The sequence below is a fragment of the Lepidochelys olivacea genome (assembly GCF_965140295.1).
Source record: "Lepidochelys olivacea isolate rLepOli2 genome assembly, chromosome: 9".
NCBI lineage: Eukaryota > Metazoa > Chordata > Testudines > Cheloniidae > Lepidochelys > Lepidochelys olivacea.
In genome coordinates this window covers 25,721,794-25,865,972 of record NC_140419.1, presented here as the reverse complement: position 1 = coordinate 25,865,972, position 144,179 = coordinate 25,721,794, and the positions used below count along the sequence as shown (strand labels likewise).

Here is a 144,179-nt window from a genome sequence, read left to right as displayed (position 1 = left end):
CTGAAAGCCCTTTCAAGATACATTTCAGCAGGATCAACTTCAAAGGCTGTTCTGGAATATATGTGCACAAATAAGATGACCACCCTCTTTCCAAATGCTTTCGTTGCTTTGCACATACTTTTAACACTTCCTGTAACAGTTGCCAGTGGAGAACGCAGCTTCTCCAAGCTGAAGTTAATAAAACCATCTATGCTCCACAGGAGAAGCTGGTCAGCCTTGCAACTATCTCAATAGAGCATGATCTGGCCCAGACTGTGGACCTTCAGCAGGAAGCAGTTCAAATCTTTGCAACCAAGAAGGCACAGAAAGCACCACTTTGATTATTCAAACAGATAAAAATGCCAGTGTGTTTACTATGCAGACAAGAAAAGTTACATTTACTGTTCAGGCGTTCGAAAGTTAAGTGTTACTTAAAATTTTTGAACAAGGCATTTTAAGTTGTTAGTTCCCCTTTATTGGGGTAGGTAGCAGAGCAGTACCACGAGAGGAGTAGAATAGGAAGGAGGCAAAATTGAGAGCTTTCAAAGTTTTGGCCCAAGCAAGGGTCATGGGGGTGTCATTTGAGCTGCCCGCCTCAGGTGCCAAAATGTTGTCGGCCGACCCTGCACGTATGCAGCACTGAACATTCAGAGAGTCCTGTGCAAACACAAATCTTCCCAGTCCCAACACTGGTGCTCACTCACACTACACTCCTGCGTGAAGAAATACTTCCTGAAGTCTGTTACAATGGGGGAATTTGTATGGGTTGTTTTCTATTTGAAAATAGACCCAGAACCTCAGCCTTTCTTTTGGCCAATTTGCACTGTGCAGGAAAGCAGCTGGATGTTCTCCTGGTTTAGAGATGTTGTAACGTTGCATAAAGCTTGTGTTGCCAGCTCTAGGCTTGGTGTGTGAGGAGGTGTGATGGGAGTAAGGGCTGGTGTGCAAGTGTTATCTGGCTAATCCTTAATGTATGGCCTATTGTAAAACAACATAAATTAAAGCAACCTCTGAAACTTAATTTAACACTTGTGTGTTGAAGTGTTTTGAAGACTATCAGTAGCACTTATAAAAATCCTTAAAGCAAAACATATTATATATATATTTTTTTATATCTATAAATCTTTAAGGTAGTTGAAATGGCACGTTAGGGCTGTGTGGATTGTTCTATATTGTATGTGGCTAGCTCAGGTCACTGATAATAGTCCCCTAAAGTACGTGACTACAAGCTCTTCTAAAGGGAGGTAGGGAGAGGAAAAATTTTAAATGGTTTTAAAAGGCCTTGTATGCAGTGTTGTAGCTGTGTTGGCCTCAGGATATTAGAGAGACAAGGTGTGTGAAAGAATATATTTTATTGGACCAACTTCTGTTGGTAAGAGAAACAAGCTTTCAAGCTACACAGAGGCCTTCTTCAGGTCTGGGAAAGGTACTCTGAACATCACAGTTAAATGCAAGGTGGAACAGATTATTTAGCCTAGATAGTTAGCACATATTTTAAGGAACCATTCAAGATAGAGTGGCCCGTTTTACAAATTGTTGTAATAAACCAACTCAATCTGGAATGAGGAGTTTTTAAGTAAGGACCTTTTTAAGAAGCAGTTGAATACTTAGATGTCAATGAACTTTGACATTCCAGTTGTGTGGCACTCTAGGAAAGGAGTCACCGCTAAGGTGAAGGATGAAAGAGGGAATAATAAAATATGATACAAAAGCAGTTCCAAGTGAGAAAAGCACCAGAGCCTGCTAGAAAATAGGAGCCCCAGTGTGTCTGGAACAGTTAAACACTAGTAACCATTAAAAAATTAAGCCTGTAGTTTAAGGAATTGTGGTGGAATTTGACCCACACTGGGGACTAAATTTTGACAATTTAAAATGCATCTGAGTGAACCAGGTGGTTCAAAATTAAATCATGAGCATGTCTAATAAATTGATGATGGGCAGAGAATCCTCAAATTTCAAAAATGGATGCAAAAGGTGCTACCTTCTAAATATATTAATGTTGATTAGAAAGAAGATGAATTTCCAACATCAAGAAAACAAGTGAGCTGTTTGGACAAAGATTAATGGAATCGATCTAGGATCACTGAGACTTAAAAGAGAGTAAACCATTTTGCACATAGTATGTCCCTATCTAAAAGAATTGGTACAATAAGGGGAATGGCTCCTCACTAGGGCCCTACTAAGTTCACGGCCATGAAAAACGTGTCGGACTGTGAAATCTGGTCTTTTTGAGTGCTTTTACTATACTATACAGATTTCACGTGGGAGACCCTTACTTCTGCCCTGCTGCCTTCAGAGCCTGGCGGCTGGAGACTGGTGGCTGCTGACAGAGGGCCTAGCTCTGCAGGCAGCAGCGCAGAAGTAAAGGTGGCAATACCATACCGTGCCATCCTTACTTCTGCAGTGCGGCTGGCAGTGGCTCCGCCTTCAGAGCAGGGCTCCTGGCCAACAGCCACAGCTCTCCAGCTGCCCAGCTCTGAAGGCAGTGCCGCTGCCAGTAGCAGCATAGAGGTAAGGGCAGCAGTACCAAAACCACCCCATGATAGGGTCCACTCACCACTCTGGCACCCCCTGCTGGTTGCCTTGGGAATTAGCTCTGCATGGTAGTGCACCCTCTTTAGGTGGTGCCTCGTCACCATCACTCCTGCTCTAGGACCGTGGCATCCTCTTCAATGACACAGCCCTCTGGCAGGGCCACACACTGTACTCTCCCTTCCGTGGAACCTGTAGTCTGCTGTTCAGCCACTTCCCTTAGCTGCTACTGCAGCAAATTGTCTGGCCACTTCCTCATGGCCACACCTTCATCTTTGCTCTTGCCTCAGCTTGCAACCCCCAGCAGCCAGCCAGGAGCTGTCTCTTGCTCCCCCAGTCGCTGCTAGCAGCACTGCTCTGTCCAGGGTGCTGGCAGGTCTCTCAGACCTCCAGAGACACAGTCCTTCCTCCCTGGGCTCCCAGCAGAGAACTGCCCTCTTCTGCCCTGCAGCTCCCTTTTTATATGGGCCTGATTGGCTGCTTCATTCAGTCGTCCTTTGATTGGCTGCATTCTGTCAGCCTCCCTAGGACTCTATTAACCCTTTAGAGCCCAGTGTGGGGCAGGTGCCCCATGCCCCCTACAATAACCTTGTGACCCCTCCCTTCCAACTCCTTTTTGGGTCAGAATCCCCACAATTACAACACTGAAATTTCAGATTGAAATAATGAAATTATTTTTAAAATCCTCTGACTGAAATTAACCAAAATGGAGCATGAATTCGGTAGAGCCCTACTCCTCACTGAAATGTTTGACAGTGTACCTGTAGTGTAGTCACAGGGTACAACTGCAGCTCCTGTAGCCATACTTGAGCAGATCAGGCACTTAATTTATATCAGATTTTCTGTAGCACCTTCCATTCAGTCATAGCTCATCTACCCAGTGGGAGCCCATTTTTGTCAATGGAGTTACACTGGTGTAATATTGGCATAACGGTGGTGAATCAGGGCCATACTTTGATTTATTATTAAAGAAACTGATCTAAATCATAATAGCTTTCTAGAATTCTTATTTTAACTTCATAGAAATTTTTTTAAAAAAAGTTTGTTCTAAATCCCCCTTTATCTTAAACTTTAAAAAGATAACAAGCTCCTTATAGATATTCCGACAATAACGATCCCCTATGCCCCCTGTCATTTGTACAGGCAGTTTGTGTGCACCGTGCATACAAAGAGAATAAAGAAAGGACAGACCAAGAAAATAGCATCCTTCAGTAACAAAGACAACGTTGTGGTTCAGACATTGGTTTGCCAGCTTCCAAGCTTTCTTCAGTTTCCAATAGCAACCACAAAATATATCGAACTATGTCAGACATTGTTTCACATTGAGTTTCCTGGTGCTATATGCAAAGTTTAAAATGCTAAGCTGTTTAAATGGCAATATTTTATGAATAACAATCAGTAGAAAAGGTTTATAGATAAAATTTTTAGGGACTCTTCCACTAAACATTCTCCTGTCAGATGCAGGATTAATGGGATCTGAAACACTGGGACTGTATCTGTGGGCATGTTTATGCCACTGTAGCTGTGCCACCATAGTGTAGACACTTCCTACATCATTGGAAGGGGGCTTTCTGTCTGTTTAGTTAATCCATGTGTCTGAGAGGTTGGAGCTACTCTGATGATTAGGGTACCTAACTACAGTGCTCAGGGCGCGCACAATTTTTCACAGCCCTGAATGACATAATTGGGTTGATCTGGTTTATACTTAAAAATTAGCCTAACAGTAAACAAAGTTAAGTACATGTGAATAAGTGGTGCAAGGGCTGAAGGAAATAAATAGACTTTGAAATTTTTTCCCCCATCCTAAATCAGGAAAAAATAGTCAATCTCAAAAATTATTGCAAATTGATAATCCAAAAAAAAAAAGTCAATTGAAACACTTCATTTTGATTTTGAAATGTTTTGTTTATGCTCTTTTAAAAGATTAAACCTTTTTTGTATAAAAGATGAAAAATTTGAAACACAACTTCAAACCAGAAAAAGGGGTTTGTTTTGAAAATGTGGAAAATTTTTAAAAACAAGTTTCAATTTTTTTTTTCTATTGGAAGACTTGTCAAAACCAACCCTTTCCACTGAACAGTTTTGATTCTGATTAATCAGCATTCTCCAATAATAAATGTTTAATCTGAAAATTCCTGACTAGCTCTACAAACAATGTAGGAAGAAGGTACGCTGACAGCTATTTTCTTATTTATTCCACTAAGTTAATGCTGTAGGAGACTGATCTCTGGACACTGCAAAGGTGGGCAGGGAGGCTGCCACCAGAGGGTCCCTGGGCTGGGACCCAGAGTAGAGGGTGGGCCTGGGTCCCCCCTTTCCCCCTTGTATTACACCTGGTCATTAGAAGTGGCCATAGAGGACTGCACCCGACCCCTGACAGAAGGGGTTAGACTTTTGGGGGTGTGCTTGGCCACTGTGGCTGGGGCAAACTGGAAAGACTGCTGTTAACCTCCCCCGGAAGGGGGTGAGCGTGGACTAGGGGGCACTGCTGGAGGGCAGTGTCCTGAAGAGGATACCGCGAGAAGGGAGCAACGTGGGTCCAGACGCCAACAGAGGGTGAGAGATGGACAGAACACCACCAGCGGAGGGTGCTCCACATGGACTGAGCTAATTCCCGGAGGTACCAACAGGAGGCGCTGCGGTTGTGAGTCCCAACCCCCTCACACATACATTGGGATTTGAAGTGACTCACAGTCCATTACTTTTAGAGAATGACAGAGGCCCAGCACAGTTGCAGGAAGACACCATTAGGTTGGGGATGGGAAGAGGTCACTTGCTGCGAGGGAAGAGAGCCTAAGTTGTTGGCTACAGATGAAAGGGGGAAAATAGGTTGCTATTGGAATTTCAAACTGATAAATTATTCAGCTTTTCTACAAGGATAGCAATCACTTACCCAGGAGTATAATTTTTGCTTATCCGCAAACGTTTCTACCCACAACAAATATCAAAAGACCATTTTACCCTCTCATGTTGAGGGAAGGAGTTTGTTTCTCGTAATACAGTGATTACGAGTGTTAGAAATTTTAAGAGTAAATAAAAGGGTGTATTTATAGATCTGGATGCAAATGTATACAGAAGGAGCTGCATCAGAGCCGGATCTACAAAATGGGGTTAACTGAATTTTAAGGGTATTTATTTGCATATTTTGGGGAAGACATTGGGGAAAGACATCTTTTGGAAAGGATGTCATTAAGAATCACTGTACTAACCTAAAGTTAAGGTAATAAGGTACATAATATAACTCTTCTTTGCAACAAAAAAAAAAATCTTCAAAAGACTTGGACTGATCAAGGACGCAATGGAGTGTTCCTATTTTAAGTATGCTCCTTGCAGGCTAGCTTTTAGTTACATTGAAATCCACTATAAAATTTTAAGCTCCTTTTTACAGCATAGCCTGTGTACACCATGCCGCCTTTGTCCTCCACAACACTTTGTGCAGCACCTAGAATATTGTATGCACTATTAGAAACATTCATAATTAATAATAATGCAATGCTCTCTCCCGCATAGGGCTGTGTAAATATCCAACTGGCATTTTCTTTTACCCAATCATATCTGGCTAATAAAAGTTTTCTTCTAAGAAAAATAATATCTTTAGCAATTTATCATTTTATTCTTTTGAGTAGAAAGACATCTGTCATGTCCATCTGCATCAAAATCCAGATTTATGGTTATTTACAAAAAAATTGGATAAATACTAAATTTTGCATAAAATTGTGCAGGTCTGATTGCCATCTTCAGCACAGATGAGGGAATGGAAGAAAAATTAAGTAGAATGAATTAATAACTTCATTTTGTTCAGCATCAAGTATGAAATTCAGAATGGTACAGAAGCCCTTGCATGGGCCTGTGTCACTAAATCCCACCCTATGGCTTAAGAGGAATTAATGTGGCATGTAGAGTATTGCATGGGCCTTCTCACCCCAAATGAATACATGTATCACTTTATATTTTAGGAGCCTGATTCTTAAACCAAAGCCCCTTTAAAGTGCCAGAGTAGTATAAAGAGGGCCTCAGTGTAAATGAGAATCAGGCCTTGAAACTGGAAATATATTCCCTGCAAATTAAATTTCACTATGCTGAGTGAAAAATCCGCAAAAAATAATAATTTATAATTACTAATTCTAGCAACTTTCAAGTGACAGCCCTCCACAGCAGAGGCTGGCTAGAAGCCTGGCAATTAATTGCGTGACTATGTAGCAAGCCATATGTGTGCTAAAATAAAAATTTCTGTGGAATTATGTAGCAATGGAAATGATTGAGGTTTGAAAGCATAGGTTTGGCATGTGAAATTACATATGTCTCCATATACACCCTTTCCAATATTTAGGGCATGATTTTTAAAAGAACAGGTGCCCACTACAACAAGCTAAATTTTGTACACAACTGTTGCCTAATTTTGTCCCTAGCCTCTGTTTGTCAGAGGGTGGAGATGGATGGCAGGAGAGAAATCACTTGATCATTATCTGGTAAGTTCACTCCCTCTGGGGCACCTGGCATTGGCCACTGTCAGTAGACAGGATACTGGGCTGGATGGACCTTTGGTCTGACCCAGTATGGTCATTCTTATGTTCTTACATTGTGTGTGTAATGACAATGGTTGCTCACTGAAATTTGGATACCTCATCATTTGTGTGTGCAAAGATCCAATGTATTGCCTCAGTCAGTCATTTTGAAAGTGAAATGTAGGCTCTTATATCACCTGAACACTTTCTAAAAGAAAGAAAGTTTAACACCTGTCACCTAGAGATATATTAAAAAACTGTCTTTCTTTTTGTCATCTTGTCATCTCAGCCATAGCTGCTCACTGCATTGTACTGCTCTTCAATGTGTACACAATTAACCCTGCTCTGCTTATCCTGGGGCGGGCAAACTTTTTGGCCTGCGGGCCACATCAGGTTTCTGAAATTGTATGGAGGGCCAGTTAGGAGAGGCTGCGCCTCCCCAAACAGCCAGGCATGGCCCAGCCTCTGCCCCCTATCTGACCTCCAACCCCCCCCCCCCCCGACTGCCCCCCTAGGGCCCTTGCCTCGATTCAACCCCCCTTGTTCCCTGCCCTCTGACCGCCCTGACCCCTATCTGCACCCCCATCCTCTGACCACCACCCTGAACTTCCCTGCCCTCTATCCAACCCCCCCCCCCCCGCCCCATTCCCTGTTACAGTGCTGCCTGGAGCACCGGTGGCTGGCAACACTACAGCCATGCCGCCCAGAACACCAGGACAGGCAGCCGTACCACCTGGCTGGAGCCAGCCATGCCACCGTGCAGCACAGAGCACCGGGTCAGGCTGTGGCTCTGCAACTGTGCTGCCCAGCAAGAGCTCGCAGCCCCGCCACCCAGAGCATTGCACTGGCGGCGCAGTGAGCTGAGGCTGCGGGGGAGGGGGCACAGCAGGGGAGGGGTCAGGGGCGAGCCTCCCGGGCCAGGAGCTCAGGGGTCAGGCAGGAGGGTCCCACGTCCTGGACGTGGCCTTCGGGCCGTAGTTTGCCCACCTCTGGCTTATCCTCTTCTCCAGCTATTGGAGTGACGTGTTCTTTTGAAACTAATGAAACATAAGGATTCAGCTTTATACGATTGAAGGCATATGTATGTTCTATCTGACATATCTGGTACAATTTATTTACTACTAAATGTATCGTTAATTCCTAAGACATATTAGAAAAAAATCATTTGCTCTAAAGTCACGTGTGGTGTGAACAGAACAAGTATGTTGAAAAATAAATCAATATATCGTATTTATACTTGTAACTGATTATCATGCCTAACTGATTTGGAATGGTTTCACATTGCCAAATTTTTTAATTCCATTCTGAGTGTTTATGTATGGAGGAGAGGTAAATATATATTCCTGTAGTGGTAGGGGATGACCTTGCTTTCTTTTCATGATTTACAATGGCTGTATGACTCACAAGTTGACTCACCTTAAACTCAAGTTGATCAACCACCCTCACCAAGCTCCTCTCACAGTCTACTACCCCTTCCCTTGCCAGATCCATCCCTTGTTCTATCTGCATTTGAGTCAGGCTGCTTCCTTCTCTGTGCTGCCTAGGATCATTGAGAGTACCACAGAGTGTCTCCCTGCTCTGAGTTCCTGTGCCTGGTCCTATAGCAGCCTTTGGCTGCCAGGAGAAGAAATTGCAGGGTATGTCTTGTTCAGTCCCTGCAACCCTGAGCTGTAGCATATTCAATCACTCCAATCAGCATGTAAGAGTTGTGAGGTGATGGAGCATTATCAGTACAGACAGAATCGTCAAAGAATTTAGGTGCCAACTCTAGTAAGTTTCTACTAAGTATGTGTGAACAGAGATTTTTTTTCCAGAGGCTTAAAACCCACCTAAATTTGGGTCAATATTCATAGGAATGGCAAATGGCCTGACACAAGAGCAACCCCCTTGTCCAATTTCAAGTCCCCGCTCCAAAGCAAGGAGGCGATAAAGGTTCTTAATTAAAAGGTTGTAAGAATTTTTTTTAACATGAGCAAAACAAAGTATTTCCCCCCCCCTCCCAATTTCATTCTCCAAAATGGATGAACCATTTATTGCTAAAGTTTTCCAACAGCAAGTCCACCTGAGGCAGATACCCAGAATGGAAAAGTTCAGCTCAAACAGTTAAAGTATGGCAAAGTTTTTTATAAACCACTGAAAACAAGGTCTTATAGTGGGAAATATAAGGGCAACCTTTACTATAGGAGGCACCACCAACTCTGCCTCTAATTGAGAAACCACTTCACTGATCACTGACATTCAACCAACTTTTGGGGCAGAATAAGGCAGGCTCTTAATCAACATCATGCAATTGTTTAGGACAGTAAGTGGGGGGGGTGGGAAATACCCATGTGAACATGCAGGGAGATTTTTGGGCTGCAGAGCTGTACATACCCAAATCGGAATTTAGCAAGGGCTGTGAAGTTAACAACTCTAGTTACTGCAAGTGTACAGAACCTTGTTTTTACATCTCCACAGTAAGATGTCACTCCCAAAATCTTGGACCTGGAATACCATACTTGCTGGTAAGAGTAGCAATTACTGAGGCACCAGCAGCATTTCCTGCAGAATTCTGCATTTGCTTTTGAGGTCTCCCATCCAAGTACTGACCAGGCTCTATGCTGCCAAGTTTTGAATCCTGGCAAGTTCACTGCTGGAATGGTATGGTGGCAATAAAATGAATTTTTGTTTGAGAACAAAAAACGTGTTGGAGCTGAAATCACAAACCAAGTTTAGAACATTATTGTTTACAAACTCATCTGAAAAGATCAGCATACAAATGCTCACGGGTTCTTCATTATTTCCGTATGGTACGGTCATTCTAAAATAACCTGAAGTTAGTGTTATACAGCCTGTTTATCTCTTGATCAGTTTAAAATCCGCTGAAAGAACGTTTTCTTTAAACTTTTCTCTTACATATTGCATCTTCTGATGTACCTGGTTTAAAGGTAACATTTGAGCTGACTATCCTTCAAATAAGATGTCTCGTAACCTGTATTCACACAGAAATGAAAAAATTGAGGCTCAAGAGCTCCTTCCTCTTCTGCTTAGTATGTTTATAAATTTCCTGAGCTTGTCTTGGGACACCTGTGCTATTGAATTTGACAAGTGTATCCTTCAGTAAAAGTCTGCTCCTGACATTGGCAAGAAGTGGAGCTCCCTACAGGCTCATGTCCCTGACAATGAAGAAAGCACTACCAGATGTATTTTACCAGCGGCCTGGATGTCTCACTTTGTAATGACCTCTGTCACCTCTGTTCCCCTGGTGGTTTTTTTGTGAGACAGTACGAGTCTTATTCATTCACTCATGCTAATTAAATGATAGCGTATTGCATTAAACTTGAACTGAGGGAAGTCAACAGCCTGCCTCTGTCATTTAAAAAAGTGATTTTTCTTAAAGAATAATGTATGAATAATGTAAATACAAGTTATGGATTCAATTATTAACATTTATATTTTATTAACTGGTTGCATTTGGGCATTTCCACTTAGGGCAATTTTGTCCCCTCCTGTGAGGGCCTGTGGGTCTCAAAGCCAAGTCTGTGAGGGTCATCATTCTCCAATCCTCACCCAGCAGCTCACAGGCAGCAGCTGGGACCAGAGTCCATGAAGCCCAACTGAGGCTCAATCTTCACCCCTACGCTTTGACTGCGAGAGGTCCAAGGATCCTGACTGGGCTGCAGCCCCTGTTTAAGCCAGAGGAGGAAACAGGAAGTTTGTACAACTGGGCTTCCCCCTAACGGTATGTCTATGGGTATTATTGGGACACGGTCCCAATATTAGGAGTTTTGTCTTGTATAGGACCTGTGCCGGCAATTTGCCACTACTATGATGGGTTTCGCGTTCTCTTCTTGGGGGGGGGGGCGTTCAGGACACTGTTTCTTGCCCCTGAACTGGGGTATTAACTGCCCCACTAGTGTCCTAGAGGAGGAGAGTGGAGAGGGAGGGACCCAGGCCCGCCTTCTACTCCAGGTCCCAACCCAGGGACCCTAGGGATAGCGGTAAACCACTAGAACTAGCAGTTCCTTCCCCTGGGCTACTTCCCTCTCCTGCCCTTCAGCTTGTGGGGCTTCCTGCCCTCCCTCTGCACAAATGAGGTGTCCCTTTTCCTAGAGTCTCGGTCTTCTTAGCCCACCAAAGCACTTCTCCAAACTCTCCTCTGCTTCAACTCCTCCAAACTGCTCTCTGCTCCAACACCAATCCACTCTGCTTCAACTCCTCCTCTTGTCTGATTGAAGCAGGGAGTTTTTATCCTGTGACTGGCTTCAGGTGTTTTAATTAATTTATAGCAAACTTTCTTCCCTATACAGGGAATAAGGCTCCCTTCAAACACTCTCCTGCTGCCCTCTGTTCATGCTGTATCACAGACCCTATTATCCCCCACTGCCCTCCCCATCCCAATTTTTCACACTTGCTATCTGGTCAACTTAGTCCAGGGGTGGGCAAACTTTTTGGCCCTAAGGCCACATCGGGTACAGAAATTATATAGAGGACCTGGTAGGGAAGGTTGGGGGAGGGAAGGCTGCCTCCCCAAACAGCGAGGTGTGGTCTGCGCCCCCTTATCCAGCCCCCCAAAACCCCATGCCACCCTGCTTGAGCTGGGGGAACTGTTACTGTGAGGGAGGGGAGAAGAAAGCGAGGGGCCAGGGGCTAGCCTCCACCCCACTCACCATGCTGCTGGGGAGTTGGGCTGGCTCTTCTGCAAACCTGTCCTGACCACTCCCTGGCAGGAGCTCAGGGGCCAGAGGGAAGGGTCCTGTGGGTCGTAGATTGTCCCCCTCTCACCTAGTCCACACTGCAGTTAGATATCTGTCACTGGTCCATGCCAGCTGACTCAGGCTAAGGGGTTGTTTCATTGCGGTATAGACACTCAGGCTGTAGCCCAAGCTCTGGGACCCTACCTCATAGAGTCCTAGAGCCCAGGCTCCAGCCTGAGCCTCCATGCCTACACTGCAATTAAACAACTCCTTAGCCTGAGCCCTGTGAGCCCAAGTCAGCTGGCACAGGCCCATTGCAGGTTTTTAATTGCAGTGTAGCCATACTCTGTGGTTTCATTCTATCTGCCCCAGGCCTGGTGAAGCACATCTGCATAGCTCTTCAGGTTTTAGAGATGTGGGGCTGGTTTGGAAGAGGCTTGGCCAAAGCACAGCATCCAAAATGGCACATCTTATTGCAAATCCACCAGAATTATTGTTGATGCTGTCATTTTTCTTGGTTCATGCTTTAAATTCCCCAGCAAAAGCAGAGGCAAAGGCTGAGCAGCATTGCTAGCATGACACACCATGGAATACCCCATTCTTCTGTGAATGTCCCGAGCCTTTCCCTGCAGATCTCAGGACATTTGCAGGGTTTAAGAGCTATGTTGCAGTCCACTCCATGGGGAGGCAATAACAGCCCCCAACTTCATGACTCCTTGAAAACTCTGGAATTGGAATCCTGAAGAGTTTTCAAAGTATGTTTTACTCTCCCACAGATATTTTTCCAGAAATCATGGTCCTGTCCCTGGCTTTTTAATTATCTTCTTAACTATCTTCTTATAAGTAACTACATGTAAATTTGTATTTGATTTAGATAAGGATGTTTATTGAAGCTAAGGTATTATCACAAAAATGTGGTCCTGTCTTTAGTTCTGAATTCTTACTCTTGCCCCATTCATCTGAGACGTTATCCATCATCCATTTGCGTTTAAATAACAATGAAGAAGACGCATGAAAATGTGCTTCACTTATATTCACTTGGACAGAAGAATTGGTAGCCCTAAAATGAGTGCTATATTTATATTATTATTATGGGCAAGGTAGTGAATTTTGAGCATCCAACTAAAGATCAAGTAGAACATTCATAAATAGCACAGAAGCAAGAGCTGCAGAAACTAAAGACATGCAAAATTAGACTATCACATCAGAAACACTTTGTCAGATTCTACATAGAAAAAAATGTGGATGAATTGGTAACTGAATTATGTTAACATCCATATGCTGTTTAAGTTAGACATCAAGTACATACAGAATTGATCTGGCAGAGCATATTTTGTTTAGGAGCATCTGGTAGATGTGGATAATAAACACAATAGGATTTACCAAATAAATTATATGCAATAATAAACACATCTGATGCCAACCAGTTATTCTGCCAATTTTAATGTATATTTTTCTTTGTATCCAAACAGATTCCCAAAGTGTTCTGAATACTCTTAAGGGGTCACATTCATCAAAGATTCTGGAATTTATAATGACTTAAGTATATTTTGTTCTTTGGGGGCCACCTGATTTTAAAGTGGTTAGTAAAGTAATTTTAAAAATAAATTCTGAGCAAATGATGTGAACAGTTCTGCAAGATCAACCTACATTTGAAAATCAAGCCGTATCCTTTTTGCTTCATACACGATTACCTGCAATATAGACTTGAATCAAAATGCAGGGCCAAATTTTTGCCTATAAATGTGCTTTCACAGCTACTACATATGGCTAATAATGTGGAAAGCAGAATGCAGATAATATTGACTAGATATTATAGGTCATATTCTCGACTGGTGTAAATCAACATAACTCTACTGACTTCAACTGAGCAATATCAATTTGAACCAACTGAGAATCTGGTCCTGTGTATATATTATAGAAATTGATAGATGGACGGATTAGGTAAAGAAAGCTTGCTCTTCCAAAGCTAAGCAAGCTCTGAAGAGCTAAGAGCGTAGTTTTGGGGACTATGACTTTTAAGGGCTGAGGATCCCAGGCAGAGTACCTGAAGCACTGAAGGTCTGATTACCCCACAAATGAAGGTGTGGTGTAACTGTAGGGTGTGTAGGCATACCCATGTTCGCTCTAATCTAGCTAGTGCAGGTAACCATAGCAATGAAGACATAGTGGCACAGGCTTCAGCGTAGTGTAGCTGCCCCAGTACAAGCCCACCGGCGACCCTGATTATATATTCAGATTGCTGGCTCGCACCACAGTCGGTGCTACCTTGACCTCACTGCTATCATTACCAAAACTAGCTAGATTAAAGCTAGTACAGTTATGCTTACCCACACTACAGTTGCACCTTTATTTTCAGTATACATGTACCCTAAGGGATCACGGAAGACCACAAAGAGTCGTAGAAATTGCTTTGAAGAGTAAAGCAGGAATATGCATGCGGTGTGACTCAGAAGGCGCACAAGCCGCAGATAAGACAAGTAACAAGGTGGCAATTTTATGCACTCACTTTTCTGGCACTTGCACAGATTGAGATAGATCCAGTATGTTGCTGAGCACCCTCCGCTCCTATTGCCTTCTGACCTGACACCAGTGCCCATGGCAGGAAGTCCCTGGCTCCTGTTCTCCCAGCATGTTAATCTATTTGAAGCTTCCCTTGACACTATTATTTTTTTTAATTTTTGACTCTCAAGGTGGCGCCAAAAAACAATACCATATGGTAGTTTTGATTCCTTAAAGTGACTCCATTATTAACATTAGATCCAAAGTATTTCTCAGTCTCCTTTGGATAAGTCAATGCAGTGTTTTAAACTCTGATTTTTTTTTTTAGCTAGGTTTTCTATTTACAAATAATCAAATGGCTTTTCAGTTAATACAGGATCATCCAATCACAATTGTGACAAAGCTCACTGACCATATCAAATAATTCAAAATATTTGAATCTTTTATCTATGCTGTCTGTAAACCATACTATCGAGATCAGGAATTTGCATGGTTACTTCTTCGGTGGTGAGCTCACAAAAAGCAAATGTATGCCCTTGTGACCATGTATCACAACTATTTTAACTCCTCTATTTTAGGGCTCTCAGTGGGGCTGCTCCATCACTTTCAGCGTGTTCGGAGTGCAGTGGCCCAACAGCTCGCTGGTTTGAATTATCACAATCCCACTGGGCTGATCCTGCAAGGTGCTGAAGCACGATGGCCTCAATCCAGCAAAGCACTTAAACATGCATTTAACTTTAAGCATATGAGTAGATTCATGGATCAGATTTTCAGGCCAGATGGGACCATTTGCTCATCTAGTCTGATCTCATGTCTGTCACAGGCAGTAGAATTTCACTCAGTTATCCCAGCATTGAGCTCAAACACTTGAGTTTGACTAACGCATATCTTGCAGAAAGGCATTCAGTCTTGATCTGAAGACATCAAGAGATCGATAATCCACTGCTTCTTTAACCTCCTGCACTGTTAAAGTGCTTTGCTGAATCAGGGCCCAACTGCTCGGCGTCTTGCAGGATCAAGCCCATTGCTAGTCCTACTCTTTTACATTGGCTTGAAAATGGTGGATGGAACTTTAAATTGGCACCTGTGCTTTTTAAGCCCTTAGCAGAGTTGGCCTTGGTTCCCTTTGAGACCATCTCGCTGAGCATTTTACTGATGGGTATCTGAGTTCACACATCACAAGCTGTATCAGGTTTCCGTCTTCACATCTGAACTTGTCAAGCAACTGCACTTTTGCTGTGATGGGCCCTATGGTGTCAAGGTTGGATTTCCAATTAGGCACAGTTGGCATATGTGTAGGGACGCCTAAAAGTTAAAGGTGGGTTAAAGGTTTAATTTTTTTATGGAAAAATGGTCAGCTGTGGAGTGGGGAGGGAGAAGGGCACTGAAAATGCTTTGCCTAGGAGTGTGTAAGGTGTAAATCCGGCCCTGTGTGGTGTGTAACTCACTCTCCCTTGAACTTTACCTCATTTCATTCTCTGTCACTTTTAGAAAAACACCTTAAAGCTTTTCCCCTTCTAAGTTGTTTTATAACAGCCTTTATTTGCAATATATCTAATTCTTTCCTCATTAAATATTTGAAGTCCACATTTATTTTTGTTTTATATTTTTAATTGTTTTTGTATAAATTTGTATTCTATTGTACAGTGTCTAAAATGCAGTGTGTGGGGTCAAGAGGGTTGCTATAGAAACACAATTATTAATTACAGCATAAATAAAGAACTATGTAATCAGACAATCTTGTAAAATGTGAGTACTGCAATTATTAATTATGGTGGATTTAGGAATGCTGATTATTTCAGTAATGTGCCTGGAGCAATACCAAACCTCTTAACGATGTTGTATGATGAGTTAGATTTGATGGTGAAACAGATGGAAAGTTTCTTTTGTATACTTTTCTAAAGATCATTCAAAAAGAAATCCTGGCTATATAATATTAACATTCCCATTCACATTCTATGAAACAATAACTGACAATTGACCTACCTGTTCCTTTTTTTAAATTTTGGAATGTGTTTTTTCCCTTGTATTCTGCAGTTAGTAGAGATAAAAATCTCTGGTTTAACATAATACATTATGTTTTCCCTCACTTATGGCTGTGGCATTTTTCCCCTCGTGCTTGTTTTTGAGAGAAGCATGTGTTTTTCTCATATGACTGTGTGGAGTTCTGTCTTGTGGAGACATGTACTTTTTTTTTCATTTACATTTTTGCCTGGTTTGTTTCATTTTATTTTTAGTCAGATTTTGTTTCCTGCATTGTTTGTGGAGTACATGTTTTGTTTGTTTAGGCTTTATCTGTGTTTGTATGTGTGCTTGGCTCTTCCCCATATGTTTTGTTTTTTCCTTGATTTTTTTTTAATTAATTTTATTTACATTCTGTTTCAGAGACCTAGGCACACCCTTTAAGAAGGCTTAGGACAAATTTTATTTACCTTTTTAATATGAAAGAACTCTTAATATGTTCTTTTTGATTTTTTTTTCTTCAGTCGAATAACATAACTTCAAGTGAATGTAAGGCAATTAACTTACTGTCATCTGTATCATATCTATTCATAATCCACTCTGTGGTCAGAAATATGGCATTGAGTAGAAATTTGGCTCTGGAAAGTTGCAGTTTTGCTTGATAACCCATGAAGAAAGGAAACCTGCATGATTTCTAGCAATAATCTGAGGTTTTTGTGAAGAGTTTTGCTAGATTTCAAATTATTCTGCCACTTCTGATGTATTTCCTAAGTACCTGTTCAGCCAGCTGGTTAAGCATGTGCCTATCTTTAAGCACATGAATCATCCCATTGACTTCAGTGAGTTGACAGGCACGTGCTTAAGTACCTGGCTGAATCAGGGTCTGTTTGAAGAAACACTCACGTAGTTACATGCTGGTTTTCATCCTACTGATTCCATAATCCTGTGTATATTTGTGGGTAGTCCAGAGGTTTTTGTAATCCACTTTGCCATAAAATCTGTCCTTACCTTAGTTGTTCTCACTCTCAAAGTAATTAAATCTCCTATAATAATTTTGCATCAAGTTAAATCCCCATCTTAGAACAAACATGACCATCATCACAGAAATGTCCTCTGCAGAGTCCAAAGCCTCTGTGAAACAGGATCCTTCCTTTTTAGTGTAAACACATTTTTCCATGAAATGAACATCCCTTATTCTTGTCAACAGCAGAGCCTGACTTAAACAGGTCTCTTAATCTGCATGTTTTTTCCCTGAGAATGAAGTCCTAATCACTCATTCAACAATTGTCTGTGTCTCAGACACAGAGAGCAGCCTTGCAACCCTCCCTTTAGCCCCTGAGCTCTCTTCTGTAAAGTCTGTGTCGTGGGTCTCAGGCTACTGAAGAAAACCCTTCCAAATGGTTGCTAGGTGGCAGATCTCCACTCTGCAAAGCATTTCTTCTATTGTATTACTATTGCATGTTGTAGAATAGATTGGCTGTAGGCTCAAGTTCAAAGCTTTTTTGTATTATTGTTTTAAAGTTAAAATCTGTGGCAAAATCAAGTCCACACTTTGCAGGTACTGAAAGCACAGTGCCCTCTCAGCCAGGTGCAAGGAAATCTGGGTCAAGTATAACAAAGCTCTTGTTGGCTCCAGCTACTTCAGCTGTTTCCTTTAACTCTGTTTCAGACAGAAATGACCTAATGCTATTTCAAAAACTAATTTGGGTGGCAGAAGACTGGACAGCCCAGGCCAAGATTAATAGCAATAGACAGTAGGCATGCACCACACAGTCCCAGTTGTGGTGGGTTTTTCTGTTTTTGTAAATGAAGTTCCAGTCTGAAGAGGATCCTAAGCCAAACAGTGAAGATCTGAATTCAAACTTCTTCACAATTCAAGAGATTTCTGCGCTGGTGTTGCAGTTCAGGTCCATCATACAGTACTGATGTAGAAGTTGAGCTATGAAGTTCAGATCTGATTTGGTATCTCCTCAGACTTATGGAAGTTCACTTATGGAAGTCTCAGGAGATACCAAATCAGTGTTCTTGTTTGGGGTTTTTGTACCTTAAATATATTCTGATGGCCTTTTAGCATATGACCCCTGATATGAACAATTAATATTGGACCTAAAAAATTACTTATTCTGAAATCTGCTTATGTTAAGTATTCTGAAAAGTATCACTTTTTTTTCTTTTTTCATTAATTTTAAATTTCAGATAAAATGAAACAGATTTTAATTGTTTTGAGTCTAGAAGGAAAAGGTGGAGTTAGAGTACCTAAATACTACCAGGACTATTATAATATGAATACATAAGACAGAGAGAAGTACCCTCAGCTATACATAACTTTCTAATAGCATGAACATCTTAATAATCAGCCTTAGTAATGTGTTTTCTGTACAGTATATTTTGCATTTCTGTCATGTTATCCATGCTTTGTTTTTTCTAGCTAGTGATAAATGCTAATTTATAACTCCTTGACCAAATCTTATTGAAGTCTGTCCTCCCAGTGCATCTTACTGAAGCAAACTGCTCAGTTGTGAACTCTGCTACATGTCTGCACAGGGGAGAAAATTGGGTGTAATTGGATGTAAGGCACCTCTCTACTCAGCTGTGAAGGCTACCTGTGTATCATGACCAGTGGAACTGGAGTCAGAGGGCCCATGTTCCCTGGTGGGACTGTTATTGACAGGCCACCAGAGAAATGGAACATTGCTACTGGAGTCAGGCTGGAATCCATTCCACCACATGGACAGAGCAGTCCAAAGAGTTTAATAAATTTCCACTTGTTCAGCTTAACCTAAATTCAGCATCACTCTTTACAAATGAAAGTGTTGGTGCTGTGAGTTCTCTGAAGTGCAGCAGCTGACAGCGTGAACCATGGATATCCGTCTAACTCCTCCCTCGGAGCCCTGGATTTTGTAGACATAAACCTTGCCCAGTGATTGACACAGTGGAAGATGGAGTTTGAGCTGTTCAGAGACCTGGCCATGCAGGAGGCCAACAGCAACAGGTAAGTAAAACTATTATTTTACTCTACATAAGAACAGTCATACTGGGTCAGACCAATGGTCCATATAGCCCAGTATCCTGTCTTCTAACAGTGGCCAATGCCAGGTGCATCAGAGGGAATGAAAAGAATGGACAGTCATCAAGTGATCCATCCTTTCTGGTCTACTCTCAGTTTCTGGCAATCAGTGGCTAGGGACACTCAGAGTATGGAATTGCATCCCTGACCATCCTGGCTAATAGCAGTTGATGGATTTATCCTCCAGAATTTATATAGTTCTTTTTTTGAACTCTGTTATAGGTCTTCAAAGTATCCCCTGGCAATGACTGTGCATTAAGTACTTCCTTTTGTTTGTTTTTAAACCTGTTGCCTATTAATTTCATTGGGTGACTGTTGGCTCTTGTGTTATATGAAGGGGTAAAAACACTTCCTTATTCACTTTTTCCACACCATTCACAATTTTATAGAGATCTGTCATATCTTCTCTTAGCTGTCTCTCTTCCAACCTGAAAAGTCCCAGTCTTTTTTAATCTATCCTCTACAGATCTCTTCCATACCCTTAATCACTTTTGTTTCCCTTCTCTGTACCTTTTCCAATTCTAATATCTTTTTTTGAGATGGGATGACCAGAACTGTATGCCGTATTCAAAGTGTGCACATACCATGGATTTATAAAGTGGCATTATGATATTTTCTGTCTTATTGTCTATTCCTTTCCTGATAGTTCCTAACATTGTTAACTTTTTGAGTGCTGCTGCACACTGAATGGATGTTTTCAGAGAACTATCCAAAATGACTCAAGAACTTTCTTGAGTTATACCAGCTAATTTAGACCCCGTAATTTTGTATGTATAGTTGGGATTATGTCTTCCAATGTGCATTACTTTGGATTTATCAATGCTGAATTTCATCTGCCATTTTGTTGCCCAGTCACCCAGTGTTGTGAGATCCCTTTGTAAGTCTTCTATCTTGAGTAAACTTGTTTGCCACCTTACTGTTTACCCTTTTTCCAGATCATTTATGAATATGTTGAACAGTACTGGTGCCAGAACAGATCCCTGGGTGATACCACTATTTACCTCTCTCAATGCTCAAAACTGACCATATATTCCTACCCTTTGTTTTCTGTCTTTTAACCAGTTACAGATCCATCAGAGAACCTTTCCTCATATCCCATTACTGCTTATTTTGCCTAAGAGCCTATGGTGAGGGACCTTGTCAAAAGCTTTCTGAAAGTCCAAGTACACTGTATCCACTGGATCACCTTTGTCCACGTTTTGTTGACCCCCCTCAAAGAATTCTAATAGATTGGTGAGGCATGATTTCCCTTTACAAAAGCCATGTTGACTCTTTCCCAACAAATTGTGTTTATCTATGTATCTGATAGTTCTGTTCTTTACTATAGTTTCAACAAATTTACCTGATACTGAAGTTAGGCTTACTGGCCTATAATTGCCAGGATCACCTCTGGAGCCTTTTTTTAAAAACTGATGTCACGTTAGCTACTCTCCAGTCATCTGGTACAGAAGCTGATTTAAATGTTAGGTTGGACAGTTCTTCAATTTCATATTTGAGTGTCTTCAGAACTCTTGGGTGAATACCATCTAGTCCTGGTGACTTCTTTTGACACCTCAATCTGAGACCGTTCCTCAGATTTGTCACCTAAAAAGAATGGCACAGGTATGGAAACCTGCCTCACATCCTCTGCAGTGAAGACTGATGCAAAAAATTCATTTAGTTTCTCTGCAATGGCCTTATCTTCCTTGAATGCTCCTTTAGCACCTTAGCCATTTAGTGGCCCCACTGATCATTTGACAGGCTTCCTGCTTCTGATGTACTGAAAATGCATTTTGCTGTTAGTTTTTGAGAGTTTGGCTCTTTGCTCTTCAAATTCTTTTTTGGCCTATCTAATTATACTTTTACACTTGACTTGCCAGACTTTATGTTCCTGTGAAGCGACACAGGTTTTTCTCTAGAGATGACTCCAAAGGGATGGGGAGAGACCTCTGTTACTGCCTTACACACAGTGGCTGCTATATGCAATTTTGGGGAGTTGGGGTTTGACAGACTCCCTAATTTTATGATAGGATAGTCTCTGGCACTTGGGATCACCATTTGCAGGAGTGGCTGCTCCAGAAAGGCAATCTTACATTAGACAGATGCTTAGACATGGCGTGTGCAGCGGAAGCCTTGAGAGAGGATGTAAGCCCGAGGAGACACCACGCTCCCAGAAGTACATGCAGTGAGACAACTGCAAAGGAGAGCAAGTGGTCAGGGTTCCATACCCATAGTGAGATGCATTTCCTGTGGGAGACAGCACAAACAGGTAAAGAAGTGCCCCACGCTAGGATAGCATTGCATGGAATGTGGCAAGTTCAACCATTTTAGCAGTGTATGCAAGAGCAGAGGAAGGTCTCAAAGATTCATTCAGACTTGTACAAGAGGGGGATGGCACATCAGACAGTGGTGATAACACCATAACTCTCTCCATGAGTCCATAGATAATGTAGACAATTTTGAAAGCATATGGGGATGTTTTCCAAAGACACTGAGTATCTCAGAGGAAATCTGTGATTTGAAGTAGACTCGACAATGGAACCTGCGTGCTTATCACAAAGGAAAATTCAAGGGGTACTACATAATCAAGTACTCCAGGAGCTCAAAAGTCAACAGAGCAGGGATATCCTAGCACCTGTAGAGGCTGGTATAACCTTGGTAAGCAACATGGTGGTGACGAAGAAGCCATCAGGCAAATTATGCATTTATATAGAGAGAGAGCCACTGAAGTGAGCATTGAAAATATGCCACTATATTCACTGGCCACAACTGATGACATCTTACCTGAACTTTCCAAAGCCAAAATTTTTATGGTCTGATGTGAGGAATGGGTTTTGGCACATAAACCTGGATAAAGACTCCAGCATGCTGATAACTTTTGCAATGCTATTTGATCACAATAGATGGCTGCTCATGCTGATGGGCATAGGCCCAGCACTAGAGGTGGTCCAGAGGAGATTCACCCAAGCATTGGAAGAACTTCCTGGGGTGAAAATAATTGCAGGTGATATCCTCATAGGTGAAGGGAGTAATGATACAGAAGCTGAACGAGACCATGCCAGAAAATTATAAGCTTTTCTACAATGATGCAGGGACAAGAACATAAAACTCAATCCAGCAAAAATACGACTCAGACAGCATGAGGTGACATACTTCGGCTATCTGCTCACAACTGAGGGATTGAACAGATTCCAACAAGATCAAGGAGTCAGAGGCATGCCAGCTTCAGTGGATGTGAAAGTGGTACAGTGCCTCTTGGATGGAAAATGTATCATTCCAAAGTTCTGTCCACACCTGGCTGTAGTAGCAGAACCTGTATGTTGACTCATAAGGAAGGATGTTGAGTGGACTGGGCAGGTCCCCAACAGCAAGCATCTAGCGCACTGAAACTGATAATGGATGCCTCTCTCCTCTCCTAAAGTACTACCAGCCAGGAGAGCCACTGACACTCCAGTGTGATGCATTGGAGAAAGGATTGGGTGTAGCTCTTTTGCAGGAGCAGCCGGTTGCTTATGCCCTCGGAACCCTGTCACAGACTGAACAGGGATATGCCTAAATACAAAAAGAGCTTCGGACTGTGGTATTTGGAGTGGAGTGATTCCATCAGTACACTGATGGCCATCCAGTAATCAGACCACAAAACCCTAGAGCAGTAGTTCCCAAACGTTTTCAATTGTGCCTCTTACGTGGTGTGCACCCCCTGGGGAGCTGGGGCAGAGGGAGGCAGAGTGAGTGTAGCAGGATGGGGGCAGGGAAGCCACGCTCTGGGGATGGTGGGGTGAGTGTGGGAGGGGGAGCCATGTACTCCAAGAATACGGCAGGGTGGGGAAGGGGAAGCCGCACTCAGGGCAGGATAGGGGAGCCACCAGAATCTCTGAGTGCTGACTGAACACTGTCAGGTCCCCTTTCCAACCGGACTTCCTGGTCAAAAACCAGGCACCTGGCAACCTTTGGCCGGGGGGTTGCAGCAGGGAGCTGTGGCTGGGAGAAGAGCCATGGCTGGAGCAGAACAGGGGGCACAGTGGGGCTGAGTGGCATTCCCTCCCTGCCCCTAGGGGGCTGACCCAGGCTCACTGTGCCCCCTGTTCTTCTGTTACCCTGGGGGGCGGGTGCCTCACAGTTTGGGGACAACTGCCCTAGAGGCAAACATGACAAAGTCGCTCCTTAGTGCTCCAAAGAGATTGTAACAAGTTGTGGTGCCTGCAGTGCTACCAGATGGAGATCAGACATTGTTCAGGGCCATTACTGGTGTTAGAATCCAGGCTAGATATATCTAGCATCAGCGAGTTGTGGGAAGGAGGTCAGGGCACTGACTCCGTTAACATGCTGCTCTCGCTCAGGTTCAACAGTGAAGCTGATAGAAATCAAAGAGGTTACGGAAAGGACATCCAACTACAGGCAGTCAAGAGAACAATACTAGGAGAGTGGCCAGAAGATAAAAGCCAACTACCAGTAGCAGCAGAACCACATTTTCAAATTAAAGATGAGTTGTGTGTGCAGGATAGAATCATATTTTCATGACAGGGAGCTGTCTTACCTCGTTATGAAAAAATACATGCTTCACACATTGACAACTGTGTTTACTACCTGGGAATAAATACACAACTCCACTCCTTGATAGAAGGGTCTGAAACCTGCCAGTTGTATGATTATTACCACATGACCTGCTCACCTGACCGGTGGAAAAGGACTTACTTAAAAGGAAATGCAGTATTGTATTACAGTGGAATTCAAAATTGGGAGGCCAATATCCTGCCTGATATAAGAAGCAAGTCAGTGTTTGTCAAACTGATGATATCTTTGCAAGATATGGCATTCCAGACACTGTAATCAGTAACAGCCCCTAGTTTGTCTTGAAAGAATTTAAGGAATATGCACACAAATGGGAGTTTGATCACCACAATATCTCCTCCACAGAATACCCACAGAGTTAATGGTAATGTGCACTCAGTTGTGAAAACAGCATTACACAAGGCTGTTTCACAAGGTTGGTGGTTCTGGTTCAGACCCCTTGCTAGCATTTTTGGCACACAGAAGTACCCTATGTCAGGGGGTGCCAAAACAGTCCCACACAGGCACTGATAGCAGGAAGGACCAAACCCATGTTATCAATAAGGGGAGATCTGCTGCAGCCAGAAGGATGGGGACACTACTAAAAGGAGATGACCAGCAGTTAGAAAAAGCACACACTAGGGTACGACAGGTCAGCCAAGAACCTACCAGCCTTGGAGACAGGCACTCTTGTGTGGATCCAGCATTTAGAGAGACACCGGATGGAGTGAACGGAAGGAATCGTGAGGAGTTCAGTGGCATCCAGGTCATATGAGGTGACTACACAAGAGAAACAAGGGATCTGAAGAAACAGGAAGCACTTATGAGCCAGGAGATACAATACCCAGAACAGAGAAACAAAGCCATCTTGAGGCAAAGCCCACAGGGAAGGAAGAGACTCCACAGAGAAATAGTTGCTAGACTTTGAGGTGCCAGCCATGGATTTTTAATTGCAGTCTGTCACCTGTCTCAGAGTATGTCTAGTGAGACAGAGATAGGACGCTCCTGGTGTGGTCACCTGTTGAGGACACCAAACTATCTTAAGATCTCTGTTATGTGCTAGCAACCTCTTGCCAAAGGATAGGGATCTGGGCATCAATTACTTGTTTTTAATGTTTGTTTGTAAAATAGGGAAGATGTATTACGATCAGTGGCACTGGAGTTAGAGGGCCCTGGGGTGGGGGGGGCCCGCACGGGGGCTATTAGTGATGGGACACCAGAGAAACAGGGAAGTCCAGAAAGTTAAGCTGGAAGCAACTTTGCTACATTGACAGAACAGGCCGAAGTGATTAATAAAGTTCCACTTTCTCAACTTAACCTGCTTTAGCATCGCTCTTTGCACAGGAAACAACCTGCATCTGCTGCCGGTGCATGGGAAGGAGACTCACTACTACTGAGATGCTACTTTCTTTCCTGTACAGGTACATGGGCAGGAGTGAGGGAAAGAAAAAAATCTTTGCTCCACCCTCTCCTGCACTGACACAGCACAGCTAACCTCACTGAGTGGAAGTAAACTGCAGCTGGAAAAGGGCTAGAGCAGCTTACTTCCCTCCTTCAAGCATGGTGCTCCACAACTATACGTTGCCCCTTACTCAAATTGGATTGCAAGGTGCCAGTCCAGCCCTAAGGGAGTGTCCATCCACGGGATTGTTCTGACCCCATTAGCTGGACAAATAGTACAGATCCCAGAGAATAAGGGCACAATTGTCTCTCCTAAAATAAGTGAGCGAGATTTACCACCGGTGCAACTTTCAATGTCCTTGAGTTTAAGCCTGCATTATATGAGTGAGTATTGAATCATGGTATCGTAGTATGGTACATAGGAGAGGTGTCTTTTACAGTCAATGAGGAACACATGTGAAGCAGTTTTGAATTTTTTCCCCAATACCTAGTCTGTTTTTATTTCTCTTGAAAAGTTACATTATGTACTAAAGCCCTATAAAAGTTGCAAAATCATTACAACCACAATTTTTCAAGCTTATGTAATTCATAAGAATTAACTGCCAATAGAATTGCTGTGTATTTCCTATTTTCTTACCAAAAAGTTCTACCCTTTTCCCAGATTTGTTCTAACCTTTGTTTGGCATGCAGCAAAAGAATATGAGCTAGCCAACTCTGATTCCCTCTCTAGAAGAAAGAACAAGTTTGCTGGAAGAAACTGTTTACGCAAACCTTTGGCCATCTTCAGTATTGCCAGTGGCCACCCCCACAAATCTCTAAATATACACAGGAAGACAAAATGTGAGATGGTACTGCTGTCCAGCAATTTTGTTACAAAATGCTGGCTTTTGTGATTTTTTTTTTAAATACATTAAATATTTTTAATATGCATAGTGTTGAAATATTTGCGGTTCTCTTGGAAATTGCTGGATTGTCGTTCCTGGAGATTGCAGTCTCTTGTTTATGCTCTTGTTTGTACTGAAAGGCTGTGACCCTTAGTTTATCTCAACCCTGAACAAGGGAGGAATTGGCAATGTACATTCAATCCATGGCCTCTTGGAATGTTTGGGCACTACAGTGCTGTAAGCTAGTGCTACATACAAGGGTAGGGGTCTAGGTGATATGGATACTTATCTATTAGGGACCAGGCTTTGGCCTCAAAATTCACCTTACGCAGCTAGTACTAACTTTTTGTCACTGCTACTTTTGATTGGATTAGTATTCCATTTAATAAGAAAAATGTCTGACTGGGGTGTAGAGGGCCACTGAAATTTCCCACTGCATTCAAAACATCCCTTTATTCCCTCATGTACAAGTTTGAGTTCTACCCTGTATGATCTGAAGTGGGTGGTGGTTCTTCCAGGGTGTGATTTTTCTCTTTCAGATTTAGTCCCTAATTCTGCACTTATACAAACCCTTAACTTTATGGACAGCAGTAGTGAATTCAAAGAGGGTGCAGGCCTGATGAGAGTACTCCTGCATAAGCAGGGTCAAGGTCTTGGTTTGCAATCCCTTATTTTTCAGGTTTAAATGAATTCCCTGAAGTCCACCTGAAATGAGTTTTCCAGCACACCATTGTGTAGACAAAACTCAGAAACCTTCTGAAAGGTGAGTTGGATGCTAACTGAGGCCCTTATTCCTGTCTAGCCCTAGGGCAGGCCTAAGCTTAAATGCTGTAGCTTTATAGGTGCTGCGGTAGCACTTCACTGGAGAGGCTATTCCACCAGTGGCGGAGCTGCTGTGGTTGGTGTAGCTAGTCCCTTTCTGCAAGAGGCTGTAGCTACGTTGACCGGAGAAGCCCTACTGTGGATAGTGCGCTGTCCACACCAGGCCAGCCTCGCTCCGAGGGGCGGATTTTTCACACCAGGGAGCAATGCAGTTATACTCCTGTAAACTATTAAAGAGGGTCGCGCAGACGTGGCCTGCTGCACCTGTGCCATGTATGCACTTGAGTACTCCCACAGTCTCGGGGCCTAATGTCTTCTCGGCTGCTGCCCTATGAAACAACTGGGCCATACTGTGTTAAGGGCAGCCCTAGCGCTCCACCCCTGCAGTTTCCATGGTGCTCGTGTGTTGGACCACGCTATGTCCAAGCGCTGCCCTGCTCCCAGCTCAAAGTTACAACTGCCAGCAGCGCTGGCTTGAGACAAAGACCGCCTGGCTCCAGACTTCCCCACCAGGCCCGGGGCTGGGCGACTCGCACAGCTCGGGGCCAGTCCGGGAGTCCTGAACCGCCCCACGACCTCCGGGGGCCACCCGAAACAGCGGGGCCGGGGACTCGCCGCCCCGAGGGGAGGGGGGTGGCGCTGGAGCCGTGACTCTCGGTGCGGGCGCGGCCGGCCGCGGGGCTTCGCCGGGCGCCCGCAGGGCGGCGGCGTCTCTCCTCCCTGCGCCGCGGGGCCGCGGGGGCGGCGCTTAGCTCCCGGCGGGCGGGGCGCGGCCGGCTCAGGTTGAAGGCTGCGTGGGTGGGTGGGGAATCCCGCTGAAGCGGAGCGCGGTGGGGGCTGGCCCGTGCACCGCAGTCCGTGGCAGAGGCGGGCAGCGAGCGGCAGGTGGGGACGGGAGCGTCCACCCCCTGCCTTCCGGGCGAGAGGGGCTTTCCCTCCTGCGGCTGCTCGCGGCCATGCGGTGGGTCCCTAGCAGCAGCCGCTCCGCGGGGAATCGTTGCGCTTGGGTCCGGGCTCGGCGGGGGCAGCTGTGGGACAGGCGCAGGGGGCCGCGCGGCTGTGTGCCAAGTTCTCTCGCCGCGGGGCTCGCAGGCATGGGGGGGGGGCTCCTTCGGTGCTGGCCCCCCTCCGGCCGTGGGGCGCCCAGCAGGTGGGCTGCGGGTCTGGGTTTGCACCCGCCAAGCTCGGCTGTAAAGTTCGGCTGCCTGGCCGGGGGGAGCCGCTGCAGCTCTAGCGGCTGCTGGGGGCGGGAGGGGGGGGGGAACGACTCTCTGAAAACTCTCTCCAACTCCTAATGCCGTGCGGTCACCGCAGCGGGGGCGGGGGTGGCGGTGTAAGTGGCATTACAAGAAAACTCCTTCTGTAAGTCCTGTTGGGGCTGGGTGTGGAATGACAAAGTTATGCTTACTACTATTTCCTCGTAGTAAAAGGAGAGCGTGCGAGGACTGAGCCTTTGCAGGATTTGTTGCTTCCTTCTTGCACTAGTGGTGACCCTAAGGAATTTGCTATGGATGGGGAAAGTGAAGTGGATTTTTCTGGTAACAACGTAACGCCATGGTGGAGGAGGAGATCGATCCCCCAGCAACGCGCCAAGAGCAAACCTAGACCCCAGTCTTACCAGAGCCCCAACGGGGTCCTCTTCACAGATTTCCCTGTGGAAGACAGGGGTACATTCACTGTGACTCAGCCCGCTGAAACAATAGTTACTTCTCCAGACAACAGATTAGTCCAAAGGAGCCCCTCCTCTTTTAAGTCCAAGATGGGATCTGTGCCAAACGGAAAAATAGGATCTCCAGAGTATAAAGCTGTTTCCCCCCAACTTTCTTCTGACCAGGCATCTCCAGTTCTGAAACTGGTTTCAGATAACTTGATAAGTTTTACAGTAACCTCGCCAGATGATACATTGCTTCGTCCAGTGATGATTTCCAGTCAATCAGCACTTATCCCAGAAGATGAACAGACTGCTTTTATGTCAACTCCTGGGTCCTTACCTGGAAATATGCCTTCACTGAGTAATAACACAATGGCTGTTTTGCAGTTACAATCCTACCAGCTTTTTAAAAACCCAGAAAAGGCACTTGTGGGACCCTCATTGGTTTCCCAGACAGCTCCCTCACAGCAAAACTTAACTCTCCACAGACTGACATCTAATCAGAACCAACTCCCAGAAAAACAGTCAATAGTTCTGAGTACAAATAGTCCTGCTGCGCTCAAAGTGGGGAAACAACAGATCATTCCTAGGAGTTTAGCTTCTGAGATAAAAGTGACAAACAAAACCAGCAACCAGAATGTGGAGCCGAACAAAAGGGTCCTCAAGGTCCGTAGCATGTTGGAGGTGCTTAATATGCCTTTGGTAGCTGATGGTGATGGAGAGACCGAAGGTAACCTGAATAGCCCAGGGGCATTGAGAAGAGGATTGAGGTCTACTTCTTATCGAAGAGCAGTAGTGAGTGGCATTGACTTTGACAGTTCTACAAATTTTAAGAAAAAAAATAGAATGTCCCAGCCAGTACTCAAAGCTGTTGTGGAGGACAAGGAGAAATTTTCTAGTTTAGGAAGAATAAAGGTGAGTAAACTGGTAGATGAAACTTATGTTTTTGGGTTTTTTTGTTTGTTTTTTTTTTGGAATGGTACTGGCCACTTTAAAGGTAGTGATTAGCAGTCTAAGTATTTTTTTTTAATGCATTTGTTTTTGAGTTCATTATTTACTATTAGAAGCTTCTCTGTGACATTTGACAGGTATAAATGGTCACTTAACATTTCCTCCATTTTACTGTAATGAAAACAGTACTTTTAAGGATACCATTAATTTGAAACCTAGCCAGTTTAAAATATGAGTTAAAGGTAATTTCATATTTTACATTTCAGAGTAACAGCCCTGTTAGTCTGTATTCGCAAAAAGAAGAGGAGTACTTGTGGCACCTTAGAGACTAACCAATTTATTTGAGCATAAGCTTTCGTGAGCTACAGCTCACTTCATCGGATGCTCAAATAAATTTGTTAGTCTCTAAGGTGCCACAAGTACTCCTTATATTTTACATTTGTCACTGAATCCCCCTGTCAATTTAGGTTTTGTTTTGCATTCATATTTGCTTAGATTTAAAAATGTTTATCCCACCCCTATATACGTTTGAATAGGGGAGACAATTAAACTGACTTCACAAAGTGCTGCCTAATGTAAAAAGTAAATACAGTGGCAAAAAAATAGTCCAACTACTCCCCCCCATCTCTTTCAGTTATCATAACCTTGCCTGTTACTTGTAACAGTATGTTTTTAAAAAATTCAGGTAGAAGTGAACTTTTTAAATTGACAGAGTCCTTTTAAAGTATCTTGAAACAGCCTCAGGTGTATCCTAAAAGTAGAATGTCTTATTTCAGTCCTCAGATTTAATCCTTTTTGAATAATAGTTTTATTACATTTTCTCTTGCTAAATTAATTATATTATAATTATGCCACAAAACCTTGCTTAAAAAAAACTGTAAAAGCTTTTTCTGGCTTGAAAAAATGTTAATCTTTGTCTTTTTGTTGTGTTTCATTTGCATTCTACCCTTCAAGCATCGAATGCTTTTAATAAATTGGTAGATTAAAAAGCTCTGCAGGGTGACTTGGAATTGTGCAGTAAAGCACTCCAGGCAAGGCATAATAGCTGTAACTAGTAGAATAATTATCAAGTGTATGACAGTTCTCAGGCAAACAAAAAATTTAGGGGGTGGGGGTTGGGAACTTTCACAGAAATTACACAAACAAGCAGTTTCAGTAGGTCAGATTGTAGGCTGTATCATTCTATTAGTTTTTTTTCCTACAGACCTCCCCCAATGAAAGCACTGAGGAGTTCTGCTTAAAATAAGAAGACATTATATTGCCCTGTCTTTATACAGAGATGACTTTTTGTTGTTGTTGCTAATGTGGTTTTTGTTGTTGTTTTGCCAGTTGAACTAATAGTATTGAAGCACATAAAGGTCTAAAATGTAGTTCACCAATAAGTTTGTTTTATTTCAGAGGGCTTGTTATGGTCTCAGAAAATAGCTTACATGGTGCCTTATGTGAATTTTTTGTAGCATGAGAAGGAAAGCTAGTCCCTCTAACAAGAACAATGTAGACTTGATAGGATAGCTCAGAGCCAATGAAATGCGAGTTTATTGAACTCTTGTAATGCTATAGTATGAAATAATTTTGAATGGCTTTTTATTCAGTTTGTAGGAAAAATGCAACGTGATGAATGACTAAGCAATTAGAAGAAAGTCCATAGCAACTTTAATGTCACATCTGTAGTGAAACAATGGTTGTGTGAATAATTTACTAATTGTCAAAAGTTTATAAACGAGGAATAATTAACTCAGTGCCTTTGCTAATATTAAATAAAATAGCATAACCTTTGCTGCAGTCAGTGGCTTTGTATTCTTATTTTTCATGTTTCTTTTCTTTACAAAAACATCCTAGAAGAAAGCACCGAAAGGACAAGGGACATTTGATGGGGAAGGTAAGCACTGGATTTTGTGGAGACTGGTTTTTATTATTTGAATGCATGTTCTGATAAAAACCCAAGCTTTCAAATGACCAAATAAATCTCAAGAGAAGCTGACTTCAAGAGAACAATATGTCAAAATACTGTAGATTTTTTTCAAAGAAAAGCATGTTAGTTCAAGATTTTTAGATTTCAGTTATCAGCTGGAAATACTTTTAATAATAATACAACTGCCATTAAATTCTGTTTGTAGAATTGCTTAAAGAATACAGAAAGGCAGGTAAACAATACCTTACACTGGAATATAAAAAGAACTATTTATATGTATTTGTGTATATAGTTTAAGCTTCAGCTCTTATAAAAAACACTGTGGGATTTGCATAAAATAAAGCCAATTCCTGCAATCTGATTTCAGTGGTCAGACCTCATACATAGACCTTTGACTTCATTGGGGTCTAGGTGAGTGTCAGGATTAACCTATGTGGATTCAGGTTGCAGAACTGGGGGGGGGGGGGGGCAAGGTGCCATTCTCTGGATTTTAGGTGTAAACCACCAATGCTTATGAAAACTATCCCTGCAGTCTAACATAATCTTTTTTCTCATGTTGCCGTTCTGACCCATAAGCTTGTAGTCTCGATGTCATCTTTGTCTCCGCTCTTCCCTGTTCCTCTGACCCTGATTTTTGATGAACTGGCTGCATCCCCTCCTCTCTATTTTACAACGAACCATTAGTCCTTACTCTTGTAATCTCTCCTGACTGTGGTAATCGGCGCTGTCTCTGCTTGCCCATCTTTAATCTCTCACCAAGTCCATTCAAAACCTGGTTGCTGTGAACATCTTTCTTTCCCACTGCTTTGTGTCCTCTTCTTTTCTTAACTTCTCAGGTCTCATGCATTGTTTAAGCAATTCTTTGCTTTTGAAGCAATCCACGAGTATGCCCTGCCTTCATTTTCTAAGATACCTCCTTCCTCTCTCCTGATTCTATGTCCAAGGTTTTCTTCTGACTTCTCCCTTCATCTCTGTTGTTCACTCCTTACTCTTTGCTCCCTAGAATGGCATTCAGGGTTCAGTTATTATATGCCAAGCTTCCATCCTCAAAGTGTATAAAAATCTCACATATTCTTTGGAGCATGCTGTCTGTAATGATCCTGGCCCACTCTGTTTTCTTAATGTAATTCTTTGGATTGTAAACTCTTTGGGCAAAGTCTTAGTTTTTTCTGGCAGAACTCCCCTGTTACACAGCACCATATGCAGTTATGCTATGTGTTTATGATTATATGATGTGTGTACACACCTTATAAACTCTAGCCCTTATGTACAACCCTTGAGCAAAGTGCTAACGGACACAGCAGCTAAAGCAAATCTGACCAGTTTGACGAAAGACTTTAGCAGACTCTTAAAGACTCACTGAGGAGCTCAATCTCTTTCACTTTCCTTCCTACAAATAGTAGGTTGTAAAAAAACACCTGCCCTTCTCCTATAAAAGTATTTGCCTTTCAAAGTATCATCAGCCTTTCTCCTATAAAACGTTTCTTCTCTTCGTGGCTTAGTTCCTGTATTTTGAGTTCCCTCTTTCCCCATGTGCTTGTGCTTAATATATATAAAAAAAGAGTGTGAGCACTAGAAGAAGCTGGTCTTCATGTTTGTGCTCCTTCCCCATGTGGTTTTGTTGCATTAATACTGGTAGCGCTGAAGCACATAGAAGAGGAATCTGAGTGCACATGAAAGTGTGCAGGCCCCGCATTTAGCATGTCTCGGAAGATGATTGGGTGTGTCCCACCGGCTCTGTCTTGGTCAGTCCTGATTTTAAAGTTCTGAAGTCAAAATTTGGGAAGGGGGAAAATAATCCCCAATGAAATATGAACAGTTTTTAAGGCTAATAGTGTAAAAATTGCCATTGGTAATAGGTTCTTAATACCTTTTACTATGTGCATGAGATAATCACACACCTGGATGATTGACCTTACTGTACTGATGTTTTTGTTTTTTTAATCTTTAGCTTGTTATGACACATTGCACAACAAATTAGGGGGAAATAAAGCTGTTTTCTGGCTTTCCCCAACAAAGGACACATCTGTTCTTTAATTCAGTCAGAAGGCATTTTTTTTTAATAGTGGTACAGTGATCCATTGTTACTGTGCCACTGTCCGTCTTTAATAAGACACTATCTTTGTCTTCATGCAGTTTGTGAGCAACATCTACAATTTGCTTTATTTCATTGTTTAAATGCTACTTATGCCATTTGTTTTCAAAAGTTATAACTTTCTGACAATTAATGGCACTTTCCTTTGCATTGTAGAAAATGCGGTATTGTATCAAAACTACAAAGAAAAGGCTCTGGACATAGATTCTGATGAAGATTCTGAGTCCAAAGAACAAAAATCAGAGGAAAGGATAGTTATTCAGTATACACCTCTGAGATCAACATGGAGTCAGCTATCAGTGGTGAGTATTTAATGGTTATATAGCCAGTAAAAATATAGTATGCAAGAATATATATAAGCAAGGATTTTATCTGCCAGTGGCATTTTCTGCCTGAAGTTTGACTTCCAGCCCCTTCTCAAATGTAAAGTGATTGATTGCGGACATTTTATTAATACTCGGAGTTGTAATTGCCCATGTGTTACAGATATGGGGCCAAATCCTGAAGTCCTAGCTCTGCTTTACTCAGCTCTTACCTGCACAAATCTCTTTACTCTTCAAGATGATTTAGTAAGGCCTATTGGAAATGTCTTTTTGCTGAAAAAGACAAAAGCCAGTATCTGTGAAGTATTAAGATAAGTTAAGTATCTATAGAACAAAAACATAAGGCAAAATTAAATAAAGTGGGTGACATGAGAAAGTAAGTGTGACCTGAGGATTTAGTAATTTCAGTCTCATTCTACTAGAAATGCTGGCCTACGCTTGTGGAAGAGAATCATTTGGTACAAATGGAAATGATTGCTCTGGATTAACAGGACATTTTTTGGTGTATATATTGTCAATCAAAATAAACAGAGGCAAGGTGGTGAGGTAATATCTTCTATTGGACCAGCTTCTGTTGGTGAAAGAGAAGAAGAGCTCAGTGTAGGCTTGAAAGCTTGGTTTTTGTTGTTTTTTTTTTCATCAACAGAAGTTGGCTGGAAAAAAGATATTACCTCACCTCTCTAATATTCTTGGACCAACATGGCTACACCAACACTGCAATCAAAATAAAGGGTTTTTAAAAATGTATGTGTGTAAAACAAAGGATAGTGTATTGCAGTTCAGCTTTACGTTCTTACAAATGACTTGCAAACTTAAATACATTTAAAAAAATGCAAACTAAAGGATGTGCTAAATGGCCACAATCCAGAAAATGATTGCACATTTGCCATCTTAAGGGCCTGATCTTGCAAACACTTCCTACAGGGCACAGTGATTACTGCTCAGGCCTTGTCTACACCAGGATTTTACCAGAGATTGTCTGCTATCTTTAGAAAAGTTTACTTTTTTTTTTAGCATATTGATGATTAATTCTCCTTGTTGATGATTTTTGGAGGCATGGAAGATGGAGAGCAAAAAATTATTATTTTCTGTTTGTATTATGATGATACTTAGGAGCTCTAGTTATGGACCAGGACCTCATTATGCTAGGTGTTGTATAAATACAGCACAAAAAGATGGTCTCTGCCCCCAAAGAGCATGCAATCTAAGTACATGTATAGGCATTTCTGAGTTTTCTACATGCTTTTGTAGTAGTCAGAAGGAGGAGTATTGAAGAGTTTCCTTTTTATGATCATATCAAAAGGATGAGGTTGAGTTTGCAGTGCCAGAAACACATGCTGTGTCTGTCAAAGCTATGAGAGCATTCTAAATTCGCTTATACTGGTAAAAAAGGAAAGGCTCATGCTATTGGAGGAGGCTTCTGTTTGCTTTCTTGTAGGAATATGGTGAATTGGCTGCAGGAAAAACTCTTGACTTCATTATTCAACAAATTTCTTGGGCTATTGGTGGAGGTTTGTTACTTATGTAAAAGTGTTTTTTTGCCACTCTAAAGTGGTTTAGTTAACAGAAGTAATCCGTGTCGTTTTCACTTTGTTTGGCAGGTGGTTTCTTTGACTCCCCTTCATTCCCCAGGAGTAACTCCAAAATGTATGGAGAGAAGGGACAGTTTCTCTGATCTTCCCCTCTCCACAGACACATGGTTGGTTTCTGGGCATAGCTAGAGGGTTACAGACAAGCAGGGTTGCATCAGTTTAACTACAGGTGTTATTTTAAAATCAGTTTAGTTAAACCAGTGCAGAAGGCCATGTGGCCACTCTTAAACTGATACAAACTTGGCTTTAAACAAATTTTAGCATATTTTAAGCATAGGTTTAAGTTAAACTGAAATAAGCCATTATAAATAAGTGTTTTGGCACTGATTTAAATAATTTTTAAACTGTTGTATGTTAAACCAGTGCAAATTCTGTGTGTAGACGAGGGATGGGTGTCCACCGCCCTTCTTATTGCAGTCTTTCTTTCAGTATGCACAGTAGTTCTTCCTCAGAAGTGACAGGAAACCAACTAAGATCCAGCTGTTTAAGTCATCACCACGATATTACTAGCAACCCCATAAAGGTATTAATATACGGGAACAACTGGCTCTGTGGATGAGGGGAAAGCAGTGGACGTGTTATTCCTTGACTTTAGCAAAGCTCTTGATATAGTCTCCCGCAGTATTCTTGCCAGCAAGTTAAAGAAGTATGGACTGGATGAATGGACTGTAAGGTGGATAGAAAGCTGGCTAGATCATAGGGCTCAACGGGTAGTGATCAATGGCTCCAAGTCTAGTTGTCAGCCAGTGTCAAGCAGAGTTCCCCAAGGGTCGGTCCTGAGGCCAGTTTTGTTCAATACCTTCATTAATGATGTGGAGGATGGTGTGGATTGCACTCTCAGCAAGTTTGCAAATGACGCTAAATTGGGAGAAGTCGTAGATACGCTGGAGGGTAGGGATAGGATACAGAGGGACCTAGACAAATTAGAGGATTGGGCCAAAAGAAATCTGATGAGGTTCAACAAGGACAAGTGCAGAGTCCTAAACCTAGGATGGAAGAATCCCATGCTCCGCTACAGACTAGGGACCGAGTGGGTAGGCAGCTGTTCTGCAGAAAAGGACCTAGGGGTTACAGTGGACAAGAAGCTGGATGTGTGTCAGTGCGCCCTTGTTGCCAAGAAGGCTAATGGCATTTTGGGCTGTCTAAGTAGAAGCATTGCCAGCAGATCGAGGGGAAGTGATCATTTTCCTCTATTCAGCATTGGTGAGGCCTCATCTGGAGTACTGTGTCCAGTTTTGGGCCCCACATTACAAGAAGGATGTGGAAAAATTGGAGAGAGTCCAGCAGAGGGCAACAAAAATGATTAGGGAACAAAAATGAGGAGAGGCTGAGGGAACTGGGATTATTTAATCTGCAGAAGAGAAGAATGAGGGGGGATTTGTTAGCTGCTTTCAGCTACCTGAAGGGTTCCAAAGAGGATGGATCTAGATGGTTCTCAGTGGTATCAGATGACAGAGCAAGGAGTAATGGTCTCAAGTTGCAGTGGGGGAGATTTAGGTTGGATATTAGGAAAAACTTTTTCACTAGAAGGATGGTGAAGCACTGGAATGGGTTACCTAGGGAGGTGGTGGAATCTCCTTTTTTAGAGATTTTAAAGGTCAGGCTTGACAAAGTCCTGGCTGGAATGATTTAATTGGGGATTGGTCCTGCTTTGACCTTCTGAGGTCCCTTCCAACCTTGATCTTCTATGATTCTGTGAACAAAGGAACAATAATGCTAAACTGGTACAATTTGGAAAATCCTGAGGTTATGTCTGGTGAGAATAAGAAAATGTTAGAAGTTCCACAATTTTGTACCTAACTTAATCCTCTGAATGCTGCTTTTTATAGCTTTTGGATGATGCCTATGGAGTGGGAAAGTTTTGTTCATTGCATTCTTAAGCTATAACAGAACATCTTTTCTATATATGGAGTTAAAAAGGATTAGCTTGGATGTAAAATAGAGGTCACATGTTAACAGGTCAAGTTGTGTGCCTTGACAACTTGACTGCTGGCTGTTCACACTGAAGCACTAGTTGTAAAGATTCAATAAAATCCTACTTAGGTTGTAAATTTTGTAAGAGCTGTCTTACTGATGTTGGCTCCTTTGCAGTTCCAGGTAGTATAATAGGAGAAGTTCTACCCTTACGTGCATTAGTTATAAGTTAAAGTCTTCATTCGTTTTGTACTATGGACAGCTATATAGATGCCTTTGTGATTATAAGAGCACCTTATTTAAGTACTTAGAAGTTCAACTGACTTATCACGCTGTTACGTTGCCAGTTAATGAAATTTGTCTTTCTGTATGGATCAATTTAAAATGCAGTCAATGCAATAAAAGTTTTGTTGGTATTTCAAGAAAACTCTAGCAACACAGGTCCATATTTTTCTTTTGCAAATTGAGAATTTAAACTAACTTTAGTTATAGTAACAAACTAATATTATGCAACAAAAGACAAATGTCAATATGTTTTAGGGTTTTATCTTTGCATTTGTCTAAATAACAAGGAGACTACTAGGAGATTGGAGGCAGGAGTTCACCTATTTCTTTATTACATTCTTGGTGCTAGTGTGATAACCAAGCCCCTTCTTTTTCTCTCTCTCTCTCTATCTATCTCTAGTTCTGTGAGCCAGGCTTCTTTAAAGTATTATTTTCATTATTGGATACCTATTATTGAGTATTGCCCATTACAAAATAACTGCTTTTGAACATTTATTGATTTACACTGGTGCCAGACATAGCATAAAAAAGTCTGATTTAATTTAGAGTTGATATGCCATGGTTGTAGTTATTAATGGTCACCTTGCATAACATGTTTCATCCTTCACCCCCAGCACATCAGACTTTGTATCAGGATGTTTGCTTACCCTTCTTTACTTGATTTCGTAAGTGGGGGAGTGAGAGAAGTACTGGGTAGGAGAGGGCTTTGAAAACCAAGCATAGCTCCTGTGAGATGTGACACACTGGGTCTCAAAGAACCTATGTTTTCAGTTCTGTGGGAAAGCTAAATGGTGCAGTGATGTATTAAAGAACTAAATACTAGATTGTCCAGTAAATCATGCCAAACTAGTAAATTTCACAACCTGTAATGAGGGCAGGAAAATAAATTGATTATCTAAGCTATAAATATATAAAAAGGTGAAGAATAAAATGAATCTGGAAATTCTGAAAAGGTAACTTTAGACATGCAGAACTTGGTTAAACCAGCTATGCAGGCTTGGGTTGAGGTCAGCCTTTTCATTAGAACAAATATGAAACTGAAGGTACTGTGTTGGTTACTTAGGAGTTATAAGCAAAATCTTCCTGGATGGTATAATTAGTGATTTTGGTGTTCCCATCTTCTTGCTAAACATATGCATGTGAAAGTAACATTGAGCTTTGAAGAATATTTCAAAGCTCTGAAATGTCATGGCATTTAAATGTGTCTTGTTCAATTTCCTTTTCAAGACCCACTTCTATCATGATGGCTATAAGACATTATCTAACTAACGATGAAGCAGAGAAAAAGCTCGGATGTTATCTCTCTTCCCGTGCCCCAAATCTTCATTTGTTGTTTGTCATCTTAGATTCTGAGTTCTTTTAGGTGGGTTCGTCTTTCACTATTCTTTTGGATAGTGCCATTTCTGCTCGTCGTAGGTACTGTTGCTATATAGATAATAAAAAAGAAAATTACAGCGCATGCAGTGTATTAAAAAGGTTTGTTTCTCACTTCTCTGTGCTTTACTTTCCAATATTTTCCTCATTGAGTTATTTGATCACTTAACTATTTTGCCTAAGGCTACAGCCCTTTTACTGTTAACCACTCCTCTCTTCTACCCATAAGCACAGAGCTGGATTTTGCAGAAAAGGATATTGCAGAATTAGAGAGGTTCAGAGAAGGTCGACAAGAAATGATCAGGGACATAGAAAAAAGAGATTGAAAAGACTGTAATTGCTTACTCTAGAAAGCAGACTAATGAGAGGAGACATGATAAAAGCATATTAAAATAATGAATGATTTAAAGAAGGTAGATCAGGAACTTCCATTCTCCCTGTTTCATTATATCAGAACAAGGAAACATTCAATTAAATTAAAAGGTAGCTAATTCAAAATTGGTAAAAGGAAATACATATTTTGGCTTGCTATGGGAAATCATTGAGGCCAAGAACTTCAAGATTCACTTATATGAGGCCAAGATTCACTTATATGGATATAAAGAATATCCAGATTTGTTTTCAAGATAAAAATGTTGGAAGAGATATTAAACCTTGTGCTTCAGGGTTTAAGCCAACCTGTAACTTTTAAGAGAACAGGATGAGGCCTAATGTCTGGGGTAGACTTCCCACATTTACTTACTGCAGGGTTCTTATACCTTCCTATGATGCATTAGATACTGGCTCGTGTTAGAGATCAGATACCAGACTAGATGGATCTCAGATCTGATCCAGTTTGGCTATTTGTGTGTTTCTTAACTGGATATTCTGAGATTTGACCTGGGGAAGTCCTGCTACCCAGACTAGTGCACAGCCTAAAAACCTACCCAAGCAGATGCAGTGAAGCAGAAACTGAAATGGTGCTAGAATGTGAGCTGGACAATTGTATGGGTATGCCAACCCCTGAGACTGCCAGCCAGTTGGATCAGTAGTTAGTGTCTCAGTGGTTCCATTGCTGTCAACCTATTGTTGCCAAAGCATTCCTGCCTCATTGCAAAGTGGAAATGGTATAGTCCTTCTGAGAGTAGAGAAGGTAGTTCTGTACTCATTTTGGTCCCAGTTCTGCGCCTACTGGAGTCAGAGAAGTTCTGTCATTGACTTCCGTGTGCACTGTACTGAACCACTTGCCAACAAGAGGAATTATCTTTGTATTTACATGCCCATATTTAGCAAAATAATTGTAACACAAAACTGCAATTTTTGGAAAACTAATGCAGAAAATGTGATAGCACCATCACTGGAAATTTAGTCACTTGTAGTAGCAGGAATTCTAGAGCTCTCTTGTACATGTTCATAGGTACTCCCTGTCTCTGCAAATTTTTAGCAAATATTCAACATCATCAAAAAAGATAGCACCACTTGTCTTAGTAGTTTGTTTTGTTCTTTTTATGATTGCTAATTAAAATACAAAGCATACACATGCCATTTCACTCGTAAGGCATAGCGCGCTCTCCTGTTCACAGCTGATCCCTAGTTGCCTGTTGAGGGAAACATTCAGCTACAGCCCTTCATAATAACACACACTTATAAACACTCTTCATCTTTATAGACCTTTATAAATACTGAGAGCAGATTGTTTCTGTGGAGGCACAAGAAACTGTGGATAGTGTTTGGAGTGCACTCTGTTAACTGACCTTCCTTGCCAGCCCCAGGACCCAGCCGTGAGTCACCAGGTACAGATGGCTGAAAGGGAGCATGCCTACCAGGACAAGAGGAGATCCCAGTTGGACCTAGACACTAGCTACATGCTGGCACTGGGGGTCGGTACAGTTTATGGAAGAAGATAAGTTCAAGTCTTGAGGAATTTATACTTCAGAGCATTGGAATAACACCCTCCTCTCCAGACTCATCCAACACTATTTATATACCTAATTCTTGTCTGGTGCCAGTAGTGCTCCCCTCCCAATATTTGATCCCTTGCTCCTAACCACAGTCATTATGAGGCCCACAAAATCTGGCCACGTGATCAGACCTGGTTTTCTCTTTGTCCCTCAGAGTTGCATCTGTATCCCCCCCCGCCCCCCATCCTCACAGTAGTCCTCCTACAGAAATTTGGTTTCTTCTCTTTCTTCTGCAGTCTCCATGTCTTTCTCCAGAAGATGATGGCAAAGTGTTGTCCACACATAGTAGTGCTTTCAGACTCTCTGCTTACTTTTTTTCCACTCCATGAGATAGCAGCATACAAAAAAAACCCCACAAAACAACCCTTTCCCTTCTCTCCTGACTGAGGTGCCTCGTCTCTGTATATGGATCCTGGCCCAGAGAAGCATTTAGCTCCAAATTCACTAACCAGCTCCCAGTGTTTGGAAGGAAGAGTATTATGCCCGTGGTGCAGACAGAGGAACTGAGACACAGAGAAAGGTGAAGTAATTTGTATGCACAAGCAAGGAGTCAGTGCCAGAACTGGGACTTAAGAATCAGTGGGTAGCCGTGTTAGTCTGTATCCACAACAAGGAGTCCGGTGGCTCCGTAAAGACTAACAGATTTATTTGAGCATAAGCTTTCGTGGGTTAAAAACCCCACTTCTTCACATGCATGGAGTGAAAATTATAGATGCAGACATAAATATATTGGCACATGAAGAGAAGGGAGTTACCTCACAAGTGGAGAACCAGTGTTGACAGGGCCAATTTGAGCAGGGTGGATGTAGTCCACTCCTAACAATAGATGAGGAAGTGTCAATTCCAGGAGAGGCAAAACTGCTATTGTAATGAGCCAGCCATTCCCAGTCCCTATTCAAGCCCAAATTAATGGTGTTAAATTTGCAAATGAATTTTAGTTCTGCTGTTTCTCTTTGAAGTCTGTTTCTGAAGTTTTTTTGTTCAAGTATAGCTACTTTCAAATCTGTTATAGAATGTCCAGGAAGGTTGAAGTGTTCTCCTACTGGCTTTTGTATGTTACCATTCCTGATGTCCGATTTGTGTCCATTTATTCTTTTACATACGGACTGTCTGGTTTGGCCCATGTACGTGGCAGAGGGGCATTGCTGGCACATGGTGGCATATATCACATTAGTAGACATGCAGGTGAATGAGCCTCTGATGGTGTGGCTGATGTGGTTGGGTCCTCTGATGGTCTCACTAAAGTAGATAAGGGGACAGAGTAGTTAACGAGGTTTTGCTACAGGGGTAGGTTCCTGTGTTAGTGTTTCTGTGGTGTGGTGTGTAGTTGCTGGTGAGTATTTGCTTCAGGTTGGGGCACTGTCTGTAAGTGAGGACTGGCCTACCTCCCAAGGTCTGGGAGAGTGACGGATCATTTTCCAGGATAGGTTGTAGATCATTGATGATGTGCTGGAGAGGTTTTAGCTGGGGGCTGTACGTGATGGCCAGTGGTGTTCTGTTGTTTTCCTTGTTGGGCCTGTCCTGTAGTAGGTGACTTCTGGGTACCTGTCTCACTCTGTCAATCTGTTTCCTCACTTCCCCAGGTGAGTATTGTAGTTTTAAGAATGCTTGATAAAGATCTTGTAGGTGTTTCTCTGTCTGAGGGATTGGCACAAATCTGGTTGTATCTTAGGGCTTGGCTGTAGACAGTGGATTGTGTGATGTGTCCTGGATGGAAGCTGGAGGCATGTAGGTAAGTATAGCGGTCAGTAGGTTTCCGGTATAGGGTGGTGTTTATGTGACCATCACTTATTTGCACTGTAGTGTCCAGGAAGTGGATCTCTTGTGTGGACTCGTCCAGGCTGAAGTTGACGGTGGGGTGGAAATTGTTGAAATCCAGGTGGAATCCTTCAAGGGCCTCCTTCCTGTGGCTTGAATAGGGACTGGGAGTGGCTGGCTCATTACAATAGCAGCTTTGCCTCTCCTGGAATTGACACTTCCCAATAATAGATGAGGAGTAGACTACATTCACCCTGATTGAATTGGCCCTGTCACCACTGGCTCTCCCCTTGTGAGGTAACTCCCTTCTCTTTACGTGCCAGTATTTATGTCTGCATCTGTAATTTTCACTCCATGCATCTGAAGAAGTGTGGGTTTTACCCATGAAAGCTTATGCTCAAATAAATCTGTTAGTCTTTAACGTGCCACCAGAACTGGGACTGAAACTCACTGTGACGTCCAGTCCAGTCTCACCTTATCTAATTTCAAGGGTTTTTTCCCAATTTTAAATTTACGCTTACATTGCAGAGGAACGGAAAAAGATTAATTTTGTTTTCTAAATTGAGTTCTTTATCTTAACTATATCTGAAACTTATTTATTATTATTTCTCAAGATTTTGAATAAAATCTGATTTTTTTTTTTTTAAAGTCCTTCATTTTTTAGGTAATTTATACCAAAGATCTCTTAGGACTAAGTTTACTCTCTGAACTTTGTGGCCAACGTGCGAACATATGAAAACAAGTAGAGTCAATGGCTGAATGCAGCTATTGGCAGTAAGTCTAGAATGCTTTTGAAATTCCATAGGCTGCCTCTATGGTGAAGTAAATACTATGACCCATTATCAAGGAAGTAATAGAAGAAACAAAGAGCCATTTAGGTGCATATTTACCCAGGTTTATAGCAGGCAAGCACCATGAGTCTGTCTCCGTTTAGATATTTCCTGCATCGCGAGAACCCCAGCGCGGGAGAAATGATCTATTAACTTAGTTAACCCAAGCTGAAATCAGATTACCAATAGAAAGGAATTGTTTACTATATGGTTTTAATGTTTAGATCATAAAAATAAACATTCAACATTCTGTACTTCCACATAATGTCCTGCATTTTCAGTTTCTTCTAATGCAGCAGTTCTCAAACCATGGTTTGGGACCCCAAAGTGGGTCACAACCCTTTTTTAATGGGGTTGCTAGGGCTGGCATTAGACTTGCTGGGGTCCGGGGCTGAAGCTGAAGCCTGAGCCCCACCACCTGGGGCTGAAGCTGAAGCCCAAAGGCTTCAGCCTTGGGAGATGGGGCTCAGGTTACAAGCCCCCCATCTGAGGCTTAAGCCCTGGGGCTTTGGCTTTGCCCTCTCCCCTGCCCAGGTGGTGGGTCTTGCGTGGGCTCAGGCTTCAGTCCCCCTTGTGGGGTCATGTAGTAATATTTGTTGTCAGCAGGGAGGTCATGGTGCAATGAAGTTTGAGAGCCCGTGTTTTAATGATTCTCAAAGTTTAGCTCATAGTTGCACGATTAGTGAGACTATCTGTGATGCCTTAATATGGAAGGTTAATGTTTTTATTGATAAACACCAGGTTTAAATTGGATTTGTTTTGTTTTTTAAAAGGGGCTATTGAAATGTTTTACTTGTGAAAAAAATTTGACATTCATGTAAGCCCACGTTTTCAAACTTTGCTGCCTAAAGTCAAGTTTCTTAGTCTGTATTTAGACATCTAATTAGATGTGGCGTGATTTTTTCAGAGGCGGGTTCATGCTAAGGCTTGAAAAATTGCACGCAAACTGCAGATATGAAATATCCCAGTTTGTATATTCAAATATGCATCATCTCATTAAAATAACGAACCCAAATTGCATGCACGTGTGTGTGTGTGTGTGTATGTGTGTGTGTGTGTGTATGTGTGTATATATATATATATATATATATAATCACAAAACCACATCACTGTTTGAAATTGTGTAGAAAAGATGTAGGGGTGAAATGACATACCAAGTGCTGAAAGTCAGAGAGGGAGGTAGAATATCATTGGAATGGGGATGATGTAACAGAGTGGGAGGTAGAGGGGGGGAAAAAAAGTTGCTGCTGATGATTTAACTTTAGATTAGACTGGTAGGCTAAGAAAGAGTCGGAAGGGAGGAGGAAGAAAGGATGGTGCAGAGCTTAAAAGGGTTGTGATGGGGCTGTGAGGGGTAGAATGTAGTGGGAGAGGCTGGGGCTGGGAGACAGAATTAGAGAGGATAGGTAGGAGTTGAGACTGAGTGACTGTGGAGTAGGATGGGGAGGAGTGGGAAAGGTGAGACCAAGCGAAATTATAAATTTAATGTCAGCCTCAAGTGAATTTGTGATATGATATGTATAGGGCTCCTCCAGCATCAAATTTTAGTCAATGAACTATCTCTCTAAAAAGGCCCTGAGGTGAGAGAGAAAATATTTAGGGACAAATTTTCAAGGAGGCCTCAGAAATTGCATTCAGGTATGTTGTGTGTATGCAAATTAAGTAATTTAACTTTAAAAATAAAGTTCTGCATGCTTAAATACTTGTGTGTGCAAAATCTGCCACTTAATTCTTAGCACAAAACTTGAATCCTTGTTTACTTGGATAATGTAAAAGAAAGTGTTTTTCATAAGGATATTAAATATTAAAATTTGTCTTTTAGGTGAAAAAGAATGGATTGTCTCTGACGATCAGTCAGGAGGAAAGAAAGAGGCAAGAGGTATTCTTTAAGTAATTTTTTTAATTGTTGATTATTTAGTAATATATAGCATGCCTGATTTGATATTTTGTGAACTTCCTTTATGTACCTGCCCATAAGGGGGACAACTTTAGTACCTCCTAGTTCCATTCTCTGCTGCCCTATAGAATGGGCTGGATTTTCTCCCTCACTGTGACTCCTTTGCCTGCACCAAGGGACAGTAAAACCAACTGGAACTCCCTAGCATGTGAATCTCCAGCTTGGGTAGCTGGGATGACCCCCTGTGCGCTCTTGGTAGAAGTGTGGTTGAGGCAGGCTGTACTCCAGTGAACTCTAGCTGATGGATGGCTCCTTAGAGGTCATAGCTAGTCAGCCCCTCTGCACTATGCTGGGGCAAGCATGGAACCAGCTCCAGAATCAGAGCTGCAGCTAGTGCCTTGTGTGATATCCCTTCCACCCTCAAGCAGAGAATATAGGCCGTTATCTCTAGATTGTGTACACAAGATTTGTAACAGTCTCCTTCTCTGCAACTCCCCCCATCCCTGTGGATTTCTTGTCTGCTCTTTGCAGGATTTTGATGTATTTCATTATTTATGGATGAGGAGAATCCCAAGAGATGTGACCTGTCCCTGAACAAACCAGGGGTTCTCCTTCTGCCTGTTGTCACCTTAGTGGACACTTGTGCTACACCCTCTGGCCTGTTTTCACTTTTGGGCCTGGGAGAGGGGCCTCCTTTTCATCCCTTTTGAATTCCTCAGGAGCCATTACTCCAGCTTTCTGAAGTCAGATCTACATATACTTCCTCAGAGAGAGCAAGTCCTTTGTGCCTTTCAGGGTTAGAGCCTTTAGATTTAGCCAAAATATGTCTTGCAAGCCTCAGGTTTTTGTGTTTTTGTGCTAGTGTTTCAGCAGAGGCAGCTTTTACAGGAATCAAAAAGAAGTAATCCTAGGATGCAGCTATGCCTGTAGTTGGTGTTTTTACACCATTCTCATTGTGTGTATAGTTAGCTAAATTTCTGTAACACACCATCGATATGGAAACTTTTTGGAAAAATTTGTTTGCTACTGTTGGGTGGGGTTTAAGAGGAACAAGATTTTAAATTGAGGCACCACCTTTAACTGTGATTTTAATATGCTAAGTCGTTGTGCGTATATTGTGTCCAAAGGAAATACTTCTATAATTATGGTGCTCTAACTAGTAATACTTTTTTAATACATTCACTTCCCTTCAAACTATCATCAAGTTCTAATCTTGAATTCATGTACTTCTGCACCACTACACAAAACTGCTCTTCCCACCAGTCTGTTAATATTTTCATGAAGCACTCATTAGCTATTGCGATACAGACAACTGCTCATGCAATGCAAATGAAGTCTTTCAGACTCTTTCATAGAAAGTCTCCTAAGTTGACTATAAAGTAGTAATTGGTACATATGATCTCAAGCTTTCTCCCTCTATTTCTGTTTACTGTTATTACTGTATATGTGAACTTAAGATTATCTTGATTTGTTCTGTCATGCTAAGTGTTTTGGGTATAAAGTGGTATTATACCAAAGCTTGTTTGCACTTTGCAGTCATCACATAGCAGATATTAATAGCAAATTGACTTTAGTGCTGATTTTCAAACACACTAGCATGGCCTTGCAGTTCTCAAACTGAAAGAAGTCAATGAGGGCTCTCATAAAAAGCAGAAACAAAGAAGCTCCTCAATAATACAGTGAAGGGAAGGCTCATGTGTTTCCTTAAGTTCAAAAATGCATAGATCAGAACAAATTAGTCATGGAACACTGCAGCTCTCTTTAGGCAAATCCTTTCCTGGTGAGTGCAGCTGGAGGAAACGCAATGTAGCCAGGGTGAAGTTAGAAATACATGTGGTGAGCGAAGGAAAATGGCCAGAATGCTGTGTTCAGACACCCTTTTCCCCCTACATCAGCCATATAAGTATAGCTGACCAGGCAGCCTTGTTGCCTTAGTCAAGCTAGCATCTGGCTATATTCTGTAGACCTCTAGGGCCGAGGGATACATCAGGCTGGAATATAATGTTTTAAGTGTCATTAACTTTATACATCTCCTTATACTAAGACAATGCACTTTTACAAGGACCATGCTGTTTAATGCAGCTGTTATATGGCTCCTAATATGTTTCCGGTCACATCCCTTTTTGTTGAGAGTCTGCTGGCTATACAGGTATCTTGTGGAGGGAACTGAGAGTGGCTAGCAGTGGGGAGGAGGGAACATCCCACATACTCACCTTTCTGACATCTCTGGCATCCCTACAGTTTTCCCTTGGAGTTGGCTCCTTCTCTTTGCGCAGCAAAGGCTTTAGAAAAGTGTAACGAGTGCCTCCTGCTGCTACACGCAATACTACAGGCCTTTTCTGCTCCTGGCAGCCCCTATAGGTTGTCAACCTTATTTGGTGGGTCTTCAATGGCTATACCCTCCGGCTGGGTCTCACAGTCCAAACATACTCCTTCTGGGGAAGCAGAGTCCAACAGAAATTGTCCATCTGCCATCACCAGGGCCCTTTAAATCCAGCCCTTCACTTTGGCTTCTAAATGCACTTGGACCCTTTCTCAGAGCTTAGACGGCTTTGTCAGTAGCCAGCGGGGGAACCCAAGCCTGCCCACTACTCCAGGTCCCTATAAAGAGAAGCCACGTACTGTTTCCTTGAATTAGTTGCTGCTATTTTGGGCCTTTTCCCACAGCCCCTTTATCTTCACCCCACACCTCAGGGTTAAGGTTCTCAGGCCCTCTCTTCCCCAGTTTAAGCAAATACAGCTGGTCATGCTCCTGTGGCCAGAGAGGAGCTCCCAGCCAGGACCTGACCTACTAAGGGTATGTCTACGCTACGAAATTAGGTCAAATTTATAGAAGTCGTTTTTTTAGAAATTGTTTTTATGTAGTCGATTGTTTGTGTCCCCACACAAAATGCTCTAAGTGCATTAAGTACATTAACTCAGCGGAGTGCTTCCACAGTACTGAGGTTAGCGTTGACTTCCGGAGCATTGCACTGTGGGTAGCTATTCCACAGTTCCTGCAGTCTCCACTGCCCATTGGAATTCTGGGTTGAGATCCCAATGCCTAATGGGGCAAAAACATTGTCGCTGGTGGTTCTGGGTACATGTCGTCAGGCCCTTCCTCCCTCTGTGAAAGCAGAGCAGACAATCATTTCGTGCCTTTTTTCCTGAGTTACCTTTGCAGACTTCATATCACAGCAAGCATGGAGCCCGCTCAGCTCACAGTCACCGTACGTCTCCTGGGTGCTGACAGACGCGGTACTGCATTGCTACACAGCAGCAGCTCATTGCCTTTTGGCAGGAGATGGTGCAATAGGCCTGATAACCATCGTCGTCATGTCCAAGGTGCTCTTGGCCACCTCAGTAAGGTTGGTCAGGAGTGCCTGGGCAGACATCGGCGCAGGGACTAAAATAGGAGTGACTCGACCAGGTCCCCTCTCCCTCCGTCCATGAAATCAACAGCCGACAATCGTTTCGCTGAGGTCTTTCAGGGGCACCTTAAAAAGTTTAATGGAGATTCAGTCCTGCCCGGAACACCGGGGGGAGGGGTAGCTCAGTGGGTTGAGCATTGGCCTGCTAAACCCAGGGTTTTGAGTTCAATCCTTGAGGGGGCCATTCTGTGTGACAGTTGTTCTTGTTTCTCCTTGATGTAAAGCCACCCCCTTCGTTGATTTTAATTCCCTGAAAGCCAAACCTGTAAGCCATGTCATCAGTCGCCCCCCCCCCCCGTCAGAGCAACAGCAGACAATCATTCCGTGCCTTTTTTCCGTGCAGACACCATACCATGGCAAGCATGGAGCCCGCTCAGATCACTTTGGCAATTAGGAGCACATTAAACACCACGCGCATTATCCAGCAGTATATGCAACACCAGAACCTGGCAAAGCGAAACCAGGCAAGTAGGTGACGTCAGCACAGTGACGAGAGTGATGAGGATATGGACACAGGCTTCTCTCAAGGCATGGGCCCTGGCAGTGTGGGCACCATGGTGCTAATGGGGCTGGTTCATGCCATGGAACGCCAATTCTGGGCCAGGAAACAAGCACAGACTGGTGGGACTGCATAGTGTTGCAGGTCTGGGACGATTCCCAGGGGCTGCAAAACTTTCACATGCATAAGGGCACTTTCATGGAACTTTGTGACTTGCTTTCCCCTGCCCTAAGGCGCCAGAATACCAAGATGAGAGCAGCCCTCACAGTTGAGAAGCGAGTGGCAATAGCCCTGTGGAAGCTTGCAACGCCAGACAGCTACCGGTCAGTTGGGAATCAATTTGGAGTGGGCAAATCTACTGTGGGGGCTCCTGTGATGCAAGTAGCCAACGCAATCAAAGATCTGCTGATATCAAGGGTAGTGACCCTGGGAAATGTGCAGGTCATAGTGGATGGCTTTGCTGCAATGGGATTCCCTAACTGTGGTGGGGCCATAGATGGAACCCATATCCCGATCTTGGCACCGGAGCACCAAGTCGGCGAGTACGTAAACCGCAAGAGGTACTTTTCAATAGTGCTGCAAGCACTGGTGGGTCACAAGGGGCGTTTCACCAACATCAACATGATGCTCACATCTTCAGGAACTCTGGTCTGTTTCAAAAGCTGCGGGAAGGGACTTTATTCCCAGACCAGAAAATAACCATTGGGGATGTCGAAATGCCTATAGTTATCCTTGGGGACCCGCCTACCCCTTAATGCCATGGCTCATGAAGCCCTACACAGGCAGCCTGGACAGTAGTCAGGAGCTGTTCAGCTACAGGCTGAGCAAGTGCAGAATGGTGGTAACGTGCATTTGGATGTTTAAAAGCACGCTGGCGCAGTTTACTGACTTGCTTAGACCTCAGCAAAACCAGTATTGCCATTGTTGTTACTGCTTGCTGTGTGCACCACAATATCTGTGAGTAAGGGGGAGACATTTATGGCGGGGTGGGAGGTTGAGGCAAATCGCCTGGTTGCTGGTTATGCGCAACCGGATTCCAGGGCCGTTAGAAGAGCACAGGAGGGCACGGTGCACATCAGAGAAGCTCTTTGAAAACCAGTTTCGTGACTGGCCAGGCTACGGTGTGAAAGTTCTGTTTGTTTCTCCTTGATGATCTCCCACTCCCCCCACCCGCCCCCAAAGGAGGGCAGTTGGTTACACAGGGGCTGTAGCGGCAGTCTGTGCTCCTGCCTTTACTGCAGCTCAACCATACACTAATATGCTCCAGTAATATGCTCTCATTGAATCACGCTGCTGCCACCTGTCAGCTTCAGCCCTCTCTTCAGCCTGCCACTTACCCTCTTCAGCCCACCACCTCTCCTCCCAGTCGTTTTGTGCTTTCCTGCACTCTGACATTGTTTGCCTCCACACGTTTGTCTGTGCTCCATCAGTGTGGGAGGACAGCATGAGCTCAGAGAACATTTCATAGCGAGTGTGGTTTTTTCGCCTTCTAATCTTCGCTAGCCTCAGGGAAGGAGAAGATCCTCTGATCCTTGAAATACATGCAGCTGGTGGAGGAAAAAAAAAAGGGGACAGTATTTAAAAAGACACATTTTATAGAACAATGGGTACACTCTTTCACAGTAAACCTTGCTGTTAACATTACATACATAGCGCATGTGCTTTCGTTACAAGGTCGCATTTTGCCTCCCCCCACGGCGTGGCTAGCCCCTCCCCGTGGCTAACAGCGGGGAACATTTCTGTTCAGCCACAGGCAAACAGCCCAGCAGGAACGGGCACGTCTGAATGTCCCCTTAAGAAAAGCACCCTATTTCAACCAGGTGACCATGAATGATATCACTCTCCTGAGGATAACACAGAGATAAAGAATGGATGTTTGAACACCAGCAAACATACACTGCAATGCTTTGTTCTGCAATGATTCCCGACTATGTGCTACTGGCCTGCGTGGTAAAGTGTCCTACCCTGGTGGACGGAATAAGGCTGCCCTCCCCAGAAACCTTTTGCAAAGGCTTTGGGAGTACATCCAGGAGAGCTTTATGGAGATGTCCCTGGAGGATTTCCTCTCCATCCCCAGACATGTTAACAGACTTTTCCAGTAGCTGTACTGGCCGCGATTGCCAGGGCAAATTAATCATTAAACATGCTTGCTTTTAAACCATGTATAGTATTTTAAAAGGTACACTCACCAGAGGTCCCTTCTCTGCCTGGTGGGTCTGGGAGGCAGCCTTGGGTTGGTTCGGGGGGGACTGCCTCCAGGTCCAGGGTGAGAAACAGTTCCTGGCTGTCGGGAAAACCAGTTTCTCTGCTTGCTTGCTTGCTGTGAGCGATCTACAATCTCATCATCATCATCATCATCATCTTCCTCATCCCCAAAACCTCCCTCTCCATTGAAGGAGTCAAACAACACGGCTGGGGTAGTGGTGGCTGAACCCCCTAAAATATCATGCAGCTCATCATAGAAGCGGCATGTTTGGAACTCTGACCCGGAGCAGCCGTTCGCCTCTCTGGTTTTCTGGTAGGCTTACCTCGGCTCCTTAAGTTTCACTCGGCACTGCTTTGGGTCCCTGTTATGGCCTCTGTCCTTCATGCCCTGAGAGATTTTGACAAATGTTTTGGCATTTCAAAAACTGGAACGGAGTTCTGATCGCACGGATTCCTCTCCCCATACAGCGATCAGATCCTGTACCTCCTGTTCGGTCCATGCTGGAGCTCTTTTGCAATTCTGGGACTCCATCATGGTCACCTCTGCTGATGAGCTCTGCACTCACCTGCAGCTTGCCATGCTGGCCAAACAGGAAATGAGATTCAAAAGTTTGCGGGCCTTTTCCTGTCTACCTGGCCAGTGAATCTGAGTTGAGAGTGCTGTCCAGAGTGATCACAATGGAGCACTCTGGGATAGCTCCTGGAGGCCAATACCGTCGAATTGCGTGCACACTACCCCGAATTTGACCCGGCAAGGCCAATTTCAGCACTAATCCCCTTGTCGGGGGTGGAGTAAAGAAATTGATTTTAAGAGTCCTTTAAGTCAAAAAAAAGGGCTTTGTCGTGTGGACAGGTGTAGGGTTAAATCAATTTAACGCTGCTAAATTCAATCTCAACGCCTAGTGTAGACAAGGGCTAAGACTCCTTTTATCTGAGCCCGCTGGGATAAAGCAGTAATTGGCTGCTTCCATGCAGCCTTTCTAGGCAGGCCTGGAGGAGCCACCTTTGCCGCTCCTCTCCTGGGGCGTGGCATAGTAGGACCATGGGGCTTCCAGCAGAGGTCCATGAAGAGCCCTAGTACACCCAATCACAGAAGGAATACGTTTTTGTGGATTTGATTTAAAGCTGGAGTTTTTAAACTATCCAATACCTGTTACTTTTCGATTTTAAAATCCCAGTTCTTTGAAGGAGAGGAGATTTTAGAAACAAATCAAGGATTTTGAATAAAAAGTCTGGGATCTGAAGGGAATAATCATGAGCACCCATAAGCACTGAAGGGCATTCATTAACAACATCTACAGAAGAGTCCACTGTACTTGAGATGCTGATCAGTCCTTTCAGAAGCTGGAAAGGTCCAATGTGTTCAACATGTTTGTCAACATGTATGTTACTTCTCAGTTAGTAAAAATCCACAATCAGAACTTTCAGCATACAGTCAGCTTCTGAAGTATATTCCCTTCAGGTTTGAAGATGCTTAGAGACACTAATTACAAATAGTTCCTGAAATTCATGTGAAGATATTTACATTTGTTATGTTGTCAGCCAAGTTCTATAAACTCTCCAAGTGTCCTTACTGTAAGACATTCAAAAATTTCTCGGAAGTATATGGAATAACAAATGTCTCAGAGCCAGTGCGGCCCCATGGTGCTATTTAAAAAGGAAGTGTCAACATTCTTTAGTGATCAGCCAGTCTGTATATACAGCGAGATCCAGGAACCCCAGTTAGATTTTTTTCAAATGAAAAACTAAAAGCAGGGCAGGGGAGGATATTACAACAACTGGATACATTTCTACATCTGAAACAGTAAAACCCTGGTTGACCAAACCTCTGCAGTTCAAAGATCAACTGTATCACCTAAGGTTTTCTATGTATGCCAGCCAGCTGAAGGAAGAGTTGGGAGGAAAGACCCAGGGGTATGGTGCTATATTGCCTGACTGATGGGGAGAGAGAGAAGCAGTGACAGAAATCTTTTTGTGAGAGGCTGTATCTGTGTGCCAGAGGGCTATCCTTTCCTCCTCAGCTAACTGCTCCACCCTCCTAGTTCTGTCTACTAGCTGAATCTTTGATTATCCAAAGGTTTTAAGTGTTCCCATAGACTTTTGGGTAATCAAGGTTCCATTACACAAGAATGTTGCCCTAGTAGATAACTTGAAAAGACACATTAACTGATGTGTAGCAGCCTGCCTATGTTTAAATTCTCTGCCCCAGAGTACTGGAGTGGGCAAATCTTTTAAGAGACATGTTGACGTCTGCAAAACTGGAAAGATCACAACTGGTTTGAGTTTAACACTTGGCTTAACATTCTTTGGATATGTCTACACTACAGTTAAAAAGTCACAGCTGGCCTGTATCAGCTCACTTGTACTCGTGGGGCTTGGGCTGGAGCCCAGGCTCTGGGATTCATGTCTACACTGTAATATTGCAGCCCAAACGTGAGTCAGCCGTGGATGTTTAATTGCAGTATAGACATACCCTTTGACTATGAATCAGAGTTGAAAAGGCTGCTTTTTTTTTTTTTTTTTGCAGTACTCTACTTTACATTTAAAAGTAAATTTTGTGACTACTTTTAAACTTGTATTGGCAAACTTAGTCTGGATGATAAATTCTTCTGTTGTAATTTATACCATAACTCATTCAAAACAAAACAGTTGATTGTAAGTCTGTTTTTCCTACCGTGCAGGCTATATTTGAAGTAATATCATCTGAACATTCATACTTGCTGAGCTTGGAGATTCTGATCCGGATGTTTAAAAATTCCAAAGACCTGAGTTTAACAATGACCAAAACAGAAAAACACCATCTTTTCTCCAATATTGCTGATGTCTGTGAAGCGAGCAAAAAGTAAGTTTATTGTAAAGGACAAAACCCTTTATTTGCATGAAATTCTGAGAGTGGTGGTTATGCGCAGAAATAAATTACTGTGTGCATTATATTTCATGACTTTAGTAGGAAGCATCTTTACTTGATTTTTGTGGTGATAGCAAGAAAAAAACAAATCTATTTTTCATTAAAACCAAATGGTCTCCAATGACAAATATAAAAGGTTGATATTTTATGCTTTAAAAAGACTAATACATTCAGATGATAGATGGACCTGTCATATTTTAAAATAGTAAAATACATTTTGCAGCAGTTCAGAATAAGTAAAATACAATAACTAAAGCATAAAATTGTGGTACTTCAGTTACTTTTTTAATGATTGACAAGGAGATGAAGTTGTTCGTTGTTTAAAAACAACAAAATATATTTGAGAAGATGGATTCCGTAATAGGTGTTTGTTGAGTTATGGTATGTCACCAGTTATTAGCAACAGATTTATTGTTGCCTTACTATAACTCTGTGCTGAGAGGAAAAATTAGCTACTAAATAATACATTAAAACTGAATGGAAATCATTTTGAGAAGATGTCAAAACGGGGGTTAATCTTCTGGAATATTTTAAGGCATTAAATAAACATTCCTGTTTTTTAAAAGGGAGATAAAACTTTCGAAGTACTTAGAAATATGAAATAAGGAATAGCATGAGTATCATTAAGTCAAACCAAAACAGCAGAAAAATATTTCAATGATTCTTTACGTGAATTGAAGAGGTGCTGCAGAAACTACTTCCGTGTTTATCTTGCTTGTATCGTACACACACAAATGTGTCTGTGTTTGGCTGGAGGAGGAGGAGGGAGATTGATTTTGTTTGTTCATTCTTTAGTTTTTGGTCCAAATTTTGTGCTTATTAATCCCAGTCCTGCATGGAATGAACTGAAATCCGTACCAAATTAGTCCCTTTGTGTTTTGAGATTGCCAAGAAGACTGATGACAAAACAGTGTACTATGTAGTTGGAAATGACTGCATAGCTCTTTTTTTTTTTCCTCCATGAAACAATACATTTTCTTTTTTGCATTGTTTACATGGTTTGGGGGCACGTATTATGTGTCAGAATTTGAAAACCAGTATGCTACAGGTAAATTAGCTTCATTATACAACTTGAAATTAAATATAATTACTCTTTCCTTTTGTACCTAAAGCTCTGAAATCAAGTAGGCTCTTCTGAATAAAGTGTAAAATTTCTATCAGGCTGTCTTTTCACTTTTTTTTTTTTTTTTTTTTTTTTTATTTCTGTCCAAGCACCATATCCTCAAATCTAGTTTTCATCCAGACAAGTTTTTGGAGTTTTGACTCTAATTCTTTTTATCAAACTGATGTCCAGCTATATTATAAATATTCTTATATCCAGCTACAGGTTTTTTGGAAATTAACATTAAATGCAAATACTGGAGATCAGTTTTAAAACTTTATTTTGTATTTACTTTTTCAATAAATTTGAAGGAAATAACATAATACTAAAGAGCAAAGTACTGTCATAGAATGAACAGTATAAGAAGAAGGAAAAACATTCTGCGAGAAAGATACTGTTTTAAATAACAATTAAACTCCCATTTAGGGCCCAAACCTTTAACTTCAGTGGGAGCTGAAGATACTCAGTACCTTTCAGGATTATGCCCTTAGTCTTTCATGGTAGAAGCTCAGAATTATAACTTTACAACTAATCATTGCCTGATATTATACTGATATGAAGTGATAAGAGAAAAACGACCTCTTTCTATCCCTGGAATGTCATAGCATTTGAAGGGAATAGAAGAATATTTTTGAATACTATTCCCACCTGCTGTCCTTTGAGATTTGGTTCGTATGGCTTCCCCACTGACTTCACTGACCTACCTGCAGTGTATAAAGTGAAGCACAAAGTTTGCAGAATCAGGGACTTAGGTTCTTCATTTGTGGAATATCAAATGTCATTTTCAATTCTTGAAGTCTCTTCTAACAGGAAATCTTTTTGCAGAAATAATCTGACCATATTCCTTCCTTCCTTTTTTTTTTTAAAGTAGGGTTTAATTGTTACAGACAATGTCATAGGTGTGCATGATGCATTACAGACAACTAAAATAATTCCAAGCCTCATGGAGTTTTTAATCTGAATTAGGATAGAAGGGATGATGACAGTAATGGAGAGTGAAGAAGGGGGAAAGAAAAGTTGTGGATTCCAGTAATAAGTCATGGAATAACCATATGTGTAATTGCATCTTGTCAGTGCCATTTTTTTTCTTTAATACATTAAACATTTAGGATGCTGTCCAGAGTGGAGCTATCAATGGAAATGAGCATCAGATGGGTAACCAAAAAAACTGATGGTAAAAAAAAAAAAAAATTTCTGACAACATCCAGAAACCTATTTCCAATATTTTTTCAGGATTCAGACTTTTCCGTTGGGTTAAATAGACTTTATTATTCAAAGCAGCAAATCTGGTTGCTACTTGCATTAATTGAAAGAGAAACTGGAACAGATCCTGCTTCCTTTTTGCTACTCTAGCAATCTTTGCCTGGAATAATGGCCCCTTGGGGCTGGTGAAAGCCAGTGCAATGGGCCTCTGGCTGGACCAAGATTGGGTGGAGATGGTCAAGTGGCATAATGTCAGCTCTGGCACCACTCTCAATATGTTCAAAGTGTAGCTCTTGAAGATTGAGCCCTCTGCTTTCAAGCCGGAGGAACCATGTTTCATGACTATCAACCTAACTTCCATAGCTTGGATTTTACCAGTCTGAGATTCTAACTTTTTAAAAATCGATATTAGAGAGCGACTCCTTTAGTGAAGCAGTCCCATGATTTGGATTGTATTTTCTTGATGTGCAGCTTTTTGAGATTGTTGATCTTGTATCATCAGGGTCCTACCATAATATTTGCAGGACTCGGGCTGTATCTTGAACAGGCTCTTATACTGAGAGATCTTTCATAGAATATCAGGTTTGGAAGGGATCTCAGGAGGTCGTCTAGTCCAACCCCCTGCTCAAAGCAGGACCAATCGCCAATTTTTGCCCCGGATCCCTAAATTAACTCTCAACCCTGGGTTTAGCAGGCCAATGCTCAAACCACTGAGCTAGCCCTCCCCCATCTTTTATCTTGTTAGCTTTTTCTAATGCTTTCCTCACCACAGTACTTGCAAAATAAACAGCAGATAATTGTTTGCTTTTGTGACTGTAGTGACTAGATGAGAAAATGCTTGAATGGAGCTGGTCAGAAGTGTGTCTTGAAAATTATTTAAATTTAATAGAAAGTATTAATTAAATGCCAGTTGTTAATCAATTTGGGAAACTGACCTACAGTAGCTGGAGGGGAGGAGCATATAAATACATCTAAATATGTTAGAACACTGCATCTCTAGAGTACAGTGGTCTGCACTATCCAGTACAACTACAGGTGCCTTGTCTATATCCATTACAACTTCCAGTCCTGGATAGTTGAAGAATTGTCTACTATTTCCAAGGAAGTATGCAAAAATATATTGCTTAGCAGTTCACTTTAAATTCAGGAGAACATGAAACACTGTTTTAACACACTCTAATTAGGCAGGTAGGGATAGATGCGCATAAAGAGGGGGGAAATTGAAAATATAAGTTAATGTACTCTTAAAATTACTTTTTGGATTTAAAACACATTTGTTTTTATCATTAAACTGTTAATAACCAAAAATTGGAAAATAAAACAGCCATATCTAGTCTTTCAGGATTTTTAAACTAATCTTAATATGAGTCTATTGAACTGTCCTAAATTCAGCAACAGTTTAATATTTGTCCTCAAGTACTGGCTCTTGCAAATGCAGTCTTTAATCAGTGAGTAACTGTTTACCTTCTGTTGAATGTCACTGTGCAGCATTCCATTTTATCTTTTTCGTAAAGTGCATAGTCCCTTTATTGTTCTTGAACAGTGTCTGTGTATGTCATAGCACCTGTCTACAGAAAGCTGCATTGTGTTTGGAAAGGAACTTTCTTGAGTAGACAGTCACCAGAGAGAGAAAGAAGTCCTAGATAAACAGAGCTCATATGAAACGGATGTGTCTGCAAATCTTTAGATGGTTGCTAACATTGTAAAGTCTAATTTTGTTTCTTTTTTGGCCAACTGTTCAGACTTTTATTTGTATTAAGACTTTTTTCAGTCCTTTTCTTGTACTCTAAAAATGGCAAAGTAATTTTTTCATGGAGTGTGTATGCTATACTTGTAGGTACATATGTAATTCTCAATCCAATTAATTTCTCAGGGATTGTATTACTATAGTTTGTGCATTGTCCACAGCCTGGTGAGTGGGTGCTACACTGGCTGACAGGCCTGAATTGCTATGTCCCAAATAAGTAAAAGAAATTAAAGCTTTTGCTATTTTTGTTTGTTTTCTCTTCCTGGTTTCTAATATGAAAGTCAGCAAACTGGATGAAGGATTCACACAAAGGCCCCTATCACCTTGCAGTGTTTAATGTATTGATCCTCCCAACACCCATCTGAGGTAGTGATTAGTACGCCTATTTTACAGATGGGAAACTGAGACACAGAGGCACTATGTGCCTTGCCCAAGGTCATACAGGAAGGCTATAGCAGGAAAACTGAACCCAGGTTTCCCGAGTCTCAGGCTAGCACCTCAATCATAGACCATCCTTCCACGTTTGCATTTGCTACCTTTTCCCTCTTCTTCTGTCCTTCATTTTGTATCCTTTTCTATGTAGAAATTGCTGTGGCTTGAATTTCTTTAGCATTTAAGGCTGCAGAATTTGTAGGCCATATGGGGGAAGGACTCCCCCCATTCACCCTAGTGCATCTTATAAATTCTGGAGGCTCCTAGCCCCACTGACCTCACCTCTTGCTTCCCATTTATTTCAAGTATCCCAGTGAATCTTATGTCCCTTGTGTGGTAATATAGTTTCATATCCCCCAAGGTTGTACTGTAATATGATTTTATTTCTCAAAGTTTTGAAACTGGAAGTGGTATACATCAGGCACAATCTGGATTTTGGCTTAAGTATAAGATGTGAGTGGACAAAATTTTTTTGAGAGAGCACGCTGCTGCCATAAACTTAATAACTATTTGATCGGAATGTGTCTGTACATTTCAATATTTGGATTAATTTCCCCATAAAGCACAACACAGATACAGCATCTCTTTTCTAGTGAAGTCTTAGTTTTACTCAACTTGTGGTAAATGGCACAAGTACATTTAAAAGTTTCTTGTCCCAAGTTGGGCAGGGTTAGATTCTGAGATCTTTACTTCACAAGTAGTCCCAATGAAGCCAACAGGAGTAAGGAGCATCCTGACTAAGGATGTGAAAATCTGACCCACAAAGATTGAATGTTTTGGTCTGAATTAGAACCCAGAGCCTGTCTAGGTAAGTCTTTTAGTCTAATGGCTTAGAGTGCTCTCTCACATTTGTCACTGACTATTTTATGCTCCACTTATTAAATAATTCTGCGTTCTAAGGAATTAGTAGTTTTATTAGTAACGGCATTGCAAATAAAATGAAATGGCCCACCATTTATGGCTGATGATGGAATCTTTCATCTCCAGGTAACTCATCTGCAAGGCCCCAGGTTGGCAATTCTGAAAACCAATATTGTCTGACGGTTGGTTGGTAGAATAATATGAGTTGGTTATCTCTCTCCAGTTCTTAATGGACAGGTGTTGATGTTACAAAACCACTCTTGCAATAGGTAGTAGTTGGCACCTGTTTTTGTTAGCTTAATACATAGCAACGATTTAGTTAGCCTAGAAACTTTCCTTCCCCTATAGATCATTCCTGTAGGGCACAGCATACTGGCATATCAGTGATCAAGTTTACACTGGGATCCAGTGTTAATCATCAGCTTTTCTTATAACTAAATTCACTAAAACTATTTTTAAATGAGAATTTTAAAGTAGCAAAAGGAAAACAAAAGTTTTTAGAGGAATCTTTCTAACTCCTTTTAAATAATTGTCTTCAAAATAACGGGGGAGGGGGAGCAGGAGAGAGGGGAAACAATGGAAAATAACAAACTGGCCTGAAATTATAATTTTATTTCTACTTGTCTAGAAATTTAGTTAGAGGCTCAAGAACTTTTTTTGTAGTTTGGAGTGAAAAATGAGTTGTTTATTCCTTTCTCAGAACTTAAAGCATATTTTATTTCCCCAATTACAGGATTCTGTAAAACCATAGTGAACAAGGTGCTTTTGAAATACTGTCTTTCTGCACCTTCATCTATACAAATAAGCCCATGGGAAAGGATTTTGCAACTAAAACCTTTCTCTTAGTACATCAAAACTGTTTGACCTCCTTTTCAAAAGTTTCAAAGGTGGTGTAAAAACATTTCCCAGTCACGAAAGTGTAGTAATTTAATACAGCTGTCCTATTTTACATGGTATATTCTAACCAAACTTCCTTTTGTTTTTAAAAACACAGTCTCAAATTGCATATTAGGGTAATAGCTGGAATTCGCTGGCTTCTGAGACAGGAAGGTAGCTACTGAAAAACAAATGCACTGGCAAACATACTACATTTTAATGAAGATCGCATGTAGTTTATATCTGGTATCTTAAGGTTGAACATGTTCAGTGGAAAAGCTCCCCAGAAATGTCAAGCTTCTAATAAATGACAAGGCCATTCCTAATTGAACAAAGCTCTCTTTGTAACAGGTAAAAAACAGACAGCAAAGCCTGTCTCTGCATTTGGAAGCTTATTGACATATCTCTCCTCAGAAAAGAAGGGTTGATGTGAATAATTTGTGTAGGGTACAATATGCAGTCATGTTTAGCTATAAAGTACTTTGCAAGATTACTTCAAAAAGCTAAAGTCTCATAATTGTGTGTATATATCTGATTATATAATATTCCTGTTCACAAAGGATATACAGTATGTATAAAATCATATGAACTTTATCAAAATTCAGTGAGAGGTGGACTGTCTTGGGAAAGAAGCTAATGGGGTTGTAATAGGCTGATTTACGCTGAAGTAAAAGTTTGTGTAGCCTGAGAATAAATCAGTTGTCAGATAAAGAGCTTGAATCTCAATGCATTGAGCAAAAATGGTCAGTTTCCCAAGAATCTGTCTTGGAAAGGAAAAGTCAAAAGGAAATTATTTAAGCATCTCTGAAAACAGTTTATCCGACATCCCTAAACAACAAATTTACAAGACTGTTGGGAGTTTTACTGCGGTGTTCCCTTTTCTCCCATTAGTTCAACAAATGCTTAGAAACCTATAGAATATTAAGATTAGTGTTAATAGGGAAGAAAGACAAAGAAATAGAAAACACATTGATTCACAAAGTTGTTTAGACTATGCAATGCCTAATGATTTCAGAGGTATGTGGCTTGTGAGGAACCTAGCACATATTGGGAGCTTATGTTCCCTGAAGCATCTGGCACTGGCTTCTGTTGAAAGACTAACCATTGGTCTGACTCAGACTGTGGCCATTCTTATGTTTTTTTTTTTTTAAATATATATTGCATATGAGCTACACATGTAAGACATACCTGTGTTGGGAACAGGTAGCTTTTCAGTAGTACTGCTTTGTAAATCAAACTAATGTATCTATACTTGCCCATATCTTGGTATTGTGCACTTTTTGCTTTTGCCATATAATACTCTTTATGTTCTCTCATTCTCATACTGTTGAGATGGTACATACTGACACTCTTAATCCTTTTTGATCTTTAGAAGTGGTGAATTGTTTGGAGTTTGTGTAATATATTAATGTATAGTAGGTGAATGGTAACGAAAGAATTTTTCACAAATTCTAGATCACCAGTTTGAGTGCAATCTAAGACAGAGACTAACAGTCATTACCATCTGCTAACTCTACAGTGGCCTGAAATGAGTTGGTTTTCTCAGTCCAATTTATAGTGGACAAGTGTCTGTATCCCAGTTGTCCTCTTTTTTTTTTTTTTTTTTTTAGCCATTTCAGGAGAAACAGGCCAAGTGCTAAACTGAATGCACATAGAGAATTAGCTACTCTAACCCCTCAAGGTGTTGCTTCTAAATCAAGTTGGAAGCACGCGGATAGGTAAAACCACAGTATTAGCATTACCAATTTATGTTTAAAGATTTGAACTCTGATTTTTCACATTGGACACAATGGGTTAATCTGTAAGGGGGAAAATCTAATTCCTTGGCAGTAGATCTGAGTGAATGGGCTTTGAGAAAGAGGGTAGACAAACAGGGATGGGAGGGACAAAACCCTCCCATGTAATCTGGAAGCAAGGTGTGAGAAGCACCTACTCAGCTGATTCATGGCTGTTACTATTACAACTCATGAGTAGTTTTACTACTTGTAGTCTATTGCACTAGCAGTGCTGGTGGCCTGTGGACCCGTGCAGTGTGCTGACTTGTTGACCGTACCCTATTACTCCTGTGTTCAGCCCAAATCTCCTACTCAGAGTAAAACTATGCAGAGATCTGCAGCAGAGTTTGGCTCCACGTTGCAGGGGACTGCTGCATAAGGTGACCAGACAGCTAGTGTAAAAAATCAGGATCGGGGCGGGGGGGAGAGGGGGAATAGGCTTCTATATAAGAAAAAGCCTCATATCAGGACTATAAAATCAGGACATCTGGTCACCCTACTGCTGCATCTCCCCTTTGCAGTCCTTGCCTTTCCCAGCATCCACTTGTATCCTGCATTTTGCACCTTCTGTGGCTGTCACAAAATTCCAAGGAGCCCAGAGACTTTAGAGCAGTGGTTTTCAACTTTTTTAGGCTGCGTACTCCTTTCGAAATAATGTAGTCTGTGTACCCCAATCTGAGAGAGGGTCATAATATAGCTATGATTAAATTGCCAAGCCTTACTAAATAAAATATATTGTCCGCCATTGCAAGATTTTTCTTGAGTAACCCTGGTGAGAGTTTGTGTACCCCAGTTTGAAAACTACTGCTCTAGATCAGCAAGTTCCAGGGTATCAGTGTCCATTTCCTAGCTACAGTTCATGGATTTCTGTAGATGCCAGCACATGAATTTTAGCATTTGCAGTATCAATAACTTTGTCAACTATTCAGCACAAAATACATTTTCACTTCCTAAGAATAATTTTCTAAATGACATTTAGGGCAATGATAGACAGTTAACGTAAAGTTGAGGCAACTGGTGCTCTTGAGAGACAAGTGGCTAGAGAAAACATTCGTTGTTACTGTTTGGATAGGTGTTTCCCATAAAAGGCCTTTATTTGGTCTTTCCTGTAATACTGTTTCTATATTCTTTTTCAACAGTTAGTCCGTACACCTTGTGTCTTTTACACTGAATCAGCAGCAAATCTAATAGTGTGAAAGAAGTAACATGTATATTCCATAGAAAAAGGCGCTGGTGAAAGAATAGTTAAGTACCCCCAAGGTCAAGAAATATCAAAGCTAATGCACATATAATCTTAACTGCTCCTCATAATGTGTTTATGAATTCTGAAGTATGTGATCACTGAGGCCTAACAGTAAGGCTGATGTGCCTGCCAAAGTAAGGATTGTTCAATGTCGTCATTTTTGCAGTTAAAAAAACTTCGCAGCTTTTCTTAGATTAATCTAGCCACTGTTAAAATGTCTCTGTATTTTACCTTTGGCTCTTTCCCCATTCAGATAAATTGGCTTCAATTATGTGATAAACCTAAAACAGAGCATTGGTGAAATTTATCTGATTACCTAGCAACCCATCTATAGAAGCTTCTTCACTCCTACTTTGATTGTCAGTATTCTTTGTGTGTTGTTCTTCTATTAAGGGTATTCTGACAAATGAATTCTCTCCGTTTGTGCCCCTTTCTGAAAGATTTATGACTCTGGAGAATTCTATTCCATCAGTATGTCTTCCCTATAGAAATACAACACAGATGGCACATAACTCATTGCGCCACATATTTATGAGAAGAGTTTCACTATAGGAGCTCCCTTTGGAGCGTTCCCTTTTATAACTCTGGATTTATTCTACACTCTTCTGTCAGATCTGTTGTCTAGGACTTCTCTATGTCCTCGTTTTCTTTTGCCTCTAGGATCAAGTATGTTTAGAGGGGCTCATGCTCAGTTCAGATTGTCTTCTGTTTTTCCCACATGAATTAATAGTCCTTAGCCTGCCTGATTCTTTATTATCTAACTTTTTATCTTTGATAATGTCAGTAAATTACCAATCCTGCCTTTTTTTGGCAACAACTCCCTCAATGAGAAAACACACACACGCACGCTTCTGTATGTCAGCCCTCTAAAAAGATTGGTTGAATTAGTCTTATTTCTTAAACTTATTTGTTGATATATAAGTACAATCACCAGCAGTAATCTCAGAAATCTGAAAAGGAGTACTTGTGGCACCTTAGAGACTAACCAATTTATTTGAGCATAAGCTTTCATGAGCTATAGCTCATTTCATCGGATGAAGTGAGCTGTAGCTCAGGAAAGCTTATGCTCAAATAAATTGGTTAGTCTCTAAGGTGCCACAAGTACTCCTTTTCTTTTTGCGAATACAGACTAACACGGCTGTTACTCTGAAACCTGTCAGAAATCTGAGTTATCCAAGCCATAAAACTGAAAATAGTCCAGACAAAAATTATGTCTCATAGTAGTGTTAGGAATGATTTCTGATGACTTTTGCACTTGGAACACCATGGCTCTTGGTGAGCAAGTATAGTTCAGTCCCCCACCCATAAGACAAAGTTGGAAAATGAATTAAAAGGTGCACTGCTAGGGATGGGTGGGGCGATATGCATTGTGCTTCCTTATGTGCTGATACACAGGTACAGATTTTCAAAGGCACCAAATGGAGTTGGTGTCTAATTCCCATTGACTTTCAATGAGAATCAGTTGCCTAACTGCAGTTAGTATCTTTGAAAATCTCCCCAAAAGTCAGTAGTTCACTCTTTTTCAGTGCAATAATAATTTAACAGATTCATTCCCAACCTTCTTAAAATAAGGAATAAAAACAGAAATATTCAACATTACTGAATGCATTGTTGGACTTGCCACCCAGTAACCAGAAGAAAAAAAAACTTTTGTTTGTGGTGTACCTCCACATTAGATTTGACTAGCTCAGATTTGCTTGACCTTGAAACTTTCACATCCAACTGTCTAATGTGAATTGACTAGATAACGGTAACTGAGATGTTCATGGATGCTAAAACGTTAGAATGGAATAATTTACGGTTACAGATGCAGTTTTAAAACTCTCAGCAGCAAATTGTGTTGCAAAACCAGAAAAAAAAAATTTAAATGCAGCAGAATTTGTAATACCATCTTCAATAAAGTAAGTGTTAGTGGTCAGAGAAGGGACACAAGAACTGGCCAAAGGAAGAGTATTGATTTTATCAGTCTTTGTTTCTCCCTCAATAAGTTGCAAGTGGTAGCTTGCTATATTGGAAGTAAAACAGAGAGGTACCAAGCTGTATGAGGAACCCATAATTCTCCCATAATGCACAGTGGATGTAAGGAAAGAAAATAAGGATCTTTGTTAGAGTATGCACAGTATACTTGTATGACAAAAAGATTAAATGAACCCAGTTGTCTGTAGCATAGTATCCCTTCAGTTCTGAATGATTATTAAGGATGTTTTTTTAATTTAGTTGTTTGAACTGTAGCAATAATGATTAAATATAACAGCTACCACTTAAGTTCAACTGAAAATGATGATTCTTTGCACTGCATGTAATATTGGTTTCTCTAGCTTCCATGTTCTCCATGTGTACTGAACTTTTCAGCACCAGAGTGGTAGGTTACCACATTACACTTTATTGCAGGGGTTGGCAGCCTTTCACAAGTGGTGTGCCGAGTCTTCATCTATTCACTTTAATTTAAGGTTTCACTTGCCAGTAATACATTTTAACGTTTTTTAGAAGGTCTCTCTAAGTCTATATATTATATAATTAAACTATTATTGTATAAAAAGTAAACAAGGTTTTCAGAATGTTTAAGAAGCTTCATTTAAAATGCTGATCTTACGCCGCCGGCCTGCTCAGCCTGCTGCTGGTCTGGGGTTCTGTTCACCTAGACCGGCAGCAGGCTGAGTGGGGCCTGCAGCCGGGACCCCGGCTGGCAAGGGGCTGGCAGCCAGAACCCCAGACTGGCAGCCAGAACCCCAGACTGGCAGCAGGCTGAGTGGGGCTGGCGGCCGGGACCACTGAGCAGCTCAACCCGCTGCTAGTCCAGGGTTCTGTCCACTGGCTCTTACCAGCGAGGGTCCCAGCTGCCGGCCTGGGATCCTAGCCCTGCCCAAATAGAGTGGGTACCAACCTTCTCCCTGGTTCTAGCCCATTTTCTTCCTCTCTCTCTGCACTGAGCACAGGGCTGGGGGTGAAGGAGCAGGCTGGGGGTTGGGGTGTAGGGTCTGGCCAGGAGCTAGAATGACGGAGGGGGCTGAGGGTTGGGGCAGGAGGTTTGGGTGTGGAGTGCTTACCTGGGCAGCTCCCATTTGGTGTGAGGGGTGCAGGCAGGAATGTGCGGGGGGTGCAGGAGCTCCCGTTCGGTGCTCAGGGTGGGGATGAGAATGTGGGGGGTGCAAGAGTCAGGGCATGGAGTGTGGGGGGGCTGGAGTAAAGGCTGGGGTCATGGGGGGTGCTGGGGTCAGGGCATGTGGTGTGGGGGGGGCTGGAGTAAAGGCTCGGGTCATGGGGGTTGCAAGGGGAGTACAGAGGTCAGGGCAGAGGGCCGGGGGTGTGGGCTAGGGACGTGGGGGTGCTCCCAGCCCCCTGCCAAGAGCGGCTCATGGCAGGGGGCTGGAGGGGATATGCCCTGTCCCCACCTCTTCTCCGCCTCCTTCCCGGAGCAGCAAGCACGCTGGGGCTCCACTTCTCCCCCTCCCTTGCAAGGGCCATCAGCTGATCAGCGGCAGGGAGGGAGAGGAGGAGGGGCAGGAACCCAGCATGCTGGGGGAAGAGGCGGGGGTGGGGGGAGCTCGCCTGCCCTGTAGCGGCAGCGGGCAGGACCAAGCTTCTTCACCCTGCCCCCGCGGGAGGGGACGGGGGGGCGGAGAAGAGCGGGCAGGATTTTTAATGGCACGCTGCTGCCTGCCAGGGTCCTGGCCTGGGTTTGGCAGCAGGCTGAGCGGGACTGGCAGCTGGGACCCAGCAGGCAGCAGCATGCCATTAAAAATTGGCTGGCGTGCTGTCTTTGGCATGCATGCCATAGGTTGCCGACCCCTGCTTTATTGTATGCAAGCTGATGAGACTTCTATCATAGTGTTTTCAAACTGCCCATAGTGTCTAAGCTTTTCCGATATAAAATAGAATGCCAGTAGCCAAGTTTCCAGTGGGCTTCATGGAGTCTGATTTGTCATCTTTTCAGGCCTATAGAAAGCTCTGAATAAGGTAAGCTTTTTTTGGGGGTGGGGAGTGGTTGTATAGGATAGAGCGATTCAAATATTCTAGTTATGGTTGGAAAAGCTTTATCAAGTAAGTTTTTGCAGCATTTTCTGAAGGAGGTCAGACTACTGATTTCATCCCATCTCCTCTGGAAGCTTGTTACACATACATATCCTTTCAGCTGAGTGTGCTTTTTTGTTGGCTCTTAAATGCTTTATTCTGGTAGCATAGAGTTGCCAACTGTCTAATCTCACAAACCCAAACAACCCCACCCTGCTCACTCCATCCCCTCTCCCCTACCCTCACTCACTCTCACCGGGCTTGGGGAAGGGGTTGGGGTGCGCTCTGGGTGGGGGGGCCTCTGGGCTGAGCCTGGGGCAGCGAGTTTCGCTGCCATAGAGTTTGGGGTGTGGAAGGGGGTGAGGGATTTGGGCTACAGCTGGGCGGTGCTTACCTTGGGCTGCTCCCGGTTGGTGGGTGCAGGCGGGGCAGCAGGTCCCTGCCTGCCCTGGCCCCAAACCACTCCTGGAAGTGGACGGCATGTCTCTGCAACCTCTGGGAGTGGGGGCAGGGAGGCTCTGTGCTCTGCCCTTGTACCCGCAGGCATCGTCCCCGCAGTTCCCACTGGCCGCAGTTCCCGGCCAGTGGGAGCTGCGGAGTTGGCGCTTGGGGTGGGGGCAGAATGTGGAGACCCCCTAGCCCCACTTTCCCTCCTGGGGCCGCAGAGACATGCTGGCTGCTTCCGGGACTTCCATGGGGCCAGAGCAGGCAGGGAGCATGAAAAGTACCTATTGCAGCACAGCTGGTTTAATCTTTCTTTAGGAAGCTGTCACAGTATTCATGTAAGAAGAATAGTCTCCAGTTCTACATTTGTAGAGAAGAACTATATCAAAGTATTGTATGTAAATAATAAAATTTATATAACACGTATTTTGCATCTTTCCAAGTAAGTTGTTCAAAAATCTGAAGCTGTGATCCTGTGTTTTGCAAGAAATGGGATTTTGCCAGAATCAGTCCTTGAGTATTAGAGCTTAGAAAGCATAGTTTATATTTTTGTCAAAAGGGGTGGGAGGTGTGCGCGCGCTCCTTTAGTTTTCAGGGAGACCTGCTATATTATCCCTAAATGGTGCTCAAAAAATTTTAAAAGCAAGGCTGTTGAGCTACATCTCTGGCAATGTGGATGACCAGGCAGAACCGTGTGACTGACTTCTACAAGCATACACTGACAAAACAAACAAGTCTTATTGCTCTGTTAACATCATGGAGTTAAGACCAGTTCATGCTGTGGTTTTGTACCAAAATTAAATCTGATACAAAACATTGTTAGCGTTTCTTCCTATCCTGCCCAATACCATTGTAGCTCTAGACTAAAAGTACTATTCTTCCCTTCCATTCATTGCCACTCTTCATTTAGAAATAAATATACCACTCATGGTGATAAGCAATTAATCAAATATTTTTTGGTAAGAAAACATTTTAAAAGTTGCTAATTACTATATTCTGATGCTGTGTACTAGTTTTTATTACTGTAAAAATCTAAAATTGGTGAAATTTTATGGAGCTGGTGAAATTAAAACAGCCCTTGAATGTATTTATGTAGGAGTTTCAGTGTAGGTGACAAGATTTGATTCTATGTATAATTCATCTACAAGAACTACAGTAGAAGAATGTTAGTTGCAAAGTCAAATACTCAAAAATTAGGAAATGTGACAATTAAGATTGGCCAAGCATGTTGTATATGCATTGTGATACAGTGGCTTAATTACATAATCATACTTTTTTTAAACACATTTAATAATGAGGTTAATGCTTATTCTTGAGTAGTCCCCCTAAAGTCATCCCTAAGTATTTGTATGATGGGTCCCTGAGACAGCTGCCTTATGGGAGCGTCTATGGGAACTAACCCGATTCTGTGCTGCCTCAGTGTATGATCCTAAATGAGCCAACGCATACCTGACTAGTGCACAGAGTATCAAGCCCTAATGTACATGTATGGAAAGTGGCCAAAATTTGACCTCAGCTGCAGTTAAGTTAGCAAGTTCTGTAAGAATTTGGATGTTGTTGTTCAAGGAAAGGCTCTCTGAGACTGGCTGGTAAAATACCAGTAGCCTTAAAGTTGTGCATACTTTAAATGTTTTTTCACTGTTCTGATACCAGGCATTCAATTAACAGGAATACATGTAAACCCAGATGGGATAATTTTTATGTATTTTAAAGATTCTGTCTACCAAACATCACTGTGTAAAGGGTGGGAATGTTATGGATTTTTTTTTTAAGCAAATACATTGCAAATGTGACTTTATGAAGCAAGACTATTTCAGTTGAGGTGGTTAGACTGTGGTTTCGATTTATTGAGGCTAGAATTTAAGTTTAAGATTAGGAGAGTCCCAAGTGGATTGATTTAAATAAATCAGTCCTAATCATGTTTTGCATTTGTCCTTTAGTTATTTTCCTTTTTTAAAAAAAATGGAAACTTTCATTGGTTGGTAACAATAACACTTGATTGGCAACTAAATATAGCCTTCCCCTAAATTTGGTGCTTTTTTGCTAACCAGGAAGATACACTGCATTTATACAGCCAATTGTGTAGCTTAATGTTTTACTTGATGATAAAGTTTTGTTATTTGTGCCAAACCCTATTTGGATGAAAATTTAAATTAAAATGCACAAAATAGCATTTTATTTTAAATTAAAACTATTTTAAGTGTGCTGGATACTTAAGACATTTACCAAAACATGTTTTGCATTTAAAACTAATTTATGAAACAAAGGAAGTATCTGTATTGAAATCAACTGACTGTTTCTGGTCACTGTGTCCTTCAAGATTTTAGAACTAGTAGATATCACCCTTTCACACCTAGTTTTTTATTCATCGATTAGAAAAGGAAAACAGGCTTTTCTGTTTTTTTTAACTCTGAACTAGTCATTGAACTAAACTAGTTGAATAAATTTCAATGAAGAAAATACTCTTTGCACCTTCAGAAAAGGCTACTGCTGTCAAAAGCTGGTTCAACAAACTCTGGTTCCGTGTGTTTTATCCAGTGACTTCCAACAGTTCTGTGGTTTGATTATTTAAAACTTTGGGAGCAAGTGTGTGTTGCTTGATTTTTATTTAAGTGATTTTAATAAATTATTATAGTGTAGGCCTTAATGTAGGTTGTCAATTTTAAAGAGGTTTAGTTTTTAAAACTAAACCTATTTAAATAAGTTTTTTAAAAATCATTGATTTTTGTCCATCCTGGGAGAGTCACCTGCTGATGAATATAAGTGGTTTGGTAAAGCAGCAAGTTGAAATAGGTGGTTAGTGACCTCTCACATCCAGGAGTCCTGAAATAGTCTTTAGTTTATCCTGTTCATTCCTCTGGGATAACAATGGCCTTTCTGCTTATGTTCTCTGTTTTTTTCTTTCCAGCTTTCGTGCTTCTGTTTTCTATCATTGTAAATACTGTGGTAAATATAGGTAAATGGGTACAAGGTCAATCCAGTGAGTGAGCTGTTTTTAAAGTACAGAGGTTAAATGCCAAATTTAACAAATTGTTACAGCAACAAGTGTGTAGCAGGGAAGTGTGCCTTTAAACTCAGAAGTTTAAGACCGTGTTAGCAACAGACCGTGAAGACCAAACTAATTGGTCACTTGTGGGTGTAGCTTCTGACAACTGCATTTAGGTAGCAATGGGTTGCCGGTTTTGGATGGATATATACCTGGAGGTTTCATCACATAACAATCTTTAATTAAAGATTAATCTTTAATTCCTGGAGACTCCAGGACAGTCCTGGAGGGCTGTCAACTATAATGTAACAAAGAGGGGAAAGTAGTATTAAAGTGTGCTCAAGCTAAACAATAAACCAGATGAAGTCATGTAAAACAGACGTGTGCTGTGCTCTACTCAGTTTCTTGTATGCATACTAAAATGAAGTTATAAAAATCCACAAAACACTCTGAAATGTGCAGTGTTCTTACTGACCTTTTGGTTACAGCATGAGGAAAATAAATCTTTTTCAGAAATAAATGTTATCTGTACTTCTCTGTAGTTTTTAAAGATGCTGGAAGCTAGCATGAGGGTTTGAAGCAATAACTAACAACATAACTAATGGTATGCAGTATATGTGGTATAAATGGTGTGCAGTTATACATGGTGCAGTACATTGATTCAGAGCTTTTCTAGTCCTGTTGGAGTAGCAGAGCTCTCTAAACAGTTTGCCCTGCAAAAACTCCTGTTAACTGTCACTGCTTGGTCTAACTGAAGATTTCTCTGAGAGATGTTCATACTTATTCATTAGGGAAATAATGAAGTTCCAGGTTTGGTTGGTCAACCTGTTAGGCATTTTCAGAAACACAGACTTTGTAAAGTCATTTACACTGATGAGAACAAAATGGATATAAGCTGAGCAATTTGATGCAAAAGTAGCCCCACCCTTCCCTTCCTCGTCCTCCCCTACTTCGCCCCACTGTGAGGACTCCAGTGTCAAAAAGAATAGTGAGTCCCATATTGACATCAGGCAAAACAAACTATCACTTTATTTATATTTTGGTTATCTAACTAATGCAAAACAGTTACTTCCTTTAAAGTCTTGGGTTTTTTTAATCCTGCACTTTGGCAAATCTTTTATGTTAGTTAAAGCAACTTGACTGTACACTATTAATGGCCAAGTTACTGTTGTTGGTGGGTTTCTGACTGTATTCCTTCTTATTGGAGAAAAGGAACTTAGCATCCTTATAGCAGCAACAGAGTAGCTTCTAAAGCATTTCAGTGCTCTATATATTATTTAACACTTTGCATTTAGAATGAGAGACTTTGTGAGCAAAGAGTAAATGCTTTGATTGCATGAGGCAGAATGGACTAGGGGAGTGAGTACAAGATCAAGAATTATGAAGACATACATTCTTATCCTGTCTCTGCAATAGATTTACTATGTTCCCGTTGGCAAATCACTTGTCTCATTTTCCAGATCTGTAAAGTGGGGCTAATACTTTACAGGAATTTAGAAAATTTGTAAAGTCTTTTGAAACATGTGAAGTGCTGAATAGGGACGTCAGTAAATAATAATAAAGCATGATATAACTCTAGGTTTCATTGAACAATGCTTAGATAATCAGAATGTGTTAAATGCCTCTTAAGACGAAGGAGCAGATAATGATCTCAGTTATGCTGGTGTAAATCTGGAGTAACCCTATTGACTGCAATACTTATGCTGGTGTAAATGCAGCATAAGTATTGCAGTCAACAGATTTATACCAGCATAACTGAGATGGGAAACTGACATCAAGCCTCTAATATCCCTATTGTCTAGCTTAAAAAATAAATATTTAAAATAGAGCTGTCAATTAATCGCAGTTAATGCACGATTAATTCAAAAATTGCAAATAATCGCACTGTTAAACAAGAGAATACCAATTGAAAATATTTAGGTTTACATTTTCAATTACACAATACAAAGTGTACAGTGCTCACTTTATTTTTTTCAAATACTTGCACTGTAAAAAAGATAGTATTTTTCAATTCACCTCATACAAGTACCTTAGTGCAATCTTGATCATGAAAGTGCTTTTTACAAATGTATTTTTTTGTTACAGAACTGCACTCAAACAAAAACAAACAATGTAAAACTTTGGACTTGTAGGCGCTAATCAGTCCTACTTCTTGTTCAGCCTATTGCTAAGAGAAACAAGTTTGTTTACATTTATGGGAGATAATGTTGCCCACTTCTTATTTACAATGTCACCTGGAAGTGAGAACAGGCATTCACATAGCACTGTTATAGCTGGTGTTACAAGATATTTACGTGCCAGATACGCTAAAGACTCATACCTATTCATGCCTCGGACATCATTCCAGTGGACATGCTTCCATGCTGATGATGCTCGTTAAAATAATAATGCATTAATTACATTTGTGAATGAACTCCTTGGGGGAGAATTGTATGTCACCTGCTCTGTTTTTCTCCCACATTCTGCCATATATTATGTTATAGCAGTCTTGGATGATGACCCAGCACATCTTCATTTTAAGAACACTTCCACTGCAAATTTGACAAAATGCAAAGAAGAAATGTGAAATTTCTAAAGATAGCTACATCATTCAACCCATGATTTAAGAATCTGAAGTGCCTTCAAAAATCTGAGGGACGAGGTGTGGAGCTTGCTTTCAGAAGTCTTAAGAGCAACACCAAGATGCGGAAACTACAGAACCCAAACCACCAAAAAAAGAAAAATCAACCTTCCGCTGGTGGCATCTGACTCAGATGATGGAAAATGAACATATGTTGGTCCTTACTGCTTTGGATTGTTATCGAGCGGAACCGTCTTCAGCGTGGATTCATGTCCTCTGGAGTTGTGGTTGAAGCATGAAGGAACATATGAATCTTTAGCGCATCTGGCATGTAAATATCTTGTGTTGCCGGCTACAACAGTGCCATGTGAACACCTGTTCTCGCTTTCAGGTGACATTGTAAACAACAAACAGGCAGCATTATCTTCTGCAAATGAAAACAAACTTGATTGGCTGAACAGGTAGGAGGACTGATTGGACTTGTAGGCACCAAAGTTTACGCATTTTCGAATGCAGGGTTTTTTGTACAGATGTGAATTATGTAAGTTCAACTTTCATGAGCGAGATTGCACTACAGTACTTGTATTACATGAATTGAAAAATACTATTTCTTTGTGTGACGGGGTGCGGACTCACCACTGCGGCACCTCCTGTTGGAACCTCTGGGAATTGGCTCAGGCCATGTGGAGTGCCCTCTACTGGTGGTGTCCCATCTGGATCTGTGTTGCTCCCTTCTTGTGGCATCCTCTTCAGGACACTGCTCTCTGGCAGTGCCCCCTAGTCCATTCTCACCCCCTTCCGGGAGGGTTAACAGCAGTCTTTTCGCTTCACCCCAGCCGCAGTGGCCAACCACATCCCCAGAGTCTAACCCGTTCTATCAGGGGTCGGGTGCAGTCCACTATGGCTACTTCTAACAGCCGGGTATAGTACAAGGGGGAAGAAGGGGACACAGACCCGCCCTCTGCTCTGGGTCCTGGCCCAGGGACCCTCTGGTTGCAGCCTCCCTGACCTCCTTCGCTCCCCTTGTCCGTCTCTCCTCCCTGGGCCGCTTCCCCTTCGGCCCCCTTGCACCTTGTGGGCCCTTCTATCAGGGCCTGCAGCCTAGCAGGTATTGGGCTGGAGCTCGCCTCAGCTCCCCCAAGCCTGGCCAGTACTGTGCTGTTCTGGGTGCTGGTCTCCTTCACTCAGGAGATAGACCTTCTCCCTTGAAAGTGTGGGAGAGACTGACTGCCTCTCACCTGGGCAGCCTTCAAATAGGGCCTAGCCTGGCCCTGATTGGCTGCCTCTTGCTCAGCCTGATTGGCTCCCTGCAGGCCCTCTCTGATTGACTGCCTGTCTATGTAGCCGCTCTGGCCTGCTGTAGCCCAGTCTGGCCTGAGGGTGGGGCACTGCCCCACCACACTTCTGTTTTTACAGTGCAAATATTTGTAATGAGAAAAAAATATAAAGTGACCACTGTACACTTTGTATTCTGTGTTTGTAATTGAAATAAATATATTTGAAAATGTAGAAAACATCCAAAAATATTTAAATAAATGGTATTCTGTTATTGTTTGACAGAACGATTAATTGAGCAGTTAATTGCAATTAATTTTTTAAATTGCTTGACAGCCCTAATTTAAAACCTTCTTAGTGATAAGATTGACTTGTGATTTATTTATTTATTTTTTTTTTTAAGGCCAGATCTCAGCTAGTATGAATCACTATGGCTCCATCAAAGTCAAGAAGGTATGCTCACTTACACCAGCTGAGGATCTGACCCATTGTTTAGTGGTGATCTCAGAAATTGGTGGAAGGATTTTGAAAAGTCCACCAAACTATTACATTGTTTGTAGAAGAAATTAGCATGTTAGAACATGATGCGCATCCTAGTCCCCTGTGTGAAACAATAAATATGCTGTAATTTAAACAATAAGAACATGGGTGGAGAAAGACATAAGTGAAATAATTTTAGTGGGCAGTTTGAAATTTTTCTTTGGGGGCAGGGAGCAGAGGAGAGCGAATAATGTTTGTACTTAGCTAGACAACCAGTGAAGAAAAGGCCGAGACACCAGAAGAGCCCCACATCTCCCTGAATCCATACAGAGTAAGCCTGTTTCTCATGGCTTTTTATGGATTAAGAATTGGAGGACATTAAATAACATGAGGATGGAAAAGGATCTTTTGAGTGCTCAATCCTACAAGGTGAAGAGCACTCCTGTGAGGTGCAGAGAACCCCCACTTGCCAGTGACTTTGGTTGGGAATTGAAGGCTTAGCACCTGGCAACAATGCTCAATGTTTCTAAGAATGGAGCCCTAATTTACAACAGCAAAGGAAACAGAACAAGCAGTCTAGGACCCAGTTATACCTAGAGATGTCCGAGTTATATTCTCTTGCTGTAGTTGTAGTTTTCATATTAAATAGTGCACATAGGATAAGGAAATTTAAGTACTGATTGTCTACCTCCCTATTTAGAGACCCCTTTAATCAATAGCACATGGAGAAATAGAAGTACAAACTGACCACTTGTGAAGCAATCCGATTTACTTTAGTGTGTCCTAATGTGAGACAGATCCAGTCCTAAATTATCCTGGTTAAAGGACTCAAGCGTCCACGTAAATGCATACTCAACTGCCAAGTGTCTTCAAATTTCAGTCTTGTTCAGTAACTCTTGTGGTTAATTTGAGAGGAAATGTTTGCCAAAATGAAATGGTTGATTTAAGGTGTTGGTTCCTTCTAGGGCGCTCACAGCTACTAGCTGGAGCTAATTCCTGTTTGCTTTGTACAAAGCTCCCACTGAAGTCTGTGAGAATTTTGTTTGTCTAAATGATTTGGCCTCTATAGTAGTTAGCTCATATGAATTATATCAATTAACTGTGATGGCATTTGTGATGGTAAATCAGGGGTTAAAACTGTTCATATTAGCAGGAAAACATAGCATGAGCAAATTGCCAGCACAAATATCAAGGCACTGTTCCTGCGTAATGCTTAACTGAAGGTTAATGATCAGCTTAAAACGTAGAAAGGCTCTTAACAAAGAGCTGCCAAATTAAAGCAACAAGCATTTGGAGAGAGTCTTCCTTTCTTGTTAGGGAGTGAGGATTGACTAAAGCTTAGTCTGTTGTTCCTTGATCTAAGAAATCAATGAAGATGCATTTTCTAAATAAATTTATATAGCCCTTAAAAAAGAGGCAGCCTGACTTACATTAGTGAATTACAGGTCGGATATTTATTTGAATTACCAAAGATATGGTGAAAGAATTGGACCCTCTTTCAAGGTCTTGTCTGACTTTAGTTTAAATGGGTTCAAAGTTTAATCAGAAAAATTTCTTAGATTTAAAGGAAACAGCAACACTTTATTTAAGTCTTCTGGTATTAAAGGGCCAGACACAGTTTGTGATGAGCAGCTCTTGTGATTGATCAGAACTAATTTTTAATCTTCAAACCTAAAGGATTTATTGAAGTAGCTGGTTTACTGATAAGCTATAGTAAGCTGGATGCACAAAGGGAACCTGTTGATCCAAATCTTGATTCATAGCACTCTGTATAAGAATAGCCTGCTGCTCTAGGTAGGTTGTTTTTTTGTTTTTAAATAAGTGTGATTTTCCCTTATCTTCTAAAACATTCCTACCCTAGATTTTTACTGTTCCCTGAAAGGATTATGGACTGAGCACCTGATGCCTAAAATATGATTTAATTTTTAAAACATAAGGATAATTTTCTTGTTCAAACATCTAGCAGCCTTCAACTACCTGAGGGGGGGTTGGGTTCCAAAGAGAATGGAGCTAAGCTGTTCTCAGTGGTGGCAGATGACAGTACAAGGAGCAGTGGTCTCAAGTTGTAGTGGGAGAGGTCTAAGTTGGAATTAGGAAAACCAGTTTTACTAGGAGGGTGTAAAGCACTGGAATGGGTTACCTAGGGAGGTGGTGGAATATCCATCCTTGGAGGTTTTTAAGGCCCAGCTTGACAAAGCCCTGGCTGGGGTGATTTAGTTGGGGTTGCTCCTGCTTTGAGCGTGGGGTTGGACTAGATGACCTCCTGAGGTCTCTTCCAATCCTAATCTTCTATGATTCTATGATCTTTTCAGCATGCCAGAATATGAAATGGGAAGAAATGTCATAGTTCATCATTTCTTAGCATATTGCTGATTAATTTTATATAGGAGTTTCTACCAACTACAAAAATGGTGGAAATGGTTTCTAGTCACTGCCTGCAACTGTCATAGTTGGGTTGTAGGCAGCCAGACCTAGTGGTGTCAGAGCCAGAGTCCACAGTCACAAGACAGGAGTCAAGAGTCAGCTGGGTCAGGATACTGGGAGATCAGAAGCAGGAGATAAACTTGAGATCAGAACCATGAGTCAGGACTGATAGGCCTGGTCAGGATACGAGGGAGTCTGAGGCAGGAGACAAACTGGAGGTCAGGAACCACAAGTCGGATGCCAAGAGTCAACCTTGGTCAGGATGCCAGGAAGTCAACATGTGGAGCAGGAGCAGGGTGGAGCCCAGTTGTTTAGACAGCTTCCTGTTGGTCCAGCTGGCTGCTCTGGGACTCCATCAGTAGGACCTCAGGGGTGGAGCCACAAACTGGGGCTGGGTTTCATGGGTCCCAGATAAGCAGTTGTCAGCAAGCTGACAGGTACAGGGTTGGAGCTTGGCCACTCCTGTAAACCCTGCGGACCTGGGTTCGATATCCGTGGATCATGATAGCACCTAGGTTGGTCTGTACTTTAAATCTGAATGTTGTAGTTCATAACATAGTAGATGACCCAACTTGAAAACTTGCCCTGCTTGATTAATAGAATTCTGAAGGCCTCCAGAGACTCTTTTGGCAAACCACTGGTTCACAATGAGTAAGTCAGCATATGTAGTAGGAGATAGAACTGCAGACTGGTGTTCTTTGCCAGCCACTACTCTTCTCCAAATCACATGGACAATACTTAATGTACATTGTCATTGATTTATATTATATTATCTCATCCTTTGAAATGAGAGGGGCAGGAGTTAGAGGCTTTCCAGTGAGATTATGCCTCTTAGAATTGGAGACGTGTCATTACAGCCAGGAAAGACTGCGCTATCAATAGAGAAAAACTGCAAGGGAGTCGACGCTGAATATATGTTTATAACCATATTCTTCAGCAGCTGTCAAGGCTAATTCCCCACTCTGGCACTTTGAGTGCAGAAGGTGAGGGCCCACAAGGATTCTAAAAATCAATACTGGCCACTCCTGACTTGTATTAAACTCCCAAGGTTACAGCTTTTCTCTGACCTTGGATTGGTAGATGCTGCCACCACGCAAGTGCAGAACTCCTTTGAGAACCCAGGAAGGCACACTTGGGAATTCCTTCCTATGGCGTACCCTCAAGCCCTTTCACACCACCACCCCTTCTGGGAAGAGCTGAGAAGGGGCGGGGGTTGGAAATTAAACATGTGCACAAACCTCTTAAGACACACAAATCCAAATCCTGTTCTTAAAAAAATAAATCTTATTGAAAGAAAATACATCTGGGAACTCAGGCTATTGCTAGATTTTAAAAGAGCCACTATAAGAATTAAGCACCAAGAATAGCTTTGTTGAGGTCCATCTTAAAGGTTACAAGCAAAACAGAAGCACCTGGGGTTAGCACAGAGGAATCCACAAGCCATAACGAAATAAAAGGGATAAATCTAATTGCGTCTTCCTAGACATTTCCTGATCTACTTACATGTCTGGGGTTTTAAATTAGTAGTTTCTAGGTATGATACTGATGATTTTTCATATCTGGTCCAAGCGTCTTACAGCATAGCTGTTGCCCTGTCCACCTCGCCCCGGGAGAACAACAACAGACAGACAAAAGGGGAGTCTTGTTTCAATTTTAAAAAGTTCTAGACCTTCCCTTGTTTCTTTTGGCCAGGTTCCCACTTGCTTCCTTTTACCTATGCATAGCAGTGAGACTTTTTAACCCTTTACAGGTAGAGCAATTAGAGAACAGCTATTAAGAGGGATTTTATAGCTACTGGCTGGTTGGGAGTCCATAAAAGGGAGTTACCCCCAACCCCCTTCATTTATCACAGCAGCTTTGTCAGTAACTACAGTACTGTAGTGTAGACACTTGCTACAGCGACAGATGGGGTTTTACCATCACTCTAGTAAATCCCTTCCCTCAAGAAGTGGTGGCTAGGTTGATGGAAGAATTCTTCTGTCAACCCTGTAGTATCTATACCAGGGCTTAGGTTGGTTTAACTGTGTCTCTGGTGTGAATTTTTCATGCCGGTGAGTGATGTAGCTTAGGTCAACCTAAGTTTTAGGCTTCAGTATCTCCTTTCTGGGTTTGACTTCAATGGTATGCTGAATGGTATAGAGCAGGTAGCGTGCGCTCTATTTGGAGCGGGGTGGGAACTCTACCAGGTCATTCAGCATATCAACCAGCAATTTAATTTAATTTTTTTTCTTTTTAGTTTTGTAATTGACTTTTAAGTTGATGTGGAGTTTTCCAGTTATTGTTGCAGCTATGCTATTGCACGTCCATTACTACAAGGAGAAAAGATTCAGTACTCATAGAACCATAGATGTTGTGTTTCAAGTAGTTTCACTTCCTTTTCAGTCGTATTGTTGAAAAGTACCGTTGCAACCCTATTAGTAGTACTCTTTCTGTTTTAACTGTTTGTGAAAAATAACTTGACCAGCTTTGCTTCTGCTGGAGTCTGATGGGTTGCGCCACATTTCCTTTACATATATTGTGCAAAAAATACATGGACAGTTGAGCCCACGGGATGAAGATCTCACATCAGTTAATCTTTTCCTCCCTACAGAGTCCCCAAATTTCTCAGATTGTCCCTGTATTGCCCCTTGTTTGTTTATGTGGTTAAAAGTTCTGTGAAATGATCCCATATCGTGTCAGGTAAAGTTTGAAATGCTACAAGAGACAAACCATTATGAATTATGTTTAGTGAAATTGGTAATTTCTTCTCTTCCTTTGCAGGTTCTTTAAAGAACTTGAAGCAAGGCATCAGAACAATATCTTCATAGAGGATATTAGTGATATTGTTGAAAAGCATACTGCATCAACATTTGACCCATATGTGAAATACTGTACTAATGAAGTCTACCAACAGCGAACGCTCCAGAAACTATTGTAAGAAATTATGCTTAAAATGCATGTTTTTAAATCATCCCCTTAACAGCAGCAATCAGGATTTCTTAAAGCATAACATCTGGGCTCCAGTTCAGCAAATCACTTAAGCACATGCTTATTTTAAAGCACATGTTTAATTCCATTGATGTAATTGAGGGTGAAAATATACTTGGCTGTAGAGTCCAATCCTATTTGCAATCATGTGCTAAATTGTCTTCATTGACAAGCACAGTTTTACTAGTTTCTTCATAGCAATGCTTTTATACTTTTCCCTTTGTATCATATATTGCATTTTGTTGATTTTTGTGTGTATGCGTGCACTGATGTATCTAAATATCAGTTATATTTGTATAATATTTCTAAATATAACTGTCGAACACTAAAAGGATGAGATTCCCTGAGACTGCCCTTCCTCTGGTTTAGTGACATCACTGCTATTTGAAAAGAGAAATTCACATTTCTAAATTAAAGCAATCTTTTAAAAACCTGTGGTTTCTTTTTTTTTCTTCAGAGCTACAAATCCAGCCTTCAAAGAAATGCTGTCACGGATTGAGTCCCATGAAGACTGCAGGAACTTACCTATGATCTCTTTCCTCATTCTTCCAATGCAGAGGGTTACACGCCTTCCGTTGCTGATGGATGTGAGAACAGAGATTTTTGTTTTTTTATCTGTATATTGTGTCCTTGGAAATTAAGCAACCTTTCTTTTTTTAGTTATTGGCCCATTCTCACCTTACTTTGTTTAGACTGGAGCCGTGGCTGTATAAACTGGTCTGTCAACAACAAAGAGAAAATTGTGAAGTGGGTAGTGGCATTTATTTGCACTTGCACTGACCAAGGAACTGTGTAGAAGATCAGGTCAAACAGTTGGGCACCAGTCTCTAATGAAACTGTATGTCGAAGTCAAAGTTAAGACACAACTACCATAGAAGTTGCATACATACAGAATTGGGCCTAGAACCTGGTCCTTCAGTTCAAAACATAGGCTTTCTGCATGCAGACTAAAGGACTCCTCCTTTAGGGCCAGACTGTGTACCCCACTTTTCTCACAGGAATAGTCCTTTTGGCACTGTGAAAATTAAGGGGGTCACAATCTGATCCGTAGCCAACAATTTTAGTAATTTCTCCTCTGCCCTCAATGCGGCGGGGAAGCCACTAGAGGGAAACCTCATTTACATCCATAGCTAGTAACCAGCCTGTTATGGTGGGGTGTGTGGGGATCTCTCTCCCAACAGACAGCTGCAGTGATTGGGAGAGCCTACAGTGAGGGAGCTTGCTAGGAAGCAGAGGTGGAAATCTGATGGAAACATACATAATCATGAAGTCTGTGGCATTTTGGTTTGGATGCCAGGACTGAATGTGATCTGCACTGCTGCCAATTACATGGATTAAAATCCACACCTGAATTCTGGCTTTAGTAGGACCCAGATCAGGACTTGTACAGGTCAGTCTCCTCTGTAATCATGAATACTGCTATAACTATGGGGATGTGTTCAATACTTCACAGTGGTTGATTAAATAATAGTCCTTTATATATATCTACAGTTGCTAGTTTAGACATCCTGGCCACATGGGCCCTACTCTACTGTTCAGTAAATCCCTGTGTTTGTTTAAAAAAAGAAAAAATCCAAACTATTTAAATTCAGGATACTTCTATTCTTCAGGTATGAAAGCATCTAACAAGCTGAACAGAATGGAAAATTACAAAACAGTTTTTTCTAGGAGATAATTTCTAAACTTTATGTTGAAATTTTTTCTTTATAGTGAGTTTTCATTGTTTCACTTAAATTGTAATATGAAAAGTATGATTCTCTTCTTACATTCAGACTGTAAAAACATAATTTCACCTGAAGAATGGTTTCACATTAAAGGTCTTACAATATTTGTGTAACTCTACCAAAAACATAATTTAGCCCCTTCATTGTTAGGAACATATTGATACAAGGGTTTATTTTGGCCGAACTTTATTTTCATGACCAACTCACGTGGTTAGCCAGCTTTCAGCAAAAGTTCCACAGTGCTTTGAACATTAGTGACTGGATTATGTTGAACCTTTTATACAGTAGGAATAAAGGGTGCAGAGAGCTTCCCTCCCTCCCCACTTTCCATGGTCGTCTTAAGGGCCAGAGACAATTGAAAGGGAGCACAGGCTCTGCTCTCTCCAGGGCCTTTGGGAGGACATGGTGCTCCAAGCAGGCAGGTCCGTGGCTTACCCCCTCCCTCAGCATTAGACCATAAATTGGTATCGGCATGCTGCACTCCCTGAAGAGCACATAAGTAGGTACACACCCCATGTGCACTGAGTTCTGGCTGGTAGGAAAATATGCTTCTATGTTGCCCCTCCATGTTTAATTTCATTAATTGTACTGTAATTCTGTATTCATCTGATTTTAGATTTAACAATATACAGATTTCAGTTTTGTGAATTGATTGACTTTTATTTCAGACCATCTGCCAGAAAACCCCTAAAGATTCACCAAAATATGAGATCTGCAAACGAGCCTTAAAAGAAGTGAGCAAGGTATGTTTTTAAAAAGCAAATCCTACACAGCCAACCTGCTTCTATTTAGACTCTTTTCCTCCTCAGTTGTGCAGTGTGCTTTGGCCAATTCAATATGCCAATCTGAGACATGCTCACTTCTGTTTTTCCAAATGGCTTTGGCCCCTTATTTTTATTATATATAGCACCACTTATTTGATATATTATTTACCTCCTTCATTATTTTCTTGATCATGCATTTCATAATGAAATTGGACAACTTGGTTCTATTCTCCCGTCATTGTCCAAAAAAAGGAAAGTGGTACAACACCCAAAGCCTGGAAACTGCCATGGATTTTCTAGAGTTAGAAAACTGGAGCTCCTAACAACATTTAAGGATTTTTTTTTTTTAATGAAATTAAACCATTTCAGTCAATAAGAGCTGTGTTGAAAATCTCTTTTCAGCTTGGAACAAGTATTGAGTACACGCAACAATAGAGGAGCAATCCATTAATACCCAAATCATAAATATTGCCCATAATTAATTCTGTAATAACCTCCAATGGGTTTCTTTTAAAGCTGATGATGAGGTTTTAGAATTTGGCATTGGTGACAACTTCCAACTTCACAATGAAAACTGTTGGCCTCAAAAGCTTTTTGAAATAAAGAGAGAGACAGTTTGAAATGGAAATCTAGAAACTAGCCTCTGAGATCTTCGAATTTGAGACCCTACAGTACACAAATGAATGTCATTAAATTTGATGGATTGGGCATACCCCTATTGGAAATAAGGTTCCCTACATGTTAGGGCTAGACACTGCCTTAGGCTCTGAGCATTCCTGGCTCATTTAAATTATTTATGCATGGAAATTGACAATTTTTCTCTTAAAGTGGAAGAGTAATGAAGGATGAAAATGTCAAATTGCTTTATTCAGGAACAGTCACTGACAGATCAGCTTCACATTTAAATTATTCTGTTTCTCAGAAAAAATTCTGAACTGCTGCAGTAACACAATACTGCGGCCAACACACTTGAATTTTATTGTGGGAACTTCTTGTAGTGTACAGAGTATTCAGACTGAATAGGAGAAGGGGGAGGAGAATTTGCCTGACTGATATTGTTCATACCTCTTTCTCTGGATGCTGCTTAACTATACCCAATAAGCATGACTTTTATCCCTGACTCATAAAAATCCTCCTGTAGAACAAATGTTTTACAATTTTTTTTTTTCTCAGGGAAGGATATCTAGAGCTTAGTGTATAAGGGCTTTGTCCCCATCGTCTTCAAATACTCAGCTGTTGCACTGAATTCATTGCCTAGTCGTGTGCAACAAAATAGTTTAATTTGTCTCCTATATAAAATCCACTAAAAATGTAACAGCCTAACTTGCTAACATGCTGCTTCCTATCTCCCCAACAACAATTATAGCAAAATAAAAAGTGAGCTTTTTTTCCTATTTGAAAAGCTGGAAGGCTCATTTGTCCTTTCTAGACTTTTGATGCTGCAAGTTAGCCTAGAGAAGGCTATCCAGACAGACTCAATTGATTTGTGTTCCTACTTTCATCCTACTCTCCACCACTCAACACTGACAGGGATTAGCAGGAGTCATGGTGTTAGCATTCAGTACATTAGCTATCCTTTTCATTGAATTGCTGTGGTACTGGAAGGATCTGGGGAACTGAGTGAATCAATGGAGTATGCTGTTGCTCAGACATATCTCTCTCCCCTTCCAGGAATTGAGAAACAAGAAGGGGCCCATTGACTTTTGGAGAGCCCATGGAAGGGGTTAAGGAGTATATTTTATTTTTTCCATTTAACATATCTGGATGCCTGATCTTCCTCCCTTTTTTTTTTTGTGGGGTGGGTGGGGCTCTAGAGGAATATGACAAATTTTCAAATCACATTCTAAAGCATGAGTGAATAGTTTTGTAAAATACTACCTTCCTTAGCTTGCCAAAAGAGCATCATAACATTTGCCTTGGTCCTTCAATAAACAATTTGCATGTCTGCAGTTATAAGGGCAGCATATAACATTGGGTCACAACTATACAACTCACTTAACTTGCCAGAGTTAGAGTTTATGTTCTCTCAGGGTGCCCATTAAGTTTTTTGGACTGAAGATCTGCGATCCTTTTGAGTTAGATACTTTGTGCCACTTGTACTGTTCTGTGTGGAATAATCAATCCTCTTTGTGGTTTACTGTAAAAAAAAAAAAAAAAAATCGGTTTCTTTGATTTTCTTGCTTCTTCAGTGGTATGCATTTCCACAGAAAAGTTGCCATGTAAAGGAAAAACTAGTAATGCAATATCTAAATACATTAAAGTAGGAACACTTTTTTCCTTTTTCTTTCTAGTTGGTCCGTTTATGCAACGAAGGGGCTCGAAAAATGGAAAGGACAGAAATGATGTACACAATTAACAACCAGCTGGAATTTAGAATCAAGGTATGATATTTGCATTCATGAACTCGTTTAGCATGTGCAGAACTTTTGCCTTTCCTTAAGTTTTAAGACTGACAGATTCACAGCCAGAGAAAATGAAGCAAATTAGCTGGGGACTGTAGAAGCCATGATGCTGAACTGACCTTTCAACAAAAGACTAAAAGTTTGTCTCCTGAGAGCAGCTGAGGCTGTGAATGCTCAAAGAGCAACAGATGCCATTGCTAACCATATCTCAGTTACGAACACCAAGCAGCTAGAGCTTTAAACAAAAAGTAATTACACAAGTTAACACTACTCACCTGAGTATGGTGACCAGATAGCAACCGTGAAGAAACAGGACAAAGGGTGGGGGGTAATAGTGTACCCTTGTTGCCAAGAAGGCCAATGGCATTTTGGGCTGTATACGTAGGGGCATTGCCAGCAGATCGAGGAACGTGATCGTTCCCCTCTATTCGACATTGGCGAGGCCTCATCTGGAGTACTGTGTCCGGTTTTGGGCCCCACACTACAAGAAGGATGTGGAAAAATTGGAAAGAGTCCAGCGGAGGGCAACAAAAATGATTAGGGGGCTGGAACACATGACTTATGAGGAGAGGGTGAGGGAACTGGGATTGTTTAGTCTGCGGAGGAGAAGAATGAGGGGGGATTTAATAGCTGCTTTCAACTACCTGAAAGGGGGTTCCAAAGAGGATGGATCTAGACTGTTCTCAGTGGTAGCAGATGACACAGAATGAGGAGTAATGGTCTCAAGTTGCAGTGGGGGAGATTTAGGTTGGATATTAGGAAAAACTTTTTCACTCGGAGGGTGGTGAAACACTGGAATGCGTTACCTAGGGAGGTGGTGGAATCTCCTTACTTAGATATTTTTAAGGTCAGGCTTGACAAAGCCCTGGCTGGGATAATTTAGATGGGGTTGGTCCTGCTTTGAGCAGGGGGTTGGACTAGATGACCTCCTGAGATCCCTTCCAACCCTGATATTCTATGATTCTAATAGGTGCCTATATAAGAAAAAGTCCCAAAAAACGGGACATCTGGTCACCCTACACGAGTTACACATAAAAACCAAGAGTATTTGTGGCACTTTAGAGACTAACAAATTTATTTGAGCATAAGCTGTTCTTTTTGCAAATATAGACTTACGTGGCTGCTACTCTGAAACCTGACATAAAAACCAGGATATTCGGACAGAAGGCGTCTCACTGTCAGTGAAATCTTGCCCCCCTGTTGAAGTTAATGACAAAATTCCCATTGACTTCAGTGGAGCTAGGATTTCACCTTGTCTCTTTAACTCATGAAGTTCTGTAGAAGTGTTTAAACACAGATGATATATAGAACCGTTCATTGGTCTTTTTCTCTCTGTCTCTTTCTTTCTTTCTCCCTACCTTTTCTGGGTTTGTCAGCTCTTGGATATTTTCAATAAACTAAGATGATACTATGAGAAGTGTAGTGCATTTTAAAAATACTGTAATAATTTAACTAAAACATATTTTAAAAGTGGTAAAGTATATATTGTTTAGCAGGAAAAAACAAGTATCCGACATTATTACATTCACAGCTGTTTTGCCTGTTGACATATTGTGTTAAACTCATTAAAATGATTAGAGTTCAGTACTTATTAAAAGGGCTGCATATGATAGTGATATTTTCCAAATCTTTTGAGTACAACCAAAGTTACAGATTGTGGTGTGTGTTTCCTTTATCAGTGGCCTGTCGAACAAGAGTCAAATGTGATTTACAAAGTTTTTGGTGGCATTTTCAAAGTATCAACAATATAGAAAAAAATCTTCTTTGTATCTCAAAAATGTTCATTTAAAACATTTTGTAAGTGGAATATCATACCCATGGGATGACATTATTTCTCAAGAATACTTCTTACTAATGCAGTGACAAAAGTACCATTTTGTGTATTTTTTTTTTTAAAAGTCTGTATATTTTAAAGGATTTCTGTACCCCCATCTTGGCTAGGGAAAGTTCATGACTCTGGAGCAAGACTTTTCAAAGGGTCTACAGCATTTTTATTGACATATTTCCAATAAAAATAGAAAAATAGGGTCTAAATATTCACTTACAATAACAAAAACAAAATAAGAAATTCTTTGTAAGGTGATCATGAAGTTCACTAACGACCTTGGGATAATATTCTCAAGAGATTTGGGAGACCATCTTTTCAGATTTGTCATTCCAGAGCCTTCAAGTCTGAGTAGTTTCTAGGAGTTTATATAGCCAAAAGGCTCTCAAAATGCCACTGTAAATGGCTTATATTCTTTATTTTCACCACAAAAGATGTCCATAATCTGTTGTTCTTGATTTAGGCAGAAGGATCAATCTCTTACAGTGTACCCTCTTCTAGAATGTATACTGCAACTTCCCCCTCTCATCAGTTTCATGGGAATAAAACAAGCAACTTTTATTCTTTAGCTTTTTTGCTAGAGTACCATTCTGTATATCTTAAACATGACTCCTTGGTGGTTTAAAATTTAGCTGTGGTTTGAGAGTTTGCCAGTCGGATTGTAAAAGGCTGATTTTTCTTGGCATAGTTTCAATACACTTTATTATGCTGAGCCTGTTTCTTGTATATAGGAAAAAGACATTCTGTGTTCAGCATTGCATATATTTGACAGTTAGAAAAAAATATTTTTAAAAGTCAAAGCAAGTGTTCTCTGGAATCTAACCTGTTAGGAAACCATATGCTGAATTTATTTGGCATAGAAAGCAATTTTGAGGTATGTTGAGTTAATAGCAAATAAAAGCTTAGTTAAGCCCTTTTTAGGTATAAAATAATTGAATATCTTGAGACTGTCTTTCTTAGAAATACACATAATTTAAACTATAAAATAATCTCTAGGCCCCCATATGACATTCTTAGAATTGCTACAATGTTTCATTCAATCTAACTTGGTTCGTGAAGCTTGAATAACCAAAGCCACTCCAAAAATGGTTTAGTTTCCTTTTTATGTACTTACTCAGCTGTTTGCCCATCCTGAAGATTTAATTTTTAGTTGAGCTGAGAGGATATTTATTCAGTGTCTTCAGTTCGAGATTTCATGTACAGTACTGGGGAAGTGAGAGGCTTTTTTCCTGCAAACAGAAATAAGAATTTAATTATTTGGAGCAGCATGCATTTTGTGACTGCTACTGTCAAAGACCATTGTTGAAACTCAAGCACTGTGTTTGCATGGTTATGAAAACATGATATTGGGATATTAATATAGTTGTATTTGTGTCAGTCCCAGGATATTAAAGAGAGAAAATGGGTTAGTTAATATATTTAATTGGATCAACTTCCAACAGAAATTGGAGTCTTGATCACTTGGTGGAGAAAGATGGGAAGCGGCATTTGTCTTAGCAATGTTAGGTTTCATTCACATGATTTCGTGATCCCTGAGTTTTGGATGAGTGGGTTGAGTTTCTGGTTCGAACTGAGCCAAAATTTCAAGTCAAATATTGCTATGAAACTTATTACTTTGATTTCATAATGATGAAACTCAATACCTCCTGCAGCACTGAGGAGTTTCTTATGAGTTTCATATCCAAGTACTGAACTAATTAGACCAGCGGTTCTCAAACTAGGGGTCATGACCCCTCAGGGGGTTTTGAGGATATAACATGGGTCGTGAGCTGTCAGCCTCCACCTCAAACCCCGCTTTGCCTCCAGCTTTTCTAATAGTGTTAAATATAAAAAAGTGTTTTTAATTTATAAGGGGGGGTCACACTCAGAGACTTGCTGTCTGAAGGGGGTCACTAGTACAAAAGTTTGAGAACTGCTGAATTAGACCTTCCATGGGATGTGAGTTTGAACAAGGTGACAATGAGGTGACAGTGACAAGGTGAGATAGCTACTGATAAAGGGAATTATATGATATTCTTATAGGAAAAATTGAGAAATGTGGGTTGGTTAGAATTATTGTAAATTGGTTACAAATCTGGTTAGAAAACCAAACACAGTACCTAATTCTGTACTGTTGCATGGGTGTACACTGGAATAATCTCAATTTAAATAAAACCAGTTTGATTGCACACTCTAGTCCACTGAGAGCAATTGGGGTTTGGTTCATTATCTGCTTGGAGAGTAGCATCTGTGTGGTGTCATATATAGATTAAAAGAGGGCATACCAATATTTAGTATATTTATGACTTGGAAAAAATAGTAGAAAAGAGATTAAATTAATGGATAATAGAAAATTGTGGACATTTAAAAGGGAAGTCCTCATTGAACAAGAACTTGCAAGTTTTGTTAAGTGAAAAGCAGCTGGCGGGGGTGGAGAGAGAGATTCTGGCCCAGCATCTACTGTATTTTATATTGGCTTTTCTATGTTGTATAGCATAGGCAGGAAGGGCACTTTGTGAACAATTTTATTATTTTACTGTCATTAAAAAGGCATATGCAGTAATATATTTCATATGCAAGAAGAAAGTTGTTGCCTCTAAAACTATGGATGTATTTATTCTCACCCTTTAATTCTTGCACCAGTGAGATCACAGCTGAAATACTGTGTTCCCTTTTGGACATAATATTACAGTACAAATACAGACAAATTGGAGACAGTTCAGGAAAGGACAGCTAAAATACTTAAAAGCCAGAAAAATAAGACCCATAAGGAATGATTACAAGGGCTGACAGCTGCATGGAGAAATATTTTATGAGCATGTAAAGGGGTGTTCTAGAGACGAAATAAAGCAGTTGTCTTCATTAGTCAAACATGACAAGACAAGTAATGGGTTTTAGCAGCAGCCAAGAAAGTTTAAATTCAGGTGCAGAGAAATTCCGTAGCTGTAAAATCAGTCACTGGTAGTGATAGAACAGTGAGATAACAGAGGGAAGGGCAGAATCAAAATTTCATAATGGACTATGGGAAATGGTTAGTGGTTTTAGGATTCTGCCACAGTAATGGAGGATTAAAGACCTCTCAGATTTCCTTTCCTCCTGTACTGGTTCTGGTTCACGTGATCATCAAACACAAGGATATTAGTGAAAGAGTGTGTTCCCTCATGGTTAAAGTTTGATTGGCTTTCCATTATAAAGTCAGTTTTGACACCCCCTCCACCCACCTCTAACTTTATCAGAATTTAACCAGTCTCCCAGGGTCTCTGGTCGACTGCATGAGCACTCACCTCAGGATACTTTGCTGTGACTCACATGGGGCTTTAAAGTTGTGCAGGAGCAGACACATTCACCATGCTCAGGCACCTCTTGGCATCTAGGACTAGAGAAAGAGAGACACCATGAACGGGCAGGATTGATAAGCGCCACAGTCTGCCCTGACCCAGTGGGTTTCCCTGGTCCCAGCCCCAGCATCTCTCGCTAGGTCTTCTGCGATTATCTGTGTCCTGTAAGGAGGGGCTGAGGCTGGCGCACTCAGTGATTTTTATAAGCTCCAGAAGACCATGGGAGTTTAGACGTTTACTTCAATAGGGCCTGGCTTTCACACCAAGAATGCACTGAGTTTCTCTCTAGCAGAGTTTATAAACTCTGCAGCAGTGAATCTCTCCATATTCCCCTTGTCCCAGAAGGTGTGTCATATTCTCCTGGCTGGGTGTTGAATTGGTGGGGGCTGATTTCCTGCTGCAACCAATCTATAAGGATACATTATAGTCCTAGTTGGTTCATATAAGGGTCATTAAACTTTGTGTATATTTTTTGTTTTTACAAGCAGTTTACAAGCATACACACAAGTAACTAGAATTATAACAATTTTCATAACTATTCTTGGGGGAGAACCAAGAAAATTAATACTTTTAAGTTATGTACAGGAGAAATAGAAATATACATCAGACATTTTCATTATCATAAAAAGAAAATAAAATCCTAGCCAGAAACCTTTTTAACATAGATGTTTGGACTTAGCCCAAGTATTTCCATGTTAGTCTTTGAGATGATGTCCATACAGATCCCAGTGTAGGTGCACATGTGCCTCATGCAAGCAAGGTTGGAGTCTTTTGAACAGCTGTGTCTGTTGGGGCTATGCATGCATCCTGTGCCGCCTTGTGCTTTCTGGAAAACCTTTCACATGCTTGAAGAATATTTTCCCACTCAGCTGTCAGCCCTCTTAATCATTCCTGATGGGTCTAATAAACCTGATACCTGAAGTACTAGCAATGTCAGGCCCACCCAGAATCAGCCTTCCAACAAATGGGTACCCTGCACAGGCCCTGTGGCAAACACCTGCCATTATACCATCTGCTGCAGAAAGGGTGGGAAAATGGTATTAAGTCCCTAAAAAAACGTTTGAGTGCTTGTACGCCCACCTCTTTGTCATCTCAGTAGTGCAGGAGAAATCTACATCCAGCAAAAGCATCCCAAAGGACAAGGACCCAACAAAGTTCAACCTGTTTGGGGAGAAATCCTACTGCTATACCTCCTTTCAGCTGCAGGTGTAAATTGTCAGACTCTTCTGGCCAAATAATAATTTCCTGAATTGGGATGAAGTAACGGCCTTTCTATCAAAGCTCCCACCTGAGAAGTATTCAAGGATTTCGTTGAAGAGGATCAGTAAGTGCCTAAAACGCCCTCTGAGCTGCAATGGATGTTTCAAACACTGACTAGCTCCATCGCCACAGCAGTGACAATGCGATGGGATTCATGGTTTCAAGCATTGGCATTCCCAGAGAAGTGAAAGTCACAATAAACCACCTGCCCTTTGAAGAGATGGAGTTATTCAGTGAGCACACAAATAACACGCTACATTCCTTAAAGGGCACAGAGGCTTCCTGGCACTCCACAGGGATCTATACCTGTCATAAATATAAAGGGAAGGGTAACCACCTTTCTGTATACAGTGCTATAAAATCACTTCTGGCCAGAGGCAAAGTCCTTTTACCTGTAAAGGGTTAAGAAGCTCAGGTAACCTGGCTGGCACCTGACCCAAAATGACCAATGAGGGGACAAGATACTTTCAAATCTGGAGGGGGGAAAAGGCTTTTGTCTGTCTGTGTGATACCTTTGCCGGGAACAGATCAAGGATGCAAGCCCTCCAACTCCTGTAAAGTTAGTAAAAGTAAGCAAATGCGTAAGGTTTTCTTTGTTTTTGGCTTGTGAAATTCGCTGTGCTGGAGGAAATGTGTATTCCTGTTTTTGTGTCTTTTTTGTAACTTAAGGTTTTGCCTAGAGGGATTCTCTGTGTTTTGAATCTGACGGTCTGTAAGATTATCTTCCATTCTGATCTTACAGCGTTGTTCTCATCTTTTTTTTGTTCTTCAAATAAAGTTCTGTTTTTTAAGAATCTGACTGGGTTTTTTGGGTCTTAAAAATCCAACACTGGTTTGTGCTTATCTTGTTTGTTCTCCAGCCTCCCCAGCAAAGTGGGTGTAAGGGTTTGGGGGGATATTTTGGGGAAATAGGAACTCCAAGTGGTCCTTCCCCTGTTCTTTGTCTAAATCACTTGGTGGTGGCAGCATACTGTTCAAGGACAAGGTGAAATTTGTGCCTTGGGAAAGTTTTTAACCTAAGCAGGTAAAAATAAGCTTAGGGGGTCTTTCATGCAGGTCCCCACATCTGTACCCTAGAGTTCAGAGTGGGGAGGGAACCTGACAATACCCCAGCCCCTTATTTCAAACCACATAGTTACCAGACCCCGATGAGACAGAGGAAGCCACTATGCTGTGCCAAACAGCCTGATTAGCCTCCCAAAGAGAAGCCCAGATGAAGCCGGAAACACAATCTTCCTCCTTCTCCTCAGTGATGTACCTTGCTCCTGTGGCTTGTTAGCAAATTTAATAAGGCTTTTAGGAACAACAACAGAGCCAATTAAGAGCATGCAACCTTCTGAATCCGCTTTTCCCCATTTCACAAGGCATGGTCTGCCATGCCTTTTGGACAGATTGGTGCTAGAGAGCCTTATCCGATTTCACTCTGTAGCTCCTACCATCCCCTCTTCCCCCACCCTCTTCAGGAATCCTTGTCACAAGAGCCTGTTACAAACAGAAGTGGCTTCATTGCTTCATCTAAGTGCCAGCAGAATTTGGGAGGAAGAGGCTTCTTTCTACTCATGGCATTTCCTTGTCCCAAAAAGAAAGGGGATCTTCGTCCTATATTAGACCCGCAAATACTCAGCAAATACATGCACAGCCTCAGGTTCAGGATGGTAACACTTTCTTCCATCTTCCCATCTCTTCAGGCTCAAGAATGGTTTTATGTTGCTTGACTTGCAGGTTGTGTACTTCCATATGCTATCCAGGCAGCCCACAGGACATATCTAAGATTCATAATAGGGTCCACCCATTACCAGTACTTTCCATGCCATCAGGAGTATTCACAAAATGCCTGGCAGTGGTAGCAGCATGTTTAAGAAGACAGGGCATTCACATCTATCCTTACCTAGAAGACTGGCTGATCAGAGGCAGGTCTCAACAGGAGACTGCAACAGCCCTGGAGTATGTCCTCTTCGTGTTTCCTCAGCTAGGCCTCCTAGTGAACTTTGAGAAATTGTCTCTCAACTCATCACAGATGATAGCCCATAGGGATTCTGTCATAGACTTTCAGTTGGCAAGAGCCTACCACCCAGAGGACAGGTTCTAGTCTCTTCAATCCGTGACAAATTGCCTAAAATCTGATCTGATGACAATGGTACATGCTTGCTTAGGACTAGTAGGCTACTTGTCAGCATGTGCATATGTGATTCCAATTGCCAGGCTTCATGTGCAGTCCCTAATTCTATGGCAGATCACTCACTATCTAGGCACCACTTGAACAAGAGCCACAGGTCCACCTCAGGTCCTGTGGTAGCTGAATTCATGGCTGCAGCTGAAGAATGCTGTGACCCTGCCTTGGCAACAACACTCCTCACAGACACCTCAGGGACAGGTTGAACCATCTGCAGATGCAGGGAACCTGGTCCCAGGATGACTTGAAACTGTGTAAATGTCCTGGAGCTCAGGGCCATGAGCTTGGCCTGTGTAGGATTTCTGTCTGTTCTGCAGAATTCCTCAGCGGAGACCTTCACAAACAACCCCTCCTCAGTGCACTGTTATAAACAAACAAGAAGGTATTCATTTATCCCCTTTCTGCCAAGAAGCCATCAGGCTGTGGACATGGTGTCATCGGGATAATCCTGTTGTTTTGGCATGTTCCAGGAACCAGCAACAACCTGGGGTGACGCTGTCCTCAGGGCACCCAGAACCGTAAGCTACTGTGTTGTACCTCCTTGCCTCACAAGAGAGAGCTTTGCTGGAGCTTTAATCTGTGTCAGTTCCCTGCCTCATCAGCTAACTTCTTGAGACGCTGCCAGTCTTAACGTTGCCTTGCACATAGCGGTCAGTGGACCCCAGTTCCAGAGTTCTCCAGTGATGTGTCTCTGCAGTGTCCAGTCCCTCTCACTGGACAGTCCCAGAAATTTTTAAGTTCGCTGCTTCCAAAGAGACAGTGCACACACCAGCCTGTTAGTTTAGCTGAGGACTGACACTTTACTTCAGTATAACAGCACTGAGATGGTTTATAGTAAAGAAAAGAGATGTAAGTGATACTAAGTAAGAGGGGGAAAAAAACAGGTATGGTAACAAATAAAATAATAAAACATGCTTTCCAGTGTCCAAGGCTGAATTTTATCAAACTAGCATGTTTGTCTAGACAGCTTTCTCCCTGGCCAAGGCAGTTCTATCTGTCAGACCCATTGCAAATATCCAGCTGGCCTCCAGTATATCTCCCAGCCTGTCCAGTCATAATCTCAGAATCATGGTTAGTTTATTGCATCACGACCCACAATCATTGCACTTAATGGCTTGGATGTTGGCTACAGACAGACACTGCTCTATACAGATTCAAGAAATTCTCATCCAGAGCAGGAAGTCATTACTAGGAAATCCTACTCCTCTAAATGGAAAAGATTTTCCATATGGACAACTTGACAATCTAGACTGAGTATAGACCCTGAGATTGAGAGTCCTCGACTACGTGCTGAGCTTCAGACTGGCCTAGCGTTTAATTCTCAAGGTCCACCTTGTAGTAACGTTGGCATGTCACATTCTGGTGCAGTTTTGCTCAGTCTTCTCATTATCAAACAGTATCCATTTTCCTCAAAGCCCTTCTGCATACTACTCTCCTGTTAGAGACCCAACCCCAGGTGGGACCTCAGTGTCATTCTCCCAAAACATATGGAGCCTCCTTTTGAGCCACTGTCAAATTGCTTGGTACGCCCCTTTACCCTCAAGATGTGTTTTTATAGTTGCTCTGCAAGGAGAGGGTCAGCAAGTTCCAAGCCCTTCTAACCAGATTTCCTTTTACAACCTTTTAGAAAGATAAAGCTGTGTCGAGACTGCACCTTAAATTCATCCCTAAGGTGGTCTCCAAATTCAACGTCAGTCAGTAAACCTGCCAGTGTTCTTCCTAAAACTTCGCTTGATGCTGGGAGAAAAGAAGCTGTGGGCTCTGGATGTCTCGAACTCTATTATAGCAGTAGTCAATAGTCAGACAGCGGGGCAAATCCAGACCACCAGACACTTTTGAATGGACCCTGAAATCTTTTTATTTACTTATGATCATTATTGTTCGTTTTTTTTATTTGCTCTGGAGTCTGGACCTTGACTATACCTTGAGCAAGAAATTTGGACATTGATAAAAAAATAGAGCAGGGGTAGTCAATTATTACCTTAATAGGATCAAGCCTTTTAGGTTATGTCCCCACCTCTTTGTGGCTATAGTCAGCCCATCAAAAGCCCAACGTGTCTCATCGTAGAGACTTTGAGTAGATCGTGCAGTGTTTTTCTGCCTGCTTTCAGATAGCCGATGGTCCTGTGCCTCCAAATATCAAGGGACTCCACTGGGGCACAGGCAGTGTCTTGATCCTTGAGCTTCAGAAATATGCTGCTATTTGAGATCTGCAAAGCAGCAACATGGATCAACTCACTTACCTTCATTAAAGATTACTCTCTTGAAATGGCAGCCAGGTCAGATGCCAAGTTGATGGGAGCGGTGCTGCAATCATTATTTCACTAATAATTTCCACTCCGTAGAGGATGCTGCTTGCCTGTCAACTACAAAGGGATCCATACTGACACACATTTGAGAAGAAAGAAGGGTTACTTACCCAACAGTAGCTATAAGATGCAGTCAGTTTGGGTCCCACTGCCCACCCTCCATCCCTGCTTTTCAGAGTCCTCTGCAACCGTGGGCTTTGAACTGTGAGGGAACGAAGGGAAAGTCACAGCTGCTCCACCCTTTTTGCTCTCATAGAGGAGCGTGAGGAGGCCCAGGATGCATGTGCGGCTCCAGTGGACTGCTATGCAAAAGGACACATGCACGTGGGGCACATGTGCGCTACTGTAAGATCTATACCTGACAACATCCTCTCCAAGAGCCACCGTTACTGTAGTAGGGCAAGTAACTGTTCTTTTTCTGATGTTTAGGAGTTGATAGCTATGGGTTTTGCTGTTTCCTGACTTTCAGATACATTTGCTTTTGTTTTTAACCTTTGCTGTGATTTTACTGACTTTCAGACCTCTTCTATTTTAGTAACTGCAGTATTCTAATCTGGTAAATTTTTCTGTTTGTAACTTGAATTCTGCTTTATGAGAGACGGTGGTCTGGGAATATTTAAACGCCATTTTATTTCTGCCCTTTTGAAGAGATTTACTTAGTTCTGCATTAGGTGGAAACATGCTGGTAGGTCCATTTCACAGCATGCTCAATTCCAGATTCTGTTTGTTCTTAATTGATTTGAGCAGATGTAGTGTGAAGGTAGCCAGTACTTCTAAAGCATCCACTGTTGGCAGGTGTCTCCTGCATTGTACATTACTTTGAATCTTGAAGTCTCTATTTGACACCTATACTCCTATCTTTGTTTTGGGTTTATTCATGCATTTTTCCAAGTGATCCTGATACTCCTTTGTCTCACAGAAGGCTTGTGACTTACGATGAAAACGTTTTTTTTCTTATTTTGTAGCCATTTCCACTGGTCTCCTCTTCCCGGTGGTTAGTGAAAAGGGGTGAATTAACAGCATATGTGGAAGACACTGGACTCTTCTCTAAAAGGACCTGTAAGCAGCAAGTGTACTTCTTCCTCTTCAATGATGTTCTTATTATCACAAAGAAGAAGAGGTAAGGGATTCGACACTCTAAAACTGCATGTGTGTCTAATTCCTTGAGTCACACGCAAGCCACAATTGTCTTGAATGTTGCATGAGTCACCCTGGGGAAATGAGAACGTAAACTTCCTGGCTTCACAACGGCTGTTTATTCAATATTTACCTCAAGTATAATTTATTGTTCCCAAAGCCTTTTTAGATTATTCCTTTAGCAACTGTTTGCATGTTTGAGTGAATGAGGAAGATATGAGAAGAAGCGGTTATGCATAATATGCTTGCAGCACAAAAACAAAACCTCATGTGAGTGGAAATGTTGACTAAAAATGCATTGAGTGCTGCCAAAACATTTACAGTTTTGTAGTCATACATTTTGGTATGCTGTGCCTGTACAAAGAATGAATGAATTAAGGAGGCATTTTTGAGTCTCTCCTATTTCTCCATCAGACCATACTCAGAATTGCATTGGTTGGAGATCAAACAGAAATGAAAATCCAATCCAGTCATAGTGACTCAGCAAAGGTATACATTTTAGCAAGATAAATAAATATGTAGAACAGGAATGTCTCTCCATACTATTCTTTCCTGGAGAATCGGTATCAGTGATGTGATGTGATAGAGGAGGCTGCTGGGAGCACCCTGTTAAAATTCCACCACCAAATTGAAGGGATCGTTACGGTCATTCCTCTGCCTTTGATGGAGTTCATGCCCTCTGCAGATGCTGCTCTGTCATTCCTGACAGAGATGATTTGCTCCTGTGGTTACTAAAAAATAGTTTTGAAGAGCAGATGTTCTGCTTTTGGGTTGACCAGTTACACCAAATATCAGGTATTTTAAAAATCATTTCGAAAATCTTGAGCCTGTGCTTCAAACAGTACGATTGAGCACTATGCTATAATTCTGTTGTAGTTTATGCATTTTTGAGAAACAAAATGTGAACACTTCCAGCAAAGTGTGGCATGATTTGTTTGCTGCCTTAGTTCTTGGTTATATTCAAGTGAATAGATTTCTCCCCAGCCTGTTCACTGTAGTACACACACGGCTGGGACACAGGGTTTATCACAGGCTACAGGGAACACTTTTATGGGAGCCCCTTTTTGAAACGTTGGCAGCGCATCAAAGATTTGTATCACACATCTTTAAACAGTGTGTTTCTTTCTGTTCTCAGGGGACTAAAGTTAATATTTTATTGTGCTGGTAGCTAAGTAAACTTCTGAATTGGAAAACAATGAAAAAGTCTATTATCTGTATTACATTGTTTATTGGTTTCCTGTGGAATAGCTTGGTTACCCAGCTTCTGAGATAATTTTTTGCAATAATGTATTCTTTCCAAACTCTGGCTCTTTTGATTTATAACATCTTCCAGCTGTTGGAATCTGTGAGATCCTAGTGGACCCTATAAGTTACAGTAAATAAAACTTGATCTTAATTATGGAGTTTATATATTCACTGTACCAAGATCTTTCTAAATAAACACATGAAGTTGAAAAGTATTGATTCCTGTGATCCTACCACAGTCATTCTGATCACAAAATATGTACTGCACAAATGCAGACAAACTTACTAATTACATTCTTTTATGTGATCCATTGCACCTTAGCTGTCCAAAAAAAATCCATTCCCATGCAGTTTTTCAAAGTTAAATTTGAACTGGCTTCTGCACATGTTATAACATTAAATAATTTAATGACTGTACTAACACCAGTGGTACAGTTCCTCTAGTTTTTAAGATGTAACCAGGGATACTTTGAAGGTGATATTCAAGTTTAAGACACTGTGCGTTTACATTTGCACGTTTGGGTTTCCCATGCTTTTTTCACTGCTGCCATAAAAATCACTTTGTTGTACCCCTGCATTATAAGTCCTAATCATTCAGCTCCTTGAAATTGTACAAAATGAGTTTTCTTTCTGTATCCTGAAGCTTATTTTCACTTGCCCTGTCCAAGTTATTAACCATATTTGTAGAGCTCAGTTAGCACAATAAGGAGTGATTAAGTCCAAATTCTTTAAAGGCCAGGATTGATGGTATAGGTCAAAGTAGTCCCACAGATAACTGATAAGCAGTGTTGGTCCAACAACATTCAGCATGTAGAGCAGTACTTACATTTAGACTCAGACTTTAAGGACAAAAGGGGCCAGCGTGATCATCTAGTCTGACCTCCTGCATATTGCAGGCCACAGACTCTCACCCACCCTTTCCTGTAATAGACCCCTAACCTCTGGCTGAGTTACTGAAATCCTCAAATCTTGATACAAAGACTTTGTTACAAAAGTTTTACCTACCAGAAGTATAATTAAAAGAACTGCATGTGTGTATTACAGTGAGCAAGCACTCCAGAAAAGCATTTGTTCAGTGAGATTTAGCTAGAAGATGATAAACCTCATGATACTGTACACGTAGGCATGCTCCGCATCAGGTTTTAGGCTTTCATTCCTACAGTGCTTTCCTCGTCAGATCCATCCACAGCCCCTAGTTTGAGCTCATCCTGCATTTGTAATGGTAAGACTTAATGGCCTACCTTTATGTTCTCAAATAGTTGAATGGGATTTAGCAACCCAATTCCCCTTGCTTTAATGGGCATCATATGGCCAAATCCCATGGAACTCTGAAATATTTTAGAGGCTTATGCTTTAAACATCATGCTGCTTTGCAGCCCAATCATGCATAAGTATATTAAATGCGCTTTTGGGGATCGCTTAGGGCCCCATTTACTTTTCTGTGTATCACAAAGAAGCAGGAAACTCAGAGTTGCTTCAACATGCTTGTTCTTTGAGGGGTTAGGGCACTGTAGCATCTGCTGCAGAACAGCCTGGCCCTTGAAGCTAGCAGATCACAGGAGACACCCAGTGAGTCCCTGTGCTTTTGTGCAGCTGGCCTGCTGGCAGCATGGTTCCATTGGGCCATAGAGCATTAACACCAAATGGATTTCTAATGATTAAATCCACAAGGTTGGTTGAGGGAACCTGCTTGAGTGGCTCTTCCACTGCTTCACTCCTCACTGTTCCTTCAAAAGTGTGAGAGGCCTGGGCTCCACTGTTTTTACCTCAGCTGAGTCATTGTCTTCCACATCCCTCCTGGCTGGGGGGAATTAACAGTTGGCAAGTTATAGCCTGAATCCAGCATCTTTTTTTACCTTCTGGCCCAGAGCTTTAAATAGTGGCTAAAAATTCCATCCCTTCTCCATTGTTTAGCATGCAGCTTCTTGTGATCCTGATTCAGTTTATTCTCCAGCTTCTGTGGAGTCTTCCAGGACGTAGACGATATCTGCATTTTTAATGTAAAAATCACACATGGACTTTTTACGTAAACTTTTCTGGCCGCCTTAATACAAACTTTGATTTCTATCTCTTGAATGCATGATGAAGACTGTATGTATCCAGGGTGTCAGACTCTTGGAGAGACTCAAATCCCATTTTTATGGTTGATGGACTGGGGCATAACTTTAGTGCCGGTAACTAACCACCATGCATGGCAGCTCTCCTGTTGATGTCAAAGATTTAATGGTAGACAGCGGCCCTTAAGTAACAGCTTAAGTATTCAGCTGCTATTGTTATGTATTCAGTATATGTTGTATTCATCATTACTCAGTGAGAAAAATTACCACCACTATTTTTACTTTCCTACCTTTCCCGTCTTTCTTCCCTGTTTTTTTTTCTTGTTCTTCCTCTGCATTTTCCTTCCTGCAGCAACACCAAATTCTAGTCCTCTGTGCTTCACACTCATCCTTATCCCCATTACATCTACTAATATGATTGCTAATGAAATGGTTCACATTGACATTAAAGTCCAGTAATTACCCTTCAAATGTAAACATCCTAGGGGGCAGAGGAATTCACACGCTTTGTCTCTTGAGTCATTATTTCAGGCTTTTTGTATCAGGCAGACAGCACTTTATTAGCTGTACTTGGGTCACTTCTTGAAGGTTTTCTTCACAACTATGAGAGCAAGCAGTTTTTTAAAATGAATATTCAGTTCTACAGAAACCAAGTATTTAATGTAAATACCTCACATAAATACCTCAAGCAGGTATCTACCTATACAAGGGTTTACATGTGACACCTGAGATATAGACAGTGCTGCTTTAAAAGAAAGGTACCCCAATAGAAATCTCTATATTTTTGCTAGTAATATTAATCTTACTTTTATGTGTTCCTCCCAGGTTGAACTTCCAGGGCCATCCCCTCTCCTCTTGCTACAGTTGTGTATATAAAACATATCCATTCTGAACTTGACCCGAGGCACTGTTATGGAATTGCTAGGTTCAGAGAACTCTTCATATGTTGCCTTTTGTCACAGTGTAACTCCCTTCTCTTCATGTGCCAATAAATTTATGTCTGCAACTGTAATTTTCACTCCATGCATCTGAAGAAGTGGGGTTTTTAACCTATGAAAGCTTATGCTCAAATAAATCTGTTAGTCTTTAAGGTGCCACCGGATTCCTTGTTGTTTCTATAACTACATTTTCCCAACCAGTCAGAGAGCTCAGAAAATGAACTGTCTGTAGGAACATCCCTATAACTTCTCACTGAAGCCTGGAAGTGTTTGCCATAGCAGCATTCCGCTAAGGATAGAACAGAGCTCCCTCTTGAACCTGCCTGGATTGGATAGCTCCTATGCACACAGTCCTGGGATCAAGAAGGACTGGTTAAGGATTCCAGCTTTCAATATGGAGTGGCTGCATTTGAGCTGGCATGCTGTGGTCCTCCCTTTCTACTCAAGAAGTAGTGAGTTCATGCTATGTTTAACTATAGTTGAAGTGGACATTCTTTATTCACCCATTCAAAAAAGACCCTCAAACTGCAATATTGTAGATTATTAAAAGGTTTCTCACAAATTGCAAGGATACCTCTATTTTAGTGAGGATATAGAGTTATTAAATGTTTTTAGCTCACTTTCTGTAATCCCTTAAGGATACCACTAAAATCATGTCTGTTTAATGGCTGCATGGCTTGTCAACTCCTGAGATAATCTTGGCAATGGAATGCAGCTGGACTGCATAAATTGGAAACCACCCAAAGGTCAAATAATACTTTGGAATGTTACCTGTTCTCAGCTGCTCGCAAAACTGGGTTTGTATACCAGATTGCCCCCCCCCCCCCCAACCAAGGAAAAACCATAGTTTCCTAATTAAAGAGGCAAGTTAGATACCGCATCACAAACAAAAGGAAGCAACTTTTGTAATGAAATACTGAAGATTTCAGTGTGTAACTTGCAAGTATTCTTAATGGTGGTAAGCTAAAATAGGAGGTACTTACATTTTATTGGTTTAAAAAGACCCATTTTAAAGAGTGAAGGAATAATTTGGGATTTTTTATCTTACGTTTTCTACGGTTGTGGGGGATTTTTTGTTTTGTTTTTTTGTTTTTTGTTTTTTTAACTTATATAGTGTATTTGTGGCCGTGTTGGACTCGGGATACTGGAGAGGCCAGGAGGGTGAGGTAATGTCTTTTATTCCAGTGGTTTTCAAACTGAGAGTCACGACCCAGTACTGGCTCGTGGAATGTAAGGCACTGGGTCGTGGTGGCTCTGTTCAGCACCGCCAACTGGGCCATTAAAAAGTCCTGTCGGCAGTGCCGCCCAGCTAAGACAGGCTAGTTCCTACCTGTTCTGACACCACACTGCACCCCAGAAGTGGCCAGCAGCAGGTCTGGCTCCTAGGTGGGGGGAACACGGGGCTCCATGCGCTGCCCCCGCCCCGAGCACCAGCTCCGCACTGCCATTGGCCAGGAACTGGGGCAGTGCCTGTGGGCGCAGACAGCGCACGGAGATGGACTGCCTCTGTCCCCCCCAGGGGCTGCAGAGATGTGCCAGCAGCCAGCCACTTCTGGGGACTGTGTGGGGCCAGGGCAGGCAGGCAAACTGCCTGAGCCCCGCTGTGCGGCCAGCCAGGAGCCAGTTGTAGTAAGCGCCTCCTGGCCAGAGCCTGCACCTCGCACCCACTCCCGCACCCCAGCCCAGAGCCCGCACCCTCATCCAAATTCCCTCCCAGAGCCCACACCCTTTCCTGCACCCCAATCACCTGCACCAGCCCACAGCCTTCGCCTGCACCAAACTCCCAGAGCCTGCACCCCTCACCTTCTCCTACAGCCCAACACCCTGCACCAGCCCAGAGCTCCCTCCTGCACCCAAACTCCCTCCCAGAGCTTGCACCCCTCACTCCTGCACCCCAACCTCCTGTCCCAGGCTCAGCCCGGAACTCCCTCCCACACTCCAACCACCTGCCCCTCAGCCCAGAGCCTGCACCCGCCCCCCCCCCCCCACACACACACACAAACCCCCTGCCCCAGCCCATTGAAAGTGAGTGAGGGTGGGGGACAGTGAGCGGTGGAGAGACGGGGAAATGGAGTGGGTGGGGCCTCGGGGAAGGGGCAGAGTAGATCCTGGGTTGATCTGAAATGCAAAAAGTGATCTTTTGCGTAAAAAGGTTGGAGACCACTGGTCTAGTGTGTCTGTTCAGCCCATGATTTTTAGTGTCGAGCAGAGTAATGAATTTAAGCTCCCAGGCTCATATTTTGAAAGTGTTGTGCCGGTTTCCTTTGAAGGTGAGGACTGATGGGTCCGATGTCGAGTGATCGCTGTGTGATAAGCGTTCGCCAACAGGTAATAGGGTGTTCTTGTCTTTTATCATTTTCCTGTGTGAGTACATTTGAAAGTGAAGAATTGTCTGGTTTTACCCACATAGTTGTTGGGGCATTTAGTTCAGGAAATAAATCTTTCCTGGACCCCCACTTCTGACCTTCAAACACCTCCCTTCCCCAATCTCTCCAAGCTTATCATAAGAAGCAAGCTCCCCACAGACCAGGACACGCCAACTCTCAAAGCAGCACCAGATCCTGCCGGAAGAGCAGATGCAAAACCTGCAGACATAGCTCCACTGCTACAATGATCAACGCCCCCCCCACGACACATCTTTCAAGATCCCTGGATTCCACACATGCCTATCCCAACATGTGGCGTACCTTATCCAGTGCCCCAATAACAACTACTTTTAGCTAGAACTATCTGGATTGTCAAGTCTGTCGTGTTTTTTTTTTTTTTTTTTTATTCCACCCCCCATGATTTTATTGGAGACTTCTGGGGGGTCTCAGGGCATAGCTATTGCATAGGAACCATGCAAAAAAATTAGTGGGCACTCATCAACAGCCAGTTCCCCTCCTCTCCCACTTGCCTCCCGTCCGCTGGTGGCTCCACCAATCAACTCCTCCCTCTCCCTCCCAGTGCTTCCCACCCACAGCGATCAGCTGTTCCATGGCATGCAGGAGGCGTTGCTGGGGGAGGGGGAAGAGTGAGGATGGGGCATGCTTGGGGGAGGGGATGGAAATGGGTGGGAAGAGGTGAGGTGGGGGCAGGAAGAGCTGGGGCAGGGGTGGGGGCTTTGGGCTTCTTGGTGGATTATAATGGGGTCTTGCAAAAACTAATAATTTAACTGCCTGCCTGCTGAAAAGTGGAAGCTGCTCATAACTCTTCAACTGCATGTCGCTTACTTATTTTATTTGTTTTTTTAATTTTTTTTTAACATTTACTGAAATCTTCCAATATTGTAAAATATTACTCCATCTCAGGGATTAAAATGAATTCTTCAAATCTTAAGGAAGTCCAGTTTAGCAACACAATAGTTCTGGCTTCTTTGTCTCATATATCTATGAAAGTATGCTTCTGCAATCTTGTATGAGCTTGCTTGCTGTGGGAAATCCTATATTGTCGCTGAGTTGGTGCCTAGAAAACTAACTTGCAGATTACAATCTAACTCAAAATTGGTCTTTGTTTTTTAAAAAAATCATTAAAATTGCTTGCTATAGTGTAGTCTTTGAAGTTTTACATATCTGCATATTTTGTTTGTCTGTGAGAGCTGCTATTTCCTGGTTGCAGGTGGCATTTTGAGATTTGGGATGAGTATGAGTTGTTGGCGTGTTTTGTTTTTTTTTTTTCCCCCAAGGGGTGGAATCATATTAATTATTCAGAGCACCAGTATGACAATCCCAATAGAATGCACCTGTGCTTGTCTCTCTCTGTCTTTGTAATACATGCTGCTTCCTCAGGAAATTAACTTTGTGGGTGTGTGGGGACTGAAGACTCACTCACAGTGTGTTAATTTTAGTGCAAAAACTGAAATTTCATTCTGTCTGGCAATTGCAGCTGTTTCTCACTCCTTGTGAACAAAATAGATTTGGGATCTGACTGATTCGGTTTACACTAGTGTAAGTCGGAAGGAATTCCTTTATAATAGTGTAAAACTATCAAGATCAAGAATCTGGCTTGAACTGAAAATATCAAAATCTCTATTTTCCTATAGAGACTGCCAGCAGTAAGATATAATGCAAATATTGTTTTAAGCAGCAATACTTTATATAATATTATGGAGTATACAGATATAGAGTACTATTAAAATAGGGAGGTCCAGCCTTCCAGTAGTGTGTAAATATCTCAAAGTAATTTAACTTCCCTCCCCACAACTGTATTTTTGCAAGAGAGGAAATACATTTCTGAGGTGTGAGGGCGTATACGTCATTGGTTGTATGCTCTGTTCTTAATACCTTGAGACTTAATATTAAAAATTAAAACTCTTTGATTTCCTACAGTCCTGTAAAATAACATACATTTTACCTGTACAGTAGACAGACCAAACAAAAACTGCTTGCACTGTTACTGTTCTATTTCTAATTCATAAATGCACTTACAATATTCATATTTTCAAAATAAAGTAGAAGGGAGAGAGTAGCACATTAGAATGATGTTTCAGATCAGGAATTCTCAAACTTCATTGCACCACAACCCACTTTTGACAACAAAAATGATTACACCACTGCAGGACAGCTGTCCAAAGCCGAAGCCCCAGCCAGGGGGGACCGTAACCTGAGCCTTGCTACCCAGAGCTGAAGCCGAAGCCTGAGCCCCTCCTCTGCCCAGGGCTGAAGTCTTTGGGCTTCAGCACCAGGCAGTGGGGCTCAGGCTACGGCTTCAGCCCCAGACCCCAGCAAGTCTAACACCAGCCATGGCAACCCCATTAAAATGGAGTTGAAACCCACTTTGGGGTCCCAACCCACAGTTTGAGAACCGCTGGTTCAGATTATAGATCTGGCTAGTTACAACAAATGAAGGTGCTGCAGCTCCAAGTTAAAGTCCATGCCAAGTGATGGAATCTGTCCAAAACAATTATTCATAAGTAAACCCGTGGAGTGCTATATAAGGCCGTTATCCTTACAAGAACATACTCACTGGATTGGCATTTCTTTGGCTTACAGTATTACATGGATACAGAGATAAGCCAGAACAAGGTTGATGCCTTTGTTGGCTTGCCTACCTCTATTATATAGTACTGCTTACTTTGGTTTGTACAGTGGTGATATATGATTTAGGGCACAGTGTCCTGCCACTGCTTAGAGGAACCTTGTCTAGACGATATGAGGTTTTTTATTTAATTATATTAAAATAATTGACATAGTCCTTGTGACGGGTTCAGTCACAGAGACCTGCTTGGGACTGTCACCAGATGTGCTGAAATTACCTCTGAGCCCGTTTTCCCTGGCAGCTTGGGACTCCAGAATCCTGCCTTGTGGAGCCAGACATGCTAGTCTGCTGCAACACAGACCAGGTCTGGTCCACACACCCAAAGCTGCAGACTTAACTGAAAACAGCTCATCAGGTTTCCTGTCCCCAGCAACCAGACACCCAGTTCCCAAACCCCATATAAATCAGTTTTACTCTATATAAAGCTTATACAGGGTAAATTCATAAATTATCTGCCCTCTATAACTCTGATAGAGAGAGATGCACGGCTGTTTGCTGCCCTAGGTATTAATCACTTACTCTGGATTTGTTAATAAACAAAAGTGATTTTATTAAGTATAAAAAGTAGGATTTAAGTGGTTTCAAGTAATAACAGACAGAACAAAGTAAGTCACCAAGCAAAATAAATCAAAAACAAGCATGTCTAAGTCTAATACATTAAGAAACTGATTACAGGTAATATCTCCCCCTCAGCAATGTTCCAATAAGCTTCTTTCACAGACTAGACTCCTTCCTAGTCTGGGCCCAGTCCTTTCCCCTGGTATGGTCTTTGTTAGTTCCAGCAGACATCTTAGGTGGAAACTAGGGGAGTTCTCATGACTGGAAGCCTCCTTTGTTCTGTTCCACCCCCTTTTATAGCTGTGGCACAAGGCAGGAATCTCTTTTGTCTCTCTGAGTCCCCACCCCTCCTTCTAAATGGAAAAGCACCAGGTTTAAGATGGATTCCAGTATCATTGACATGTTCACATGTCCTGTGAAACCCCAGCCTCCATTCTTCCAGGGCTGGCCCACACATACACCGGAAGGTTTGCATGTAAACAGAGCCATTTACAACTAATTGCCCTAGTCAATGAGAGCCATCAAGATTCTAAACCACCATTAATGGTCCACACTTTGCATAATTACAATAGGATCTCAGAGTTATATTTCATATTTCTAGCTTCAGATAAAAAAAGATACATGCATACAAATAGGAGGAATGTATTCAGTAGTTTATAACCTTTGTTATGATACCTTACAAGAGACCTTTTGCATAAGGCATATTTCAGTTACATCATATTCACACTCATAAGCATATTTCCATAAAACATATGGAGTGCAATGTCACAGTCCCATAACAAAACACACACTGAATTCACTGTGACTTTGTTTGGACAGGGAATAAGTATTTTTAAACATCTGAGTTTGCAGTGAGGTTCTGTGCAGTTTGATGCCTTCTGAACCTTGCCAGTGATTAAATTGGATGTTTTGGTTGAATTCAAGAAGCAGAAAGAAGGAAAGCAGAGCTGTTGGTCAATGATATATTACTAGTGGCTTTCCAGAAGTTGAAATGAATCTTAAACTAGCTCTCTTCAGTCTTTGTTCTGCTGAGCAGAGACGTTACTTAAAAAAAAATAAGAAAAAGGGGGTGTCGTAAATATAAATGGAAGGGTAAACACCTTTAAATCCCTTCTGGCCAGAGGAAAAACCCTTTCACCTGTAAAGGGTTAAAAAGCTAAGATAACCTTGCTGGCACCTGACCAAAATGACCAATGAGGAGACAAGATACTTTCAAAGCTGTATGGGGTGGGGGGACAAAGGATTCTCTCTGTCTGTGTGATGCTTTTGCCGGGACCAGAGCAGGAATGCAGGTCAGAACTCCTGTAAAAAGTCAGTAAGCAATCTAGTTAGTTATGCGTTAGATTCTGTTTTGTTTAAATGGCTGAGAAAATAAGTTGTGCTGAATGGAATGTATATTCCTGTTTTTGTGTCTTTTTCTAACTTAAGGTTTTGCCTAGAGGGATTCTCCATGTTTTGAATCTGATTACCCTATAAGGTATTTACCATGCTGATTTTACAGAGATGATTCTTTTACTTTTTCTTCAATTAAAATTCTTCTTTTAAGAACCTGATTGCTTTTCATTGTTCTTAAGATCCAAGGGTTTGGGTCTGTGTTCTACTATGCAAATTGGTGAGGATTTTTATCAAGCCTTCCCTAGGAAAGGGGGTTAGTGCGTGGGGGAATATTTGGGGGGTGGGGTGGTTCCAAGTGGGCACTTCCCCTGTTCTTTGTGTAACGCTTTGGAGGTGGCAGCATTAAACCTAAGCTGGTAAGAATAAGCTTGGGGGGGGGGTCTTTCATGCAGGTCCCCACATCCATACCCTAGGATTCAGAGTGGAGAAGGAACCTTGACAGGGGGAAAAGTCTCTAGTTGTGTGTGGGAAGAAGCATATACTATATGTTCTGATTTGACTGGGTGCTGATTTTATCTTGCATGGTTGTACAATAATATGATTGTGTGCGATGTAAAATCTTATACCTTGGGGCTGTACTCTTGTCTGTTTTGTGTGATTTACTGCTTAGAGAAGAAAGCTTGAAAGAACTTCTTGGAAATAAGCATCAACGTTACTGTAATCTCAAAAAGATGAACATAGATATTAGATAATCCAAAATGGGATGTTGATTGAGTTGCTGTTTAATCTTTTTAGTGCTAAATAGTTATGCAACTTTTGTCAGGGCTTGCATCCAGTATTTTCAGGCAATTAATGACTTCAGTCTCCCATCTTGTATTGGACAGTGCATGTGCTTGTGAATTGATGTATATCTGCCAACATCAGTAGGGGCAAAACACACACTCTTTGGAGGCACCAGAATATAATGCAAACAGACTTTTGTTCAATCCCTAAATCTCTTAGAAATTTGCTCTCACAAAGTTATAAAATAAGTGTTTGGAGATTGTGTAGAACAAAAGTAAATATGTGTGTAAACAATCCCAGTGAGTGAATAAGAAGAATATTCATAGTTACATAAACTATGCTGGCAGGGACTACTAATTCACAAATTTCAGTCATAAACCGCTCGCTATGTAGGGCAGAAAAGAATGGTCCTAGTGCTTCACAGGGAACTAAAGCATCAGGAGGGGCTCATGCTTTGAGGCAGAATGGACTTTTGCGCTGTTCCATTGTAGCAAATATTCTGAAGTTGATTAAAAATGCATTTCTTCATATGAATGTAGATTCATTTACTATTATACTGTTGAATTGATAAGGATTTATGGGCATTCTTATGAAATACGTAGAATTCATCTTAAAAGGTGTTCAGTTTTCTGTATATATCCACCTATTATCCTGAATCAGTTTGTTTTTCAGACTTCAGCTATTACCACTGTCCACGTCTGTTATCTCTCTACTGCAGACAATAAGGAAAGACCTACAGAATAGATTGTACCTCAGTGGAGCCGTGCAACTCATATTGTACCCTTTTGGCCATAAGTGAAGTCCATGACTTGACTAAGCTTTAGTATGGATTTTGACTCGCTGAAGAGAGAGATTTCAGAGTAACAGCCGTGTTAGTCTGTATTCGCAAAAAGAAAAGGAGTACTTGTGGCACCTTAGAGACTAACCAATTTATTTGAGCATAAACTTTCGTGAGCTACAGCTCACTTCGAGTCAGTCTCTGAAAGAGCAATGGTTCAGTTGGATTATCTGTTTAAGGGGAGCTGAATAAAGCAAACATTCTGAAATTAAACAGAGCAGTTACTGTGAAACCTAGAATTATTATTGTCTTCTATTCATATCTCATTGCTAGATGGTTAGTATCTAATTGGTTCAGATCCTGGCGACTGGTTAATTCGTGGATTAGTAGTCCATACCAGTATAGCTCGTATAACTATAAATACTATACTGGTTTGAACTAAGGAGAATTTCTTACTGCACAATCAAAAACAATTGAGAAATATATTGACCATGAGATCCTTTTTTTCTGTGCTGCTGTACAGAAGATTAGTAGATTTGGGATTTTTCTTTGTTTCATCAAGCCCTTGGGGGGCAATAAATCTGCAAAATGACCATGCCTGGTTTTAGTAGTGGGGGCCTTGTCACAGTTTACAATCCAGAGTAGCCTTACTGAAACTGATAGAGCTAGGTAGTTATCAGCTGCCTTTAAAAAGTATCTCATCTTGATGAACAGCTGATGAATTTACAATCCCATATAAGACAATTACGGGAAACACACACACACTCTCCAATGCAAGGAAAAAAGGCTTTCAATGTGCCTTTTTTCTAGCTGAGCAATTCTGTTTCCAAAGTAAGTGGTGCAAATTCTTTTAAATGATCCTTAACTCATGTTTTGGTAGCTGAATGCAGGTAAACAATTTAAAGAACTGGAAATGTAATTAAGATGAACTTCTCCTTGAAAGGCTTTTCTAGCATTTCTTTATACTAATTGGACATGAATGAATAAGTTGGCTAAAACAACAAATATAAAAGAAACTAGCTTGGATTCACAGTGTGGAGTGCTTAGGCATGTTTCTGAAGATGTCTGGAGACTCCACAGTTCAGGCACCTGTTGTCACAGATAAATGTTAATGGATTGGGGCCCTGGAGGGGTTGAAGTAACTGTTTACTGACAGCGCACAGAAACTTCAAGTAACAAGATGACCTGACCAGGCATTCTCTTACGCAACAGCTGAAGGCATGGCAAAGAGAGATTTTTTGATTAGCTAGAGTAGTTCAGATTTAGGAGAATGAATGGCTAAGTTGTTTAGGGAGAAGGAGTGTCAGTTTTTAAGTGTTGGTGCTTGGGTAACCGATTTTTTAAAATCGTATTTTTTAGTAACCCTAAACAAAAGTAATGCAGAAATGTATATATAAAGTGCTATTGCATGTCCAGATAATCCTGGAATACGATTCAGAGTAGTGCTTCAGGTGCTAATGGTGCTTCGTTTTATTTGCTTCCTTGGTTTGTAACAAACAGCGTGCGCACGCTCCACCACCCTCTACTATATGGAATGTCGCATCTTCTCATGTTTGTTTTCCCCTCTACACCTCCCCCCACCACCACCACTGTCTGAACTAGTGCAGCCTATCCTTACCTGACTGAAAAGAGGTCCTGAGTTCTTCCGTTTCCAAATATCTTTTACCCAATGTGTGTGGTTAGCTGACATCTGTGGTGTATTTATTTGTAGGCAGCCATAATTTATTAGTTCTTTCGCACCAGAATCCTCTGATTATTTTTGTCAGGAATGTGCTTAGCAGTGTAAAGAGTGTTTGTCAGTTAACAGCTGCTTTCAGAGCCTGCACGGAGGTACACACGTATTGTTTTAGAGTATCACTTTTTAAAAAAAAAAATGAAAAGTAGTATCTTAAAATACGTATCTTTATAGAATTCAGATGACATATCCATGCCCACCTTCTTCCCCAAAGCCACCTCATAATAAGCATTGTAAGGTAAAGTGGAGCTTTGGAGCTCTACCTCTTGTCAGTGTGTCTTTGAATACTTTTAGTGCCGTTATCGAGCATGCACAGTGGTCTTGTTTTTTGTAGTCACTAGAATAGATAGTATCTTTTTATTTATCTCATATGGGAAAAGAGATCATGTCTAAAAGATATACATTACTATACTGTATTTCAGCAAGACCAGTACAAGGTGAGAAGAATAGGTGACAGCAGTTATCAACTATTCGTTTGAAGCCATAATGGTGTTATGACCATATAGCAAGTTTTGAAACTTTGTAAAAATAGATTGTGGTCCAGCTCCTGTACATGCAGATTAACAGGAAGCTTAACAAAAAAGCATCATTTTCTCTGCCTCCTTTTTAAACACAGGTTTATTATATTGCACAATCCATTATAAATGTAGGCGTTCGTACTTTTGGAAACTTGAAAAATGGAAGTGGGGAAAGTATATTCTGTTTAATGGATTCAGTGGCATTTCTCTATTTGTTTTTGTAATGTGCTAACTTCTGAATGTTGCATCTGATCAAGTCCAAAATTTCAGGGACTGTCCTAGGAATCATTGGGTAGAACCCTATTTTAGTGAAAATATATTTTAAAAAAAAAAAAAGGAAACCAAATGAGAGTAATGAGGGGTACACAGTGCCCCAGGCATCTGGTTAGCACACACAGCACTTCAGCCACCTTTGTAATTGTCTGTAGGTCAAAGATGGCAACAATTAACCTCTTCCAGCGTAATACCCTCCAGCTCAGCTTAGCTTTACTCAGCCTCCTAATACAGTTAAAAAAATATTGACACTCTGAATGACTTCTCTCCGAGCCAGAAAGTGGGGTGGGGGAAAAAGAACGATGGGGGAAGAAGGGAATGGGGAAGCTCAAAGAGCCCTTGGCATGATTGAGGGAGAAATGGGGGGCGTGGCCATGGGAGAAACGGGCGGGGGGGGTAAACAGAAACAAAACCTCTGGCAGTGGGAGAGAATGGAGAGCTCTCTTGTGGGGGGCCTGGGGTACATACTGAGTGGGCAGGGGAAAGAAGATGGGAAGGGGGGGCAGAATACAGAACCCGTGATGGTGGAACAATGGGGGACCCTGGTGTAGAGGGAAAGAGCGGTATGAAGGAGCACCCAGAGAGCTGCAATTAGGGGAAGCGTGAGGGACAATTATATGGGCGATGGGGGCCATGAGGGGGACAGAGAGCCCCCGGTGTGGGGGAAGGGGAGGTGCACAGGGTCCCTGGCATGAGGGTGGAGGTTGCAAGGAGTCCCTGAAATAGAAGTAGATGGTAGGGTGGCATACAGAGAGGTATGGGGGGGGGGGCAAAAGAGCCCCTGGTGTGTGTAGTGTGCTCAGCCTACAGAAGCAACAAAGTGTGTAACATTCTAGTAAATTATATTCTAAAACAGAGTTGCTTTTGGATGTCAGGTATTGCTTAGGAGTTACAGAAAATAAACCAGAAGACATTATTCTCCATTTGCTATGGAGTAAGGTAAGCTTACATCACCCAAGGAGTGTCAAAGCCATGTAAACTGTGCTTCTGACTGAAGTGCCTTAAAGCGCAAAGATTAATTTCTTCTGCATCTTTGACAAGCAGATGCTTTGTAAATTTTTGAAAAAATTTTTTTTGCTAAAGGGCTGAAAGTGTCAGAAGAATAATGTGCCATAGAAAAGCATTGGAAATGGGTGCTACTCCTGAATTTGCTTCTTGACACGTTTAGTGGAGAATTGTTTACTCTGAGCAAAAGTGTTAGGTTTTTTTCCTTGTTTTGCAGTGAGGAGAGCTACAATGTCACAGATTATTCCTTGAGGGACCAGCTGTTGGTTGAACAATGTGACAGTGAGGAGCTGAATTCCTCACCTGTAAAGAACAGTTCCACTATGTTGTACTCGCGGCAGAGCTCTACAAGTCACCTCTTCAGATTAACTGTCCTTAGCAACCATGCAGGAGAGAAGGTAGAGATGCTACTGGGGACCGAGACTCAGTAAGTAGATAACTAAAAACTTCTCCAACTCTCCTTCCTTCTCCTCCCATTTGAGGCATTTTTCTTTTATCTAAGGTGCTGGAGCTTCTTCAATTCTACTGTTTTGTTCAGCAAGTCTAAAAAACATAGCAGAGTCCCCATACAGCATCTTGATGAGAGGCCTAAACTGTAGTGGTCAAAGTAACAAAACAAAATGGAACTGCTGTCAAATCCAGATATCTCTCTGGACAGTGTAAGGGTATGTCTACACTACGAAATTAGGTCGAATTTATAGAACTCGGTTTCTTAGAAATCGGTGTTATATATTCGAGTGTGTGTGTGTCCCCACAGAAAATGCTCTAAGTGCATTAACTCGGCGGAGTGCTTCCACAGTACCAAGGCTAGAGTCGACTTCCGGAGTGTTGCACTGCGGGTAGTTATCCCACAGTTCCTGCAGTCTCCGCTGTCCATTGGAATTCTGGGTTGAGATCCCAATGCCTGATGGGGCTAAAACATTGTCGCGGGTGGTTCTGGGTACATATCGTCAGGTCCCCGTTCCCTCCCTCCCTCCATGAAAGCAAGGGCAGACAATTGTTTCGCACCTTTTTTCCTGAGTTACCTGTGCAGACGCCATACCACGGCAAGCATGGAGCCCGCTCAGGTAACTGTCACTGTATGTCTCCTGGGTGCTGGCAGACGTGGTACTGCATTGCTACACAACAGCATCAACCCATTGCCTTGTGGCAGCAGACAGTACAATACGACTGGTAGCCGTCATCGTCATGTCCGCGGTGCTCCTGGCCACATTGGCCAGGAGCGCCTGGGCAAACATGGGCGCAGGGACTAAAATTGGAGTGACTTGATCAGGTCATTCTCTTTAGTCCTGCAGTCAGTCCTATTGAACCATCTTATGATGAGCAGGCAGGCGATACGGATTGCTAGCAGTCCTACTGCACCGTCCTCTGCCAAGCAGCCATGAGATGTGGATGGCTTGCAGTCCTTCTGCACCGTCTGCTGCCAGCCAAAGATGTAAAAGATAGATGGAGTGGATCAAAACAAGAAATAGACCAGTTTTGTTTTGTACTCATTTGCTTCCCCCCCGTCCCCCATCTAGGGGACTCATTCCTCTAGGTCACACTGCAGTCACTCACAGAAAAGGTGCAGCGAAGTAAATCTAGCCATGTATCAATATGAGGCCAGACCAACCTGCTTGTTCCAATAAGAAAAGTTACTCATTGATGTAAAGCCACCCCGTTTGTTGGTTTTAATTCCCTGAAGCCAACCCTGTAAGCCATGTCATCAGTCGCCCCTGCCTCCGTCAGAGCAATGGCAGACAATCGTTCCGCGCCTTTTTTCAGTGCGGACGCCATACCAAGGCAAGCATGGAGGCCGCTCAGCTCACTTTGGCAATTAGGAGCACATTCAACATCACACGCATTATCCAACAGTATATGCGGCACCAGACCCTGGCAGAGTGATACCGGGCGAGTAGGCGACGTCAGTGCGGTCGCGTGAGTGATCAGGACATGGACGCAGATTTCTTTGAAAGCATGGGCCCTGGCAATGCATGCATCATGGTGCTAATGGGCCAGGTTCATGCTGTGGAACGCTGATTCTGGGCTCGGGAAACAAGCACAGACTTGTGGGACCGCATAGTGTTGCAGGTCTGGGACGATTCCCAGTGGCTACGAAACTTTTGCATGCATAAGGGCACTTTCATGGAACTTTGTGACTTGCTTTCCCCTGCCCTGAAGCTCATGAATACCAAGATGAGAGCAGCCCTCACAGTTGAGAAGCGAGTGGCAATAGCCCTGTGGAAGCTTGCAACGCCAGACAGCTACCGGTCAGTTGGGAATCAATTTGGAGTGGGCAAATCTACTGTGGGGGCTGCTGTGATGCAAGTAGCCCACGCAATCAAAGATCTGCTGATATCAAGGGTAGTGACCCTGGGAAATGTGCAGGTCATAGTGGATGGCTTTGCTGCAATGGGATTCCCTAACTGTGGTGGGGCCATAGACGGAACCCATATCCCTATCTTGGCACCGGAGCACCAAGCCTGCGAGTACATAAACCACAAGGGGTACTTTTCAATAGTGCTGCAAGCTCTGGTGGATCACAAGGGACGTTTCACCAACATCAACGTGGGATGGCCGGGAAAGGTACATGACGCTCGCATCTTCAGGAACTCTGGTCTGTTTCAAAAGCTGCAGGAAGGGACTTTATTCCCAGACCAGAAAATAACTGTTGGGGATGTTGAAATGCCTATATGTATCCTTGGGGACCCAGCCTACCCCTTAATGCCTTGGCTCATGAAGCCGTACACAGGCAGCCTGGACAGTAGTCAGGAGCTGTTCAACTACAGGCTGAGCAAGTGCAGAATGGTGGTAGAATGTGCATTTGGACGTTTAAAGGCGCGCTGGCGCAGTTTACTGACTCGCTTAGACCTCAGCGAAACCAATATTCCCACTGTTATTACTGCTTGCTGTGTGCTCCACAATATCTGAGAGTTCTCTTTGTTTCTCCTTGATGAAACCCCCCTCCCCTTGGTTCACTCTACTTCCCTGTAAGCTAACCACCCTCCCCTCCTCCCTTCGATCACCGCTTGCAGAGGCAATAAAGTCATTGTTGCTTCACATTCATGCATTCTTTGTTCATTCATCGCACAAATAGGGGGATGACTACCAAGGTAGCCCAGGAGGGGTGGTGGAGGAGGGAAGGAAAATGCCACACAGCACTTTAACAGTTTACAACTTTAAAATTTATTGAATGCCAGCCTTCTTTTTTTTGGGCAATCCTCTGTGGTGGAGTGGCTGGTTGGCCGGAGGCCCCCCCACTGCGTTCTTGGGCATCTGGGTGTGGAGGCTATGGAACTTGGGGAGGAGGGCGGTTGGTTACACAGGGGCTATAGTGGCAGTCTGTGCTCCAGCTGCCTTTGCTGCAGCTCAACCATACATTGGAGCATACTGGTTTGGTCCTCCAGCAGCCTCAGCATTGAATCCTGCCTCCTCTCATCACGCTGCTGCCACATTTGAGCTTCAGCCCTGTCTTCAGCCCGCCACTTACTCTCTTCAGCCCACCACCTCTCCTCCTGGTCATTTTGTGCTTTCCTGCACTCTGACATTATTTGCCTCCACGCATTCGTCTGTGCTCTGTCAGTGTGGGAGGACAGCATGAGCTCAGAGAACATTTCATCACGAGTGTGTTTTTTTTTTTTTTCTTTCTAATCTTCACTAGCCTCTGGGAAGGAGAAGATCCTGTGATCATTGAAGCACATGCAGCTGGTGGAAGAAATAAAAGGGACAGCGGTATTTAAAAAGACACATTTTATAAAACAGTGGCTACGCTCTTTCAGGGTAAACCTTGCTTTTAACATTACATAATAGCACATGTGCTTTCGTTACAAGGTTGCATTTTGCCTCCCCCCACCGCGTGGCTACCCCCTCAACCCTCCCCGTGGCTAACAGCGGGGAACATTTCTGTTCAGCCACAGGCAATGGGCTCCTCTGAGTGTCCCCTGAAGAAAAGCACCCTATTTCAACCAGGTGACCATGAATGATATCTCACTCTCCTGAGGATAACAGAGAGAGATAAAGAACAGATGTTGTTTGAACGCCAGCAAACATATACTGCAATGCTTTGTTGTACAGTGATTCCCGAGTACGTGTTAGTGGCCTGGAGTGGTAAAGTTTCCTACCATGAAGGACGCAATAAGGCTGCCCTCCCCAGAAACCTTTTGCAAAGGCTTTGGGAGTACATCCAGGAGAGCCACGAATGCCAGGGCAAATTAATCCTTTCACATGCTTGCTTTTAAACCATGTATAGTATTTTAAAAGGTACACTCACCGGAGGTCCCTTCTCCGCCTGCCGGGTCCAGGAGGCAGCCTTGGGTGGGTTCGGGGGGTACTGACTCCAGGTCCAGAGTGAGAAACAGTTCCTGGCTGTCGGGAAAACCTTTTTCTCCGCTTGCTTGCTGTGAGCTATCTACAACCTCCTCCTCCTCCTCATCTTCTTCGTCCCCAAAACCTGCTTCCTTGTTGCCTCCATCTCCATTGAAGGAGTCAAACAACACGGCTGGGGTAGTGGTGGCTGAACCCCCTAAAATGGCATGCAGCTCATCAAAGAAGCGGCATGTTTGGGGCTCTGATCCGGAGCGGCCGTTCGCCTCTCTGGTTTTCTGGTAGGCTTTCTTCAGCTCCTTAAGTTTCACGTGGCACTGCTTCGGGTCCCTGTTATGGCCTCTGTCCTTCATGCCCTGGGAGATTTTGACAAAGGTTTTGGCATTTCGAAAACTGGAACGGAGTTCTGATAGCACGGATTCCTCTCCCCATACAGCGATCAGATCCCGTACCTCCCGTTCAGTCCATGCTGGAGCTCTTTTGCGATTCTGGAACTCCATCATGGTCACCTCTGCTGATGAGCTCTGCATGGTCACCTGCAGCTTGCCATGCTGGCCAAACAGGAAATGAGATGCAAAAGTTTGCAGTTCTTTTCCTGTCTACCTAGCCAGTGCATCTGAGTTGAGAGTGCTGTCCAGAGCAGTCACAATGGAGCACTCTGGGATAGCTCCTGGAGGCCAATACCATCGAATTGTGTCCACAGTACCCCAAATTCGACACAGCAAGGCTAATCCACTTGTCAGGGATGGAATAAGGAAATCGATTTTAAGAGCCCTTTAAGTTGAAATAAAGGGCTTCATCGTGTGGACGGGTGCAGGTTTACGTCGATTTAACGCTGCTAAATTCGACCTAAAGTCCTAGTGTAGACCAGGGCTAAGCCATTACACTAACTGCACTGGATAGTAGGGCTGGGCCAGAAGCTGTTTTACCATCCTGTGAAAAAATTTGTGATTTCAAAAATTCCTCATTCTACCTTGAGGTTTTTTTTGTGAGGAGATGGAGAGACCCGCACCAGAATAGCAAGTAGCCTGAATCCGGCAGAGCAGGAACTTGAACCTGCTTTTCCCACATCCCAGGTGAGTGCCCTAGCCATTGGGCTACCGACTATTCTAGGATGCTGTGACTGCTCTCTGATGCTGATTAAACTGACCCTTTCCCCCCAAAAATGTTGGTTTCAATGAAACAGCATTTTCAATTCCGGACCCACTCTGCAAGACAATGTATTGATCAAACATAATAACTTAACCTGTTTATCTTACAGTAGAAGTAAGCTGCATATTGTTGGCTCATACAAGATTTTAGAAGTATGTACAGTATGTGATTTACTTGTGGTTTTTAAGTGTTGGAGTCGCTGTTTATTATAGTTTTATAATGTGTTCGACCAAAATGGCATAGAAACAAAGAATATGCAAAATTCTACCCATAACAGTTAAGGGAGCAGTTATAGTGGCACTTGAATTTGCCTCCTAGGGAAATTCGTGTATTTCTTTCATGTGTATCAAATGAATTCTACTCCAGGTTCTGTACAGGTAGGGTTTTTTTATCTTTTTCCAATCAGAATATCTGTTCTTTGAGCTGATTAAGCTCATATAATTATGTCTCACTAGTCAGATCAGTAACTTGACTGGAGCCATGGTAAATTAGAACAAGACAAAGAGACTATATGGATGCTCCTGTGCTCTGAATGTGTATGCAAATTATATAATGTCAACCCACGTCAAGATACAGCCCATACTTAGAGTAATATGAAATGTTAGCCTGGGATATTATTTGACATCTGTACACTACAAAACTCTGTGGAGTGCATTAGAGACCATTTCTACAGCAGTATCGGCATCCAATGAAGTGAGCTGTAGCTCCCAAAAGCTTATGCTCAAATAGATTTGTTAGTCCCTAAGGTGCCACAAGTACTCCTTTTTGTGGATACGGACTAACACGGCTGCTACTCTGAAACCTGCATCAGTATAAGAGAACTTAGATGCAAACTTCTCCATACTTGAGATAATGGTAATATGTAGCTATCTGCAGTTTTGCACTAGCATAATTAATTGCTGGCTGTTAGGTTCTGTGGAGTTCTATGACTAGAGTATAGGATGACTGCTGAGCTCTGCTCAGTACCTACAGCTCAGCCCAAGACTGTCACCTGCACCAGAGCACACACTTTTAAAAATAGGCAAGGGCAGTCCTGACAAGCCAGGAGAGCTGTTGTCCTGCTTTCTGTCTCCTTCTGTGGGCAATAGGGCAGGAGAATGTGTGGCTAGTGAGACTTCCCCTTCTGGCAAGAGCAGCACAGAAAGAGGAAGCTGCAGCTAGATCCCAGCAGGGCAGAAAGAACAAAATGCCAGGTGCCTGGCTACATCCAAAGGGCAGATTCCATGGCCAGAACATGAAATTCTGCAGCAAGTTGGCAAAATGCCAAATTCCACGTTCAATTCACTGAACAAGGAATTGTAGAGGGTGCAAGGCCCTGTGTATATAAGTCATTACCTCTGGCAGCTTTACCAAAGCAGAATCTTTCAGAATGGTCACCGAAGGCTCAGGTGAAATATCACTCACAAAAAGTTTTCATGAGAGTTCAAAGTGAAAAGTGTTTTCCTTATTTCCACTCCTGCAACTTTCAACATCAACCTTACCCAGATAATTTTCCACTGACTGCAGCCTTAAGTCCTTTTTAAAGGTGCCAATGTGTATGTGTTCAACAGAGATTAACTAAATCTGGCTAGGTGATAGTGGCCATTGTACATGCAAACAATTTTATGCAGGGTGTTTGGCCTCTTAAAACTAATTTTTACTGCCTCTTCCTCAAGATCACAACCCTGATTTACCTGATCTTATCAGTCTTTGAACGGTTGTTATTTCTCCAGCTGATCATGTCGATCAGACTTCCTCAAGAGTGATTGAGGACAAAGTGGTTTGTTACTCCTGCTCTTAGGGGAGGGCTAAAGTTTGAACATTAAGGGAAAACCCTAATGAGAGGTAATATCTCTGTCTGCCTCTGGATAAATGAAACATTTCACTACCTCACTGTCTCTTCTTTCAGAAGCATGAAAGAGTCAAATACATATTGAAACAGAAAATACCGTTATGTTTTAAACCATGGGTCATGCATTCTTCTAGTGATGATAACCCAGCAGTTAAGTGTAGAAGGTTACTTTATGTCAAACTCATTGTTCAAAAGTTGTAAGCGATTTTTGCCAAACCTCTCTGACCACAAAACAGGATATAACAGTGAAATTAATTTTAACCTAGCATACCTCAAACCCAAACTCAATGCTGTTGCGGATGTAAACTGTGGTGAGTTGGCCTCTGTCAGTCAGTGACTTTAGCAAATGAAAAAAGACTTACATGTCTTAGCAGTAGAGTCATTCTGAGGATACAAATGTTAGCTGTTAAATATTTCATCTATCTAAGGCAGGGGGTCTCAAACTGGGGCTTGTGACCCCTCAAGGGGTCGTGAGGTTATTACATGGGGGTCATGAGCTCTCAGCCTCCACCTCCAAGCCCCCGCTTTGCCTCCAGCATTTATAATAGTGTTAAATATTTTTAAAGTTTTTTTTAATTAATAAGGGGTGTCGCACTGAGAGGCTTGCTGTGTGAAAGGGGTCACCAGTACAAAAGTGAGAACCACTGATCTAAGGGCTTGTCTACATGAACATTTTTTGCCACAAGCTTAGGTGTGAATCTACTCTGCACTAGCCTGCCATGCACTAACTGTCCATGTGAACCCTGCAAATGTGCACTAATAATTTGTTAGTGTGCTTTGATCAACCCCACTTTGCAGTGGGAGAAAATTAAAGTAAGCTCCACGCAGAAAGTTAGTATGAGGCAAGCTAGTATGGGGTTGAGTCGCCCAGCCTGCTGTGAACTAAATGTATACAAGCCTTTAGGTAAAATCTAGGCACAATCTGAATGTTGTTCATGAATGGTGTTTTGTCACAGATCTTCAGGTTTTCCTGGACAGTTTAAAAACAGAAGGTAGGTGAATATGAAATAGAATTAAATTAGAGAAAAGGGAATATTAAAAAGAGGAAAAAATAAAATATGGCGGTGGATGGAGTGAGTGAGGTGAAAGGGAGAAGAAGAAAAGTGTCAAATGACACAAAAATGGAGAAGTTAGTGTTTTCAATAAAGGAGCATAAATAAAATTATACTTCATTGGCAGACATCGATCTCCATGCTTTGCGGAAAAATATGTGATGGGTATTTTGAGCACTTACGTTAATATGGATATTACTACCTATTCTGGATTAAAAATTGGGTTAGAGATGAAAGCAGAATTCACTAGAATTTATGCACAGCCTTCTGGCTGATGGGGGCAGGGCCTAGGAGCCTTCAAATCAACCATTTTTCAAGGGATAAATCTGAAAATATAACTGTATTGGCAGATATAGATGGAGCTGGGCTCCACTTATCCTGCAGCAGAGAAGGGCAGTGGCTGCTCATAAATCATTACCCTACTATGAGAAATGAGACAGTTAAGTTTGAGTTAGAGGAGACCCAAAGAACCATCTTGCTGGCCTTCTCCAAAATCCTTAGTGTGGCCATAGATTCATGGAGGCACCATGATCCACTGGATAGAACCCAAGACTGGCAGTCATGAGACCTGAGTTTTGTTTGCTCTGCTACTGACTTTGTAATGTGATCTTGGGTCAGTCGCCCCTTTGTGTCAGAGTTTCCCATCTGTGAAGAGCGGATAACCCTTTCCCACCTTCGTAAGACACTTTGAGATGTGTCTACTTTTAGGTGGATGAAAACTGCCTTAAAACATCTTGGTGGAAATGGTGGTGTTTAATTATCACAGTGGATGTGAGTGAGTTACATTATGGACTTCAGGGGGGGAAATTGCTTCAGGGGCACAGTCCAAGGTGCTAAACCCAGCTGTTAGGAGTCAATTTTCATAGTGAGATGTGGGTGAATTACACCACTTAAAGTCATTTTCTTATACGTTCTGTAAAACATACCTATGTATATGAAATATTTTTTTGCATTGTCAGAAACTTCCACTCCTGTTTGCTACAGGTTAATCTGCTATCATTAACTCATTTTTATAGAGAGACTCTTTTTAGAAACAATAAATCCAAACTAGGCAGCCGTTGTCTCATATAATCCTGTCATGAAAGGATTGAGTAATTATATATCTCTGCATTTTATGACTAACCATACAGCACACAGTTGATTACATTGCACTGAGTCTGTGTAAACAAACTCTTCTTTTTAGATGTTTATTCACTGGTTATACTTCAGTTTGGTAAACAGCCTTAATAATGCATGTGATCGTATTTGTTGTGTTGATTCTGAAATATGTTAGAGGTGCACTAAGTCCTTGAACCCAAGACTGAGTCCCCCCAATAGTTCATGAAGGTGTTCTGATGTCTCACATGTGGAGTTGTTTCAAGAAGGAGCTGTGTTAGTTCACGGGCCATGAATTCAGAATAAATAGAGCTTTTTTAAAAGCCTGTAGTCCATGGGTATAATTTTTAAGAGGAGAATAAATATAGGATAAATAGTAATTTTTTTGTAGCTGATTTCCAGCCGAGACTAAAACTTTACCTAGTACTGGGAAAATACATTCAGCCCTAAGAATCAGGGATGCAGAGACGGATTAGGGGTTTGTGGGGCCCTGGGCCAGAGCAAGTGGGCGCCCCTTCTGCCTGTAGTCCCCCCGCTCCAGTTGGGAAATGGGCTCGGGGCATGGGGGCTTCCCCTGCTCCCTGGCAGGAATGCTGGGTGGGCAGAGCAGGGCAAGCCCCCGTACCCTGACCCCGTGCCCTGGCAGGAGTGCCAGGTGGAGCAGGGCAAGCCCCTGGGCTCCGATCCCACTCCCCAGCAGGAGTGCTGGAAGGGCGGAGCAGGTCGGGGTGCAGGGGTGCCTCAATTGGCACCGGCCCCATTGGCCCGGTGGCTAATCCACCACTGCAGGGATGTACCGCCATCAGTGATGCAGTGGTTACTTGCTCTTAACTCCTCCTTCATTGGTCTTGTGTGCTGGAGGACAAGGGATATTGAGTGAACGAGGTAGAATCCTGGGTACTGAAAAATCTGTCTGTTATGAGGTACCACCGTGTTTGTATTAGATCTTGGTGCCAAGAACTCAGAATGTCTGTGCCATGAAGATTATCAACTCTCCAGTCCCTGAAACAATGGCATAGCTCTAGGTATGAAGACCGCTATTCAATACCCTTACTAGCAGAAGTTACTTCAGGCTCTGATGCAGTAAGAGAGCAGGAATAGAGTTAGAAGAGGAGAAAAAAACGACATAATTAAAACTGATTTGCATATGAAACTAGTGTGTTCTGAAATAGAACCTGGTTACAACTGAAGCATTCTGATTTGATGTCAGTAATTTCATACCCATGTCAAGAGCCCCCACTGAATAGTGAAATGACTTTGCAGTTTGTGTTACATAAGCAGCAGAAAATATGCTAGGCAGTACATCTTGTGGCGGAGGGATGGGTATGTCTGCACTGCAGCCGCATGTGAGCCAGTGCGGGTAGACGGACTTGTGCTAGCTAGCTCAGGGGCTCAAGCTAGCACACTACAAATAGCCAGCTGGATGTTGCAGTTGGGGGTGGAGCTAGATGAATCTGTCTACCCTAGCTGGGAGGCTTGCTCCCAGTCCCAGTGTAGGCATAGCCTGTTTGTCTTGGATGGTTTAAGGAGTGAGATGGGAAGCCAAGGCGTGCAGTAACTCCAGGAATGCACTGGTTATCATACCTCAAGGCCTAAAACAATTGTCTGAGATGATCTAAGAGTTTGGCAGCAACTGTGCTTGCTTCTAAAATGGAGAAGAATCACTTGGGGGCGTATACAGGTCTTTGTATTGTGCTTTTCCTGCCAGGAGGCTCTGACTGGAAGTGTTTCTCAGCCTTTTTGATACTGGGGACAGGCTTGCTGCCTTCCTAAACTGTGTCAGGGAGATCTCGGGGACCAGCTGTTGAGAAACACTGGAGTAGGGCATTTATAAATGGAAAACTCATCTGGTTTTCATCCAGACACAAGGGAGTTTTCAGTCAGAGGGCCAGATCCTTAGCTTATTTAAGTCAGTGTAACTCCATTGAAACCTATGTAGCCATGCTGATTTACACAGCTGAGGATTTGAACCGTGATGTTTGAGCACTTACAGAATCCATCCAGCAATCCATTGCAAACTGCAAATATATATTTGACTTAATTTATTGGCTAATTACTTGTGACTTCTTCAATCAGAAATGTAAACAGATGCTTTTCAACACACAATACAATAGGGAAAATCCAGATTTTCTGTTTTTGTTCAGATTGTGTTCAGGGGAGAGAAATCTCAAAGTTCATACATACTCAGTTGTGATATCCATCTATCTGTCTACAGTATCTGCCCTGGCCACTTGGACTTGGGCTACACTTGCAGATAAGAACATAAGAATGGCCATACTGGGTCAGACCTAAGGTCCATCAAGCCCAGTATTCTGTCCTCTGACAGTGGCCAATGGCAAGTGCCCCAATCTAATGAACAGACAGTTTATCATCAAGTGATCCATGCCCTGGCACCCAATCCCAGCTTCTAGCGAACAGAGCCTAGGGACACCATTCCTGTCCATCCTGGCTAATAGTCATTGGTGGACCTATCTTACATGAATCTGTCTAGTTCCCTTTTGAACCCCGTTATAGTATTGGCCTTCACAACACCCTCTGGCAAGGAGTTCCAAAGGTTGACATGTGTTGAGTGAGAAAATACTTTCTTGTGTTTGTTTTAAACCTACTACCTATTGATTTCATTTGGTGACCCTTAGTTCTTGTGTTATGAGAAGGAGTAAATAACACTTCCTAATTTACTTTCTCCACACCTACCTATTATAAAATCATGATTTCATAGACCTCTATCATATCCCCCTTAGTCATCTCTTTTCGAAGCTGAAAAGTCCCAGTCGTATTAATCTCTCCTTATACAGAAGCTGTTCTATCTATACCCTTCATCATTTTTGTTGCCCTTTTCTGAACCTTTTCCAATTCCAATATATCTTTTTTGAGATAGGGCAACCACATCTGCACACAGTATTCAAGATGTGGGAGTACCATGAATTTATATAGAGGCAATATGATATTTTCTGTATTATTATCTAGCCCTTTCTTGATGATTCCCAACATTCTGTTCGCTTTTTTGACTGCCGCTGCACATTGAGTGGACGATTTCAGAGAACTATCCACAATGATTCCAAGATTTTTCTTGAGTGGTAACAGCTAATTTGTAGAGCGCCGGGAGTTAAACCAGCCTTCAGAGACCGCAGCAGGGAAAACGCTGCCATGTATTTACACTGTCAGCTGCAAGTGCACTGGTGTGGCCATATTAGCAGCTCTTGCAATGCCACAAAGAGCAGTGCATTGTGGTAGCTATCCCAGTGTGCAAGTGGCTGCAGCATGCTTTTCAAATGGTGAGGGAGGGAGTGTGACGGTGTGTATGTGGTGGGAGAGACAGTGTGTTTTGGGGATCAGAGAGTGCGTCAGCATGCTGTCTTGTAACTTCAGACAGCAGCAGACCCTCCTCCCCCAGCCTCTCTCTCTCTCTCACACTCCCAGCCGCAGCATTCCACAGTAACGGCTTGCCTTGTCCCGGAGCAGATAAGCAGGCAGCTGTCAGAAACGGAGCTTTGAAAGGGGATATCCACATGCCTGCAGCCAAGTTCAAAACAATGACAAGAGTGGCCACTTGACTTCAGGAGATTATGGGATGTTTCTGGAGGCCAATCACAGCACAGTAATGCAACACCTTGTTCACACTGACGCCTGGGCGTTTCAACCAGGGCACATCAAGCTTTATGCTTCTGGTGGAGGTAGATTACTGGGAGCGCTCCAGCTGCAGAGTCCAGAAGCTTTACGTGCCTTGCCAGTGTGGACACCTCAGGAGTTAGGGCGCCCGGGACTGATTTAATGCACTCTAACTTGCAAGTGTAGCCAAGCCCCTCGCACTTTTTGCAGCAGTAAGTGTATTAACCCTGGTCAAATTCCTCCTTGAATAATTTTTCTACTTAAAATCACCTTTCGTTGGAATATATTCTATTCTCACTTCCTATCCTAGGCATTATATGCTATTGATGATTGCTGTTAAGTGATTGTTCTATTTCACAAATGCTTTGTTTCACCTGTGTCACTGTAATACAGTGGTAGACAAAGTCATTTGTACATGTATCTAGTGAAGTTTTCAACCCAGTTTGGGGTGCTCATCGTTTAAAGTTGATACTTAAATTAAAATGAGTATCAAGCTTTGTTATCTTGTGAATTTTTTGTTGTGACATAACAAAATTGATTAAAATTGTAAATATAAAAGCACTTCATGTAGTTTTACACGCATTTTGGAAAGTTACAATTAATACAATTCCTACCAGTTATTAGCTGTACATATTGCAGGTTGCAGTACAGGGCACAAATGTGCTTTCATTAGGGGCCTGATCCAAAGTCCATTGAAGTCAAAGGCAGTCTAGGTCTACTCTTTCCAAGAGGAATATGCAAGCCAAAAAATCCACCAAAACAACCCTTTTGTGTGTATTCATCAAGATGAATCACAAATGCTTGCAACTCACATGGACAATAGAAATGACAACACAATATATTCTTCAAAGTAGACAAGTGAATCTGGGCTGTTTTTCAACTGGGATAAGTCTGCTGAATGCTAAGAATTAGTGGTAGTTTGCAGTGTTGTTGTGGCCATGTTGGTCCCAGGATATGACAGAGACAAGGTGGGTGAGGGAATATCTTTTATTGGACCAACTTCTGTTGGTGAATGACACAAGTCTTCAGGCTCTACACACAGCACCGAAGAAGAGCTCTGTGGAGCTCAAAAGCTTGTCTCTTTCACCAGCAGAAGTTGGTCCAATAAAAAATATTACCTCATCCAACTTGTGTGTCTCAAGAATTATCAGCATGCTTGATCAACATGCAGTAAATTATTCAGATTTAATTTTGTGATTTTTTTTCCTCCCTAGTAATAATTGAAAACCCTTACAGAAAGTTTCCTCTCATAACAAAGGGAGTCATGGTGAATGCAATCAGTAATAAGCCATCCAAGTAACCAGTCTTTGAGACAATTTGATGAACGCATTTTTTCTTTAACTTTTCTGCCTCCTTTCCTGCCTGCCTGTTGATGATTTAATCAACATCAGAAAGTAAATTGACAGTCTTTTTATTAGGATAATTCTTTATATCAGAGAGAAAATTCAAAGCAAAAATCTGTGGGGGAAGCTTGCAGGGAAGGACACAATCATATTAATTGACAGTCAGCCACACTGGTTTATCTTCACACAATTTGAGGAGAACGCCATATAATCAGTCTAATTTGGGAACTGTATTGCAGATAGTAAAAGAAGTAGTTTTGAGTTATAATTTGCAACTACTGACTGTTACATTTAAAAGATTAATTAGATTGATAGGACTAATGTGTTTTAAGAAGAGGAAGAGCAAATGATTATCAACTTTTGTTATGCTGATTATTTACTGGTTTCTGTATACTGTGTTTCTAAGTGGTGTGCACTGTTGAATCTGTCCATCCCTGCTATATTTCTCGATTTATGTCCTTTGTTATAATTTTGATTTGATTTAGACCTTATAAAGGCATCAAAATTACAAGGATATTTGCCTTTAAGCCATTAGGTTTGTATCTTGCAGAGCTGGCTCTACCATGTAGACAAAGCAAGGAGACACCTGGAGCACTAAAACAGTTGACAGTTTACATTGGTAGCAGAACATAACTATTAGGGATGTTCCCAAAGCCTGTCTTCTCCAAAGTACAGGGCAGAGAGAAATACATATACAAGTCTTATGTTGTGGGGAAGGACTATAGCCCCATACTCAGTTCTACCACTTATGGCTTATTGTATGCTAGGAACATAGGTATTCTCCAGTGTCCACTGGTGCCAAAAATGTAGATGGAGTGTTCTAATAAAAAATATAAAGTTTTGATTTGTTTCACTGTCTCTTTAAATTGAAGAATTAGCCTAGTGGCACTGGGTATTTTTAACTATTTGATTTTGTGCAGATTTAAAAAAGAAAAAAGTTTATATGCTAATACTGCTACACAAGGCCAGTTCATGGCTTTTCACAGCTCATGCAGTAATAATTTGGATAACCAAAGCTCTTTCAATAATGAAAGAAGAGGAAAACAAGTAAGCACCGTAGGGAAGGGATTTAGGTCAGAAAAAATAGATCTAAGTGTCTGAGAATGAGGAGGAAGTGTTGGGTTCACTGTGTATCCCACCAAGCCAGGCCTCTACTCCTGTCACTTCACTTTCACCCTCTTGTGCATGTATTGATAGTGGGAAGAAGTGAGTTCTTTTGTGCAGTCTCTTGTTCCTTGAAGGATGGCCTTAGCAATTCAGTCTGAGCTGCAACTTAAATCTCCATTTGGGAGGGGTTTATTTTTGTTGTTTTTCTTCTGAATGTAATTTATTTTGGCCATTTTCAATCTGTCCTAGCACATGAAATACAATTTTGAGTTTAAATGCACAAAAATGCTTACAGAAATTAAGTGTTATGTCCAGTACCATGGTCTAATTGTTTTAGATATTCTAAAGGAAACTAATATAAGAGCTGGGGTGTTGCATTACAGAAAGTGACTGACTGTAATTGTAGCTGTGTCGGTCACAGGATGTTAGAGAGACAAGGTGGTGAGGTAATTAGCTCACCTACCTGGTCTCTTTATAAAGTGGCTAAAGCACATGACCAGACGCTAAGTTTTATTGCTTTTTGTTTGTTTTTCAAACTGAGAGGAATGTGGACTACTCTGATTCCCATCCACTTGACAACACTGGTTTAAGTATTGGCGCAGAGGACTGGGACTCCAGAGATGTGGATTCTATTACTGGCCCACTGAGTTAACATCTTCTTGCTTAAGTTTACCCATCTGAAGAACTGGTATGATATTTTCTGCCTTGTGCATCTTAATATTTGTAAATATTCTCTGATGAAGGATAGCATAAAGTGGTGGTAGTTATAATTAGAATAAGTGCATACAGTAGACTGGAAGGGTAAATAATATGCATTTATTTGAAAGCATGAATGTCTATTCATCCAAATGGGTTGGAGCGCTAATAGCTCCAGTCTCTGAGATAACTAATGCATGTTTTAAAATCTCAAAGGAAAGAATTTTTCAAAGGCAAATTAAATGTCAAGGGCCACATTTGCATACTCTCCCTAACTGCATTAATAAATATTGCAGGCACACCTGTTTGTGAAACTTCATATTTGCCTGTGCATGTTGGATAATCAAGCAACCAAAAGTGAGCAGAAAAGCAGGGAAAATGGCTGGTTTTATAAAGGTTGCAATTCAAGACCCCCTTTCGAAATGAGTTCCGAAGTTCGTAACTAATACTGACCACAGTGACACAAACAATTCCTCTGCACCCTTAATTCCTTCTGAACCTCTTCCCTCATTGGTGTAGTAGAATATCAGTCTTAACTGTTGGTTAATATTTTTAGCATCTTAGCATTTTATAAAATTAGGTCTAGACACAGACTATAGTACAATCAGGAGCTGTGGCAAATCACAGTCCTAATTTAAGATGTAACAGATTAGGAGTAACAAAAAAAAATGTAATTTTTGTTCTTGTGACTGATTTGTAGAGTATTATTTACCACAACGCTTGGAAGATACAGCATTCTGTTAAACAGTAGTTAAACAGTAGTTGAAAGAACTTTGCATAGTCTAGGGGAAGCAGTGATAGAGGTGGTCCTTGTTCTGTTGGAGCTGTTTCAGGGAGTGTTCTGCTGTAGACAACAGCAACAAATAGTGTCTTGTTCTCTCTAGTACAAATCCCTGTGAGAGGCCATCTCTGAGATGCCATTAGCATCCAAGCTGCCCTCCACAAAAGTGAAAGATTTTATCTGTCTCACTGGACCGCAAAGACTGGAGGGAACACATTAAAACATAAGCCACACAATGCTCCGGGCATATCCGTGCTTGGAAAGTTTTAGTCGTGGATTTGCTTTCAAAGTTTAGAATAACCCTGAAAGAAGCTTTAGATCATTAATGATTCTTTAAAGACCTCATTACTGTAATCAGAGGATGAGTAAAACATGTTCTGGAATGACATGCTTCGTGGCAAAAACTGTGTGCTTTTTTTAGTTGTTTGGGGGAAGGGACGTTTAGTAAAACTTTACTATTTTTCACTAGTTTGTGTTCTTGACAATTACAGAATTACCTTGTTATATGGCACTAGGTAAAAAACAAAAATGCCAATCCCACAAAGTTTGGTGGGAGGAAGAATCCAGACAGGAATTTGATAGCAGTCTACACTCTCTTTTAAGACTGGATGCTAAAGGTAGAGAAAGCAAAGAAGGAAAATATCTGCACTAAGCAGGCCAAACTGAATGGGGTAGAGATTGCTGCATTTCTAAATGTAATGCATTGTTGTTAATTCGACGATGCACTTAATTTCTCAGCCACAACTTGGTTGTCTGGCCATTTTGCTTGGGGCTTCAGCCCTGCGGGAAGTGCCTGCCAGGCCTCATGGCTTCAGCCCTGCCCCTGCTGAAGCCCAAGACCCCACTCCCCACTGGGCAGAAGGTCCTACCCCACCACCTCACTGTAAGGCAGAGGTCCAGAGCTTCTCCCCCCCAGTCTGGTAGGTGGAGAATTGGAGGAGTGTGGGGGGTTCTGCAAGCTGCACTTTAACTGCCCCCTGAATCTGAGAATGTAGCTGTGGAAGCTGAGGCTGGGAAAGTTGTTAGAGATTAATTCCCCGTTCTAACAAACTGATCAGGGCCTGCCATAGCCAGCAAGTTTCCTGGAAACAATAGGCATTTTTCAGCTGCTTATTAAACGAAATCTAGGGAGAGAAAATTGGGTGCACATAAAATGTTTGGGGATTGGTAATGTGAAAACATCTTGACAGAAAAACTGTACATATGCAAATAGTTAACCTTGTATCCTTTTTAATATGTTAAATTATTTCTTTTCATTCTGTTTGGGATTGGTTGTTGGATATCATCATTTTAGGTCACATTGGGACTATGGGTGAAGCTGAGGTGGTGGGGGAGCTGCTGTTATGAGCTGGATTAAACCTTGTTATGGGTTGAGTTAAAACCCCATTGAGATTGATAGGTGTGAACTCACCATTCACTTAAGACAGCTGTAAGCATACGCCTCCACCTAAAACAAAAATAGTGTGTGAACTGACCAGGTGCTTTTGCTGAGTGTTGTTTGGGTATGGGTCTGTGTGTCGGAAAGCAAAAGAGACTGAAATATAGAGGGAGCCCGCCTGAAAGCAGGGCCCTGTAAGAGAGCTGAAAAGTGTGTGCTTGGTGCTGTGAGAGAGAGAAGCTGTTTCCTGCTATTTGATTCCTTCTGTGTTCAGAGAGACACAACTTTGCACATTCTTTGTAAATAAACAAAACTGCATCAAAGGTATAGCTGACTATCACCAATTTCTCCTCCCAACTGGAACGTCCGGAGGGCCCCAAACTGTGACTAGCCACTTGGGTCAAAAAAGGGAAACAATATCTATAAAGAGCCATTCATCAGAAAATCTAATGTGCTTTTTAATGAGCATTATTAAAGTTCATCTCTTACACATTCTTCTTGGGATAGCTGTAAGGCTCCTGCCACCAACTACAATTATTTAAATTAAATTGTCACTTAGAATTGGAAAAACCATTACTGGCACTGGCATCTATTTTTTGTCTTTATTTCAACTCACCTGGTCACCACACTGGCTTCCACACAAGACTAATCTGACTCTTGACACCTTATTTTAAAGCTCCAGAAGAGAGTGCATTTCAGCTTTTGCACATTGTTCAAAATCATATTTGCTCTTTGTTTTTATAGTTGGAATAAGTTTAGAAACATTTTCTTGCCTAGATGGCATATGCACCAACCATTGCATGTTTTGTTCTTTTCTGTGTACAGTGCAATGAACTGAGAGATTAGAAAGCCGCTAACGTTTACATTACAGCACAGTCAATTACCATTTGTTATTTCTCTGAGCTGCCTGAGAGGAATGATAGGTGCCATGAAGATAATTGTGTTCCTATTAAAAATGTCTACAACACAGTTATAAAAATGGAAAATATGAATCCGTAAGCAGTATGTTTTTCATTTGTTAAAACCAGATTTAAATTAAACCCATTCAAAGCACACTCAATACACTCTTCTATTAATTTTAGAGTGGTGTATTTCAGTTTAGCATAAACTTGCTTCTAATTAATTTAAGCTGTATCAGCATACTCTAGAATTATGTTGATTTAAGACACAATGTGTCCACAAAGGTTTTTGTGTCAATTTAACTAAACTGATTTTAAATCATACCTTTAGTGTGTACACAAGGCCTGAGATAGAGAAGACCTGTTTTTTTCCATTGTCCTATACCTTCTATTGTTCACACCTGTGCAAAGTGGGTGTAAAATGCCACCACATCAGAATGGTAGAGTTTTACACTCCTCTGCACAGCTGTAAATGATTACACAAATTAGTGGGGTAGTACAGTACAGAATTACAAATGATGAAACAAAGATACAGTATTCCTGGACAGAGTGCTAATCTTCTTGAAGCTAGTGGATCTTTCTCTCATTTTTGTTTTAGTCATCAGTACGTGATCAGCACTTGATGATTACCTTGTCTGTGGAGGATGTCAAGCGGGCTGTGGGCCATTCATATATGGAAATTTTCAGTGGGAAAGGGAGGAGTATTTGTGATGCAATAACTTTTTAAAATGTTAAAATTGTGTTTTTACTTTCTATATTCCAGAGGACAATACAAATATTCCCATGCAAAATGGTCCGAAGCCTATGTGGGGAAAGAAGGATCCTTCAAAATTTTCTTCCAGCCAACAAGTGCATTTTTCTAATCACAAAACTACCTAGAGCTAGTTGGAAAACTAGGGTGGCAGGGAGCAGGTGGCCAGGGAAAATTTCTACTTTTTGGCCAAAAAAAACCCCCAAAACCAAGCTCCTAGACTTCCATCTGAAAAACTTCAATCTGAAATGCTGCCACAGTGCCTCATAGGAGTTATAGTTTAGATGCCTCAAACTCCTATTCTCTATTGGACAGTCACCATCTCCCTTGAGGCAGCACCTTCCCTCTTGCTGAGCCATTGTTGTGCCTCATGGGAGTTCCATTTCCACGGTGCATCATGAGAAGTGGAGTTTGGCCATGGAATGTGGCCCATAGAGGAGAATGAGAACATGAGATACAGAAACAATAATTCCTACAAGGCACCGTGGAAGCATTTCCTAACTGAAATTGTTTGGTTTTCAGGTGACATTTTTCACTAAATATTTTGGCAAAAATCCAATATTTCATCAGAAAATTTTCAACCAGCCCTACTAATATCCCATTAACTTGCTGAATTTAATGTACAATATTAAAATATTATTCATATAATATCTAATTTTTGGTCATGTATATTAAGTTGGAAGTCCATTCCAACTGTTTATCACTCTGTAAATTAATACCTCAAATTCTTTCAACATATGTTCTCTCTCTCTCTCAACTAAACCTTTATCCCCTAGTTCTGGTGTGCCCAGCAACCACCAATAATCAGGATTAATTAATAATCAGGAGGCAATAACCCTCATCTAAATCATGTCACCCTTGAAGCATCCTCTCTCAAAACTAAATAATCCTAATTTTGTCAATCTAAGTACAACTCCGTATTCCATTTATCCTCTTTGTTGCCTTACACCGTTGTGTCCTTAATTTAATCATAGTTTTCTTCAAGTAAGGTAACCTAAACAACACTCTGCCCCCAAGGCAGTGTAACCAATGCTTTATAAGAGAACACAATATCATTAGACTTTTATTGTATAACCCACACTTGAGTCAAGCCAGCATCCTGTTAGGAGGGTATAATGGAAAGTACTTGTGGGACAAATGTATTCTAAGGAGGAATTTGCACATCTGGAGGGAAGAGCCAAGCCTAGAATATGGCATGATAGATTAGGCAGTACAAGGAAGCGCTCAAATGAGAAGTTTGGGAGGTGGATAGGCAGCAAGATGGGGATCTTGAGCACATGATAGCCAAAATGCAGGCAGTGACAGAGTTGGACAGAGCTTTGAAGGAGATGGGTGCCCAAATCAGAACTGAATTTTGGGGCTCTGGTTCATATTTGGGATTTTTAAACCCTACAGTTTGGTTTGCATAAAGGATTTTTACTCACAAGAGAAAGGGGAACCAACTGTAAGGCTTAGGTTCCAAACACCTCAAAGTTCACATCCAGGATTATGTTTCATCACCATTTCTACTCTGAATTTGACATGTGAGGTTGAGGGGATGCCAGGGAAAGGGTTTCAAAGAGGGAGGTGACATGGTCCAAATGTCAGAAGATGTTTTTAGCAGCAGCATTTCAAAAGACTGGAGGGGAGCGAGGGGAGATTTCAAGATGACATTCTCTTTTCTGGTGACCTTTTCAAACTGCCCTAACGCTTCTGTTTTTCAGTTCTCTTGATTTCTTATTCCCTTGAAAGCAGTTTTTGATGTACTGAAATATTGTATTAGTTGATAAACCTCTGAGCATGTTGCCAGTTTCATGCACATAGTTGTTCATCTGAAACATGGGATATAAAGGCTTTTCATCTTTTTCATATACAGTAACTGTTTTTTAAAAGTAATGTTGATTGCAGATTTTAAAAGCACTCTAACCTTTTACTGAAATGCATTGAGGCAGACACAGTGGAGAAACGAGGACAGACGCATGCATGGAGTGAAGTAACAGGATCCAGCTTTTATTAAACTTTAGCACAGGAGGGGGGCACTACCTGCCGTCACCCCTACTCTCCCCCTACAGACATTTCATTGGTTCCAGTGTGGAAGTTACATGGCTCCTTACCATATAACTTGTAAGTTGGGTAGGCTCTCCTCAGCATACACCCCTGGACTTGGCTCTCTGAGTCCTAGCATCTTCTCTTCCCCAACCCACATGAGGAGAACAGAGGGTGCTGAAGGGTGAGGACCTTGGCCTGCAAGTGCCACAAGATCTCACCTTATCCTGTGAGCCCGAGGCCCATCACCAAAATCCCAGGTCTTTTACCTCTGGGAACCGTTCATTTTATTCTCTTAACCACACTGGTAACTGGCCGCAAGTTGCAACACATTAACCACTCAACCCCCAAGTTACCTGAGTTAGGTTCCATGCACATTCCTGGCTAGGAAGTGCTGTGAAGAAGGCAAAAAAACTTTCCTGGTCCTCTGCCAGTTGGCCCATGTGAGAAAAAATTCCTTACAGACCCCCAAACAGCTGATCAGCTAGACCTAAAGCTTCTGTCAGGCTGGATTCTGACAGGTGGGTAGGGTGGCCTGCTGGAACAGAGCCAAAAGAGGCTCCACATGGCCCCCGTGCCAGGTTAAATCCTGGGAGCTGGGGAATGCTGGCCCAATGACTGCCAGAGACGACTCCCGCCCCCCCCCCCACCTCGGTGGCCCCTCCCCCACAGCTGGACAATGATTGCCAGAGACTCCTGGCAGGAGGCGCTACCTGGTGTCCCTCAGCAAGGGTCTCCCTTGCTAACTGCTGGGACTCCCCTTTCACCACTGGCCCCATCAAGTTCCCCCACCCATTGAGGCAGGTGGGTGGCATTTTTCCTGCTGCCTAAACCATCTGAGTGTGTGAGACTCCCTTCAACAAGGCAAAAGAGTTAGTTTAACTGAAACACTCACACTTTGTATTGTACCAAAGCATGATACGTCAGATTCAGACCTTAATTTGTCAAAACCCAAATCCATTTGGATTTAATTATTATGGCTCAGCTGTTTATTTGGATATCTTTTACATAATCTCTTACCATTTTCCTTCATCTCCTGTCCATTACCACTCTTTTACCCCCATCTCAGACACATACACACCCGCCACACACACACGCAATCTTCTCAAAAATTGTTCTGTTAACAATTTGTTCCTTTGGGAGAACTGTGTGATACTTAGAATCTAATTATTCCTCTTCAGAAATATTGAGATATTCTAGCTGAAATCAATTTTTACCTTATTATCTAGTTATCCAAGGTTAAGTTTAAATTATTCTTTTATGGCACAGTTCTGCTCTTGTATGTTTGTGGCACATCTCTCTGACTTCCCAAGTGAGCACATCAGTGACAGAACGTGGCCCTTTCAGAGCACCGTTTGATTTTTGTAAGGGACTTGCTTTCCTTTCCAAATATACATCCAGCCAATTGTTAGTTACAGGGAAACAGAAGATTTTTGTCTGCTTACATTACATATGAATGGTGTGCTGTGCCCATTAAATCTGCCAGATATGCTGCATATTTTTTGTAGAGAAGGCTGCTTATAAATACACATTTAAAATGTTATTTTTATTTAAGTTCTGTGGTGTGTGTTAGACTAATAATTAATATGAAGGCCATTAGTTGCAGATACTAGGACAAAGCTTATTTTAATGAAGCTTAATTAAAACAATGAAAATATGCACAAGAGACCATCCTTTTTAGGCAACTTTCTTAAAACCGTTCCCAAATGTGTAGAATGTTGTTCTTTCTGTTCCTCCTTTATTGGAATACCACCTCTTCTAAGCAATCCATTATTGTTGGTCGCTTAATATGTTTCACTTTACTTGAATCATGAAGTGTTTACAGGAAAATATATCTTGCTATGTTTAAGAAAGCTCTTGACTTTAATTAAAAAAAAAAAAAAAGTAATATGGTTTCTTCCCAGGAAAAAGAAGAAAGATTTAAATCTAGGATCCTGAAAAAGGTGTGATCTCTAGCACTCTAAGGGTCAGGTGTCTTGGAAACTGACTTTGTCTCTATTGGTTGCAGGAGTGAAAGAGCTCGCTGGATTACTGCACTTGGACAGAACAGTGACAGACAGAGTGCAGACAGGACAAGTAAGTGAGAGACAGTAAGAGTTTTCAGAAACTTAACGTGAAAATAGAAATATACTGCCCCTCAGTGGATAGCTTGAATAGGTGTAGACTGCAAGAATAAATGTGTTTCCTTCCAAAAAAACAAATTATCCAGATTTCCTTTGCGATGTTCCTTTTGGTCTAGCATAGCGCACATTTGTTGACCTTCTGTGGATGCTGTTTATCAAGACCTTTTCTGAGGAAGTTTTTTCAAGGTTTTTGTGGTACAAGGAGTTATTTTACTTGCATTCATTAAAACTGCTTTGGCCAGTTGAATCAGCCTATTAGTGACTAGGTTGAGAATGCAAGCTGATTTTATGTCTGACCCAAATTCATGTGTGTGTGTAGTTCCCCATTGGGAAGCCAGCATGTTTAATGTGCTCATTACTGAGATTACTTGGGTTCTTTTGTTTTGGCACATTCTAAAATGGGATGTTAAAATGACTTTTGAGCATGTTGCTTCAATATAAAGGTATTCAGTTGCTTATACACATCATGTGGTTCAGTTTATCCTGTTTCTTCCTCAGCATTGACACAGGTAGAGATTGTCAGAACTTACACTGCAAAGCAGTCAGATGAACTATCTCTTCAGGTTGCCGATGTGGTTCTGGTTTATCAAAAAGTGAATGATGGTGAGTAAACATTTTTCCAGTTTGCTACCACCAACATAGATTAGTCAAGCTGGGAAACAGAGTCCTAGTCTAGTATCAGCTTCACAATGAAATGGGGTGTCAGCCTAGAAGACACACCACAGAAAGCCATAGGTTTAGGCCTAGGTTCTTGAGGGACAACCACTCTTTATGCAGGCATTGTGGCCACATTCAAGTACATTTCCATCCATCTCAGAGGATTTGCATAGATAATTAATTTCAGGTGCAGCAATGTGGGTATAATTCCCCCTCCCCCCCAGGAGCCATGTGCCCATAAAGGAGAAACTAGGTTAAGGCCTCTTTGAATATCTCTCTCTTAAGAGTCATCATTGCTTTGTGAGCAATGTATCTGTTGATTTGTCTGAATACTGCACACATTCAAGGTGTTTACATCTTGTGCTATGCTTCAGTACATGGTGACTCTCTAAGGGGTAATCTTGCAGCATATGAGGCAGGGACTGTCATTTGTTACGTAAATGCTAGTCATGTTGGGGCCCAACCTGGTTATTGCTACCACAATAAAAATGTTATAACAATACTGAACATGTCCTGCAAAGATGCTGAGTACAGTCAACTCCCAGTAGCTTCAGTGGGACTTGAGTGCTCAGCACCTTGCAGAAGGCAACCCTTACCTCTAACCCAGTTGTTTACTGTCACAAAGAGTAAAAAACAAATGGAAAACCTCAGGCCGATTGGTTTGTTTATATTCCTGAGATCCAAAGAAGGTGTGTGGTTTTTCAAATATACTGTACCTTTACTGCTTTACTTTTATTATTCCTAATCTGCATGCATAATGTTTCCAAACAATGTAGCCTATCTATACCTTATACTTGACTCATTGTAAGCATAACCATATTACAGATACAATGACAGACTGTGTGTACAGGAGTCTCTATAAACATGCCATACACAGTATATTACACATGTATTTATTGTTGCCTCCCCATTCTCCCTTGCAGGTTGGCATGAAGGTGAACGATTGCGGGATGGTGAGAGAGGTTGGTTTCCAATGGAGTGTGCCAAGGAAATCACATGTCAAGCCACAATTGACAAGAACATGGAACGGATGGGACGTTTGCTTGGACTTGAAACAAATGTATAGAGTCCCTAAGATCTGTTTTTTCTTTGCTGCAGGATTTGCACTAAGGGCCCAAAGTGGTGGCTTGGTTTTGTGCTTGTTGTCCCACTATAGCTGTAGCGTGGGAGCTATGACTCAGAGATTTGTAAAATCAGTGTCGGGAGGAAGGGCGGGGGGGTGGGAGAATCAGCAGTTCACTGGGTATCCAGGATACTTTAAGTTAAAAGCCCCTAAAAAGTAAATGAACTTCTAAAGTTCCCATAACAAAATTCAGGTGACATCTTTAGATAGTTCCCTCTTCCTTATTTTACAGTGTAAGAGAGCTAACTGAATCCTGGCCTGAGTCAGTCTTATCTGCACTGAATCCTAACTGGGACTGAGCAGTAAGCTCTGGGAGCAGCTCCACATACCTTTGACTTCACCTCCCTTTGTCTTTAGCTGCTGCGCCCCTTTTATCATTATGTGCTGTTTCCTCACACCTGTCCAACCACACACACACACACTTTTTTATTTTTGCTTGTTTATTTTTTTAATAATTTAAAAGCACCTTAGCTTCCTCTGGCCAGGCCTCCCACCAGCCACCCACAAACATGTTGCCCTGCAAGGAAGCAGCAACAAACAACTAATATATGGGGATTTCCCACTCCTCAGGGGAAAGTTGCAGTGCTGTATTGCTCGCACCAGATGGTGCTGTGTGTGGGGATAAATAGCAGCTCGCTAGCCCCTCATATGGCCTAAAATGTAATCCATGAGCACACACTGTATAAAGTGCTCTCTCCCCGATAAGGCTCCAGAGAAGACGTAGACCAAGTGAAAAATATTCCACTAAATTATGAGTGCACAGCTCTCTACCTTTGTAATATAAGAGCATCCTTCTGTTCGGTCTTCTCATCTTTTTCCTTGTGGCTCTCTGTCTACATCTATCTATATGTCTGTTTCAGTGAAGGGTTTTCATAACATTAGATTACCTTTTGTGTTAATCTTTTAAAACCTTCACTCCTTGGGCTTTCTCTTCCCAAATGATGGCTTCTTATTTCACGCACATGATTTTTTTAAAAAGCTGTCATTTGGAAAGCAGTGATTAAAGTACATCTATCCCAGCTAACAAAGCTAATGTGTTCTCCAGGGACTGAGAGGGGAAATCCAGAATGGTTTTCTGTTGGTCTTTTTCGCTGATGATGATGTTTTATCTATTCAAGCAGCTCAGATTTTGTTTCCTTCCAGTGTTGCTTCAGTGTACAGAGGGCCAGGAAGGGTTTTCAATCAAGAAGTATGCAGTGAACTTTTGTAGTGTGGGAAAATAAGCTTGGTCTCCAAGGCTCCAGCCTCCATTCCCAGAACAGACCAGTCTTACGGTATGTCTCCCCTTTTAGCTGGGGATGTAAATTCCCTGCTCAAGGAGACTTACTCAGGCTAGTTCCCATTGAGTTAGAACAGTAAAATCAGAACATAGCCCCGGCAGCGTGACCAGCAGGACGGCTAGCTACCCTGAGTACGTACCCATCAGATACCTTAGCTTGTTTTATCTTGTTCTTATTTAAAAAATATTCTCCGTAAGTATAAGCAGCTCTGTGCTCTACACTGCTCCTCTGTGTAAGTCAGGCAATCTGATTTTCTGTGTTATAATTCTCTCCAAGCTTATCCAATTTCACACAGTATTTCACTGGAGTCCCACGCCAGCTGATTCTGACATCTTCTCTTGTGTCGTTTCTCTTACTTCCCTGGCCCTATTTAAACTAAACTAAGAATAAACTAACCTTCTGTGCTCTGGAGCACACACATGCATGTGCTGATTTGGTGTCTGGGAACGCTAAGCAGAAGCTGAGATGTAGGATTTGGCTCCCCCTATTGTCCATTATGTTAGCATTACAGTATCTTATTGACAGGTTTCAGAGTAACAGCCGCGTTAGTCTGTATTCGCAAAAAGAAAAGGAGTACTTGTGGCACCTTAGAGACTAACCAATTTATTTGAGCATAAGCTTTCCGAAAAGCTCATGCTCAAATAAATTGGTTAGTCTCTAAGGTGCCACAAGTACTCCTTTTCTTTTTGCGAATATCTTGTTGAGGAGTTTGCACTTTTATACATTTACAGACATGTTTTTAATACCCATGCTGTAAGTTGTGGCTACAAAAAATACTCAGTTACACAGTTGCGTGTGAACACTTTTGCAGGGGTATCTTAAGATCTGAATTTTATCAGTTTGTGTCTTAACTTCCACTCCCACAGCGCAAGGATGATAATGCTGAATTCTTGGCTTATTTGAAAATACATGAGGATGTTGATCTCTGGGAAACATTCTATTAATCATTTCATTTCAATTCCAGTTTTGCCTATAAATTTAACTAGGATTTCAAGATGTGTTGTTTGCTTTCGTTCAAGGTTTTGCTGGGAGAGTGGAGTGCTTTTTAACTTTTCCATTTCTGTAGCAGAGGTGGTAAAATTAATTTCCTGTTTTTTGTTGGGAAAAGAGGTGTATGAACCAGAACTCCAGGATACCATCACCTTCAGTCCTTGTTACATGTTAATTACTACAGATACAGAAAGGGAAAATTATATAAGAGAGCAACACTAGTATTGACTTAAACTCTTGGTCATACAGTTCAGAATGGAGAAAATGAGAAGGCCTGGCAATGAGGGAGGGTTTGCAGGGACTATAGAGTAATATGATGTTTTGTCAACTTTGCCTTCCCATTCCTAATTGTGACCTGACCTGCTGATTGGAGACTCCATTGTGCACATGATGGTGAGAGAGGGAATAGTAGAAGCTCACGTTAGCGCTGCTGAACACATGTTCTCCTTTGCCTTAGAGAGTACCTGTCAAGATTGTACTCCAAGCATCACTGGCCAAATTTGGCATCTTCAGCCTAGCCTCAGAATTTCACAGGAGAAACAACCATTTAATATTGTCTGACCAAGATGCACTTGTAAACAGGAAATAATTTTCAAAACATCTTTTCAGTTACTAGGTGTTATGGTTTGCACACTGTATGTATTATAAATATGTTAATCCTTTTAAGACACAGCTGATCACTCGGCAGGGTTGAATAAACGTTAGCGCAAAAAATGAGGTAAAAACTTATATTAGAAAGGCTTCCTGCTTGTAATATTTTCACTCCATTTTTTTGGAGGGGCTGCATGTTGTAATATATACTGTAATATGTTGAAGATTTGTAAATGAATGAATTGTTCATAAGGTATCCCTGTAACAATTACACTTAAAAATATATTAGAAAAGCAATAGTTTTGTATAAAGTAATTTGAAGATTCACAACCTTGGAAGTTTGACATGTGGTTATATACCCTTGTGAATTAATTTATAAGTGGACTGATGAAACAGTAATGAGCATATTGTAATCTTTGTAAATTGAACAGTCTTATTTAACATAGGTAAAAAAAATGCTAATTTTTTAACAAATAATTAAAAAACCCTACTGTATACAGCCAGATGTTTAACACAGTAACTGAATGTATAAATCCAGATATTTTATTCAGGTTTTTTAATACATTGTATATATTTTTCACACCTAGTTTTTTCCAAATGTTTTTATAAATACAATTCTGCAGGAATTAGACATCAGTGACGGCATAGGACAACAATCAATAAAATGCTTTTAAAAACTTTACTTTAAAAAAAAAAAAAAAAAAAAAGCTTTGACTTTTACTAGGAAAATACCAAACATCACTTAAAAATCCCTGCTGTCATCCTTTTTGTTGGAATTAGTTTGGATCTTTTTAACCTTTGTCTTTCTTGTTTAAGACAAAACCATAATTCAATTGGACCTTATGCACCTTGCTGCTAACATGGATGAAAGTCCAGGAGCCATAAATAGGGGAGAGCAATAGCTCTGTGGTATACTCTGTGGTATGTGAGAGTTATAGAAGTGGAAAGTCTCTTGGTATGTCAATGGAAGTCCTGATACTTCTCTCTTCCAGTGCTAATATGCCAGATGCACAAACTGTATGATAAATGAAAGGCCCGATCAATGCATTTCTCTCCCTTACCCCCTTTTTTGGTGTTCAAGCAAGAGCAGAATAAAGCCCTTAACTTTTCTCAATTTAAGAGATATAGATTTTACTTAACTTAAAATTTTACAGATAATTTTCTTAAAAGAAGAACTGATTAAAATTTTTCCAAAAATAGATATTTAAAGCTTCCCTGTGAAATGAAAATTTATGGAAGCCAAGATATGGGAAATTCAGGAGACCAGTGTCTAAGATCCCTAATAAGTAGAACTGGGGAATAACTTAATGAATGAGTTGGCACATTCGCATACATTCAGCTTTTGGAATGTTATTGCAAGAGATAGGGACTTGCTGTAGGTGTCATTTGTAAATGCAATGAGAGCATTCCTGCAGCAGTTTGTTGGGGTAGGATGTCCTCAGTTATGCAGTC

The 144,179-nt window shown here is 41.7% G+C and overlaps 1 protein-coding gene across 2 annotated transcripts; it reads left to right on the top strand.

Moving 5' to 3' along the window:
• The first annotated feature begins 27,699 nt into the window (after positions 1-27,699).
• On the top strand, positions 27,700-143,163 carry ARHGEF26 (Rho guanine nucleotide exchange factor 26). Of its 2 annotated transcripts, none has more exons than XM_084639311.1 (15): positions 27,700-27,821; positions 28,285-29,426; positions 31,305-31,341; positions 33,626-33,771; positions 45,308-45,364; positions 54,178-54,338; positions 80,584-80,736; positions 81,248-81,377; positions 83,183-83,257; positions 85,570-85,659; positions 97,530-97,684; positions 114,160-114,369; positions 137,972-138,039; positions 138,585-138,689; positions 139,667-143,163. In XM_084639311.1, the coding sequence occupies exons 2-15, from the start codon at positions 28,368-28,370 to the stop codon at positions 139,807-139,809; spliced, it is 2,589 nt and encodes an 862-aa protein (XP_084495437.1). In that variant the 5' UTR covers positions 27,700-27,821; positions 28,285-28,367; the 3' UTR covers positions 139,810-143,163. The 2 variants fall into 2 exon arrangements, with proteins under 2 accessions (XP_084495437.1, XP_084495436.1); XM_084639310.1 differs by having other exon boundaries at positions 31,302-31,341.
• Positions 143,164-144,179: the final 1,016 nt, after the last annotated feature.

Coding starts and splice junctions, on each gene's coding strand:
- ARHGEF26 (XM_084639310.1), top strand. CDS start 28,368: ATGGATGGGGAAAGTGAAGTGGATTTTTCTGGTAACAACGTAACGCCA. Junction 33,772..45,307: donor CATGGAGTCAGCTATCAGTG/GTGAGTATTTAA, acceptor TTTGTCTTTTAG/GTGAAAAAGAATGGATTGTC. Junction 81,378..83,182: donor GCCTTCCGTTGCTGATGGAT/GTGAGAACAGAG, acceptor CTTTTATTTCAG/ACCATCTGCCAGAAAACCCC.